Here is a 144,179-nt window from a genome sequence, read left to right as displayed (position 1 = left end):
TGTAGATCATGATAGAGGTGCCACTTCTCATGCCTTATTTCAAGTTGTTCTGTCTAAACTGGACACTCAACACAGAGTCAATGAAGCAATGAAAATAAAGCTAAGGAAATGAGCAATTTCCTTTGATAGATGTCATCAGGGTCACATATAACACTGGAACAAACTAAATTACTCTGACTAGGAATGCAACTTAGTCATGCAGATTGGGCAAAATCCAATCAATGTATTCTTCTTAGGTTACTATTCTTCAAAGACCTAAAAGGTTCATGCTCTATCATTGAATCATAGGTACTTCCTAACACTGGTATTATCATCTGGTAATGAAGGAAAGAAATTAGAAGAAAAATATAAACATAAAACTCTTTCTTGGTATCTTTATATCTTAAAAATGAAAAGTATTTTATATGTATAAATGTCACATAGTGTTATTTTAATAGATTGATCGATTTCTAATATGATACTCGTTTTTATTGAATTCTTTAAGTACAATTTCCTAAAAATCCCTTTAATTTGAATCTTTAAAGCTTAGAAAATGGATTCTAAAAAACTACCATCTAATCAAAACAAATTCTACTCAGAAGAGGCAGATTTTGCTCTTGACTCAAAATATTGTTTTAAAATCAACAGAAACATAAAGAGCCTCTTTGAGACAAAATACTGAACAATTCTTTATATCTACAGCACTTATCTTGCATTTTGATAACAGTAAAATATATCATTCTATAATATTTGTTTATTTATAAATTTATGAAAATATTTTGATTGATTTAAATAACACTTTACTGGAACTGGGGTTGTAGAGGCATCATAAAGTTTCCCAGCACTTTGTCTACATCTGAAACAACTGGGTCAATATGATCTTTTTTTTTTTGTTATATAAAAGAAATATATGCTACTGAGTCATATATATTGGACATATTCATTAACTCAATGATTTCTTTGTTTGTTTTCTCAGAAAGAGGCATAAATCTGTGTCTCAGCCTGTCGGACACTGTAAAAATATAAGCATTGAGGATATGTTTGCCTAGATTAAAGCCAAATCATTTGGAAAACAATTTGTTTTGGGGAAATTAAGCTAATTATAGATTATCCAAGGGAATGTGGAATAGCAAGAATATTAATTGTCAGATAAAAACACTACCTAATAGATTTGGTGAAAATTCTCACTTTCAAGTAAATTTTTGATGAACTCCTCTGAGACATTTTTTTAGCCCTAATATATGTTTTTTATAATAAACAAGTTTTATTTCCCTTATAACACATCTGCAAGCATTCTAATAGTACCACATTGACTTAAGAAAATGCAGTAAAGAAAAACATCTGAAAATAGCATTATTTCTCACAAACACTTATGAAATGTTTACCTGGGGAAAAAAATGACTATTATTGGCCAATTTATACTATGCCCAAAAAGTAATATGGAAAATATTACTTTAAGAATCTAATTGAGTTTTGTGTGATACACATTATATAGCTATAGCACAGTAAATCTCTGTCTTTAATAAATGCTATCCTATTTTGGTTGAGCCCCGTATAAGCCAATTTACAAGCCCACATATTTATAATACGATATGACTTTCATCAGTTTATGTGAACAATCATGAAGTTGGAAGAGGAAACATATATACTGCAACTTTTGCACAGGTTTATCATGTTTATTCCCAGAGGTACTTAAACTGAACTACAAAAGCAAATTACAGTGGAGAGTGGGGTGACCAGTTAAGCAGAAAATTCTTTTTTGTTGTTGTTCTTTGTCTTTTTAGGGCTGAACACAAGGCATATGGAGGTTCCCAGACTAGGGGTCGAATTGATGCTATAGCGTGGGCCTGCCACAGCCACAGCAATACCAGATCTAAGCCATGTCTGCGACCTACACCACAACTCACGGCAACGCCGGATCCTTACCCACTGAGTGAGGCTAGGGATCAAACCTGTGCCCTCATGGATACTAGTCAGATTCATTTCCGCTGAGCCGCTACGGGAACTCCATTAACCGGATAATTCAGTTACCAGGGAAAATTTTCATTTTTTTCCCCTTAGTGTAATGGTAGAAAATTTGGAGGGTTTTCTGTGATGACTAATTTTATATGCAAATTTTGGCTCAGCTTGCCATTTTCCCTAACACTGCTAAACACTGTGGTAAAAACTCTAAATATGTAGGACATAATTAGTGAAGCATGTATGTGTATGTGTGTACATGTTTTCTTGGTATGTGTATATGTGTTTATGTGTATATGTGTGCATATGTGTTTTAATTGCAATGTCAGTCAATATATGAAAAATGCCAGAAAAAGTGATTTTTAATGATAAAAATCTTTATCAAAAAAGCTCCTTTATCAAACTGAGAGTGTGGGATCATGCCACTGGCTCATGTGTAGAATGCAAATAAACAGCCTGAATCTTTCACACTAAAAAGGGGAGGAGCTTTGCTTACTGAGAGAAGATCATCCATTTAAGTATTCATCACCTACAGAGACCAACACTTTTCAACAACTGCATATTAGATTCTTACTCTGGCCAGGTAATATGAAGACACTGGGCATACCATAGTTAATAACACAGACAAGGTCCCTGACTGCAAGGATCTTTTAGTTTTGTCGGGGTGAGACACATTTTAAACAAATAACAACAATCCTGTTGCTGTAAACTTTCTATGCTTCTATCTAGAACCAAATTCTCTATTTGCGTATGAATGTCCTCCATCTCCTCTTGCCTAGTTAAAAACATCCCTAGCAATAATAACACAGACATGGCTCCCGCCTGCAAGATCTTTTAGTTTTGCCTAGTTAGAAAAACATCTCTAGCAACTCTCTCCACTTGAGGATGTCACTGTAGAAACTCTTACCTTTCTTGCACCATCATTTGTGTTCCTCCTTAGCGATGATTCCTATCTGCATACAACTGACTTGTTACTTCACAAATTGTAACTTTTTCCCTTGATTTACTTCCCGTTAATTATTACTCCTTTTCTTTGGTGCCTTGCACAGCAGAACTCCTGTAAAAATGGTCTAATTCATCAGTTTCTAATCCCTTTCCTCTCATTGGCTTTCATTCCAACACAATGTCTCTTAGTAATGGTACTAATGACCTCCATGTACCTAAAATCAAGGTTCAATTCTCAATCCTCATTTCACTCAACCTATCAACATGGAGTTCATCAATTTCTTCTCTTTTGTACACTTTCTTTAATTGGCTTAAAGACATCAAAGTTTGTTTTTTCTATTTTCTCACAGTCTTTTCTTCTTCATCTAATCAAACATTCCTTGTGTCTCCCACATGTCTTAATACTGGCAAGTTGGAGCTTATTCCCTTGATATTTTTTCTTGAGTCTCAACATTTACTCTTTTGGGTGTCTCATGGCTTAAAATATCAGTATGTAAATGACTTCTACATCTACATTTTTTTATTATTACAGTTTATTTACAATGTTCTGCCAGTTTCTGTGGTATAGCAAAGTGACTCAGTCATTATATATATATATATATATATATATATATATATATATATATATAAAGTGAGTCAGTTTATGTGAATAATCTTGAAGTTTGAAGAGGAAACTAATATATATTGCAACCTTTACGCTGGTTTATTATGTTTATTCCCAGCAATACATATTTATATACACACACACAAAATGCAACCTGCATTCAGAGCCTTCAAGGTTTAGCGTTAAATAGCATGAAGGTGCTGATTTCAACATGACAGGCATGGCTGAGAAATGGGAAATGGAAATGGAAAGGAGAAAGTGGAGTAACAAAAGGAAGGGAAGGTTGACAATAGTAAAGGCAAAACTTGCTGCCTTGGCACTAAATAAATGGTAGAGATTCTTTAGGGTAAAGTCATTGACTTGTAAGCCTGGAAATGCCACTTCTTACATTTGTGATTTCTGGCAAGTTATAAATCATTCCTGAATCCTAATTTACTAGAAATGAAATAGGGATAATATTACTCACCTCATAATGCTGTTGTCTTCATAGCATGAAATGAGATTACAATGTGCAAAGCATCTCGCTATTGCTGGCATTTGATAGGCATAATAAGTGGTAATTATTATTATTTTCTTTATTACCAGTTTTCTCAGGAGTAGTTGGAGCTGGTAATGTTGTGACTCAGTACTCTTCAACCATTTCTCTATTAGTCATTGTTATTACATCACAGGAATGTACAGACTCTCCATGACATGCAACTATCTGTACTTATTTATTGCTCACAAGAATGCAGGCTGCATGGGGTATTTCTTTTGCATACTGCCAGGCTTGGGATGGCTGTGATTTATAGTTCAGTTGGCTATGAGAGCTCTGCTCCAGAAAGCCCTCCCTTCAGGCCAGTGGGCCAGTTGGGAATGCTCTTCTCATGGAGAAAACAGAAGAGAGAATATTCCTAACTATGCAAATGATTTTCAAAAATCTATTTGCAGCATGAGTACAGATATCCTTAGCTAAGGCAAGCCATATGGACTGGCTAAACACAGGACAGAGAAGTATGCTTTCTTATAGGAAGAGCCAATAAGTTGTGTGGCAAAGAATATCAATGGTGGGGGGAGATGATGAAATTGGGGCAAATAATTCAACTTTTAACAATATACTAAACTCGAAAGAGACAAATGGTGATAGAAGGTCTATCCTTAGGCCCACACTTGAGAAGCAAAATGGAATCCAATATCTGATTACCTGATGCTAAAATCAAATGAGCAAAATATATATAGATATTTATTTATTTATTTATTTTTATTTATTTATTTAATTTTTTTGCTTTTTAGGGCTGCATCTGTAGTATATGGAGGTTCCCAGGCTAGGGGTCCAATTGGAGCTATAGCTGCCAGCCGACACCACAACCACAGCAATGAAGGATCCAAACCACATCTGCAACCTACACCACAGCTCACGGCAATGCTGGATCCTTAACCCACTGAGCGAGGCCAGGGATTGAACCCACAACCTCCTACATTAATATGTTTAATTAGAATTACTGAAAGTTTTAAAGCAAGATTTAATACAATGAGAAAAGCCCATGGGAATACTTCTAGGATTATTTCCTTGGGATATAAAAGTAAACAGAAAACAGTGAGGTGATATATTCTATTATTTATTGAGTTATTTACCCAATAAAGATTTATTGAACACCTACTATGTGCCAGGCAGATTACTGCATTAATAGTCAATTATGAATTAACAGGAGGCTTAAATGATAAATGAAAAATATAGATTTCAGTAAAGTAGGAGAATTAAGATATGCAAAGTTAAGCATAATGCAAAATGGAAACTGAAAAATACATAGGAAAGGTACTGGGGGAAGGAGCAATTACTTCTAACTAAAAACATGCATATACACATGTTAAAGAAGTAATTTTTTTTAGAAAAAAATCCATTAATGCTGATAGAAAATTAATAAAACATGAAAAAGGTTTAGATTGAAAATCATTTGATTTTTTGTCTCAATCTGGTGTTGCATCATAATGTCTTGATGTCTGTTTCTAAATAATCAGTTAAGATTAGGACTTCAAGCTTTGTAAATAAAAAGCAAAACTGGCCTGTGGGGAAAAAAAAATCAGAACAGGGCATAAACGGTTTCTAATGAGAAAAGATTTGCGTAAGTCATCTGATTCAGTACAGCTATTATCTCTAAGTCACTATTTCCTGCCTGACAGTAATAATTTTGTTTGGTTGGATAATCACAAACAAGCCCATGTTTTAGATGAATATTTTTCATTTTGCCTAATGAGGAACTGAAGAGAAAATTTTTGTCCAATGAAAAGTGCCTAGAAAAAAATAACTTTGTTTTCATAAGATTACTCTTAGTAAAATAGAAAATTGTGTATATGATTTAGTGTTATTTTGCCATCAGAAACTGACCAAACCATGACAGATTAGACTCCGTGTTAAGAGTTTTTTGTTATTTTCTACAAATTTGTTTCATTGTTGTTGCTGTTTTAATTGTGATGTCCTACAGACTCATATGTGGTAAAATTTTAGCTAGGAGGTAAAATAGTGAAGCTGTGAGCACATTATTATCATTATTTTTTTAGTTCTCTCCAAAAAATTTTTGTTTTAAAAACAAATAAAACTTTCTGAGTTCAATTTAATTACATGATAGCTAATGATAATTTCTTTAAACAGAAGAATGGTTCTTAACTTTCTAAGCACAAAAGCATGGTTAAATTATATGAAACACTTGAAAAATAGTATGAAAATAACTGCATTGGAGATTTAAATATAATTTTGATATTCCTGAGTATATTCCTTCAAATTTAAACATTTTACTTTCATTGAATTGTCAAATTTATGCATTTTCAAATAGATTTATATAAATCAAATCATATTTCCCCAGTAACCTATATAATCATTTTAACATTATCTTAGCTTCATTTGAAATTACCTATCATTATCAGCAGGGCTTGCCTCCACCACCAACAAATCTTCTGCAACTCAAACTTTATTCTAAAATTCAAGAAATTATAGATAGAGAGGAGGGAGGGAAGGAAAGATGGAGAGAAAGATGAAGGGGGGGATGGAGGGAGGAAGAGAGGGAGAGACAGAGAGAGAGAGAGAGAAAGGGAGGGAGAGAGAAAAGAAAGTGAGACATTTTCAACTAACAGGTTACTGCTGTAGTAAGTGTTCTTAAAATTCTGGATTTCATTTTTTTCTTTTGTCTTCTTTTATTCAAGTGTTTCTAAATTGTGGATGCAAATGTTTCAATCTTAAATTCATTTATCATCACTGAAAAAACAGCACATGAGTTTATCTGTATATTCCCTCATTTCCATCACCCTAGTTGACTACCCACTGTCCTCCAAGTGAAACTTCCACTAATTTATATTTCCCTATTGTATCCCCAGAGTTTTCACCACATAATTTAATCCCAGTTCAATGGTTAATAATAGAGCCATATGAAGTTATACAAGCATATTTTATTGTTATTATGATTTCTCATACAACTAGTTTATATTGAGGTGTCAATTCATGAGACAGTGAAGCTTGACTGACATTTCATAAGTTTGGGGTTTTTTTTTTTGTCTTTTCGTTTTATTCTTTCATTCCTTCATTGCATAAATATTCACTTAAAATTAAAAAATGCTTTCTTCTTTATTTGGTTTGACAGTTTCTATGAACAGTGAGAGTGAATACATTTAATGACACATTATTGATCTCCTCATATTAAGATAATGCTCAGAACCTTCTCACGTCTCTCAAAATTCCAGATACTGTGCTCATAAGCCATGCCAGAAGTTAATGGGCTGGGATGCTGCAAATCTGAACGGGCACTCAGGATTTAGTTTACCTTGGGCACAGGTCCTTTCTTAAACTCTCTCTAGATGTAGTAGGCTGAGAGTTGTGCTACTAAGGCTCAGCACCCACCTCCAGCTGAAGCCTTCTCTTACCTTGCTTCTAACAACTCTAACAATGAAAAATTAGTGACTCTTTGTGGGTGGTGGCTGTCTAAGATGTGATTCCCAACTCCAGGTATTCATGCCTCTGCTTGTGTTGGCTGGACCTAGTGATTCACTCCTAATGGACAGGATTCAGCAGAAGTGACAAGGTGTTTATAAGACCTCTATTGTGCGTAAGATCCTCAAAACTTATTTAGCTACCAGCTGCAAATATGTACAGTGAGCTAACACTATGATGGCACTCATGTTGCAACATAAATGTATCAGACCCTTAAATTTACACAATGTTCTCTGTCAATCACATCTCAATTAAAAAAAAAAGTAATAACATATTAATTTCGAGATTAGGATACAAAATACTGTGACTTGATTTGTTTAGCCTCTCTAGTACCCACATTTGATCACTTATATGGAATCCATCTGCCATTCTGTGAACTACCCCATGTGGTAAGGAACTTAGGGCAAAGAGTCAGCTAGGAACTGGATATGCCACCAACACATGTGTGTGAACCTAAAAACAGTTCCACATCAGCTGAGCTTGACATCTTAATTGCAGCCTTGTGAGAGACCTAGAGCCAGAGGACCTAGTTAAGCTACACCTGGATTCCCCAACCATAAAAACTGTGAGTGCTAAATATGTCTTTTTGTAAGCTGTCCAATTTAATTGCTTTGCAGAGACATAAAACTGATACATGTAAACTAATAACTGAAACCAACTTTCAAAACCAGAATATACATATATACAATTACATACATTATATATAAATATTATATAAATATATAATACAAATATGTGTGTGTGTGTACATTTAGCTGACTGAATTATTTTGTTTTTGTTTATAGTTGTGAGAAGGAAAGGTAATTCCTTTACTTTTCCAGGTTCTTCTGGCAGGTCTAAGAATTACATTGACATAAGGCAGATTAACAGGAGGGAAAAAAAAAAAAAAAACTAATTGTGAATGTATAGGGGCTCCGTAAGAATATGAGGCCCACAAAGAGTCAGGCCCTTGAGGCTTATTTGCAATTTTGAACTAAGGAGAAGGGAATAGAGGTTTGAGATTTCAAAAGGGAGGACAGAGAATTCACAGGGAGGTGGGAAGAGCAAATATTTGGTCGACACATGCTGTCATACCATGCAGAAAAGTCTTTCTAGTATAAAAAGAAATTATATTTGGTAACTCTCTTCCTGGTACAGGCTCCATATATAAATTCTTTTAGACAGTTAAGAGTTAGGTAAAAATCTCTTCCTAAGTCTGTTACCACTTTGATTGTCTTTAACTCAAAATAATCCACATGCCAAAGTGGCTTTTCAGAAACTCCTTCTGAATACTCTCAATAAGCCCCTCTTTCCTACTTAGATGGAGGGAATGAGATATCTTTGGAATCATAATACAGACTGTCTGGCACATCATAGGTATTTAAAATATATAAGAAAATAAGTTCTTTTTCCTTGATCCTCAAACCTCATTAAAACAATAAGAAATATTCTTAAAGAACTAGCTGTATGCTTTTCTAGAGTGTCATCAGCTTTCTAGACTGTCAAGAGCAGTGCTTAAGACTTTGGATCAAGGCAGACACACCTAGGTCTCCAGGCTCGCTCCACTGTCCTACTAGCCCTAAGTCATGGCAGGTCACTTACTCTTTCTTTGAATCTGGTTCCTCATCAGTGAGGTAGTATCAGAACAACTGCCTCACTGGATGTGGGGAAGGATTAAATGAGAAGGGAAACCACATTATGCCCGGCACAAAAGAAATACTTAGTGTTAACAATGATCATGATAGCTTTCAAAGAAGTTTCATAAATTATGTCTTTAAATCATTAGAATAATCATTTGGCAGACATTGTTTGACCTGATTTCATTACATAATAAGTCAGGGCAGTTCAGTGATTCATTCAACCTCACGTTGCCTGAAGGATACTTTAGAATCAAACTGCTTCAGTTAAGGGAGTTAGGGAATACACAGGGCTTGCTTGGCGCCAGTTGTGGCCTCAATAAGTGTTAGCTGATATTACTGGGGTGTTAAGACAAAATCTAGACTTCTTGACTCTAAGTTTCATAATCTTTCTACAACTTAAGTCCCACTTCCCTCCACTCCTTGTGTTTTCTCATTTTCCAGATGTCAACTCCACAAATGACAGTAAGAAAACTAAGACACAGGAATAGGATCAAGGATCAGTGAGGCAAAGAGCTTTTTTTCCCAGAAGTGTCTGGGAAATTTCTTCAATAAAAGGCACTCTGAAAACATCCATGCCTCAAACTCTTTTTAAATCAAAAGAACTAGATGTTTTAGTGATATGCAATAGTCTCATTTGTTCTTATTACCTAATAGCATTTTTCCATTATTAGAAAAAGTATATTTATTGGGAATAAATGAGATTTGGAAATATTAGAAATGAAGAGGACTTAATAAAAAGAGACTTGAATGAAAGAAAAAAAGGGACTCTGTTACATCCATTGGTGGATTCATTGTATTCAGTTAATGGGAAGAATGCTTTATAATAATTTTAAAATCTTGCACTTAAAATTTTAAAAACAAGGAGTTCCCATTGTGGCGCAGTGGTTAACAAATCTTACTAGGAACCATGAGGTTGTAGGTTCGGTCCCTGGCCTAGCTCAGTGGGTTAAGGATCCGGCATTGTTGTGAGCCGTGGTGTAGGTTGCAGACGCGGCCCAGATCCCACGTTGCTATGGCTCTGGCATAGGCCAGTGGCTACAGTTCAGATTAGACCCCTAGCCTGGGAACCTCCATATTCCACGGGAGCAGCCCAAGAAATGGCAAAAAGACAAAAAAAAAAAAAAAAAAAATTAAAAACAAGTAACGTAGGCAAAATTTTGTAGGGAAACAACTGTTGCACTTTAGCCATCAAAAATCCTTTCTGGATGAAACCAATACAAATCAATCCATAAAATATAGTTGTGCATCAAATATTGTTTTGAAGTCATTAAATAAAAATTTCACTGAAGCACTACTTACATTTAAAACTCATTGTGTTGTTTGCTTACTTACACTATACAAATCCTCTGCTTCTCTCCCTTCTCTTCTACCCAAGAGAAAAGCTGCCTACATCCCATATTAAAGGCTGGATATGTCATCTTTAGGGTTAAAGGTAGGACTGGAATTTAGTTAATAAAAACATCAAACTATCCTTTTATTATGCATATGTTTTTTCATTTATTTTATCTGATATTAATAAAAAGAAAAATACTTCTCAATCACTCGAGATTAGAGATGAAAGATGATATGTCACTCATAATTCTAAACCCTTTAGAGCTATTTATCTTTTAGGAACACCATGAAACAGGCATTATTTCCCTATTTCGCTGAGGAACAAACTGAGGCACAGAGAGCTTAAGCCATTTGCTCAGGTGCCCATGTCTAGCATATGATGAAATCAGAATTTTGAGCCAGGCCATCTGAACCCCAGAGCCATGTTCTTTACCTGTCATGGTCTTGAGTCTGATTCCAATTATTTTCAACACCATGAATTTTATAGTCTAAGACTTTAGAGGCAAGGATTGAAAAGGCCAGCCTGATGAAGGTCTCTGTAGATCTGTCAAGTGGTAGGAAAATTTCTCTACCATCCACATCCCATGGAAATAGGATGGCAATAAATACTATTCCTCTCCCACTTCAAGCCGCTCAGAGCTGGAAAGCACAGGTTGTGAATGCCCCAGTTCTCAAAAGTTTAAGCCACAAGAGTTGCAGAAAGGGATAATTATCAATAAAGCAAGAATTCATGGGAAGAAAGCCACCTATAAAAAATGAACAGCATCTTCTATTATAAGATTTGTTTTTCTCCAGGTGTTTAAAAATCTAACTGTAAAAGAAATTGGGTTTTGTTGGTAAAGAGTAATGGCAGGCATTGTCTAAGCTGCCACTGCAAGGCTAACAAAGAGACATTATCCTCCCCATGGAGAGCAGGAGCCAGGAGCAGTAGCAGAGGATGTGTTCAGGGGACAGGCGTGGGTGACAACACAGTTTCCCAAGTTGTCCTCCAGCTGCTCTTCTGTTCTCAGCCCCCATGAAGCTTTGGCAAAGCACAGAAGAAAAAGATATTTTCTTGAAAGTGTATGATGAATTATGTCAGACTTTGTGAATTAAGGCACCCTGCCGTGAAGCCAAAGCCTGAGCTGCATAGACTTCAGTGTAGATTAGGAAAGAATAAAGGCTTGATTATGTTTCTGTTTCTTTCAACTATCAGTCACACGTTTCTTAACATGAATTTTCATTCTCATATTTTCCCCGGTAGTTGATTTGAATTTAGCATTAATAAACCTGAAAGCCAGCTGTAATAATGTATTGTTTTTAATGTGTTCTTTATATTCAGACTTTTATTTACTTCCTTGGGTGGAAGGTGGGGGAAGTACTAAACTGAGAAAAGACCCTTTTAGGTAACATTTCACATGTCTTAGAAAAGATGAGAGAGATTTTTGCAGTTTCTAGAATAAATATTTCCAATATTTGTTATTCTGAAGTATATTAAAGACAGAAAAAGAAATCCCCATTTAAAAATTAACTTTTTTAGGAGATCCTGTCGTGGTGCAACAGAAACAAATCTGACTTGGAACCATGAGGTTGCAGGTTCAGTCCCTGGCCTCGCTCAGTGGCTTAAGGATCCAGTGTTGCCATGAGTTGTGGTGTATGTTGCAGATGTGGTTCGGATCTGGTGTTGCTGTGGCTGTGATGTAGGCTGGCACCTATAGCTCAGATTAGATCCCTAGTCTGGGAACCTCCATATGCTGTGGGTATAGCTCTAAGAAGCAAAAATAAATAAATAAATAAATAACAAATAAATAAAATAAAAACTAACTTGTTTAGTACCTTTCTTAATTCAGCAAATACTTAACTGGATACTTACTGTGTCCTATGTCCTTTTTTTCTTTCTTGGATTGGTGAACAATTAGAAGCAATCTAGATGCTCTTTAAACTTACATTCTAGTGAGTAGAAATAGGTAGTAAATGAGTATACACTAATCAATAATAATGTAAATTCATCAATAATAATGCAATTTCAGACAGTGGAAATGCTATTAAAAAATATCCTCATGAAAAAAATCATACAAACTTGACTTTGTGTTTCTTTCCAAGAAAATATGCCTTCTAAATATAAATTGCAAATTTAGAAAAAAACAGCTAATTTCTATGTAAAGTCCAAAAAAATGGTAATGTATTTTTACTGGAGAAATTTGGAATAATAACTACTATAACTCTAGTAGGTAATATAGAGTAGTTTCCTCACTCCTAGTGTCATGGTCTGAATACATTCTGGAAGGATTCCATTGGCACAAGGAGTGCTACAAATATCATTCTGTTCCCAAACTGACAAATGTGAAATGTTTGGCAATTGAGAATGAGAATTGTGGCAGACACAAGTGAGGAGTCTAAATCCAGAAATGAGACTGTCAGATATTTGAAAACCAGTAATAACAAATATACCACATCCTTACAGAAACTTGCTCTGATGGTATTAATCCATTTTAAGCAATTTCTGAGCTTCTGAGTGCCTTTGCTATCTCAATGTCATGATTAAAAATTTTAAAATACATGTGTTGGCCTGGCACATGTAGTATTCTATTACTTTTTTCTCTATGCCTATACATGTTCCCTACAAGCACTGAAGCTCCTCGCAACATACATGACTTTGCGAGGTATATATTAGATGACTAGTGGCTTCTACATTTAATATTGTTGGTATACACAACAGTATGAAGTACAGATCAACTGAAAAGGTTCAGATAAGAAAATTTAAACAATTTATATATTGTTGCATAAAATTAATTTGTCAATTTGGTGTGATTTTGGGTGGGAAAATGTGTAGCTCTCTAAACTAAGTGGCAGTATATGTGAGAAGAGACTTGAGTGTGATCATAAGGGACCAAGAAAAGGCAATAAAACTATGTACTAAACAGATAGTAAATCAGAAAAGAACTACAAGTAGAGGACAAAGCAGAATAGGCATGAGTGGGTCCTGAGGACTGAGAACTAGGCTGCCACTGGGGGGTCATCTGCCTAAAAGTCACCAGAGGAAACTTCAATAGGATCCCCACAGCCAAATAGGAGTGGGGCAGTACCTTAGCCGAGAGCATGGCCTGTTAACTGAGATCCTCAGACTGAAATACTAGCTCTGCTATTTACCAGCATTGCAAGGTAAGATACTGGAGCAAGTTACTTAACCTCTGAATAACTCAATAACCTCCCATTTTTAAAAGAATGAGATGTTGATAAGACTACATATTTCCTGGGGTGACTGTATAGATTAAATGATATAGTTTGTTTAAAGCTCTTAAAACTGTACCTGGCACACAGGAATGTAGCATTATCAAGGGAAATCAGCTGAGGTTTAAGAACACAGTTGATTGTTATTAAGAATGCTTGATGGGGGGACTGAAGTTAAATTGCAAGTCCTGCATTTTAGGGTGTTGATATGAAACAAATAGACTGCCAGATATTTCTCCAGCAAATATAGGTTTATTTCAGAACTGTAGAGATTCCCAATTCAGGGTCTGCAACCAATGTGAGCCACATGCAAGTTCTCCACAAGGCATGAGAAGGAAAACAATTTTATAAAGAGGAAAAGGAAGTTGGGAGGCCTACAGAAAACAGAGTCCATAGCTTTTCACTGGCCAATTCCTTACCTGCAAATAATAGGAGTTTTTCATCTTCCTGCTGCTTCTTTCTTCCATGAGAACTGCTCATTCTGGTCTCCCAATTTTATCAGAGAAAATGCTGTACTTTTCCATATACTTGGCCTACATCTACTGAGATGTTTACATGATTCTTGTCTTTTATCCCACTTTTTTTTTTTTTTTTTTTTTTTTTTTTTTGGCTGTACCCATGGCATGTGGAATTTCCCTGGCCAGGGACTGAATGTGTGCTGCAGTTGGGCACAGGCTGGATCCTTACCCTGCTGATGCCATAAGGGAACTTCCAATTTGTCTTTCATTCTTTTAATGTGGCAGATCACATTTATTGATTGGAATGTGTTGAACTATCCTTGTATCCCAGGAATGAATCCCAGTTGATCATGGCATATTCTTTTAATGGGCTTTTGAATTTGGTTTGCTGATGTTTTATTGAGATTTTTTAATGTACGTGCTTCAGGGATATTGATCTATATTTTCCTTTTCTTGTAGCATCCTTTTATGGCTTTCATATCAGGGTAGTGCTGGCTTCATAAAATATTTTGGGAGTGTTCCCTTATCTTCCACTTTTTTGGAAGAATTTGGTAAGGTGTGAATTCAGTTTTTCTTTAAATGTTTGGTGGAGTTCACCTGTAAAGCCATCTGGGTCTGAACTTTTCCTTATTAGGGTGGTTTAAATTACTGATTAAATCTTTTTACTTGTTACTTATCTGCTCAGATTTTCTATTTCTTCCTTCAGACATGATAGGTTGTGTGCTTCTAGGAATGATTCCGTTTCTTCTGCATACAAATTGTTAGCATATAAATGTGCACAGCAGTCTCTTCTAATCCTTTGCATTTTCTGTGGTAACGGTTGTAATTTCTTCTCTTTCATTTCTAAAGATGTCTGGAATCTCCAAATGCAAATAACCACAGTGAGAAGCAGGTTAAATTTACTGGAAATCCACAGTGGCTTCCAGAAGAAGAGAGACAGAAAGGGACAAAAAAAATATATATTTAAAGCAATAATAGCCAAAAACTTCCCTAATATGGGAAAAGACTCACTCACTGAAACCCAGGAAGAACAACGAGTACCATATAAAATAAACCCATGGAGGAGTGCCCCAAAACACATATTAATCAAACTGACCAAAATGAAAGCAGCTAGGGAAAAAAAATGAATAAAATACAAGAGAACCCTGATAAAGTTATCAGCAGATTTTTCAGCAGAAACTGCGCAGGCCAGAAGGGAGTGGCATGATAAAGTGATGAAAGGGAGTGGAATGATGAAGTAATGAAAGGACAAAACTCCAGCCAAAATTACTCTAAACAACAAGGCTCTCATTCAGATTTGAAGGATAAATCAAAAGCTTTACAGACAAGCAAAAGCTAAGAGAATTCAGAACCACTTAAGTGGCATTATGACAAATACTAAAGGAACTTCTCTAGGTGGAAAAGAAAAGACCACAACTGGAAAAAAAAAAAAATATCACAACTGATAAGGCTCACTGGTAGAGGCATGATATAGTAAATGTAGGAAATCACCCACACACAAAAATGCTACCAAAATCAGAAATTGTAAGGAGGGTACAAATGTAGGACACTAGAGATGCACTTGCAATTAAGAGACCAACAACTTAAAACAATCTTCTATGTATATAGACTCCTACATCAAAACTTCAGGGTAACTACAAACAAAGAATCTATAATATGTACACACACAAATCAGTAAAAACAAATGAAATACAACACTAAAGACAGTTACCAAACCACAAGAAGGGAAGAAAAAGACCAAGAAAACCAAATCCAAAACAGCTAATAAAATGGTAATAAGAACATATATATCAATAATTACCTTAAATGTAAATGGACTAAATGCTCTAACTCAAAGACATAAGCTAGCTGAATGGATACAAAAACAAGATCCACATACATGCTGTCTTCAAGAGACCTACTTCACTGCTAGGGACACATACAAATTGAAAGTGACAGGATGGAAGAAAATATTCCATGCAAATGGGAATCCAAAGAAAGCTGGAATAGCAATAATCATATCAGAAAAAATATACATTAAAATAAAGAATATTATAAGAGACAAAGAATGACATTACATAATGATTAAATGATCAATCTAAGAAGAAAATAGAACAATTGTAAATATATATTCAGTCAACATAGGATCACATCAATATTAAGGCAACTGCTAACAACCTTAAAAGGAGAAATTGACAATAACACAATAATAGCAGGGGACTTTAACACCGCACTTACAGCAATCGACAGATTGTCCAGACAGAAATCAACAAGAAACACAGTCCCTAAATGATGCATTAGACCAAATGGACTTAATAGATATTTATAGAACATTCCATCCAAAGGAGCAGAAAACATATTCTTCTCAAGTGTGCATGGAACATTCTCTAGGGTCAATCACATTCTGGACCACAAATCAAGCTTTGGTAACTTCAAGAAATCATATCAAGCATCTTTTCCAACCACAATGCTATTTGACTGGAAATCGAGAACAAGAAAAAAACTGCAAAAAAACATGAACACGTGGAGATTAAACAACATGCTACTAAACAACCTATAGATCACTGAAGAAATCAAAGAGGAAATTAAAACATACCTAGAAACAAGTGACAACAAAGACATAACAATCCAAAACCTCTGAGATACAGCAAAGGCAGTTCAGAGGGAAGTTTATAGCAATACAAGCCTACCACAGGAAACAAGAAAAAGCTCAAATAAAAAGCCTAACTTTGCATTTAAAGCAACTAGAGAGAGAAGAACAGACAAGACCTAAAGTTAGCAGAAGGAAAGAGATCATAAAGATCAGAGCAGAAATCAATGAAATAGGAAGAAAACCATAGAAAAGATCAATGAAACAAAAAGCTGGTTCTTTGAAAAGATCAAAAAAATTGATATATCCTTAACCAGACTTATCAAGAAAAAAAAAAAAAAGAGGACTCAAACTAGCAAAATTAGAAATGAAAAAGGAGAAGTTACAATGGACATCACAGAAATACAAAAGTTCGTAAGAGAATATGTGCAACTCTATGCCAATAAAATGGACAACCTAGAGGAAATGGACAAAGTCTTAGAAAAGTATAATCTTCCAAGCCTGAACCAAGACAAAATAGAAAAGATGAACTGAGAAATCCCATGTACTGAAATTGAAACACTGATTAAAAAACTACCAACAAACAAAAGTCCAGGACTAGATGGCTTCACTGGTGAATTCTATCAAATGTTTAGAGAAAAGTTATCACCTATCCTTCAGAAACTATTCCAAAAAATTGCAGAGGAAGGAACACTCCCAAACCCATTCTATGAGGCCACCATCACCCTGATACCAAAACCAGACAGATACCAAAAAAAAAAAGAAAGAAAATTACAGACCAATTTCACTGATGAACATGGATGCAGAAATCCTCAACAAAATACAAACGAAATCTAACAATACATTAAAATGATTGTGCACCATGATCAAGTGGGGTTTATCCCAGGGATACACAGATTCTTCAATATCCACAAATCAATCAGTGTGATAAAAATTAAAAAATTAAATTTAATGTTTAATTAAAAAATTGAAGAATAAAAACCATATGATCTTCTCAATAGATGCTGAAATAGCTTTTGACAAAATCCAACATCCATTTCTGATAAAAACTCTTAAGAAAGTGTGCATAGAGGGAACCTACCTCAACATGATAAAGGCTATATATGACAAATCCAAAGCTAACATCATTCTGAACAGTGCAAAGTTAAACAAATTCCCACTGGTTTAGATCATCAATAAGACAAGGATGTCTGTCCTTGCCACTACACTTAGTTTTGGAAGTCCTAGCCATGGCAATCAGAGAAGAAAAAGAAATAAAAGGAATCCAAATTGGTATGGAAGAAGTAAAACTATCACTTTTTATAGATGACATGATACTATACCTAGAAAATCCTAAAGATGCTACCATAAAACTGTTAGAGCTCATCCATGAATTTGGCAAAATTTCATGATACAAAATGAATACACAGAAATCAACTGCATTTCTATATCCTAACAACAAAACATCAGAAAGAGAAATTAGAGAAACAATCACATTTACCATTGCATCAAAAATAATAAAATACCTAGGAATATACCTACCTAAGGAGACAAAAGACTTATACGCTGAAAAATATAAGATGCTGATGAAGAAACCAAAGATGACACAAACAGATGGAAAGACATACCATGCTCTTGGATTGAAAGAATCAACATTATCAATATGACTATACTACCCAAGACAATCTACAGATTCAATTCAATCCTTATCAAATTACCAAGGACATTTTTTCATAGAACTAGAACAAAATATTTTAAAGTTTGTTTGGAAGCACAAAAGGCCCAAAATAGCCAAAGCCATCCTGAGAAAGAAAAATGGAGCTGGAAGAATCATGCTCCCTGACTTCAGACCATACTGCAAAGCTACTGTCATCAAACCCATATGGTGGTGGCACAAAGACAGAAATATAGATCAGTGGAATAGGAGAGAAAGCCCAGTATTAAACCCACACACTAGAGTCAACTAATCTATGACAAAGGTGGCAAGAATAGACAATGGAGAAAATACAGTCGCTTCAATAACTGGTGCTGGAAAAACTGGACAGCCACATGTAAAAGACTGAAATTAGAACACTTCCTAACACCATACACAAAAATAAACTCAAAATCGATTAAAGACCTAAATATCAGACTCGATTATATAAAGCTCTTAGAGGAAAACATACGCCAAACACTCTCTGATAGAAACCACAGCAATATCTTCTCAGCTCCACCTCCTAGATCAATGCCAATAAAAACAAACAAACAAAAAAAGAAAACAAATGGGAAGTCCACAGTGGCTATGCTGGCCTTTGGTTCCTTCAGCGGTAAAGCTTGTTGGTTTATTGTAGAGTACATCACAAGGAACTTTGGCCACTGCTGTGACATAGCTGATATGGTAATCCCTGATCTTCATCCTATTCCTACCTGTCTCTATATGACTCAATTTTACCAGTCTCTTGATAGGGTGAAACAAGAGCCTGGTCCATCAGTTTCCTACTGGTTGAATTCTAGACTTTAACTCTATATCCTTACTCCCTGTTAAGCAAACTATGTCTTAATTCTCATCATTTATTCTCTCAGTTGTACATCATATGTTTTTATCTAGTGTCTATGAGATTACCATAGGATCTTGCATAGTGCTAAGGACACACAAGTCCCAATTAATGATTACAAAAGAAATACATGAATTTATAAAAAGGAGCCAGGTACATTTTAGTGCTTCTAGGGAAACAATGAACTGTGTGATGAGCACATGGTTTGACATGTGACTCAGACTAGTGGGATTTGCTAGACAAAGTGGGATTTTCTGTGGATGATTTCTAATCTCTGAAATGCACATTCTTATCACTTCTTATTTTCAGTCTTTGTTGCTGTTTTGAAGTTTCTCAGAGCTGAAATTGAATGACGTATTATAGGAGAAGAAAGCCAGAAGGGCTCTTTTATTTTTTTTATTTTTAAATTTTGTGTCTTGTTTGAAGGTCTATGAAATGACCCCACGATGCCAGCCCAGGTCTTCTCAATTGATTCATCAGAGCTTCAGCTTCTCTGCTTTTCTGGCCTACAGCTCTTTCAGTCAAAAGATACCATCATATCCATCCCTTTCTAATTTTCCAGGTCATTAGACAGTAGCCTTCAGAGAATTACCAGGTATCCACAGGGACATCAGGAGATTTGCACATCACCCATTCCTGATGGAAGATCATCACTTTCCTCTTAGGTTCAAAATTCACAATATAAAATGAAGGGTTAAAAGCAAAATACCTGCCTATTTCAGTCCAATAATTGGCTTTTATTCCCATACTACTTTACTGAAGCCTGTACTTTGAGATTATTCAAGAATTTATAAGAAACTTATTTTTTAACAACATAAAGAAATATGTGACAACTACCCATGGTTTAACTTTATTCCAGGCAATTTAATTCCAAACCTATCTATTAGATAGCTTTGTACTTGGAACTGTGTTTTATCTCCTTATTTTGAGGTTAAAACTCAATAAATGTGAGTTCTACATGATGATTTTCAGGTTAAGAATGAGATATATGTGATTTGTCCAATGCAAAAGCCTAGTAGACTGTGGAAAATGATGTTTTGATTTTTAAAGTAAAAACCTTAATTCTTCTTTCATTACCAAAATACATGAGACAAAAAGGTGCGATTCAAGTGATTTGGGGAAAGATGGATGATTTTATCTAAATAAAGCCACGTTTCATGCATGAGCACTACTGGTCTAGTATTATCTGTCATAAATTCATGAAGTAGAAAGAGTGTCAAAGGTCTGATTTAAAAACTCAGATTCTAGACTTTTGCTTCTGAGTGTTATGTAAGGTAAACAATAAGGGTTTGAGACAGTATGAAGTTAAAATCCTAGTTTCTCCACTTATTCAGTATGAGGTTGTGGGTGGACTATTTAGACCCTTAGCTTTAGTCTCTCACTTGTAAAATGGCAAGCATCATATTTCTCTTCTGGGGTTATGGTGATGTGTATCAATAATAATTGTAAAGGACATATTATTTAGCGCTTGCTAGTTTGGAAATAATTATTCTTTTTAAAAATATATAAAAATACTTATTATTTTTGAGAGAATGTCAAACCTTCCTGGCTACTTGTTAACCCTCTCACATATAATATTTTCTTTTACATGTTTTCTTGACCTCCTATTGCCCTTAAAGTAGAAGAAATGGGATATACTCTGGATAGACATAGTTCAATTAAAAATTCCTAGCATGTGTATACATTGTTGTCTCTATATGACTTAAGGTAAACAAGGGAAATATGAGGGATTCTATAGTGTGCTATAAGACATACTTGTCTAGGAATTAGACAGATTTGGGTTTAAATCTTACCTTCACTTTTTTTTTTCACCATCTCTCCAAAGTCAATTCTGATGTGTCCAGAGTTTGAAAACTACAGCTCAGTCCTATTGATACTTCCATCTAAACAGAAGACACTGCCATATGTATGTATATATTTCAACACCAAGGAAGTGAGGTATTCATCCCATATCAGAAATTATGGAAGCAGAATATTCCTACTTTTCCCTTTGCTTGTGGCACTACTTGAGCTCTTTATAGTTCTGAAATTGGTTTCCCTGCTTTCCTGAAGTGAAATTTAATGCTTATTTTTGTTCTTTTCCTCAGTTTGTTGCTTTTCAACAGGATAAGTCAGATATTAGACGTATCACTAGAGAAAAGTGATTCTCAACTTGGGGAGATTTTGCCTACAAATGGATATTTGAAAATTCCTGGACTATTTTTTTTATTTATTGTCAAGACACATGTGTGTGTGTGGGGGGGTGGATGGGTAGGTGTGTCCATGCATGTGTGTGCTATTGGTATCTAATATGTAGAGGTCAGGAGTGTTACAGTGGGGATGGAGATGTTCTAAAATTAGGTTGTGACGATGGTTGTACAACTATAAATGTAATAAAATTCATTGAATTATTTTAAGAAGTAGTGTTACAATGCACAGTACAAGCCCTCATACCATAATACCAAATGCCAACAGTTAGGCTACTGAGAAATTCCACCATAGAATAATAGCTATATACTTGGGTATCCTATTTTCAAATATGACCCTGATTGGTTGAAATAATGCTTTTGATAACACACCTCAAAGATATTCGGTTCTCTTCCTTTTTTCAACCACCATCCATATCCAAGGCACTGCCATATGTCACTGAACTATTACTAGTGCATTTCCCATAAATTACTCAGTGTAGGCTCCTCCATAGTTAAAAACAAAATTGCCTGCTTGTCGCTTCCCTTAGAATAAAATCTAAACTTTAACCATGATCTATAACACCTTTTGTGATTTAACTAATATCTACATCAGCAACTTAAAACAAGATCACTTTCTTTATTTTCACTATCCTCTATATCCTTTGGAAATTAATAAAACATGACAAAACTTTTTCTGATTTAAAAAGCAACTCTTCCACTAGGAAAAACTGCCACCCTATCTATTGCATGCAAATTTATAGCCAACGATTCAGAATCAGTTTAATAACACCCAAAGGGGTTTTCTTGAATACTCTATTTAAAGTGATTACCTTTAATTATTAGTTATCTGCAGATAGGCTTTGCATTCAATTATATATTGACTTACATCATTTCTGCCATTCTTACCTCAGCGTAAGCTACATGAGGAAAGATACCAAAAATATCCTCCTTACCACTGTTCTCCCACATCTAACCCATGGCTTGGCATATATAGTAGCATAATTTGCTATATGTATCCAGAACAAGATGGAAATGTTATAGCAAATTATGCTGCTAAGACAAAAAAAAAAAAAAAAAAGAAAAAGAAAACACAGACCATTCATTAGGAATAAGACCAAAGTGAATCATTTGCAGAGAAGCAAAGTTAACCCCTCTTTAAAGTGATTTCACTTTGGAAATCCAGATCAGTGTTAAACAGTGCAAAAAGCTCAAAATTACAACTCAAAACAAATCAAATCTTTGGAAGTAGCCCCATTTTTAATTAAACATCATTTCTATACCTGGATCTGCTATATAGCCTGTTTAGTTTGTTAATTATGTTGTGTGACGAGTAGAGCAACACACTCATATCAAATGATTTATTGACTCAAACAATGTGAATTCTGTGTTTTTGAAGACACTTTAGGCATGCTTGAGACAAAAGAGATAATTGTTCAGCTCAAAGCATTTTAGTATCATTTGTTCTTTACTTTCACATATATAGGAACACAAAAGAATTCATTTTGTTTTATTTCTATTGATAGATCTACAGCGTAAGCTAAATCATGTTCTTTGTTCCTTGCAAAGAAACAACTTTCAGACCACTGAAAGAAGTTTATCTTGTGCAACTGATGTGAAATAAAACATCAACCGAACACAGAAAAAAAAATTATGCCACTGCACCTAATAGTAAGATACTCTAAATTATCAATGGAGGCCCAAGAAGAGAGATCAAGTAAAACACTAACTTAAAAATACTAATACTTGGATTGTAATGAATTGAAAATGATTTTATGTATCCTCTTTTGCACAGAAAAAGAAAAATTTTGTACATAAAAGTATGTACTCATTTTGAGAGGGATGAGACTACTTTGTGTTTAGGTTTCTTCTTGTTTAATCTAAATGCCTTTATCAGAACCTAGAGAAACAAAGCTTTACCCATTTGCAGGGGTGTGAATGCAGAGACTCCTGAGACACTTCTTCAAAGCTGAGGAGACAGGAGATGATAGAATGGAGTTACTGGTTCACAAATTATCATTCCTTCTCTTTTGGTAAGCAGTGATTATGGCTATTTCTCACTCTTTCTTCTTCTCTTCTTTTTCTCTGTCTTTTTCGCTCTAGCTAGTAATTTTTTTTTTTTTTTTTTTTTTTGCCTTTTAGGGGCCACACTTGTGGCATATGGAAGTTCCCAGGCAAGGGATGAAATTAGAGCTCCAGCTGCAGGCCAATGCCAAAGCCACAGCAATGCGGGATTTAAGCCATGTCTGCAACCTACATACACTACTGCTCAGGGAAACCCTGGATCCCCAACCCACTGAGCGAGGCCAGAGATCAAACCCACATCCTCATGGATACTAGTAGGGTTCGTTTCTGCTTTGCTACGAAGGGAACTCCTGCTTGGAAATTTTTTATTAAGACAATTTTCAGGGATTCCTACAGTGAGGATTAAAAACATAGGATTCTGTTATAAGCCTTACCAATTTATTCAATTGTGGACAAAATCATAAGTGAATCTTTTTATAAAGGATAAGGCTGAATCTCTTATCAATATTTTGGTGTGACAGATTTTTTTTCACATTTATATGCAAGAAAAAAGAAAATCACTTAAACAAATTATAATTTTTTGTACCATTAACTGGAAATATTCCGCAATCCATCTGAATTGGGGGTAGATGTGGATAGTATAGACATGAGTGAATGAATGCTATTTGTCCCCTCGAAAGTCAATAATTTTATTTTCATTGAATATTCCATTGTGACACGTATTACTAAAATTACAATATAGTGGCTATGTTACATTCAGAGAGAAATATTTTTTGGTAGTTTATATTAAATAGATCTCCACATTAAAAATTATTTTAAGGAGATTTATTTTTCCCCCACTTTATTTACTTAAGTATTTGATTTTTTTTCTGGTTCTGCCTGTGGTATGTGGAAGTTCCTGGACCAACCCATGCCACAGCAATGATAGCACCAGATCCTTAACCATTAGGCCACCAGAAACTCTGAGTACTTGTTTTTAAACTTAAGCTGACTGAAGGAAATACACAATTGTCTACATTATTTTCACAATATGCAACAAAGATTTCCTACAAATAAAAATGAAAAAAATAAGAATATTTCTTCAATCAATACCCATAATTCTACAAGTGACCTTACCAAGCATCAGTGAACATAGGTGAAAATTTCATGCTCTTTTCTGCAAGAGAAATCTCTTTCACCATTGTTCTTGACAAAGTTCAGTAATGTTCTGAAATATTTTTTTACACAGTTGTATTAATAAAAAAAACCTTACAAGGAGGGAAATACTTCAAAGTAAAAACAGCATTTATATTTCATAGTAAGTGAATGGAATATACAGAGATTTTCAGGCGATGGGATAATATCATATAAGTTTGCTTAATATTACATAAAAGTGCCATTTAATGCATAAAATACATTCCCATTGGTATTATTCACACTTAGTTCTATTTCACAACTCAAATTTAATTTTCTGTGCAATTCTTCTTAATATATACATATATACTTTTCTTTGCTCAATATAGCCCAACAGTTATATTCCTGTGTAACTGCTATTCACTAGAACTAACTTTTTTTTTTTTTTTTTTTTTTTTTGCTTTTTAGGGCCACACCCATGGCATATTAAGGTTCACAGGCTAGGATTCTAATAAGAGCTACAGCTGCGGGCCTATGCCACAGCCATAGCAACACAGGATCTGAACCGCATCTGCAACCTACATCACAGCTCACAGCAATGCCAGAGCCCAACGCACTGAGCAAGGCCAGGGATCAAACCCACATCCTCATACATACTAGTTGGATTCCTTTCTGCGTCACCATAATGAGAATGCCAGAATCTACATTCTCAGTCCTTCAAAAACAAAATGGGAATTATTCCTGAAATTCTGTGAACCTAATCTACTACTGTGCTATCAAGAATGGGTTGTATTTGTTTGTTTTGCACTGTCTCTCAGTCTTGGTTTACAAATCCATGTGTAAAACCATGTTTTGCATAATATCTTATAAACTTTTTAGTAAACATCCTATGATTTTTTTTTTTTTTTTTTTTTTTTACTTTTTAGGGCTGTATCCGCAGTATATGGAGGTTTCTGGGCTAGGGGTTGAATTGGAACTGTAGCTGCAGGTCTATACCACAGCCACAGCAACACCAGATCAGAGCTGTGTCTGCAACCTACAGCACAGTTCACAGCAATGCCAGGTCCTTAACGCACTGAGCAAGGCCAGGGATTGAACTCAAATCCTCATGGATACTAGTTGGTTTCGTTAACCTCTGAGCCACAAAGGGAACTCCATAAACATTTTTCAAATGATGAAATGTTCTTCTGCAACATTGTAAAATCCTTTAAATAAAGTCATAGGATCGCCAACAAAAGAGAATCTTAAAACTCTTATTTGTTGAGCATTTATGAACTTTTTTCGTTGTTTTAAATAATGTTATTATAGAGTCATTTCAAATTTCCCATTTCATCAGTAAAGTATGGTGCTACATTACATACATCTTTTGAGAACATTAAGTATATTTATCATAAATTGAAGAAAATGTGCAGTGTGTTTTAGAAGATGCACTGTCTCTTATGTTCCTCATATTAACTCCAAAATGTAGACATGGTTCACAGCTGATACAGGGGACCAAGAAATTATAGAGAATGAGTACCCTGCTCTGTGACACAAAGTTAATGATGAGTGGAGTGTTATATTACCCAGATATTTCTGCTCCATTTTTTTAATGTAGCACTGATAGTTTTACCATTAATTTTTGAGCTATTTATATAGTTAGCAGTTTAATTCATTGTCTATACTAATATACTATACTATATATAGTATATACTACACTACTGTATACATACATAGAGTATCTTTTTAAGTGATACCTTTTATTTTGAGATATTGTACTAATATACTATACTATACATATACTATGCTATATACTATAGTATACTGTTTTATACAGAGTAGCTTTATATACTATACACTATACCATACTATTGTCTATACAGAGTATATTTTTAAGTGATACCTTTTATTTTGAGATAATTGTAGATTCACATGAAGTTGTAAGAAATAACTTAGATCTCATATATTCTTTACATAGTCTCCTCCAGGTGGTAACATATTGCAAAGCTATAGTAAAATATGACAACTAGCATACTAACATAGACACAGTCAAGATACAGAACATTTCTATCACCATAAGAATCCCTCATGTTTCCTTTTAATAACCACACACTTAGTGGGAGAAATAGGGAAAAGTACATACATCTATTTAATCTTCCTGGAAACAAAAGTCCTTTCGTGCACCTTTTTTAAAAGCCTTTAATATTGAGTCAGATGCTCCAAGAATAACTTCTTTTAAGGTAAAGAGGTTATCAAATGATCTCTATATAAAGTATAAGATTTGCCACATTTTAAATTGATCTTGAAGGCACCTACTAGGAGTCCTGGTCAGAAGTCTTTTTCTTCATCTACACATTAGCACGCAGTTCAATGTGCTATTTGCTAATGGGATGTGGTGCAAAAGGGCAGTTAAATATTTTGTAAATGTTGCTATAGGAAAAATGAATCATTTGAGTGGAAATCAATACCCTATATTCATAGTACTAAATTTAGAAACTGAACAGAGTCATTTATTTGTTATCATCTACCACCTAGAAGACTTGGGTCAAGTTGTCAAGTTACTTTACATCTCTGAGGCTCAGTTTCCTCCTATGTAAAAGTGGACTAAGAATTAACTCTCAAATTTATGAATATTGAGTTACAATATCAGTAGCAATATATTGATATCTCTGTATATACATATAAACTCAGGTGGCAGATATTATCCTACTCAGCAGATTAACAGATAAAGAAATTGAGGCCATTAAGTGACTTTGTCTAACATCAAACAGATCCTATGTGATGGGAATGGAGAATAAACATAGAGCTGCTTTCCTCCAGAGGTTTACTCCTTTAACAAATGAGAGACCATTTTGCTAAATGGATCCAGTGAATAAATAATAGGACTAACTCAAGTAAAAACAATGCATGAGGAGTTAGAAGAGCCTGTTTCCAGAGAAAGGTCAACAGGTATATTTATATATTATAGACATTTATCAACAAGAATAGAGGGTCATAATAGAATCCATTCACTTAGTGTATAAATCCACTGATTATCTAGTAGATGCCAGCAACTCTTATAAGTCTGTGCCCATAGGTAATACTTCCAGGCTTAAGAAACAAAAAGTGCAAATGGCCTTTTGTCTTAGTTATTCAGTAATTATTTGCCTTGGAACATTTATGACTCAATCAACACGTGTTGCTGTGGCTCACCAGAATTTTTAAAAAACAGGAAAAAAAAAAAGGCTTGAATCTCTGGCTCCATTAGATTTACAATGCAAATACTCATAACATCAGATATATGACTAAAATATGAGGTATTCTCCAAAATAATAGTGCAGAGTTATATAAAAGCAAAGAGGAATTAGTACCTGTATAATAATGATGCTTGATTTTTCTAGAAGAGCTTATGTACTAAAACAGAAGTCTAATGAAATTGGTGGTCTGTGACGACTTAATGACTCTTTATTCTCCACCTCCTTATCAGCTATTAAGGCCATGGGTGATACAATCTTTACCAGAAACCAAAGAAAATGGGCCTGGAAAAAATGTCCTGGTCCAGATAAAGAGAAGGTATTTGAAGCAAAAACCACTAATCAAGCACTAGCTCTATTTCACTCTCAACAATAATTGTTTTAATAAAAAATAAAAATAAAAGTTTGAAATACTGTGACCCCAGAATGGCAATGTGAGAAATAAATTACATCTTCTAAGATAATAAAATATTTTAAAAATTTATAAAAAATTTGCTTATATTAGCTCAAAAGGCAATATAATTTAAAGTTTGTTTACTTACTATGAAGTTGTAATTTTTACCAAAGCTAAATAAATCATCAGAAAGTCTTTTTTCAGTTCACACATTTTTTTTAAAAATCACTTTTATAAATATGTGATTCAGATTGAGAAAGAAAGTTAAAGATAAACTTACACAATAATCCTCCCAATGTTGGAATCATATTTCTTTTTTTCTTAAAAAATGCCCATTATTGGCAACAATCAACTGTACTTAATGGAAGAGGCTCTGGAGACATTTTTTTTTTTTTAAATCCTGGCTGCATCACTTACTAGTTGCATGACTTTGAACAAATGTCATAATCACTTTGTGCCTTGGATATCTCATCTACGAAATAGGGTAATGACAGCGTTTACCTCAAAAGTGTGGATTAAATAAGATAACATACATATAAAGACAAGATTGGGCACGTTCAAAGTGGTATGGCTGTAGTATATATATAAAGAATTTAACAATAGTGCTTAACACAGGGTGAGTGCTCATTAAAGGTTAGTTATAATTTATTGTTATACATAGTAAGTCATCCCATGTAAGGAGACTGATTTACCCCTTCTATTCTGTGCTGAATAGAATAAAAGCTTAACTGATATACAACTTCTTAAATTATTTTTGCACTATCTCTTTTGTCCCCTTCTCTACACACAGTCATTGGTTGTCATTCCCAACTCCAATCAGACAAGGTTATTTCCCTGTTCAAAACACTGAAAACTAATCTGACAACACACTTACAGTAAAATCCAAATGAATTACCATGTGCTACCACTATGTACGTGGCATGACCTCTGACAAACTCTCCAGCCTTGCCACCTACTATTGCTTATGGCAATCCACACGCTGGTATTTCCTTTTCTCTTCTCTGGATAGGTGTCAAGTAAGTAGCATCTATTACCTAGTATCAGGAGTTGAAGTATAAACATTTCTGCCTGCTTCTCTTAATATCAAAGTTTCCAAGGAAAACACTGTCAAGCATTGGATGAAACAGTACTTTACTAACATAGAAATGAGACAAAGCAAGATCAGCTTCCGTACTTGGCATGGGTCCCCTATGGCCATCAGATAAACTCTTGGCAGTTGATACAGGACCACTGGCCTACACACATCTCTCTTGTGCCATAAAACAAAGGACCATGCCCCCACCCCCACCCATGGGGGGTGGGCAGACATAGCACTGCGGTTGTCCAAGTGGCATACCACACATATGATTAAGCAGAACACAGGATATACACTGAAACCAAAAAAGGGAAAGATATTCCTGCATGAGGTGATGAGCCTAGTACAGGCTCTGAGGATGCTTTCTCTTGTTAGTCATATATCTGATGTTATGAATATTTGCATTGTAAACCTAATGGAGCCAGAGACTCAAGCCTTTTTTCTTTTTTCTTTTTTTAAAAAATTCTGGCTAGACACAGCAACACAGTGTTGATTGAGTAATAAATGTTCAAAAGCAAATAATTGCTGAATAACTAAGAAAATAAGTGACAAGACAGAATTAAGAAAACTGAGTGCTGGCATGAGTAAGGGAGTGTCAGAGAAAGGGCTTTGAGTCTTAAGGCCAGGACAGGGAATTCTCTGTAATCAATTTAGGCAGGAAGATTAGGGGAAACAATATGGGATAAGGGCGAGACAAATAACACCAGACATCCCACCGCATACTTCAAAGGGATGTATATGGATTTTATAAAGTCAGGAAGAGAGAGGTAAGCCAAAAAGAACCTTGGCATATAAGAAGCTATTAATCAGTTTGGCTAAAGCTATAATATAGAATTCCTACTATACTAAAGGAAATCCATTCAATAAATATTCACAAATTAACATGTGTCTATAACTTTACTAATGGTCTGAAATTACACATATAATATTTGTTACTGACTTGAAGAATCTCCTAATTATCTAGGAAAGATAGAAATATCATCTATAAACATATGGGCAAATGTAAATTCAGAGACTGAAGAGATGTGAACCATAGGAATTTACCATAGTAAATGAGATTGTCTGATAGTACACTAACAAAACCAATAGCCAATTTACTAAGGTAGAAAAAAAATGCCATAATTACTGTGTTTGAGATCACATTATATTATGAGAATTAATATATAAGATATTAGAAACTGAATGTTACATCAAAATGTTAAGTTCCATAAATCTTTTCTAAATAGAAGATGTGACTGAACAAGTGTTTATACACCAATTATTTCCTACAATTTAGAGCAAAAGAATTTAATTTTACTTTACAGAATATCAACATTTTAATTCTTTAATTTTAATTTTTTAATTTTTTAAATTTTTTTGTTACTTCCCCAATATAATTTTTTTCTACTGTAAAAATGAAGATATAAAAACCAATGTACTTAGGTTGAGGGAGGAGGAACTGGGATGAATGGGGAATTTGTGGTTGGTAGATGCAAACTGTTATATTTAGAATGGATAAGCAATGAGGTCTTACTGTATGGCACAGGGAATCCAATCTCTTAGGATAGAACACGATGAAAGACAGTATGAGAAAAAGAATGTATATACATATATGCATGACTGGGTTACTATGCTGTATAGCAAAAACTGACACAACCCTGTAAATCAACTATATTTTAATAAAAACCAAAAAAACCCAAAAAAACTTCACTTTAAACTTTTGACTAATTTTTTTCTTTACCATATTACAGCTACCATGGATAAAATATATACATTTTTCTATTGTCATACCCTATATAGTACATATGCTATAAATGCTTAAGCTAAATTTTTCCTTCTTATAAGCTATTATTCTCTCTTGTGCAACAATTTAAAATATAAAAATGACATGAGTAGAATAAAGAACAGTATATTATGTAGATTATGGTGCTAATTTTAGGAATTCAATATAAATTAGATTTTTATCAATGATAATATACTATTTATATTTCCAGTTAAGGTATGAGGAGAAGTAAAGTAACTGACCTTATATAGAATATATCTATGTGGAAAGGAAGCCTTGGCCTTGAGTTTGTTTGCTTTTGTACTACTATATCCTCACTTTCAAAATCTGCCTGATTTTATATCAGATATATTCCCAGGACTTGATATGTAGCAGATATTCAAACTCTTTTCTCAGTAATCTGTTGAAAATTAACTTTTTTTTGGCTACATCCACAGCATATAGATTTCCTAGGCCTGGGAATAAATCATGCCGCAGCAGTGACAATGCCAGATCCTAACCCTCTGCACCATTTAAAACTCTTAAAATTAAATTTTTGTTAATTAATATCATATATATATGAAAGAGCAATGGCTCATAATGAATGAGATGTCTCATGTAATTATCGAAAAATGAAAACACATGCATTCATCATTCAGATTAAGACAGAGAACATTCCTAGTGCCCAAAAGTCCCTCTTCTGCCCACTTCCAGTTACTATACTCGGCCTCTTCCACAAAGCTAAAGGTAGCAATGCATAGAACTTGTTTAAGAAATACAATTAAGTGATCAAGTCTAGGTTTTTATAAATGACAAGATAATTATCCCTAAACCATTTGCCTTACCAATTTAAAATGCTTCATTTATCAGTTATTATCCTCTCAGCAGCTGTCACTTAAGTATATTTGTTTCTAATATCAACACTGCATTTATTAACCAAATTAAACATATTTTAATATGTTTTGAAAAATTTCAACTCATAATTTGCTTTTTTCTGAATACATATTTCTGACTATTCTCACACAGGTATTAATTTAGCTGAAATTTGTCAAATAAAAAATGCATGACATTTTTATCATCATCTAGTAACTGTACAAATATTGATTAGATTAATTAAAAGGAACATTGGTCTTTTTTTCCGAAATAGAATCTTCCCAATCATAACTTTTGTCCTCTTACATCTTTAAAACTTTTTTTTTTTTAAAGAAATGGATTAGAAGTCGTCCGGCCCACGTGAAGTTTAGTCATTGCTCTGAGAACTTCAGCATGAGAAATCTGACTTGGTTGTGTAAGTGTTTTAAGTTGAATGCCCTAACACTGAGACAGTGAGATGGAGAGTAATATGAACAAAGTTTATTAGGAAGTGTTCTTGGGATCAACACTGGTAATGAAGAAAGGAAGCAGGAACAGCAACAACAGAAGTTGACTGCAAAGTAGTTACAACAAAGACCTCAGCCGATCCCATGGAGAGCCCCGAGGTTAGGCCACCCACTCAGTTCTCTAAATTTCTCTAAAATTTAGGTATATGATTCAGAAAATCCTGCAAAATAAGAAAATATGTTCTAGGTCACTCAGGTGATACAGGAAGATGTTAGGAACACTTGGAGATGACTTGGGCATCAGATGGGGAAATATACCAGCTAACCTCTGAGGTCCCAACCAACTCTTAAAATCTGTGATTGCAATGAACATTTTAGGATCAAACAATTATTCTACCATTAAAAAAGCCTGTTTAACATATAGTCAGTCAAATACATATTCTATAACATTCCTTTAAAATGTCTCTATGAAATAAATGTAAAAACAGTGTTATAAAATGATAATCATTTAAACAATAGATTCTATTGCATTAAGAACAAGCATTATAAATATATGAATTTATTCTCAAAGTTTTCCATAGATTCAAATGAAATGAGATTTATAAAAAGTATAAACTCTCACAGCAAAGGATACATGATGGGAAACCAGAATCTTTCGCCCCTAATAACTTTAAAGAACTGCCAATTTAGAATGAGAAAGTTTCTTAAAATCTAATTTAGATATTCCAAACCAGATTCTTTATAAAAATAATACAATACTCCTCCTTCAGTAAAGAACTTTGAGGACACACACAAAAAAAACCACTTTTTTCCCAACTGAAAAGCATTGGAGAACAGAATTTAATTCACGGGTTAATGATGGGCATGTGCAATCCCTATAGCACCTATTCAGCAGAGATGAATCAGAAGACATTTTTTTTTTTTTTTTGTCTTTTTTTAAAGCCGCACCTAAGGCATATGGAAGGGGCCAGGCTAGGGGTTGAATTGGAGCTACATCTGCCAGCTTACGCCACAGCAAGGCCAGATCTGAGCTGCGTCTGCAACCTACACCATAGCTCATGGCAACATCTTATCCTTAATCCACTGAGTGAGGCCAGGGATCCAACCTGCATCCCCATGGATCCTAGTTAGATTCACTTCTGCTGAGCCATGATGGGAACTTCGAGAAGACAATTAATTTTTGATTAGAGTCAAATTTTCCTAGATAAACAGAAAGTCCATTTCCCTCAGGTGAATCTGGTGGTAGTGAGTAGTATGTTGGAGATATTTTATCATTTATTTAAAAATTTTTAAGATATTTATTTATAATATAATGTGAAAATACAGCCATTTTGGAAAATTTAAGAACATGAATAACTAGAAGAGAATAAAAATCACCTATGAACAGATGACCACTATTAATATTAATGGCACATTTCAAATCTCTTATAAATTCGATTTTTGAGGTGAGATTTCTCAACATGTACTTTTCCTCTTCTTTTTCTTCTCTTTCTCCTTCTTCTTCCTTTTTTCTATATATATAATGATTTTTATTTTTTTCCATTATACCTGGTTTACAGTGTTCTGTCAATTTTCTACTATACAGCATGGTGACCCAGTTACACATACATGTATACATACTTTTTTCTCACATTATCATGCTCCATCATAAGTGACTACACATAGTTCCCAGAACTACACAGCAGGATCTCATTGCTAATCCATTCCAAAAGCAATAGTCTGCATCTATTAACCCCAAGTTCCCAATCAATCCCACTCCCTTCCCTTCCCCTGGCAACCATAAGTCTATTCTCCAAGTCCATGTTTTTTTTTTTTCCTATGGAAAGGTTCCTTTGTGCCATATATTATATTCCAGATATAAGTGCTATAATATGGCATTTGTCTTTCTCTTTCTGACTTATTTCACTCAGTATGAGAGTCTCTAGTTCCATCCATGTTGCTGCAAATGGCATTATGTCATCCTTTTTTATGGCTGAGTAGTATTCCATTGTGTATATATACCACCTCTTCCTAATCCAATCATTTATCGATGGTTATTTGGGTTGTTTCCATGTCTTGGCTATTGTGAATAGTGCTGCAATGAACACGTGGGTGCATGTGTCTTTTTCAAGGAAAGTTTTGTCTGGATATATGCCCAAGAGTGGGATTGCTAGGTCATATGGTAGTTCTATGTATAGTTTTCTAAGGTAACTCCATAATGTTCCTCATAGTGGTTGTACCAGCTTACATTCCCACCACCAGTGCAGGAGGGTTCCCTTTTCTCCACAGCCCCTCCAGTATTTTTTATTTGTGGACTTATTTCATTTGTCTTTTATCTTTTTAGGGATGCAGCTGCAGCATATGGGGGTTCCCAGGCTAGGAGTCAAATCAAAGCTACAGCTGTCAGCCTATGCCACAGTCACAGCAATGTGGGTTCCGAACCACATCTGTGACCTACACCACAGCTCATGGCAATGCCAAAGGCTTAACCCATTGAGCAGGACCAGGGATTGAACCTGCAACCTCATGGTTACTAGTTGGGTTTGTTAACCACTAAGCCACAACAGTAACTCCTATTTGTGGACCTATTAACGATGTCCATTCTGACTGGTGTGAGGTGGTATCTTGTGGTAGTTTTGATTTGCATTTCTCTTATAATCAGTGATGTTGAGCATTTTTTCATGTGCTTGTTGGCCATCTGTATATCTTCCTTGGAAAAATGTCTATTCAGGTCTTCTGCCCATTTTTCCATTGGGTTGTTGGCTTTTTTTGCTGTTGAGTTGTGTAAGTTGCTTGTATAATTCTAGAGATTAAGCCCCTGTCCATTGCATCTTTTGAAACTATTTTCCCCCATTCTGTAAGTTGTCTTTTTGTTTTCTTTTTGGTTTCCTTTGCTGTGCAAAACTTGTCAGTTTGATTAGGTCCCATTGGTTTATTTTTGCTTTGATTTCTGTTGCTTTGGGAGATCCTTCTTCTTTTTTAATGTCTGCACCCACTTCATGTGGAAGTTCCCAAGCTAGAGATTAAATCCTAAACCATGGTTTTGATCCATGCTGCTGCTTCAGCAATGCCCTATCCAGGGACTGAACCCATGCCTCAGCAGTGATCTGAGCCACTGCAGTCAGATTCTATTTTTTTTTTTTTTTTGGTCTTTTTAGGGCCATACAAGTGATATATGGATATTCCCAGGCTAGGGGTCAAATAGGAGCTGCAACCACAGTAACATGGGATCTGAGCCATGTCTGCAACCTACACTGCAACTCATGGTAATGCCAAATCCTGAACCCATTGAGTAAAGACAGGTATTGAACCCACATCTTTACGGATACAGGTCAGATTCATTTCTGCTGAGCAACAATGGAAACTCTTGCAGTCCGATTCTTAACCCACTACACCACAATGGGAACTCAATTTCTTCATTTTAATTTTTTAACCAAAAAAAAATGTTATTTCAAAAACACTCTCCAATGTCATTAAATAGTCCTATAATTTTAGTGGTATTATATAATTTAATTCATTCACCTTTAGTTCTTAGTTTAGAGAGAATCACACATCTTTTTGACCATTTTGTTACAGTAGGCAGATAGGTATGAGCAGAGAAGGGGACATGGGGCCAGATCGCAGGAAATGATGCCTCACACAAACAGCAGGGTCTATGGGCAGATGAAGGAAAGCAGGAACCTCCAGACAGATAGGAAACCACAAATTTTGGAGTGATAAGTACCCTGGAGGCAGACAAAGAAAGGTGGAAAAGGACACAGATCTCCAGTGTCCAATTGTAAACTATTGCTCATAATGCCTTCAAAGTAATAAAATTAGCTTTGCAGGTAAGTACCCATCATGCACTGATGCTGTGCCACTCCCAGTAAAAGCTAAATAAAGACAAAAATTCCTCCTCCCTTCGGGAAGATGGACCTGGGATGAAAATTAACAAGTATGACCCCCAAACTCCACCTTCCCAGTAATATCCTGCCCATGCAATTGGAGGCCCTTTATAACCAGGGTGTCAGAGAAGTACAGGGCAGCTGCTTACCTCTCTGCCAGCCTCTCTTTAAGAGGTGCATTTCTCACTTATATAAATCCTCACTTTTCCTTCTCAATTTTTGTCTTTTCTGAATTCCTCCTGTGAGTAGAAAAGAACCTAACCTTCAGGAACAATTTAGTGACAAGACAGGATCCTTACCTCACCAAATGCAAAGGCACATAAAAAGCAAGTATTTCCAGGATACATGGATCTCCCTAATGACTGTGGATCTCAGGTTAAGAAGCCCTGGTTCAAAAGACATTATTCTTGTTAATGTTATAATTTATTGTTAGCACAACATGGATCACATGTGTTACTAAACTCTACTGAGGTAGATAGAATAAATTCATGAAATCTATTCAATTTCCCTTGCACGTATTATACATTAAATGTATTATACTATATTTTTGTTCTCTGTATTTTAAACATTTCTGTTTGCCTAATTTTTTTGGGGGGGAAGGTCTCACCTGTGGCACATGGAAATCCCAGGCTAGGGGTCAAATTGGAGCTACAGCTACTGGCCTACGTCACAACCATAGCAATGCCAAGATCCAAGCTGTTTCTGAGACCTACACAACAGCTCACAGCAACGCCAGATCCTTAACCCACTGAGCAAGGCCAGGGATCGAACCTGAATCCTTATAGATCCTAGTTGGGTTTGTTAACTGCTGAGCCACGAAGGGAACACCCAGCCTAGTATTTTTAAAACATACTCAAATTTTGTGTGTATGTGAATATTTTCAGGAAGTAGGTCCAAAGCTTCCCATTAAAAATGTGAAGGATCCCATGTTCCAAAATAAGAAGTTTTTCTTTATAGGGAAACAAACAAACAAACAAACAAACAAAAAACAACTAAAGTTTTTATAAAATTCAAGCTCGGCCATCACAATTATCTTCATTTTACTAAAAAAATGTTTGTACATAAAATGATACCATTGTTACTAAGAGAAGTACAATTAATGTACTTGATAAACTGAGAAACTTTAAAATTGTTAAGTGATATTGATTATAAATATAAACCCTTTATATTCTAAGAGTAAACAAGAATAAAGACAGACAATGTTGCATTGGGTGAAATGTAAATCATAGATTTATCTTCTAATACTTTTTCACTTTATTTCAAGTACTTGCACTAAAATGGATTTAGGAGGCTCTAGAGAATAAGCACTAAGAATACCTGCCTTCATTTTGAGAAAGACCTAGGATCAAACTTCAATTCCTCTCCCTGCAGAGCTCATCGGGGCCTTTTTGATTCATCTGTAAAATGGGCATGGTGCTGTTCCCCACAGCATTGCTCTACAATTAAATAGTGGGAGTGGATGCATTACACTGAGTACTGTGTCTGACACAGAAAACATCCAATAAGTGAAACTAATTATTATTGCAGAGAGAAAGGCACTGACACTCAGAAAAGTTATTTTATTGCCTTCAGTAATGAGTGCAGGTGAAAAGTGTGTGAATAACTAAAGTGTAAATCTGTGGATTCCAATGATTATGCCTTACCTGTGCATAATCCCTAAAATACAGTGAGTATTTGCCACAGACCTCTCATCATCACTTCCTCTTCTTTTTTCTTTAATTTTACCCCAAAATAAGGGACTGAGGAGCCCTATGCATATTTCACCTGATTGCCCTCTAGATTTTCTCCAGCTATTTCAGTAGCTTGTTTTTAGTTCCTAGGAGGAATGAGCTGGGTGAGCAAGCTGTTAAAAACAGAAATATCATGTTAGGGAGGTAGATGGGCTTCTCTGGAATATCTGTTAATATACATATGTGATCCTCAAGAAAGATGCTCTAATTTTAGATCAGAGAAACATTTGTGATTAATGCCATATTACTTGTAAATCCCACATCCTCTTGACATGAATGAAATATCATTCAACATCACAACCATGAAAACTGATGTCTAATAGGAACAGACAACAAAGAACATGGCTCCCAACCTCTAAACTGAGCTTGTTAATGAGAATGAACATTCCTTCTGTGGTGCTGCATCCTTTAAGACCTCTGATATATCTAGTACCTCTTTACTCATCAGGCTGTCATCTAGGGGGTCTATGTTGGACTGTCAGTCATCAGCTAGCTACTGATACATCAGACCGACATCTGGCAGGTACTGGACACTCAAACATTGTTGGTGAGAATGACATATAGGTAAGGCTAAGTGTTTGGTACAAAGGTAGAGTAGTGAACAAGACAGACATTTATAGCCCTCAAAAAATGTCTAATCTAGTAGGGGGTGAGGGAATACACGTTTAAGCAATTATATTCCTACAAAAAAAACCTGAATTATTTGCAACTATGCTAACTATGTTGATGGAGGTTTATTGTAGGGTGCTGTGGAAGGTATAATAGGGAGAGATCTATTCCAAGAGTACAAAGAAAAATATTTTTGAGAAAGTAAAACTTTAGCTAGAGATTGTGACTTTATAACCCTACATGAACAAACAACTGATATAACTGAGTGAGGTGCTATGGGGTTCCAAGCACAAAAGAATATATTTATATGGGTCCTCAAGTCTTAGAACCCATTTTAAATGTTATTCATCAACTAATGGTTCCAGCTGCCATGTACAAACATGCACTCAAATGTTGCCAGGGTGCTCATTTTAAATGAGATGACTGAAACAATTATTTCTGTATAATCTTGTCTGTAATACAGAAAAAATCTCTGTTGTTCAACACAGAAGTCTGTGACCTATATATAAACAAAGGCTTGAAGGTTAAGTTAGGGGCAGAAGTCAGAAGAGGAAAGGAAAAATCCAAGAAAGTGAATAGCATGAGCAAAGAATATAGAGTAGAAATGGAGATCTATATACTTGAGCATAAAATGTGGCAAGTGGGTAGAGATAAGACTGGCCATCTTGACTGGTCCAGGTAATACTGCCTAGTTGTTGATATTGGAAATCTGGATTTTATATTTAAGGATAGTGAAAGTACTTCAGAGTTTTAGGTTGAGTGTTAGTGCTGGTAATTGCTAGATGCAAGTGTATCGAATCATGTGGACAGATCTTTTCACCAGGCGTGGACCTGTTCAAGTCTCTCTCCTACTCAGGGTCAGAATTTTAAGACAACACTTTCATGGTCCACATCACATTCATCAATAATTGTAATTATGAGGTTCTGAATTACTCCAAAAGAATCTAAAATGTCATAGCCAAAGTAATTTTGGAGATCACCTCCCTCAGTCCTACTGTGTTAAGAGGTAAAGAACAAGAGTTCCCGTCATGGCTCAGTAGAAACAAATTTGACTAGCATCCATGAGAACGCAGGTTCAATTCCTGACCTTGCTCAGTGGGTTAAGGTTCCAGCATTGCTGTGAGCTGTGGTGTAGATCACAGACGTGGCCCAGATCTGGCCTTGCTGTGGCTGTTGTGTAGGCCAGAGGCTACAGCTCTAATTCTACCCCTAGCCTGGGAACCTCCATATGCCACAGGTGTGGCCCTAAAACGACAAAAAAAAAAAAAAAAAAAAAAAAAAAAAAAGGTAAAGAACAGCTCTAAACATATTAACCTCTCTATTAAATATATCACACACTTAGAGACAGATAGATCTAGAACCCCAGCATATACTAGCCCCCTGCTCTTTTCATAAATCCATGCCACTAGCTATATATATTCATTATCCTAAAAAAAGTCTACATTGTAATATAGTTGTATTACTTATGTATCAAAATTTGGTTTATCAAACAATCTAAAAGAATATAATAATCAGAAAAGTAAATGTGTTGCTGCAGAAATAATATGAAGCTACATATAGTAAATGCTTTGACAGTATTAACATACCTATGATTTGTTATGTTCAAATATATGCATGCAGATTTATCAATTTATTTACAGTTATAGAACATTAGAAGAAAGCAGTAAAAGTTTTGACATTCACTCTATGCATACTATCATTAGTCACTGTAAGATAGCTAATATAAAACTTTTCAGTGAGAAGCACATTGGTTTGGGCAGGAAATGATCTTTATCACCATCTTCAATACTATCTGGGAAAACTGTTTACCTTGTGCCCTATTTTTATCATTATAATAATATTGGTTAACATTTTCTTGGCACACATTATGAGCCAAGAATTATTTATGTTTTAATAGTAATATTTAGAACCATTAAATGTTTGAAAATATTGAGTCCTTAATCATTTCTGTAATCAAAAGATGCAGTATTACCATTTTCATTTTACACACAGGGAAGCTGAGGATGAGAAAGTTACACAGCTAGGAAGTCTCAGAATGAGGATCTGAACTCAGGCAGTGAAGCTCCAAAGCCTGTAATTGGAACTGCTACACTATTTTACTGCCTACTCCTAGATTCCTGTATTACTTCAGAAAAAGGGGAACAATGTAAATGAACTCTAGAGAAAATACAGCTATTGTTGCCTTTAAGAAAATGAGGTATTATACTTGTTTTCAGATCACATCACAGTTGTGATACAAGGTAATTTGGAGAAGACACAGAAGTATAAGAAAGAACTTGAAAATTGAATGAACATAATTTTCAATATAAAGGTTATAAAAACATGCTGTGTTAGTCTCATGGCAGGCTGTAGGAAGTGGTGGAAAAATATAAAACCAATAGTTGGGTGTGGCTACGAACTTCCTTCAAAAATGTACTTGGGATTTGAGCTCTAGAGGCTCAGAGTCCAGCTTGGGAACCACATTTTTTCTATTACTTAACTCTTGTGACTTGCAAGACCTTGAACTATTAAATAGGAATGTTATTTCCCATTTCATAGCACAGTAGTGAGCACTACATAAGATACCACATATGAAAACCATTATGGAAACTCTAAAACAAAATATACATGCCTTGTATGATTATTTTTACTATTAGAAATTAATTATTGAAGGACTACAGGAACATAGCATCAATTTAAGCAAAAAAGGGACAACTGCCCAAGGAAAAGGTATTAATTACTCATATAAAGAATGAATAGTTTAAATATATTTTAAAATAAAAATACAGATATAAATAACATGTACAGTTGGCCCTTATCCACAGGTTCTGCATCAGCAGATTCAACCAATTGTGGATGGAAAATATATATATATACATATTTTTTAATTCTAAAAAGTCTCAAAAAGCAAAACTTGAATTTGCCACACACTGGCAATGATTTACGTATCAGGTATTGTGACATTGTATCAGGTATTGTAAAGAATCTAGAGACGATTTAAAGTATATGGGAAGATTGCATAAGGTATATGCAAATACCATGCCATTTTATATAAGAGTCTAGAGCATCTGGGGATTTTAGTATTTGCAAGGGTTCTGGCAACAATTCCCTCCACAGATACCAAGACACAACTGTACCTTTAAGTATAACAAAATGAGTGACTGTACTCACAACAAATCGTGAAAAAATAGTTCTCTCTTTGTAATGTCACTGGAGGGATAGTAGAGTGGTAGGTTGTTATAGGCTTTAAGTCCCTCTTCAAGGAGATTAAACCCAAAGCCTCTGGCCACGTCTCATGTAACACCCCTTCCCCCACCTTGAGCAACCTGGCATGCTCCTTCCTACTCCCTACCGGGGAAGGAATGTGGCCTATTTCTCACCTGCCTCTATATAACCTGTTTCCTATGCAGATAAGTTATCCTGCAAGGGAGACCAGAAGATCAAATATGTTCCATGCAAAGACCAATCAACATTCAGCCCTTGTGCAGGCACGGTGGCCTGGGGTGGAGAAGAATCATTGGGCCAGGGTAGGAAGGATCAGGTCCCCACACCAGCATGAGTATATTAAAAACAATTGTAAAATGAAGACAACCCCCTTTTTTTCACTCGTGGTATGGCCCACACTCTCTCTCTCTCTGAAAATGAACTTTTGCTTTAATAAATTTGTAACACCCTCACCATTTCAATGCTTTGCTGCAGTGGGCGGGGACCGAGGAAACAATGCAATTCTATCATTCCAAAACAAATTCTATCAAGGTGATACACTTTTACATAAAAGTAAATACAAGTATAGTTATGTATACACACATACATGCACAAAGATGCCATATGCATACATACACACATATGAATTGTGTGTAGACACAGACAGACAACATCACGGGTGATTTTAATTGTTTTGTCTTTGGGGAGTTCCCATTGTGGCTCAGTGAGTTAAGAACGTGACGAGTACCCATGAGGACACAGGTTCGATACCAGGCCTCACACAAGGACCTGGCCTTGCTTTGTACTGTAGGGTAGGTCGCTGACGTGGCTCGGATCTGGCATTATTTTAGCTGTGGCTTAGGCCAGCAAATGTAGCTCTGTTGGACCCCTAGCCTGGGAACTTCCATATGCCTCAGGTTTGGCCCAAAAAGACAAAAAAAAAATTGTTTTATCTTTTGTTTTTTTCAAAAACTATATAAAAAAAGAAAGAATAGTAAAGCATTATAGAAAAGATCTACTTAAAAAGAGTAGAAATACACACACAAGAAATTATCAGGCCTTTAAAAACCTACATAGAAAAGTTAAGATGAGGAAAAAGAGAACATTGATATAATATGAAAGTATGTTGCATTTGCTTAGAGAAATAAAACTGTGAGATACTGGAGAAAGTTCTAGATTTACTTGTAAAAAATAAGGGGCAACATTTATTGAACACTCCTCAGGCATAGTCTCAAACACCATCATATAAAATCCTGTAACTAATCCTATAAGCAAGACACTATTATTATTCCTATTTCACAGGTGAACAACTAAGGCTAAGAGCAGTTAATTAACTCCTGGAGGTGATCCAATCATTCAGTGGCATACCTAGGTTTCATACCTAGGTCTGCTAGGCGGTAAAGACCTCAGTTTACCACTTCCTTATTGTATAGTGCCCCTGACTGTTGGAAACAACAAATGTGTGAAAGCACACCTTTTGGGGGAAAAAAAAAAAAAGGAAAAAATAATAAGGTTTTCAAGGAAAGAAATAAACACTAAAGAAAATGTGCTCATCACCATATATCATGCAGAGTTTGGAGTGTTTAAGCAGGCTTAGGGCAGGTCATTGTGAAGACAAGGGAAACAGTAAAGTCTTTGAAACAAAGCTGATCAACTATATGAGGACTTGGGAAACACTGGATATTGGAAAGCATTCCTGCTGTTGAATTCAAACTATAAAGCCTTTGCAGGGGCTGGCTTTATGAGAGTCACTAAAAGAATGGCTACATGTAGCAAATAGAGAAATGGTTTAAAAAAAAAAAAAAAAAGCACACTTTTTGTTGTTGTTGTTATACTTGGAGGAAATATGCCACGTATAAAGGAGGTAGACAGAAAAACTATGAGGATTACAAAGGTAAGTAAAGAAAGCACTTGCGGACTGTGAGCAATAAGTAAGCTGGGGAATTACACACCAGAAATAGCTGCAAAAGTATTTCAGCAACCAGATTACTCCCTAGAAGAAGGCAAGGTAAAATAGGAAATTGAGACTTTTAAAGAAAACCAGGTAGTAACCATTTCTGGAGCAAGCAGACAAAAAGTAAAGAAGGTAGAGGCAAGAAAAGTAAATTATGATTATGAATGCTTCTGATTCAAAGGTCAAAAATATAAAGAAATATATTTAGTATGCCTCCAAGATATTTGTCTTATGTATACTAATTTTAAAAATATATTTCACTCTCATGAAAAAACTCTCAGAAATAAAAAACGTGGGAAGGAGTAAAGGATTTTGTGAAACACTCAACTTTCATTACAATATAGGAGGTAGAATCTGTCACAACCTGAAAAACAATTGGTCTGAATAGCAGACATGTCCTTTAGCAATAGGAAGTAAAATTGGATCCTATTTTCTATTGAAAGAACTCTATGTTCTCCCATGGGAAACAATTTCTGCCTTTCATAAAACCAAATATCTGTCACCTATTGGTTCTCTCAAATTATCTCTTTGGGCCAGGAGGCTCAGTTATTAAGAGCGTCATTAATAGTGAGGTAGTCTCAAAAGATAAGGAGGACAAAGAAGCAATTTCCCTAGGCCTATTCTGCAAAGATAATCTACAAGTGAAATTTATATTACTGAAATAAATGTTCATGTCTAAAGTATAAGTTGAAACAAAGCATAACACATGAAATGACTGGACATCAATGGAGGCAAAAAGGTAAATGAGATAAACTAGCAATTGTACTAGGCTACATAGGTCCCATATAAGTCAAAGAGATGAATCAGAGAGATGAGACAGAAAGTGGGGGCTGGGGGGACAATTGTTTAAAAGATGGGGAAATATAAAAATCATCAACCTAGTCATGAGAGAGAGGGAAAATATAGAAAAGTTAAAGAATTTAGCACAAGGACCAAAGAAGTTGAAAAATAAAGCTCAACCACTTGAACATAATGAAGGCACTCATTTCTATGCAGTTTCTTTCCCCAGCCCATATTTGGGATTGTACAATAAGTATTGGATTACTAAAGTACATGAAAATGTTTCTAAACCAAAAGAAAAACTGTCTCAGACTACCAGGAAAAATGGAAACAGTCTTTTTTTTTTTTTTTTTAATTTAAGTATACTTGATTTACAATGTTGTGTTAGTTTCAGGTGTACAGCAAAGTGATTCAGTTATAGATAGAATGAGAGATAGATGATAGATAGATAAATAGACATAATTTTTAAGGTTCATTTTCATTATAGGTTATTACAAGATTTTGAATCTAGTTCCCTGTGCTATACAGTAGGTCCTTATTGTTTATCTATTCTAAATGTAGGAGTGTGTATATGTTAATCCCCAAATCCTAATTTAAACCTTCCTCCTCCCTTTCTCCTTTGGTAAGCAAAAGTTTACTTTCTTTTTTTCTTTTTAATTTAATTTAATTTTTATTAAAGTATAGTTGATTTACAATGCTATGAAATTTCTCCTGTACAGCAAAGTGACTTAGGTATACACATACATATACATTATTTTTTATATTCTTTTTTCTGTCAGGGTCTATCCCAGGTGATTGGATACAGTTCTCTGTGCTACACAGTAGGACCTGGTTGTTGATCATTTCTAATTGTAACAGTTTGCATCTACTCTCCTCAAATTCCCAGTCTATCCTTCTCCTGCTACTCTCCCCCTTGGTGGCCAAAAATCTATTTTCTCTATCTTTAAGTCTATTTCTGGTTTATAAATAAGTTTGTTTTAGAACTTTCCACTTAATAGGCTGAGATTGGTGTTAGGAACTTCAAGATACATATTCAAAAGATGCATGTGATTGTGGCTGATATAGTCCATCATATTCTCCTCTGCATTTATTCAAAAAGAATGTTTGGTTTTCCTTTGGGGTATAATTTCACATGTCTCAATCTGTTAAGTGTTGGGTTCTATGATATAAGTCTTGGTGTCTTTGGAGGCAGCCAAAGTGGAATAAGAGGAAAGAAAAAACATCCAATTGCTGTCACTTTTATTCTAGAGCAGATAATGGTAGAGGTTGAAAAAGTAAATTGTGAATCACACCACATAATTCTTCTATGGCCTGCTCTAGCTCAATACCTCTCCCAATTGAGGGCCCCACGTGTTTCACTGGTCTGACCAAAGGCTCTCTACACTCCCCAAAAAACTCAATGGACCCTACGGCACTAGATAAAAATAAGACAATGATGGAGGAGAGTAGAGAGGAAAGGAATTATTGCAAGAGAAAGGGAATGGTATGTTGAATTGTGTTTCTCCCGAAGATATGTTCAAGGATTAGCCCCTAGTACCTGTGAATTTGACCTTATTTGAAAATAGGGTCTTTACAGATGGAAAGCCGTTAAAAATAGATTATACTTTATTAGGATGGGTCCTAAATCTAATGAGGTATATACAGAGGCATACAGAGAAGAAGGCCATGTGACAATGGAGGCAGAGACTGGAGCAATGCAGTAACAAGCCAAGAAACGCTAAGAGTTAGCAGAGGCCAGGAAGAGACAAGGGAGTATAATTCCTTAGAGACTCCAGAGGATTTATGGCCCTTCTGACACATTAATTTCAGACTTCTGGCCTCCATAATTATCAGAGGATACATTCATGTTGTTTTAAGCTTCCCAATCTGTGATACTTTGTTATAAAAGCCTTAGGAAAGTAATGCAGAGGTTGAGGAAAGGAGGGATGGATGGAGGACAGACTCACTCTGTAGTCCTATGAACACAAGTGCATAATACCTAAAAGGACCATTAGTCTGCTTCTCCTGAAAATCAAAAATTGTCTTGGTGTAACCATGACAACAATATCAGTACTTCCCATGTCAATAGGTTTTGAAACGTTTTTGTTTTTTCAAACTGATCAGCATAAAAATGTTTGAATAGCTATCTGCCATTTATACATATTCATCTATGTATAAATAGACAAATGTACTAATATAGTAACCTTTATTAAACAATTAAATTAAAACTGTAATTACTAGTTTATAAAATAAAGAACAAAGAATATTTTAGATACCATTATATTTATTATAGATACCTAAGTCACTTTTCTCACTAAGCTGATATTATATGACACATTGGTAGTAACACTTCTAGTGACAGGAATTGGATTGCATGCGATTTTAATTTTTTTTTTTTAATCTCACTTTAACACTTCGTCATAAAGCTTTGAGAAGCTCTGGTTCAGATACACTGTGTTCTAGTACTTGGTGGTAATGATTCTCATAACCTCAGGAAGATGCATGGGTCCACCACTGGAGGATGCTCTGCTGACTGTTCTCACTAAATCAGGGATGCTATTTTCCAACCTCAACCAATGTAAGGTTTGGATTAAAAATAGGCTGAATTACATCTCTGTCCTCTATCCATTGCAATTTCAAAATAGACATCTTTTTTCTAGTTGGATCAAAGTGATCAAAATTCATTAAAACTCTTCATGTAAAGTTACTGAAACAGCTTAGAAAGTCTCAAAATCTCTTTTCTGAGCATAAGTATCCAGATGTGAGAAGTTTTGTAGGTGATATACTTAATATTTAAAAAATAAATAAACTCACGAAATGATGGAAATGTTCCCACACATCTGTTTTTAAAAGCTTTCTCCATTCCATGATTTTCTTTATGAAGCCAGTAATTTGTCTTGCTCACTATTAAAACATCATTTTTACTGTGAAGATAGAAATTAAGTGTGACAACAACACAATAGAGACAGCTTCCTTTGTGGGAGAAGTGAGTAAAGCTCTACAAGGTGTGCTTCTGAGGATACTGGAAACGGGACTGAACTCTTCTGGCAATAATATCAAAAAAAGTCCCATCTACATAACGACCAGTCAACATCTTTATCAGGGGCAATGACAAATCTTTTTACTTGAACATAAGCAAGATACACACACATACACACACACACACACACTAGTATATATACATGCATATATATATATATATATATATATATATATACACACCACATACAGTGCATATACTACATTCATACATATGCATGTATATATGCACATATATGCAAATATGTAGTTATTTGTATATATACATACATACTATATATTATAGGCATATATATATATATATACATATTCTGAAAAAAGGAAGATTCTGGCTGAGAATAAACCCCCAGCAACCCAATGCCTTGCACTTTGTATATAATCTAGCACTTTAAATATAATATTTCATGCAGTCCTCATAACAGTTTATGAAAAATAGGTACTATTATTATCCCCATTTATAAAGGAGGAAAATGGTGAGGAAGTTAAGTAAGTTAAATAATGTGGAATAAATAAATTAGTATGGATTATACTAACAGCAATTGTCAGGGCTTGGTGTTGTAATCGGAAGTATCTGATTCCAAAGTTAAGGTTCTGATATCAGCTCCAGTCTATGTTCAGGTTTTGATGGGTTTGGAGGTAAGATGATAAAGAACTGAGATATGCTTAAAGCTCTATGAATGCTTGGTAAGTGTTTCAAATGGGGTAAAATTAGGGGATACAGAGGAATTAGGAGTGGTTGATAATAGCCTATTTCAAAATTTTGCTTAGAGTTCATTCAGATATGTGATCACTTTATATAAATACCTAAAATGAATGTAATTACATAAGAAATTTAAGTGCAAAAGGACAGAACATGATTATGCTATTGTATGAGACAATGCTATGAGACTTTTTCAATGCTCAGAGAGGGTACATAAAATGTATGTCAAAGCTTCATGAACTAGAGCAAAATAATAATGCAGGAAAGAAGGTTAAGTGCAGTCAAATTACTTTACATTTTCCCTTTTAGTAATTTCACGTCCTGATTCAGTAACTCCTGGCATGCTCTTTGGACATCCATTATGTATGCACAAGCAAAATGTTGCTGGCACCTAGCCACAAAAATGCTTTCTTCTGTCTGTTTGCTTCTTTATAGCATTTGGCATATTATGAACATGAACAGTATGTTTAGAAAACAAAAAGGAAATTTTGTCAAAGAAAAGGGACAGTGCTTCTCATGTAGTGCTCTCTGTACTGACTGCCAAAATTAGGTGAGCAAATAAAAAGTGGCTGGAAAAGGCATTGGAGATTTGAGTCCAATTAAAAATGAGAAAATAAGGAAAAAAGGAAAAAAACACCATAGGTTGCAAGGACATTATAGTTCAGGGCACTACATAGGTGCAGAAAAAAAAGGAAACCTACAGCATAGAAAGGTCCTAAAGAGTAGTAAGAAGAGTGAGAGGGCACATCAAGAGTGTGAAGAGAAGAGGGCCATACCCAGGTATGGAACACTGAGAGTGATGACAGAGAAACTAAGGACAAAAATCAGGAACTCATGTGAAGAGGACACATGGAACACCTTCTAATAATCCTGACATTTTGACAGACGGTTTTTGTTTGGTTTAAGCCAATGGTATGGAGAGTACATGAGTTTGCTTTTGACTCTGGCCTCTGACTAAAAGGGATTTTAAAAAAGCAGAAAACACTCAAACTTTACTTTCTACTCCTTTCCAGTTTTAAAAGTAACATTTTTTTTGACTAGACATGGAAAACAGATTTGAAAAATGGGCCATGTTCATTTCTATAAAATAAAAGTAACAACTTTATTATGGATCTATCATGTGTCAGGCACTGTGTCTAACTTTAAGAGAATTATTTATTCTAATTCTCAAACAACCCTAATGGTGAGGATATAGAGAAACAAAAAAGGCAATGAATTGATCATTGTTTAAATTGGGTCATGGGCGGATGACCATATGTGAGACCTTTCTCTTGAGCTTTGTATGTATTTTTAAATTTCCAAAATTAAAAAATTACAAAAAAATAAGCAACATTAGTTATAAATTCTTAACTCCATTGTACTGATAAAAAATTGAATTTGGTAGACTTTAAATGTCTTAGTCATAGTCTGAAACAAGTAACAAGTGGCAGAGGTAGCATTTAGATCTAAGACTTAGTGGTTTCAGAAGCATGCATCCTAACACCTCAGCACTAATAGAAGTATTAAATTCTCAACATATAAACTATAATACAATCCACATAATTCTCAAAAACTCTCACTTTCAGGTCAGAATATTGTATCAGAGCAAGAATAGAACAAAGATATTCATTTTCTCCCTAGATACTGTGCAAACACTATATAGATATCCAAATAATATTTGTCCTATGATATGTTTTATCAGATATTGAGTGAGCAAATGAGTTTTGGTCAATAATGACATTGACATGAGTCACTCTTTCTAAATTTGAGTTATTGTTTTACAACATCTCAAAATATGGAGGTAAGAGCACAAACTCCAGAGTCTGGTAGAGCTGAGTCTGAGTCCTTTGTTTATCATTACAGCTCTGAAAACTTAGTAAAATAACTACTCTAAACCTCATTTTCATTTGAAAAATGAGGACAATAAGGAGAGCTAAGCATAAAGGTCATGATGAATCAATGAGAGGATGTGACTAAGATAGATATGTAGTCCATGATAACAACTTAAAAAGTTATTGATTATTATTATTATTGATATAAACTCTTTAATATCAAGGCTCAAGGAAGTCTTCCAGAGGGGCTGATATTTTGATGGAGTCTAAAATACTGTGAGGAATTCAATTAGTGAAGAAAAAGAATTGTCACACCATGTCAACCAAACATCCCCAAGGTTGCAAAGAGTTCGTCTATGATGCCAAATAATATTCTATGTCTGCAGCCTTACAAATTAAGTGGAAAAGAAATCAGGTTTAATTTGTAGGAGGTAGGTATAACAACATGGATTAAAAAGAATCTAATGAAAAAATTAAAAATACTATAACTCCCAAAGGAGAGAAGCAATTTGATGTTAAAACACTGAAAGTTATCACCTTTAGTTCATCTTGAAAGAAATGCATGAAAACATCAAAAAATGTGTACAAAGATGTTTTTGTGCTCAGTTGAATAAAATGTTATTTCTAGGAGACAGTAATTTTGTTCAATTTTATTATATAAGAAACTACCTTTAAAAACAGAATTTCTTGAACAAATTATAGTACTAAAATATAGCCAAGATGAAGACAAAATATATTTGTAGTCCAGAGGTATCTCACATGTGGATAGTCAGCATTACCAGATAAGAACATGCATAAAGAAATATAGTCAAGAATTTCTTGAAGTTGATCAGAAAAAATGAACTTCAGCATCACTCACAAAAGAATATACAACAATCAGAAAGCATTGTTGGGGATAAAAAGCAAAGTTGCTTAATAGTCTTAGAATAGAAAAAAAGAAAAAGAAAAAGAAAAAAAGTTACTCTTAAAAAATAAAGCATCTTTGTACCTGACAGTCTATTACATATCTAACATTATCAAGTGTGGTAAATTAACTTTGCAACTCCTCTATTATTAATCTTTCTAGAGAATGATCCATCATTTTAAAATGCAATGGGAGAGAAAAAGCATTTGAGATATTAGTCTACATGTAACAATTTTGATGTCTTCAAATAGAGGGTGATACCAAAAATATAACTTTCCCTGTTTAAAAATCTTAACCTAGGAGAAAGAATATGTCAGCTCTTTCATTTAAAAAAAAAAAAAGAAGGAGATTTCTTTCACTTTGCAAAAGAAATCTTTTTCCTTCCTTGAAGAAAAAAAATAATCATTTGAAACCTAGGAAAACAGAAAAAAGTGATTCAATGAAAAGCATGCAAACAGGAATAATATTTAGTAACTGTAAAAATCACTTAAAGGTGAAAGAGAGTAAACATAATGAAGGATGTAGTTGAATTCCAGAATTATCTACTTAAATTCAAATTAAAAGTGGAAAATATTAAATAAAAAAGATTTGGAGTTGAGAAAAATGTTAAGAGAACATCCTATATAATGTTGCATAAAAATCCATAAAGTCAATTCTGCATTTGATGTGCAACTACGAATAAACACACAAAAATAAGCAAATCAATGGAAGGTCTGGTCAATTAAGTTAAACCCTATTTAGCATTTAGCCAATGAAAGGAAAACTATTTAAAGTGCATTTGTGAGGTTTCTTAAAATGAAACTGTGGACTGAGTCTATGAATTTCCGAACAGGTCTAAACTGGTAAAAAAATTACTACCTGAGACATATAAAAGAAAATGATTCAGAATCCTGTAAGCTAGAACATTAGTAATAGATCATTAGAATCAGTTAAATATTTTCCCTGTAATACATAAATGTATGGGGGTAAGAAAATGTACATTATGAGAAAATGTCAAAACAAGAACCAATTCTGACAACAGGAAGAGTGTTGCAGAACAATATAGTAAAGGATAAAAGGGCCAAAAATGTTTCCTTGGTAATAGGCACATTTTAATATCATGACAATAAATGTATTCAACATATATTTATGTCAATGAATCCCACAACATTATAACAAATATATGTCAGGTACAATTGTTTTTTTTTTTTTTTTAATATAGTGTATATAGCGTAAAATAGAACTCTATTTCTTGTGCTCTATGTCTTTTGGAAAGCATGATTTAATTTCTCCACTTCCTCCCTGGTGTGCTCTGACTCTGGATGCTTAGTGCCCAGGCCAGTAGGTATATAATAATCAGACATTGCAAAGCAATGAAACTAGAACACACCCTCACACCATGCACAAAAATAAACTCCAAATGGCTGAAAGACTTAAATATACGACAGGACACCATCAAACTCCTAGAAGAAAACATAGGCAAAACACTCTCGGACATCAACATCAGGAATATTTTCTCAGGTCAGTCTCCCAAAGCAATAGAAATTAGAGCAAAAATAAACCCATGGGACCTCATCAAACTGAAAAGCTTTTGCACAGCAAAGGAAACCCAAAAGAAAACAAAAAGACAACTTACAGAATGGGAGAAAATAGTCTCAAATGATGCAACTGACAAGGGCTTAATCTCTAGAATATATAAACAACTTATACAACTCAACAGCAAAAAAACCAATCAATCAATGGAAAAAATGGGCAAAAGACCTGAATAGACATTTCTCCAAAGAAGATATACAGATGGCCAACAAACACATGAAAAAATGCTCAACATCGCTGATTATAAGAGAAATGCAAATCAAAACTACCATGAGATACCACCTCACACCAGTCAGAATGGCCCTCATTAATAAATCGACAAATAACAAGTGCTGGAGGGGCTGTGGAGAAAAGGGAACCCTCCTGCACTGCTGGTGGGAATGTAAACTGCCGAGGTCCAGCCCCAGCAGCCAGGGAGTGCCGAAGGAGAGGATGGGCTACAAACGGCGCGGAAAGAATTGGAGCCAACTCCTCAGCTGCATGCTGCAGATGACCCAATTTATTAAATGAAAATCATCAGTTTTTATACCATTTCACAATCAGATTTCGTGTAAGATTTAACATTAACATTTGATTTAAAGCCCTTTTGTTCCCTCCACCCGAGATACAAAAAAGAAGGTTAGTTAAAACATGTTCCTTTCAACTTCAGATTTTCCTACAAGATTACAAACTTAAAGTTTCACACTGTATTTTTCTTAAAAGGTCAACAACAGTAGCTAATCTATTCTATATTAAGAACAAAGCTTTAATAAGTAATAAACTATGATACCTAACATTCTTTAACTAAAGGTGTATGTGGTTAACAAAACGCATGAAAGCCTTGGGTTCATGGCATTCTTAAAACCACGATTTATTTGGCGCCAGCAAGCTAAGCATTCAACCTATTGTACTGATTTACGTAAGTTCCAAACCACCAATTTCAATAGAAAGGAGTATTATACCCAAAAATTAACAAATGCCCCCACAAGGGATGAAAGTTACAAGTGACACTGTTAAAAATATATCTATTATAGAAAATAGCAATTTATAGGCCAAACAACATTTTCCCAGCCCCAAACTTCTTTTTTAAGTAAAGGGACTGAAATCATAAGTTTCCCCTGAATACTCTCACAAAATAGGTGCCATAAATTGTTACTCCAAAACAAAGGCTTTTTCCATTACATTGTTTAAACAACTTCATTCTGTTTTGGTTCAAGTGTTTTACGTACCCAGGGCAAATCTTTAGCAGTAAGAAAGCTGTGAATAGAGATAGAAAAGGAAAGATAAACACAGAAAAATAGATTAACATATTTTTAGGGGATATCATTTTTATTTTCCTGGAACCGATGTCTTTCAAGGGATTGCTCTGCAATCCTTCTTCTTTCTTCAGCTTGTCTGTAGCTCTGCTAACCAGACAAGCCTCATGCAGGTGCCGACTGTGGCTTTGCTTTCTTTACTGGAGCAGCCCTATGGCTCCCGACAGTAAACTGGTACAGCCACTATGGAGAACAGTTTGGAGATACCTTAGAAATCTATACATAGAACTTCCATATGACCCTGCAATCCCACTCTAGGGCATCTATCCGGACAAAACTCTACTTAAAAAAAGAGACACGTGCACCCGCATGTTCATTGCAGCAGTATTCACAATAGCCAGGACATGGAAACAATCCAAATGTCCATCGACAGATGATTGGATTCGGAAGAGGTGGTATATATACACAATGGAATACTACTCAGCCATAAAAAAGGATGACATAATGCCATTTGCAGCAACATGGATGGAACTAGAGAATCTCATACTGAGTGAAATGAGCCAGAAAGACAAAGGCAAATGCCATATGATATCACTTATAACTGGAATCTAATATCCAGCACAAATGAACATCTCCTCAGAAAAGAAAATCATGGACTTGGAGAAGAGACTTGTGGTTGCCTGATGGGAGGGGGAGGGAGTGGGAGGGATCGGGAGCTTGGGCTTATCAGACACAACCTAGAATAGATGTACAAGGAGATCCTGCTGAATAGCATTGAGAACTATGTCTAGATACTCATGTTGCAACAGAAGAAAGGGTGGGGAAAAAACTGTAATTGCAATGTATACATCTAAGGATGACCTGACCCCCTTGCTGTACAGTGGGAAAATAAAAAAAAAAAAAAATAATCAGACAGCTACACTATAAATTTGTGTATGGAAATTGAGTAATAGCTCATTTTATCAATGATTTCAAACACTACAGTCCATTGATGCAGACCATATTATATAAACATTTTAGGCAATAATATAATTATGACTTTACAATCATTTACTATTTTAAGTTTTTAAGCCATTTACATTTAATGTCTGCTGGTGTATAAAAATAACTCAATACATACCAAAAATACTAACCATTAAACAGAAAATTTTCAAGTGAAAACTGTTTAACACGGAGAAACAAAGAACTCAAAGTGCACATACAAATGTGAAATAACTATTAAGTTATAAAGACATAAGATATATATATACACACACACTGTGATGGGGTCTATCTTTTGATGACATCATATTTGGCATTGTAGAAATAAAGTGAAATGAAAAAGTGATAAAGAACTTTCTGGAATATATACTCTATTCTTACTCTGCTGAATTGAAACAAACTCAAGGTGAAAGTAAAAGAAATTATTAGTAGAATAATATTTGAATCAATTGTAATTTTTTTTTTTTAAATAGGGGCAATGGGTTGTCTTGAGTCAAGATCACAAATAAAGAGATTTAGTGGCCATGGAACTACCTAGCCCTCTGTACCAGTGCACTGGCAGCTCCACTTATTCCTGAATATAGTCTTCAGACCACCCAGCCAGGGGACCTGACCAGAGTGTATGGGAAGTGCTTAGCCAACCCATCAACAGCCCTACTGACAATGGCAATGGAACAGAAAGCACAGCCTATGGATTTCTTTGTCTGTAACACAACCCTGGTGGCCTCAGCTGACCAGGAATTTAGTTAATACTCTTGCATTATTTGGATCCTCAAGCAATAAGCTATGCTGGCCCTAGGTCCTGCCCTTGGTCCTTCCAGTGCAGGAAACCTAATTGAAAGCCCCATCTAATAATGAGTAGAGTACCCGGTTCCTAACCAAAGAATCCAGACAACTGCACATCCTCTTCTACAGCCTCACTTTGGAAGGGAACTATGTCAGCAGTCCTATTTTATCCAGTAGCACACTTCCCAACCCACAACCTCAGCTCAAACAGTTAACCCAACCCAAAATATATCCTAATATCAAGCCCCACCTATCTATGGATTTACTTGTACACAGGTCCTGAAACCCAAACTGAGCTGACTGTGAACAACCGTCTTTGCCAAAGGAAATGTGCACAGTATGGGAAAAGAGACAACTCACACAAATGCAAAGATATCAACATAAGGAATCAAAGATCATGAAGGAAAGGCAAAGGAAACCAACAGAGCTTTAATAGTTGATCATAAAGGAAAAGAGATCTATGAAGTATCAGACAAGGAATTCAAAAAATTCTCTTAAAGAAGTTTAGTGAAATACAAGAACACACAGACAGTCAACTAAACAAATTAGGAAAACAATGCATGAACAAAGTGAGAGTTCAATGAAGAAACAGAAACCATAAAACACCCCACATAAATCAGTAACTGAAAAATTCAACAGAGAGCTTCAAAGCAGACTTGATCATGCTGAAGAAAGAAACAGTGATATAGAAGATAGAAAATTTTCATATCAGAGGTGCAAAAAGAAAAAAACAAAACTGAAAATGAATAAAGAAAGCCTGTGAGAGTTATGAGACACAATGAAAAAACAACCAAACAAAAACCCCCACAATATTCCAAAAGAAGAAGCAAAAGGGACAGAGAGTATATTTAAAACAATAATGGCTGAAAACTCCCCAGATCTTGGGAGAGAAACAGACATCCAAGAGGCACAAAAAGCACCAAATAGATTGGACCTGAATAGCACTAAATGGAGACACAAAATTAAATTTTAAAAAGTCAAAGACCAAAAAAAAAAAAATTTAAAACAGCAAGAGAAAAGAGAGAAGTTACACACAAGGAAACTCCTTTAAGACTATGGGTGAATTCTCAATAAAATCTTTTTAGGCCAGAAGAGAATGAGTTGACATAGTCAAAATAGTAAAATAAAATTAAAAAGAAAAACAAACAAACAAAAAACACAGTCAACCAAGAATACTACACCCAGAGAAGTTGTTCTTCAGAAATGAAGGGGGATAAAAACTATCCTGAACAAATAAAAGCTGAGAGAATTCACTACCACCAGAACTGACTTATAGGAAATGCTAAAATGAACTCTGTGAATGGAAAATAAAAGGACATTTCTTAAAAACATAAGAAGAGTTTTACTAGTATAAAACTTACCATTAATAGTAAATATATATTCAAAATTGGATTCTGTTATATGTTAATGGTTGCTTACAGTTCATTTAAAACTCTACTTTAAATGTGAAAAAAACAAATCTAGTAAAATTGACAATAGTAACAATAATCTGTTATTAACTACACAGTATAAAAAACTACATACATTGTAGTATCAATAAACAAAAACGTGAAGACCAGGAGAAGTTAAAGTGTAAAGCTTAGACATTCTATTGAAGATGTTATTATTACTTTAAAATAAGTTGTTATAATTTAAAGTTGTTTTAAGTAAGTCTCATGTGGTAACCCAAAGGAAAAAACTATACAAAGAACATGATAAAGAATTCAAAGCATATTGCTATCAAGAGACATCGAAACATATCAAGAAAGAAAGTAGGATAAGGAACAAGGAAAAATTCATTGCTGTGGCTCTGATGTAGGCCAGCGGCTACAGCTCCAATTTGACCCCTAGCCTGAGAACCTCCATATGCCACAGGAGTGGCCCAAGAAATGGCAAAAAGACAAAAAAAAAAAAAAAATAGATCTATGAAACAACGGGAATACAATTACCAAAACTGCAATACTAGGTTCTTATTTATCAATGATTACTTTAAATGTAAATGGATTTAATTCTAATCAAAAGAAATATAATTACTTTATGAAGAAACAAACAAAATACAATAATATGCTGCCTAAAAGAGACTCACTTTAGCCTTAAAGTCAGACATATACTAAAATGTTCAAGAAAATGGTAATCCACCCTGACATATACACACAAAAAGCATAGGTAGCTATACTTATATCACACAAAATAGACTTTAAATGAAAAACAGTAAAAAGAGACAAAAAAGGTTATTATATAACAATAAAGTGGTCAATACATCAAGAAATACTACAGTTATAAAAATTTTTTTGTCTTTTTGTCTTTTCTAGGGCCTCACCTGCAGCACATGGAGGTTCCCAGGCTAGGGATCTAATCAGAGCCATAGCCACTGGTCTACACCAGAGCCATAGCAATGCAGAATCAGAGCCACATCTGCAACCTACACCACAGCTCACAGCAACACTGGATCTTTAACCCACTGAGCGAGGCCAGGGATCAAACCCGTGACCTCATGGTTCCTAGTCAGATTCATTAACCATTGAACCACGATAGGAACTCCTGGTTATAAATCTTTATGCACCCAAATTTGGAGCATCTAAATATACAAAGCAAAAACAAATAGAGCTAAAACCGGATTTAAACAGCAACAGAATAATGGTTAGGGGCTTTAATAACTTGCTGTCAACATTATATAGATTATCAGACATACACCTAACAGACATATATAGACATTTTATTCTATAGCAGCAGAAAACATATTCTTCTCAAGTGCACATGCAACATTTTCTAAGATAGATCAAAAGTTAGGCTACAAAACAAGTCTTGGCAAATTTAAGAAGACTGAGATCATACTAAGTATCTTTGACCACAACAGCATGAAAGAAGAAATCAATAACAAGAAGAACACTGGAAAATTCATGAATATATGGAAATTAATACTTTCTTTTAAAAAAATACAGTGGATGAAAAAAAGAAATTCAAGTGTGAATAAAAAAGTATCTTGAGAAAAATGTAAATGGAAACACAATACACCAAAACGTTGAGAATTCTATAAAAGAAATTCTTTTTATAACAATAAACTGTCTACATTAAGAAGCAAGAATTATTCCCAAATAATAAGCTTAACTCCATGCCTTATGAAACTAGAAAAAAATAAACTTACCCCAATGTTAGCAGAAGAAAGGAAACAGTAAAGATTAGAGAAGAAATTATTGAAATATAGAACAGGAAAAAAGTTAGCAAAACTAAGAGTATTTTTTTTAAGATAAACAACAATGACAATTCTTTATCTAGTCCAACAAAGAATAAACGGGAATGGACCCAAATCAACAAAATTATAAATGAAGAAGTAAACATTATAATTAATACCATAGACACACCAAAAAATCATAATAAAAGGCTATTATAAACTATAAACTATGAACTGAAAAATAGGACAACCTAGAAGAAATGAAAAAATTCTTAGAAACATACAAACTACCAAGACTGAATCAGGAAGAAATAGAAAGTCTAAATTAACCAGTTATTATTGAGCAGATTGAACTAGGAATCAAACATCTTTCAGTGAACAAAAGTACAAACTGTAAGATTGCACTGGTAAATTTTACCAAACATGTAAAGAAGAATTAACACCAGTCCTTCTCAAACAATTCTGAAAAACTGAGAAGGAAGAAACACTCTCAAACTTATTTTATAAGGCCAGCATTACCCTGATTCTAAAACCAAAACCAAACCAAACCAAACCAAACCAAACCAAACCAAACCAAACCAAACCAAACCAAACCAAACCAAACCAAACACCCAACATTACCAGAAAACTATAGATCAGTATCCCTGATGAATATGATGGAATGAGTCTCAATAAAATAGTAACAAAACTAAGCAACACATTAGAAGAATCATTCCCCATGATCAAGTGGGATTTATACCTGAGATGTAAAGATGATCAATATACACAAACAATAAACATGATATATCATAATAGAAAGAAAAAAATCATATGAATGTCTCAATAGACACAGAAAAAGTATTTGATTGAATTCAACATTTTTTTCATGATAAAAACTCTTTAACAACTTAGGAATAGAAGTAACACATCTCAATACATAAAGACCATATATGATAAACCCAGAGCTAATATCATACCCAATGGTGAAGGGTTGAAACTTTTCTTCTAAGACCAGTGATAAGATAGGATTCCTTACTCTCCCCACTACTATTAATTGTATTAGAAGTCCTTGCCAGAGCAATCAGGAAAGAAAAAAGAAAATAAAAAGCATCAGACTTGGGAGGGAAAAATTTAAATTTTCTCTATTTTCAGAGGACATGATATTCTATAGGGAAAATCTGATAGACCCCACTAAAAACTTTTTGATATAATCAATAATCTCAGTAAAGTTTCAGGATATAAAATTAATATGCATAAATCAGTAGTTGCAGGATATAGAATTAATATGCATAAACTAACAATATTATCTGAAGAAGGGATAAATAAAATGATCCCATCATTTTCAAAAAACAATAAAATACTTTGGAATAAATTTAGCCAAGAAGTGAAAGATATCTACTCTGAAAACTATAACATATTAATGAAGGAAATCAAAGAAGGTAGAAATAAGTGGAAAGGTATCCTGTGTTTATGGACTGGAAGAGCTAATATTGTTAAAATGTCTATACTAACAAAAGTCATTTATATGTTTGATGCAATTCATATCAAGATTTCAATTACATTTCTCATAGAAATAGAAAACAGCAATGCTAAAATATATACAAAACCAAAAAGATCTCAAATAGCCAAAACAAACTTGATAAAGAGACAAGTGGGCAGCATCATATTTCCTGCTTTCAAACAATAATATAAAGATAGAGCAATCAAAAGATTAGGATACTGGCATAAAATAGATACAAAAATCAATGAAACAGAATTGAGAGCCCAGTAATAAACCTAAGCATGAATAGTTAACTAATATTTGACAAGGGAGCCAAAATATTCAATGTTAAAAATACAGCCCCTTCAATAAATGGTGCTGAGAAAACTGGATATTCCCATGTAAAGAATGAAACTAGACTCCTATTACATTGCTCATAAAACATAATTCAAAATGGATTAAATAATTAAATGTAGGAGTTCCCACTGTGGCTCAGTGGTAATGAACCCAGCTAGTATCCATGAGGATGTGGGTTTGATCCCTGGCCCTGCTCAATGAGTTAAGGATCCAGTGTTGCTGTGAACTGTGGTGTAGGTCACAGGTGCGGCTCAGATCTGGCATTGCTGTGGCTGTGGTGTAGGCCAGCAGTTGCAGCACCAATTCAACTTCTAGCCTGGGAATTTCCATATGCCACAGATGCAGCCCTAAAAAGCCAAAACAAACAAACAAACAAACAAACAAAAAACATGAAACTATGAAACTTTTTGAAGAAACAGGAAAATAATCACCTTGACATGGATCTAGCCAATAATTTTCTGGATATGACATCTAAAAGCACAGAAAAAAATAAATAAGTGAGGTTATAACAAACTTAAAAGCTTCTGCACAGCAAAAGAAATAATCAACAAAGTAAAAAGATAACCTACAGAATGGAAAAATATATTTGCAAACAATATATTTGATAAAGGACTAATATCCAAAATATATAATGAACTCATAGAACACAATAGCAAAAAAACAAAAGTAAACAAAAAACCAAAAGATCCAATTTAAAAATGGACAAAAGATCTGAATATACACTTTTCAGGTTCAACAGTACATGAAAAGATGTTCAATATCACTAGTCATTAGGGAAATGAAAATCAAAACTGTAATAAGATATGTCAGAACTGTTAGAAATGGTTATTTTCAAAAAACCCAGAAATAACAAATGTTGGCAAGAATGTGGAGAAAAGAAAACCATCATAAGATTATTAGCTGGACTATATACTGGTATGGTCTCTATGGAAACCAGTATGGAGGGTCTTCAAAAAATTAAAGTAGAACTACCCTATGATTCAGTAACTATGCTTCTGTTAATATATATATATATATGAATATATATATATATGAAATTAAAACACTATTTTGAAAATATATATCTACACCCCATGAACATAGCAGCAATATTCACAATAGCCAAGATGTGGAAACATCTTAAGTGTTCATGGACAGATGAATGGAAAAAGAACCTATGGCTATATACATGCAATGGAATACTAATCTGTCATAAAAAAGGAGATCTTCCAACTTGTGACGACATGGATAGAACTTGAAGGCATAAAGCATAGTGAAATAAGTCAAGCAGAGGAAGATAAATACTTCCTCTTATGTTGAAAATAAACCTCACTTATGTTGAAAACAAACTTATAGAAAATTGAATAATATTTGGGGTTACCAGAGGCAGTGTATGGGGCGGGGATTGGAGGATGATGGTCAAAAGGTACAAACTTCCAGGTATAATAAGATAAAAAATTACTAGGGATGTAACACATAGGATTATGACTATAGTTAACTTTGTCATATGATGTAAATAAAAAGATGTTAGGAAAGTAAATCCTAATATTTCTTATCACAAGAAAAATCATTTCTGCTATCTCTTTTTAAGGTACTTTATGAAATGATGGATACTAACTAAATTCCTAGTGATAATCATTTCACAATATAAGTCTAATTATTATGCTGTATATTTTAAAATTATACAACAATATGTGCCAATTATATCCCAGTAATACTAGAGAAAAATTAAAAATAAAACTACAAAATGCAGGTTATAATCAACATCTATGAAGAAACAATAATAATGCATTTATAAAACTACTGATGTGTCTATTAGCAACACTTTCAAATAGGCATTGTATTATCCTTTCAGCAAGGTCCTAAACTTTTCTAGTTTTCTTATCATGCTAATACAATATTTATTAATATCTACCACTCATCCCTTAGTGTTATTGGACCATAAACTTAACATTCTTTGAAATCAGTGAACTAAACAAAGACAGTTTATATAGCAACCATTTGTACCAAATTTTCTAGGACAGATACAATTCCCTGAATATAGAACTAAATTAGATTTAATTTTTATAATATCCGAATCTCTGTCAAATAAAATACATGACAAATTAGGGAAAATTGTGCAAATGTGCATTTTAAACTATACATCTTAATTTTGGGTTTAAAATGTATAATCACTGCTTAATCTCTCATGTTAGTGAGACTTCTAATTTCAATTAAAGTTCTTTTGGGCGTTCCTGTCATGGCACAGTGGTTAACAAATCCGACTGGGAACCATGAGGCTGCAGGTTCGATCCCTGCCCTTGCTCAGTGGGTTAATGATCCGGCATTGCCCTGAGCTGTGGTGTAGGTTGCAGATGTGGCTGGGATCCCGCGTTGCTGTGGCTCTGGCATAGGCTGGCAGCTACAGCTCCGACTGGACCCCTAGCCTGGGAACCTCCATATGCCATGGGAGCGGCTGAAGAAATGGCAAAAAACAGACAAATAAATAAATAAATAAATAATGTTCTTTTGTTCCACAGCATATTTCTGTCCCTTTTTATATAATAAATTTTATTGTATTTTATATTACAGAAAATTCATCGGAATGAGAAAATTTAGAAAATAAAAATAAGCTCCTGATAAAACGAAAGTAATAATCAAGTGTAATTTCAGCATGTATAGCATGCTTCAGGCTTGGTTCAGTTTCTTTAACATCTTAAGAACTTGATTTTGAGCTGCTCCTCCCTTCCTCTGTACCTAGGTTTCACATTGCCTCCATTCAGCTTTTACCTAACAGTGTGATTTTTGTCATTCAGCTTTTTTTTTTTTTTTTAATTACTCCTGCTCTTACCTTCTTGAACTGTTCTTTAAAAGGCTATATAAGCTTTTCTGTCTTCCAGAGGCTGGAGGTCTTTCACTTTTTTCAGTCTCTTTCCCACAAAAAGCAGAGGAACCTTTCGTCAAAGCAAATTCCAGTAAATTTTCCTGGAAACCATTCTGCTTACACTCCACCTGGGTAGAAACGATCTTCAGGAACCTTGAGGAGAGACTCTCATTTCACTCTCAATGCGTATCTTGGCTTTTATTGGAGACCTGGACTCCACTTGAGAGCAGACTTCTCACTGTCACAATCATTAAGTGATTGTCACTCCTCTCTGAGATTTAAGCTCAGCATTATCTTGGCAAGTGGGAGTGCTATTCTTGGGTCTGAATAGCACTTTTCTTTAAGGGGCTCTTGCTTGTTCTCTGCATGAAGTTTCTGGCTCAGAGCATGAAGTTACTGATTGGTTTGTACCATCCAAAGGTTTAAATGGTGCATGGTTTTTAACTCACATTGGAATAGAATAACATAAAATCAGACAGAAAACTTATATACTGTTCAAAAGCATGAAGAAACACAACCTCACTGATTTATTCCAGAAGCTGATGAAAACTATTAATCTGTTTGTGTCATGTGTGTGTGTTTGTGAGCCACTTACTGGCCTATCTCAGAGATATTGTAGGTCCCATTACAGACCACCATAATAAAGCAAATACTATAATGGCGGGGGGGGGGGGTCCACAGATTTTTTTGTTTCCCAGTGCATACTTACTAAAGTCTACTAAGTATGCAACAGCATTATGTCTAATAAAAATATGTACTACTTTAGTTAAAAAATACTTTACTGCTAAAAAATATTAACCATCATCTGAGCCCTCATCAAGTCCTAACAGTAACATCAAAAGATCACTGATCACAACAAAAATAGAATGAAAATGTTTTAAATATTGTGAGAATCACCAAAATGTGACACAGAGACATGTAATGAGCAAATGCTGTTGAAACAATGATGCCAATAGGCTTACTTGACACAGAGTTGCCACAAAACCTTCAATTTGTAAAAAATGAAATTTCTATGAAACAAAATACAGTACAATAAAAGAAGGTATCCCTGTATTTTAAAACGTAAAATATACATTAATTCATTTTTGTCCCATTGGAAAGTTCATAGTAGAAATACCAAAAAGAGGCAGCATGGCTTTTTCTTTTTTTTCCTTTTTTTTTTTTTTTTTCTTTTGGCCACATCTGCAACTTGTGGAAGTTCTTGGGCCAGGGATCAAACCAGCACCACAACAGCAACCCAAGATGCTGCAGTGATAATGCAGTGTTCCTAACCTGCTGCATCACAAGAGAACTCCCTGAATAGGTAGTATACTTTAAACTGACTTTTAAAGGGTTGAAATAAGTGTGCTACTTAGATCTTGGAAACATTGTATAAGGTATTTTCTTTCTTTTGTAATGTTGCAAGTGTATGTTGATCTTTGAGGAAGTCAGTTTGAGAAACCCTGAGTACAAAACAGAACAATTAGAGCCTCCCACTTGGAAGTTACTAGGGCATTGTCAATGTTCTCACTTCAGAAAGAATTAAATAGGCAAAAGGATTAAGGAGTCTTGTGGGAGAGATTCATGCCCTACTCCTGGTATTAATTAGCTCAAAACTGGTTAGGTTTCAACATGACTGTGCCTTCATTTCTCCAAATATAAAAGAGGGAGATTGACAAAGTAAGCTCTAAACTCCCTTCCATCGTTAGAATCCTGAGTCTGTGATTCTGTTCCTAGCATCCAAGAAAAAAAATATAAATCCATCAATTACAATGAACTTTATTTTGAAGATTGAAGGAAAGAGGTTTTATGGGATATGATACTATTGTGTAGCCCTGGGTAAGTTAATTCGAGATAATTTCTTCAAATGTCAATGTCTTCATGAGAATAATTTCATAGATCCTATCAAGCTCAGAATGTTCTTACGGCATTCTAGAGAGCAAAAACAAGTATAAAGATACTACTAATTTTAAATTTAAATGCAAATACACACACACACACACACACGAACAGGTATATATCTATCAAGAACGTGTACAGTGGTCCTTACTATTTTTGCCTTAGCTGCCAATATTCTTGATGTTCAGGTGATTAATTACTAAATTTTACTACAGGTACTTAGTGGATGACATGAAATAAAGCCAGAAGGTAAAATGGAAAGTCAGTGCCTGTGTGAATAAAATAAAAAATTTCCATTAAAAAGCATGAATCAAACTCTGGGTTGGTTCCTTAGATGAAAAATAGAGAAAGCTTGAGTATTATCAAGAGTTGGTAAACTGAAGTTCCTGTTGTGGCCCAGCAAGTTAAGAAGTTGACATAGTGCTTACGAGGATGTGGGTTCAATCCCTGGCCTTGCTCAGTGGGTTAAAGATCTGACATTGCCTCAAACTGCAGCATAAGTCACAGATGTGGCTTGGATCCTATGTTGCATGGCTGTCGTATAGGCCTGAAACTTCAGCTTTGATTTGACCCCTAGCCCAGGAACTTCCATATGCCACAGGTGTGACTATTAAGAGAAGAAAAAAAACAAAAACAAAAAAAAGAGCTGTCCAACTATGGCTTACACACTACAGGTAGGTCTGCCTATTTCTGTAAATAAAGTTTAACTGGAACATAGTGAAGTCCATTTGTTTTGTTTATTATTTATGGCTGTTTTCAGGGTACAACAAGTGAAATAGTTGTGACAGAGACTATATAACCCGTTAAGAACTAAAATATTTTGTTACCTAGCATTTCACTGAAAAAGTTTGCCCATTTTGGTTCAAATGGTCACTGTTCTTTCTTGTGACACTGGTACCGTACAACAAAAGCTGCCTCACCAACATGTAAATGGGTCAGTTAGGGTGGTTGAAATCATATGTCAAATAATATCTTCTCTTAAGATAACAGCCCACCAATTAGAAACAAGTCCTCCACACAGCTAATCCTCCATTTGGCCACCCTCTGTCCAATGGCACACGTCATTCCATGTGAGTAAAGTGATACGTGAAATTTTTGAGTTGAGTTCTTAAAATGTTTCTGCATGCCCCCATCCACTCTCTCCTTCCTCCTCCTGTTCTCTGCAAAACGGTTACAAATGGATCAGCCCGTAGACTCACAGAGATAACAAGAATACAGGGCCTACTTTCCATCCTTCAAACTCTTAACTCTGGATCATTATGTGAGAGAAATAAATGCCTATGTAACTTAAGTTTCTGTATTTTGGGCTATCTTTATTAAACCAGCTTAGCAGCACACCAATAAGAGCCTGTTGTCCCAGATTAACTATTCATATCACCCTCTTTCACACTCAAAATTGTCTTGGGTTGATGACAAATGACACAATCACCGTATATCTATACACATGAGATAATTTTTATATTGTGAGCTCATTCCCCCACCTTGAGAAACATTTTGTTCCAATAAGCATCATCATTCAACTACATAGCTTATTATAAAAGGTATTCTCACCTTTGAACAACTTCAAGGACAGAGACTTGCTTTTTTTTTATGTTTTGAAAGTGAAACAGGACAAACTCTACAAAGCCTTTGAAGATAAACTCACAGGACAAAAAAGTAGCTCAGCACAGTCTTTATTCTTAAAAAAAAAAAAATTAAACAAAGGCTTTTAGAACTGTATTGTCATCGAAAAGTTGCAGCAGCTTTCAACTTGAAGATTACCTGCCTATCAAAACAAAGAAAGACAACAATTCCATGAGGGTAGCAAAGTCATGGTCAAGAGTTAACCAAAAAGAGGAAAGGAGGAGACCATCCCTGGGCTTGGACTTTTGAGTATTAGATTCCTCCTGAGGATTAAAGTAAACAATTCTTCACAATGTAAAATTTATCGAAGGTCTTGACCAGAAGGAAAAAATTTTATGATGCAAAGCTGCAAACCAGAACTAGAAACTAAATTTTAGACAAGACAAAGGTACATAGTCCTGTCTGTGTTTTGGGATTTCTGGGTAATATCACCATCCCCCTTCCTCTCTAGCAAGCAGTTTCTCACCACTAACTATCATGTCTTGTGCATGTGGGCTCATTTCATCATGCCTTTTAATCTTGTTTTGATAAATCACTAGGAATCTCACATAATCCCACAGTTTCATTTCCAATTTCTCTCCATGCATCCCCTTTTCTGTGTCCTTCTCCTGCCAGTCTCCAACCTTAAAACCTTTACTCACTGCATGTGAGAACTGAGGTCAGATATCAGAAAAACCTCCTACTTCTCAACCTCTTTTATGACCATTAACTTAATCTTCTTTCTCTGTGACCTGAGTCTCCTAAAAGGATGCTGCTTCTCTATAGTTCTTGATTGGTGGATTTTTTTTTCCTTCCATGTTCCTGTTTCTACCTGCAGGTGTATAAGGGTCATCCTTAGTCCTTACTGTTACTTTCAGACATCTCCCTCCCTTTTACCCAAAAACATTCAAACATAGAAGCTTCATCCATTAGATTATACCACACATTACCTATCCTTTTCTTGCTCACTCTACAATATTATTTCTTGGAGATTTTGTCATCTGGCTTACTGACATTCTCTAAAATTATCTCTCTCAATTCTTTGTAAATTAAGAATGTTTGGGAATGATTCCTCTAATCCCCTGGCCTTTCAGCTCCTTGACCTCCTTTACTACAGAGAGCCTGCCCTTCCCAAACATAGATTCTCACTCTTACTGATGTTTCTGCAGCCCTGTTTTTAATAGTAACTGCATTCCTTTGATAATACCAATTGAACCCTTTATCAACTGACACCTGTCTTTTTATTTCTTTCCAGTTTTAAGATGTAATTGACATACAATAGTATGCAAGTTTAAAGTATGAGGTGTTGATATGATACCCTTATATTTTGCAAAATGATTACTACCATAACAGCATGAGCTAACACCTCCATCATGTTATATAATTATCATTTCTCTTTTGTTGTGGCAAAGACATTTCCTTTCTCTTTAAATTTGATCTAATATGCCTGCTTTAATATTTCTGCACCTACAATCAGTTCTTTGAGCCTGACATCTTTTTACTCTTTCTCATCCTGTTCCTGTGCTCCTCTCCTCTTTAATGACCTAGTTAGGTTCTATTACTAATTACTGTCATAGTTACCTTGTATACAAACCCAATTCCTTTCCACATCTCTCCATAGGTTATTCTTACTTTGCAAAACTTCAACTTTAGTTAAGTCAGATTTTTCCACATACTCAGCAAAGAAAAATCGGTTGAAGAAAAATGTGCAATGCATGAAATGGCATTACTTTTCTTGACCACTAATCTCAGATGGTCCCTTAAGTGCTTTTTTTAGTAAACATATTGTGGCTTCAACAGCCAAATCCAGCCTAGTATCTAATTTTACAAATAATGTTGTACTGGAATACAGTCACACACATTTTTATTTATTTATTATTTATTTATTTATTGTCTTTTGCCTTTTTCTAGGGCTGCTCCCACAGCATATGGAGGTTCTCAGGCTAGGGGTCTAATTGCAGCTGTAGCTTCCTGCCTATGCCAGAACCACAGCAATGCAGGATCTGAGCTGCGTCTGCAACCTACACCACATCTCATGGCAAAGCTGGATCCTTAACCCACCGAGTAAGGCCAGGGGTCAAACCTGCAACCTCATGGTTCTTAGTCGGATTCATTAAACACTGAGCCACGACAGAAACTCCGCATTTGTATTTATACATTGTCTATAGCTGCTTTCATTGTCAGGTATAACTGAGAAATTGTGACAGTGTCCAGAGGGCCCAGAGCCTAAAATATTTACTAACCAGTCCTTCATAGAATAATAAGCCAACCTTTTTTCACATCCATTCACTCTCCTATTCTTCTAGAAGATAATTTTAAATTTTCTCCTTCTTCTCAAGTTTTCAATGATAACTCCTTGATTCTCATTTTTAGTTGAAGCCCTTGTTTCTGATTTCATTTAGAAAAAAAGAATCAGTAAGCATGGATGATCCAAATACTACCACTATTGCTTTTTCTACTAGTGTCTATTCCAATATATTGACAATTTTAATTCTAATAGATGATTTTTCTCTCATTACTTAAGATAAATATATATGCTCACATTTGCTCTAAATCTTCCTTTTTCTTATCCACACAAGAGTGTCACTCTAGCAATTATCATGTTCTTTATGAAATTAGCCACCCATTTTCTCCTCTCTACTGCATCATTCTCATTAGTATACACACATGAGGACATGCTATAAATCCTCCCATCTTCAGAATTTCTTCCTTTGATGCTAACATTGCCTTTCAGCTATCAATTCACTTTTTATTTCTCCTTTACAGAAAAGTTTCTCAGAAGAGTTGTCAACACCTCTACATTCTCTCCTGAAACCACTCCAAATGGACTTGTATTTCCATCATTCAACTGAAACTTCTCTTGTCAGGGTCACTAAGAACCTCCATTCAGCTAAATTCAATGGTTAATTTTTACCTTTAAAATATATTAGCAATATTTAGAGTGAATCCCTTAGTCTCCAAATTCTTTCTTCAGCCAGCTTCTAGGACACTATACCTTTTGTTAATGTACTGTAGTGGGTGCTCTTCTTCCCTGATGCTTAAGTGTTCCTGTGCCTCAGGCTTATTTCACACAGCTCTACAATCTCTCTCTGCCATCTCTCCCAGACCCAAGGCTTTCAGTACCATCTCTATCCCATGATTCCCAGACTCTCCTGAGTCCCAGCCTCAAACAACCAATAGTTCACAGTCTGCTAATAAAATTATATGTCTAAAATCCAACTCCTGATACCTATCTTCCACCAAAATGTGATCCTTCCAGCAGTATTTCCCATCCCAGGCAATGGCAACTCCTCCTATCTGGTTGCTTTTGTAAAAATGTCTGATTCAGCTTGATCCTCTTTCTTTCATACCTTCTTATCTTAAAAGCTGAGTCTTTATGTTGGCCTATAATTCTCTTTATGAACTGGTTTCTGATACCTCTGTGACTCACCTCTAACTCTGCTTCTCCTTGTTCAATCTGTTTCAGCTTTACTGGTCTTGGTGTGAACATCTGGGACTCTTTCAACCTCAGAGCCACTGCATTTATACCTCATCCTTATCCCCTGCTGACAGTTTATAACCCACATCTTTGCTTTATTTTTCTTCCTAGATGTTAATAATCTGTGATATACTTTATTATTTTTATCATATATTTGTTTCCTTTCACCCCCTAGAATGTAAACTCCATAAAAAGGATTTCTTACATACATATTTTTTGTTCTTCAGTGCACTATCTCCAGTATCATAGAAGGTTTTCAATACATATTTCTTGAATTTAAAAGTACATCAGCATTCTCTAAAGATTGCCAAATGAAGCAAATGTATAAAAATTGTTGGAGGAGAAAGATGAGTCAAGAGGTTTTCTCATAGAGACCATTCTTTCTTATCTGACTCTCAAATACTAGTAAATACAATTGGTCACAAGATTGTATGTGTGTATTTATTAATTTATATTCTATTTAATAAAGTATGAGCTGTCAGTTCTGAAAGCTTTTGTTATGGGACCTGAAGTGGAAAATTAGCTGCCTTGCATATTTCCTTCTTGTGAATGGAGTTTGAGAAAAATCCCAGTAATCACACTAAACATGCTCTATTGGATTGACTTAGCTTACAGGCCAGTCCACAGGCTTTTATCTTTCCACTTACTCTCTCAAATCCAACAGCTTTATAAGCTCTGGAATGTTTCACTTTTTTCTCCCAAGTAAAATGGATCACAACTCACATGTCTCCATGGGATGGTCAGTGTCTCCTTCAAAAAGTCAAACCAGTAAAGCCCGCAATACCACAAGAAGGGGAGTGAAATGAAACAAAAAAACTTCTACTATTACTCTGTGGTATTAAGGTGTCCACTTCAATAACCTAATTGTTTCTAAGTCCAGATTTAGGATTTGGATAAGAGACAGCCCATGAGGCTATTAGATTACCATTTTAGCTCAATTAATTCATTCACTCCTTGAATTCATTTTGAAGTAATTATTCAATAAATACTGTGGACCATGCTAAGTCATTGCACTGAGAATGTGGTAACAAATGAAACTGTACATGGTCAATCTTTTGTGATGCATAAATTTCATTAGACAATAAATCTAATATACATACAAAACATAAATATCAGTGATTATAATTATGAAGTCTATAATGTATGGCAATGTGACAGAACTTGGAGATTTAGCATAGGGTGGTCAGTGAGGGCTCATGAAGGTGACTACTAATCACAAGTTGAGACCTAAATTGTTTGAGGATGTTGGAAAGGATCATTGGTGTCAAAGGGAGCAGTTAGTTCTAGTAAAGAGACCTTAAGGTAAAAATAAATAAATACAGTGTGGCCTGAGAGTTGTGTACATTTTATGGCTAAGTCACAAAGTAGTCAGTTCAGAGCTGCCTTTTTCATAAAAATAAAGTTTGTTGAATAATAGGGCTAATAGGCAATTATTACAGAAATGAGGATAATACCACATAACAGAAGTTAAAAAATGTCTGTATTATTCCCACCACTGAAAGATAAATTATTTTATATGCGTATAATATATTATTTTTATTTTTTTAATATGACTCTAAGCATGTTTCATTTTATATATATACACTTTATATATTAAGACTATTATTTATATATATATTTAATAATTTTATCATATATAAGAATATGATAAAACATATATTTATCATATAAAAAATTCTGTATATAAGAAATCCTGTTTTATGCAGTTTACATTCTAGGTGGTGAAAGGAAACAAATATACAATAAAAATAATAAAGTATATCACAGAGTGTTAAATTCTAGGAAGAAAACTTAAGCAGAGATGGGGTTTTAAATATATATACATATATATTAATTATAATATACATATTCTAAAGAGATTAAACTCTTGTAAACCAGACTTCAAGTCTGATCTCCATAATTTTTTTAACTGCTCAATGAATTTTATTACACTTATAGTTATACAATGATCAACACAACCAAATTTTATAGCATTTCCATCCCAAACCACCAATGCATACCCCTACCCCCTCAAGCTGTCTCATTTGGAAAACATAAGTTTTTCAAAGTCTGTAAGTCAGTATTTGCTCTGCAAAGAACTTCATTCTGTCTTTTTTTTCGGATTCCACATGTCAGTGATGGCATATGATGTTGGTGTCTCAACGTCTGATTGCCTTCACTTGGCATGATAATTTCTAGGTCCATCCATGTTGCTAAAAATGCTGTTATTTCCTTCCTTTTAATGGCTGAGTAATATTCCATCATGTATATATACCACCTCTTCTTCATCCACTCCTCTGTTGATGGACATTTAGGTTGTTTCCATGTCTTAGCTATTGTATATAGTGCTGCAATGAACACTGGAGTAAATGAATCCTTTTGAGTCATGGTATTTTCTGGATAGATACCCAGGAGTGGGATTGCTGGATCAAATGGTAGTTCTATTTTTAGTTTTCTGAGGAATCTCCATACTGTTTTCCACAGTGGTTGTAGAAATTTATGTTCCCTCAACAGTATAACAGGGTTCCCTTTTCTCCACAGCCTGTTCAGCATTTACGTTTGTACCACATTTTGATGATGGCCATTCTGGCGGGTGTAACATGGTACCTCATAGTGATTTTGATTCACATTTCTCTAATAATGAGTGATGCTAAAAATCTTTTCATGTGTTTTTTGGCCATCTGTACGTCTTTGGAGAATTGTCTGTTTAAATCTTCTGCTGATTTTTTGATGTGGTTGTTTGTTTTTTGGTATGGAGCTGCAGAAGGTATTTATAAATTTTGGAGATTAATCCCTTGACAGTTGCTTCCTTTGCAAGATTTTCTCCCATTCTGTGAGTTGTTGTTTCATTTTGTTTAGGGTTTCCTTTGCTTTGCAGAATCTTTTAAGTTTAATTAAGTCCCATATTTTTATTTGTTTTTATTGTCATTAATCTAGAGGTGGATCTGAGAAGACATTGTTGTGGTTTATGTTGGAGAGTGTTTGGTCTATGTTTTCCTCTAAGAGTTTTATACTATCTTGTCTTGTATTTAGGTTTTTAATCCATTTTTATTTTATTTTTGTGTATGGTGTTAGGAAGTGTTCTAATTTCTTTTACATGTGGCTGTTGAGTTTTATCAGCACCACTTATTGAAGGAGCTATCTTTTTCCATTGTCTATTCTTGACTATTTGTCAGAAATTAGTTGACTGTAGGAGCATGGGTTTAATTGTGGACTTTCTATCCTGTTCCACTGATCTATATATCTGTCTTTGTGCCAGCACTATATGGTTTTGAGGGCTATAGCTTTGTAGTATGTTCTAAAGTCAGGGAGCCTGATTCCTCCAGCTCCATTTGTCTTTCTCAGGTTGGCTTTGGCTATTCTGGGTCTGTTGTGCTTCCAAACAAATTTTAAAATACATTGCTCTAGTTCTGTGAAAAAGGTTCTTGTTAATTTGGTAGGGATTGCACTGAATCTGTAGGTTGCCTTGGGTGGGTGGTATAGTCATTTTCATAATATTGATGTTTCCAATCCAAGATCATGGTATGTCTTTCCATCTGTTTGTGTCATCTTTGATTTCTTTCATCAGTGTCTTACAGTTTTCAGAGCACAGGTCTTTTGTTTCTTTAGGTAGGTTTACTCCCAAGTATTTTATTCTTTTTGAGGCAATGGTAAATGGGATTGTTTCCCTAATTTCTCTTTATGATTTTCGTTGTTAGTATATAAAAATGCAGTTGATTTCTGTGTATAAATTTTGTATCCTGCGACTTTGCCAAATTCATGGATAAGTTGTAACAGTTTTCTGGTAGAGTCTTTAGGATTCTCTAGGTCCATATCATCTGCAAATAGTGATAGTTTTACTTCATCCTTTCCAATCTGGATTTGTTTTATTTCCTTTTCTTCTCTGATTGTTGTGGCTAGGACTTGCAAAATTATGCTGAATAGTAGTGGCGAGAGCAGACATCCTTGTCTTGTTCCTATCTCAGCGGGAATTCACTCAGGTTTTCACCACTGTGAATGGTGTTAGCTCTGGGTCTGTCATATATGGACTTTATTATGATGAGGTAGGTTCCCTCTATGCCCACTTTCTGAAGGGTTTTTATCAGAAATGGGTGTTGGATTTTGTCAAAGACTTTTTCTGTTTCTATTGAGAGGATCACATGGTTTTTGTTCTTCAGTTTATTAATGTGGTGTATCACAATGATTGATTTGCAGATATTGAAGAATACTCACATCCCTGAGAGAAATCCCACTTGATCATGATGTACAACCCTTTTAATGTATTGTTGGATTCAGGTTTGCTAGTATTTTGTTGAGGATTTTTGCATATATGTTCATCAGCGAAATTGGTCTGTGATTTTCTCTTTTTTGGTATCTTTGTATGGTTTTCTATCAGGGTGATGGTGGCCTCATAGAATGAGTTTGGGGGTGTTCCTTCCTCCGTAATTTTTTGGAATAGTTTTATAAGGATAGGCATTAGCTCTTCTCTAAATGTTTGACAGAATTCACCTGTGAAGCCATCTGGTCCTGGACTTTTGTTTGTTGGAAGGTTTAAAATTATACTTTCAATTTCAGTACTTGTGATTGGTCCATCCATCTTTTCTATTTCGTCTTGGTTTAGTCTTGGAAGATTGTACTTTCATAAGAATTTGTCCATTTATTATAGGCTTTCTGTTTTATTGGTATAGAGTTGCATGTAGTAGTCTCTTATGATCCTTTGTATTTCTGTGATGTCCATTGTAATGTCTCCTTTTTCATTTCTAATTGATTTATCTGAGTCCTCTCTCTTTTTTTGTGATAATTCTGACTAAGGGTTTATCAATTTTGCTGATCTTTTCAAAGAACCAGCACTTCGTTTCATTGATCTTTTCTATGGTGTTCTTCATTTCTATGTCACTGATTTCTGCTCTGATCTTTATATCTTTCCTTCTGCTAACTTTATGTCTCATCTATTCTTCTCTCTCTAGTTGCTTTTTGTTTGAGCCTTTTCTTCTTTACTGAGGTAGGCTTGCATTGCTATAAACTTCACCCTTAGTACTGATTTTTCTGCATTACATAGGTTTTGGAGTGTTGTATCTTTGTTGTCATTTGCTTCTAGGTATTTTTTAATTTCTTCTTTGATTTCTTCAGTGATTCATTGGTTGTTTAGCAGCATGTTGTTTAGTCCCCAAGTGTTCATGTTTTTTGCAGTTTTTTTTTCCTGGTTGTTGATTTCCAATCATACAGCATTGTGGTCAGAAAAGATGCTTGATACGATTTCAATTTTCTTAAATTTACCATGGCTTGATTTGTGGCCCAGAATGTAATCAATCTTAGAGAATTTTCCATGTGCCCTTGAGAAGAAGGTGTATTCTGCTGCTTTGGATAGAATGTCGTAAAAATATCTATCGAGTCTATCTGGTCCAATGCTTCATTCAGGGCCTCTGTTTCCTCATTGGTTTTCTGTCTGGATGATCCATCCATTGCTGTAAGTGCGGTGTTAAAGTCTCCAGCTATTATTGTGTTATTGTCAATTTCTCCTTTTAAGGTTGCTTGCAATTACCTCATATATTGACATGAGCCTATGTTGGGTGCATATATATTTACAGTTGTTATATCTTCTTTTTGGATTGATCTTTTGATCATTATGTAATGTCCTTCTTTGTCTCTCATAATATTCTTTATTTTAGGGTCTATTTTGTCTGATATGAGTCCTGCTACTCCAGCTTTCTTTTGATTCCCGTTTGCATGGAATATTTTCTTCCATCCTGTCATTTTTAATTTGTATGTGTCCCTAAAAGTGAAATGGTCTCTTGAAGACAGCATATATATGGATCTTGTTTTTGTATCCATTCAGCCAGCCTATGCCTTTGGGTTGGGGTGTTTAGTCCATTTGCATTTAAGGTAATTATTGATATATATGTTCTTATTGCCATTTTATTAACTGTTTTGGATTTTTGTTGCTCCTTTTTTCTTCCCTTCTTCTCTTGTTCTCTCCTCTTGTGGTTTGATGACTGTCTTTAGTGTTGTATTTGAGTTGATTTCTCTTATTTGTGTGTGTATCAATTGTGGATTTTTGGTTTGCAATTACCCTGAAGTGTATATATATATATATATATATATATATATATATATATATATATATATAATTGTTTTAACTTATTGGTCTCTTAATTGCATGTTTATCTCCAGTGTCCTGCATTTGTACCCTCCTCTTCTCATGATTTCTGATTTTGGTAGCATATTTGTGTGTGCATGATTTTTTTACATTTACTGTATATATGCCTTTACTGGTGAGGCTTGTCATTTGCGGTATTTTTGTTTCTAGTTGTGGCCTTTTCTTTTCAGCCTAGAGAAGTTCCTTCAGTATTTGTTGTAAAGCTGGTTTAGGGTTGCTGAATTCTCTTAGCTTTTGCTTATCTGTGATGCTTTTGATTTCTCCTTCAAATCTGAATGAGAACCTTGCTGGGTAAAGTAATCTTGGTTGGAGATTTTTTTCCATTCATCACGTTAAGTATATAGGAACACTGTCTTCTGGCCTGCAGAGTTTCTACTGAAAAATCTGCTGATAACCTTATTGGAGTTCCCTTGTATGTTGCTTCTTTTCCCTAGCTGCTTTCAAGATTTCCTCTTTGTCTTTAATTTTGGTCAGTTTGATTAATATGTGTCTCAGGGTGTTCCTCCTTGGGCTTATTTTATATGGTACTCATGCTTCCTGGATTTGAGTGGTGCCTCCTTTCCCATGTTAGGGGAGTTTTAGGCTATTATCTCTTCAAATATTTTTTCTGTCCCTTTCTCTCTATTCTTCTTCTGGCACCCATATAATACAGATGTTGGTGCGTTGAATATTGTCCCAGAGTTCTCTGAGACAGTCTTCATTTTTTTTCAATCTTTATTCCTCTTTTCTGTTCTGCCTCAGCGATTTCCAGTAGTCTGTCCCCCACCTCTCTTATTCGTTCATTTGCCTCCTGTATTCTGTCTGTTGGTTGCTTCTAATGAATTTTTTATTTCAGTTATTTTATTTTGCATCTCTGTTTGCTTAAGTTTTAAATCTTGTATTTCTTTGCTCGGTGTTTCCTTTAAATTATCCATCTTTGCCTCCAGTTTATTTCCTATGTCTTGCATCATCTTCAGCATTATCAGTCTAAAGTCTCTTCCCTGGAGGCTGGTAATCTCCAGATTGCCACCTTAATGTTGTCTTTTATCTCCATGATTATGGCAGATTTATCAAGCAACTCTGGAATTTTGGCAGGAGGTCTATTAAATCTCATCCTATATTATTTCATTTTTGTACATATAAAACAAACACTTAGCAAGAATTAGAGGGTTTTTTTTTTTAATAATTAGGCAGAATTACACATTACAAACAGATATGGTATCTTTGGTATACATCCATCAAACTAGAAAATCTTAATTCCTATTATTAGGTCTAAGGCTGCAAAGTTATAGAGATTGTAAATGAAGATAGTATTAAAGAATTACTACAAGATTCAAATGCTATTCCAAGGTTGATGACAAACATTGAACTGCATAAGGATCGCACTACCTACAAATAAACTTTGTGAAATTAAAAGAATTCTCTGGACAAAAGAGTTCTATCTCTAATTATCTTCCCAAATGGATTAACATGTTATCTTGATTACACTTTTATTCAGCTGACTATGGGAAGGAGTACTGGCTAAGGTCTGAAAGCTCTAGGGTTAGTACCAGCTTTACCAAGCTGGATGACCTTGGGCAAGTCATTAAATTTCTGTGTCAGAAATCTATCATTTTTAACAAAGGATTAATAATCCCTGTCTCTCAGCACCCAGGGGTGTAATAAGGGTTAAATGCAGTGTTTATCTAAATCTATCACATATAGTAGATAAAATACTAGTGTATATTGAGAACTGGTATTTTATATATGATCATATTTTAAAAAGTAAAACATTTTGTACAAGTTTAAGATACAACATCTATGTTTCATATCTGTAGTGCATAAAGCAATAAAATGGACATGAATTCAAAAAATTTTCATAATTTTCATAATTGTCCATTCATTTGAAACTTTCATTTTTAACCAAAATTAAAGTTATTCTTGGATAATGTTTTAGGTCATCTGGAGCCTCACAAGAATTAGGGGTGGAAGTTCATTTGTGGTTTCCCTTTATGACTCCACAATTTCAAGTAGAAGAAAGCAAAAAAAAAAAAAAACTTGCCTTAACTGTTTTGTTGTTGTTTGTTTAATGAAAACTCTTTAGCAAAAGATTTAATCAGTTATTTGTACTGATTGGATAATTAGAATGCTTTTAACCAAATGCAAAACATCTGGTCAATTTGATTGAGTCCATTATTTAAGCTGCCAATTTTATTTTAAGGAACACCAATAACAACACTTGGATCATTACAGCTAGCCCCCAATTTTTAATGATTTGAATTACTCCCTTTCCCCTTCCAGTAAGAATGTTTGGTAAACCTAGAACCAGCAAATTATCTAGGTAGTACCCCAAATCTCTGTACTTCAAACTAAACAAAGCCATCAGGACAAGCAGATAAACAAGAAGAGCTGACTATCTCCCAACTTCATTATTCCTCAACATGGTTCTTCACGGGGATCTTATTGCTCCTGCTAGCTATTTAAATCACTGAAATACCTCACTGTAATAATGCAGTTCGAGTTTTTAGAAACATTATTTAGTTTTATATAAATGAAAATGGCCATTTCTTAGCATGATGCACAGTAATTTCTGTATATTGGTATAACAATGAACTGGTAAAATTAAATACATATGCTAGTTTTCTAATTACAGAATTACCATTCCTAGGCAATTAACAAGGCCTGTCAATGTACAAATTCCTTGGGGTCCTTGAAAACACGTTAGTAAAACATGGCAAATGAGCCCTCCACATGATCAATATCAATATGAATAGACGACTAGAATAATGGCATTTTTTTGCCTCAACATATGTTTTGTTTTTTTTTTCTCTTTTTTTTTAATAATTTTTTTTATTTTCCTGCTGTACAGCAAGGGGGTCAGGTTATCCTTACATGTATACATTACAGTTACATTTTTCCCCCACCCTTTCTTCTGTTGCAACATGAGTATCTAGACGTTTTTGAATTGCAGTTTTATGCCTGCTTTCATTGAAGAGAAGACAAAGAGATCTACTGTTTATCACGCAGTATGTCTGTTTATATTAACTCACCCCATCCTCAATCCATCCTAATAAATGAGGTTTAAATTCAGATTCATACCACTGGTCAGTGGCTGAATTCAGATTAAAACCCAGTTTTCTCAGATTCAGAAAACTGTTCTCTATAGCAATGTTTTTCATTCTATGTTTTGGAAGATGAGAGAGATCTGGGGATGCTGCAGTTATTTTAAGGGAGAATTTTAGTATGCTGTTAAGAATAAACGACTTCATTATTTTAATAAACTCACAATACCTTCTTATTATACAGTTTCTCAACCAACAGATCGTAAAAATGCAAATGAAATTTTGTCACCTAAAGGGCTCATATAGCTCTACTATAGATCTCTAGGAAATAGAGGACAACAGAACCAGAGGGGTAAAGTCTTAATAGAAACTGTATTGAGGATTTTCAGTAGGTCTAGAGGAAAAGTGAAGCCCCATATAGTGAGTACCTGGCTTTCTGAATTTTTATTGAATGAATGAATGAGTCTGTGTGCAGATACATATAAAGTAATAGGGACTGTTAGTTTACAGTCTGGGAAAACAATCTAAGAACTCTTAAGGGTACTTTATTAGCAAAAGAACTAAAATTCCCGTTTCCTATACATAGGAGAACATCTAGAATAGCCTTTTCCATAAACGTTATTTCCAGAATGGTGAGAATTAGTATTTCCTTATGAAAAGGTTTGTGTAGTCAAGCAATTTGGCAAATACTATACTCTACAACCACCTCTGAGAGATACATCAGCCACACAGGCAAATTACAGGCTCTGAGAAATCTTATGGTACAAAAACACAGATCTCTAATCTATTTGATCACAGAAGCCCTTTGTCCCCTAACAGCCATTAGCCTCTGACAGAACTAGTTATCCAAGGCATATAATTTGGGAAATAATCTTTGACATGATTCTTATCCATCAAGGTGTTAGCCAGTTTCCTTTAGATACTTTATGTGATTCACTTTTTAAATAGTCTATTATTCAAAATATAAGCAGGATAGTTAAGGTCTTCCATAAAGGAAAAACAATTTCTGAAATGAGTCTTTAAACCTCAGAAGCCACAAAAGACCCTTGCCTTCAGTAATGTCAACTAATGGGCATCCAGGCAGCAGTGCTTTATCTCCCTAACTTCCCTTTCCCTGCATGTTCAGTTACATGCCAGAAAGTGATCCCTGAGGAGGAGATAGCTCTGGGGATTGTAACAGGTCATACAACTAAGTCAACTGTAAGACTGCTGGGAGGCAAGTAATGCCTTTGTGGGCTGGAGAAAAAACTAAACCAAATAACTGCTCCTGGAAACTCTCTGGTTCAGTTCAGTCTCTAGCCAGCAGGCAGCAATCTTCCCACTATGAGATCTATCTCTATGGCTGCCAGATTCTGAAAGCCCCAGAGCTGATACCACTGAGCAGTGACAGGAAGCCTTTGAGAGCCTGCCAGCACATACTAGAATGGTGAAAACAAGGGTATTTGCTTCTGGAGGGTGATCAGTGTAATACATTCCAAATCCCTTTCAAGAATATGTGCTGGGAGTTCCCATCATGGCTCAGCAGTTAATGAACCCAACCAGCATCCATGAGGATGTGGGTTCTATCCCAGGCCTTGCTCAGTGGGTTAAGGATCTGGCATTGCTATGAGCTGTGGTGTAGGTTGCAGATATGGCTCAGATCTTACGTTACTGTGGATGTGGTGTAGGCCAGAGGCTATAGCTCCAATTTGATCCCCAGCCTGGGAACTTCCATATGCCACAGGTATGTCCCTAAAAAACAAACAAACAAACAAAAAAAGAAGATATGCTGTCTATTGGGGCATAAAGCCTGATCCTGGAATTCCCTTGGAATATACAATGCTAAAGGAAAGCCACAGGTTGATAATTTCTGATCTTATCCACAACTGTCATGCTTTTGCTCATCAGACACTACATTCTGGGAACTAAATCAGGTCTTTTAGGAGGTACAAAATCAGGAATATTTCATCTTCGCCCCTCAATGAGGTTACAAACTAATTTGATGAGAGAAGATGGATGCATTATACAAAGAGAAGTTACCATGCAAAGTAATCAGTTACTAGTCTCAGGTGAATGGAATGGGTTACATTTGCTAAAGGACAGTTCAAGCAAGGGGAAGCTCAGAGAAGGAGGGTGAAGAGTATGGCAGAAGAAAAGTTTGAGAGAAAGGTTTAAAATGGGAGTAAATGCTGGAAGCCAGGCTAAATAATACGATTTAGGTAGTTCCCATTGTGGCTCAGTGGTTAACAAATACGACTAGGAACAATTAGATTGTGGGTTCGATCCCTGGCCTTGCTCAATGGATTAAGGATCCAGCGTTGCCGTGAGCTGTGGTGTAGGTCGCAGCCATGACTTGGATCCAGTATTGCTGTGGCTGTGGTGTAGGCCGGCAGCTACAGCTCTGATTAGACCCCTAGCCTGGGAACCTCCATATGCTGTGGTGCAGCCCTAGAAAAGACAAAAAAAAAAAAAAATAATGCAATTTAGGTATTTGTGATTTTTGAGAAGGGAAGTATGCTGGCCTCACATATCTCTAATGCTGAATCCTCTTCCGGTAAAACATAATGCTACTGCTTTAGTCATACCCAACCTATCTGCTATCACCCAAAGGCACCATGTTCTCACCCGCTTTTGTCTGTTGATGCTGTTCTCACTCTTTGGAATGTCTTTTCCACCTTTGCAGCCTGCTGACCTTATCCTACGGTTTATATAATTCAAATATTTCAGTGGTGCTGTCATGCAATACAAGACAAGTTATTTTTTAAACCTTTACCACTGACATTGAATAAAGTAATCAAAAGGAAGGAAAGTCTTTCTAAATCCACTCCTTTCTCCCTTGAGAAACAGTGAGATTCAAGTAAGAACAGTTGCTATGGCTGTCTCCGGTTCATTTGAAAATCAGAATGTCTCTTCAACTCACAGAGAACAAGAAGGAAGAGAAGGAAGGCTGTAAGTCTACAAAACTAATGGAAAAGCCTGAGTGGGAGAAACTGCCCAAAGTGGAACCCCTAGGAGATCCAAAGGCAGAAAGAATATGCAGTGGCCTAAATAGTATCATTAGGCCTATGAGGAGTTGCAAGGGAGCCTGGCTTCGAGGGGGAATCACATTGTCTTAGACACCTCTTTTCTACTCAGGTGAGATCATTTCATATAAAAACATATCCATTTGTTCAAATACCTCTGCTGATGATTGATTAATCATGAAATACCTTGATAGCCCTGGAAATTTAAATAAAATTTACTCCTAATTCTGGCTCTGCTAATGTCAATGTATCTTACATTAGAACAATCATACTGCAGATAACAATTATAAACTCTGGACAAAATATAAAATATAACTCTTTGAAGTAATTGAAGAAGGAATAAAAGATTTCATAAATTGGATGGTTTTTAACCCTTGAAAGAAGTGAAGAGCACTAGAAGAGATCTACTGTTACAGGGTTCTTCCCCTCTCTAAGAACTCCCAGTGCTCCTTGTGAAAAACAGCTAAATCTTAAGGAAAAGCATAGTCCTGACTTGCGTGGGATATCAGAGGATAGAGTTTGTGCTCCCAAAGTGACTGAACATTGATAAAGAAAAAGCCTGAAAGAAAGGTAAACAGTTGAGGGGGCCCCAAATCCAAGTTTAATCTGCCCTCATATTGCGGGCTGAGAGTTGAACTGTTCACGTGTGAGAGATATTCTAAAATGCTCAATGGGAAACAGCTAATAGGAGGCTGAGTAGCCAGAAGAGAGATTTCACCTGCTACCAACACTGTGCAAAGTATAGAGTCTGAATTGTGCCAGATTGTATTGTTTTGGTAAACACATCTTGAATTTTTTTTCCTAACAAGTAATAAAACTAATCAAAGTTCAGAGTTCTCTTGTGGTGCAGTGGGTTAAAAATCCAGTAATGTCACTATAGCAGCTCAGATTGCCGCTATGACCTGGGTGAGATCCCTAACCTCAGAATTTCCACATGCTATGGGCATAGCCAAATAAATGAATAAATAAATAACAAAACTATGGATAGTTCAAGGTATTATTAAGTAAATTAAACACCTGAAAGGAAAATTTCAAAAAAACAAAGTACTTTTCTGGAGAACATAATCCAGGGATTTCACAATGTACTAAATATCTAATAAATAATGAAAAATTACCAAACATGTAAAGAAGTAGTCAGCAAAAAAGGACCCTAAGATGACCCAAATTATTTATTTTCTTATTTTATTTATTTATTTTTGTCGGTTTTTTAGGGCCGTACCTGTCGCATATGGAGGTTCCCAGGCTAGGGGTCCAATCTGAGCTACAGCTGTCAGCATACGCCACAGCCACAGCAAGGCAAGATCTGAGCCACGTCTGCGACCTGCACCACAGCTAATGGCAACCCCGGATCCTTAACCCACTGAGCAAGGCTAGGGATGGAACCCGCAACCTCACAGTTCCTAGTTGGATTCATTACCACTATGCCACAATGGGAACTCACAAATTTTAAAATTAGCAGAAAATAACTTCAAAATAGTTATAAGAAATATTCTCAGGATTTCCAAAGAATCATGGACAGATAGGGAACCAATTTTAGCAAAGAAATGAAAATTACAAAAAGAATGAAATGAAAAGCCTAGAAAAGTATATTATTCAAAATAAAAAACAGATAAATATATTAGTATATTGGTTATTAAGAAAAAAGAACAATGACTGTTAAGAATGAGAAATAAAGATTAAGTAATAAATGACAGAGTGAAAATAATGAAAAAATGAACAATGAATCAGTGACCTTTAAGAGAATATTAAATTGTCTAATATATACGTACTGGATTCATTATGAGTCAAATGAAAGTGTTAGAGAAAAAAATACTGAATAAATAACAGCAAAAAATCCACAAATTTAGTGAAAAATGTCAACTTTAAAATTCAAGAAGCTTAGCAAATGGCAAGAAAAATAAATACAAAGAAAGGTGCACCTTAGAAAGTCACAAACTGTTGGAAACCAAAGTCAAAAAACTCTTGAACGTTTCTAAAGAAAGAAGATTCACTACACATAGAACAACATTTTGAATGTAAGCAGCCTTCTCGATGGCAAGAGTGAAATGTAGAAGATAATGAAACATTATTTTAAGTATAAAATAATCAACTCAGTATTCTCTGTGCAGAAGAAAAATAAGTCAAACATGAGAGTAAAATAACAATTTTTAGAGAAACTAATCTTGCCAGAATCCACCACCTTCAGTGCAGGAAACCCTAAAGAAAATTGTTCAGGATGAAGGAAAGTGATAAAAAATGAAACACATATTCAGAGGAAAATAATACCAGAAAGAAAAGCATCAGAAATGATAAATAGACAGTAAATGTAAATAGTATGTTTTTCATCTCTTAATTTCTTTAGAGATCAAGTTACTATTGAAATAAAAAATACAGCATTTTATTATGAGGGACAGAATGTAAATGTAAATATATGAAACTGCACACATTGAGGGAAACAAGGAATTTAAATATTATAAGGCTCTAATGTTTTAGACCTAGTATATTAGACCTAGTATTTTAGACCTAGTATATTACAAAACCTAAGTGGAATGTCATATATTACAGATTCACATTGGAATCACTAGAGAAACCACTGAAATATACAAATGGAGGTAAATCTAATATAAGAAGTAAATAAAATAATTTTAAAAAGAAACGAGAAACAGATGAACTAATAACAGATGGACACAAAGAAAATAAATTTTAAAAGGTTAGACAAATGTCAGTCATATCAATAAATATATTAAATATAAATGAAACACATATACCCCCAAATAAAATGAAGATTCAATAAAAATTAAGTCATCTATGTGCTAAAATACTGAAATTTAAATATAAAGAACTAGAGAGCTGAAAGTCAAAGGATAGAAAAACATCAAACCATTTGAACAGCAAATGTAAGAACGATGGGATGGCTCTATTAATTTCAAACAAAATAGATGTCAATAAACTGATTTTAAAAAGAAATGTGTATTCTCCTGAAGTTTACTGAAGTAGTCTATAAATGTTAATGGGGTCCAAACAGTAGTGTTGTTCAAGTGTTCAATATTCGTGCTGAGTTTTTGTTGACTTGTTCTATCAATTTCTAAAAGAACAGTCTTTTCTCCAACTATAATTATGGATTTGTCTACTTTTTCTTTTAGATCTTATTAGTTCTGCTTCAGGTATTTTGACGCTCTGCTTTTATGTGTGTGTTCATTTGGGTTTGCTATGTCTTTTTAAGAAGCTGATGTTTTTTCATTATTTTTCTGGCCAGAAATAATCTGGCAATATTTCTAATTCTAAAGTCTACTTGGTGTGATGGTCTAATATCTATATAGTTACTTCAGTTTTCTTTTGATGAGTGTATACATGTGTGTACTTCCCATCTTTTTACTTTTAATCTATCAGCATTTTTCAGAGGCAGAATATAGACGGATCTTTTTTTAATCCACTCTGATAATTTCTGCCTTTTAATTAAAAAAAATTCAGACTACCCTCACGTAATTCATTTGTTGGTATGGTTAGATTTTAAATCTACCATATTTCTCTGTTTCTTGTTTCTCCTAATGTTCAATTTTTTTTCTTTGTTTTCTTTTCAACTATTACTTTTATGATTCTATGTCACCTCCATGGCTGGCTTACTAATTATATTTCATTGTTTTTTTTTTGTTGTTGTTGTTCTTTAGTGTGCACGGTACACATCAACTTACCAAACTCTATATTCATTTATTATTACATATCTTGATGTTTATTGTAAAAGTCTTACAATAGTGTACTTCCATTATCCCTCCCATTCTTATGCAATTATTGTCATATATTTCAATTCATGTAATTTATTTTAATATTATAAACACCATAAGTTATTTTAAAATATTTAAGTATATGATTATTATCTAAATAACTTAAAGGTGAGAGAAAATGTATTTTGTATTTACCCATTTATTTATCATTCTGGGGGACTTTTCAAAGTTTTCATCTTGTCTATTTTCCTGATCCTTAGATAATTTTGTGTTTATGTGTGTGTGTGTGTGTGTGTGTATTCCTTATATTGCAGATCTTAGTACAATGAATTCACCTAGTATTTAATTGCCTTAAAAATCTTCATTTGGGGATAGAAAATTTTAAATTCACATTTTTCTATTCAGCACTTTAAAGATGGCATTCAATCTAGACATTAGAGATTTAGATTAGAAGTCTATAATCAGTCTTATATTTTTTTCTCTGTACATAATTGTGTCCTTTTTCTTTGATGTCTTTTTATGATACTCTCTTTATCACTGGTTTTCACCCTAATGAATGTTTTGTTTTGTTGTTGTTTTGTTTTTACTTGAGGCTCATTGAGCATCTTTAACATCATTGAGTTTTTAGGTTACATTTAATTTTGAAAAACCTTAGCTCTCATTTCTTCCAATATATTTTTCCTGCCAGTCCTCAATTCTTATTGCTAGGATACTAATATCACATATGTTAGATAACTTAATATCAGCCTACATTTCAATGCTGCCATTATTTTCTTATACTTTTAAAATATTTTATACTTCAGTTGGATAGTTACTATTGATATACCTACAATTGCAATACATATTTTATCTGTGTTGTCTAATCTACTGTTAATTTCATCCAGTGAATTTTTTATTGCAGATACTTATTTTTCATACCTGAAATACTCATTTGCACTCTTTTTTCTCATTATGCTCACATTTTCCTTTATATCTTTGGGCATATTTATAGTAAACAATCTAAGAGCTTTGTATACTATTTATGTGGTATCACTTAGGAATATGTTTCTAATGGAGTTCCTGGTGTGGCTCAGCAAGTTAAGAACCTTTATATATATAGTGTCCCTGGGGATACAGGTTTGATCCCTGACCTCACTCAGTGGGCTAGGGATCCAGCATTCCCACAAGCTGCTGCATGGGTCACAGATGTGGCTCAGATCTGGTGTTGCCATGGCTGTGGCATAGGCTGGCAGCTGCAGCTCCAAATTCAACCCCTGGCCTGGGGAATTTCCATATACAGGTTTGGCTATATATTAAAAAAAAAAAAAAGAGTATGTTTCTATTGAATGCTTTTATTTTTCTAGCTATAAGTAGTATCTTCCTGTTTATTCACATAGCATGTAACATTTTATTAGATACCACATGTTGTAAATTTTATATATTTGGCTGTTGATATACTATTTCTTTAAAAAGTACTGGGTTTTGTCTAGGACTCAAGTAAGTAATTTGAAAGTCACTTTCTCATTCAAGATTTGCTTTTATACTTTCTTTGGTCATCCTAAAGGGTCCTTTATTCTTGGCCTAATTTGCCTTATTCCTTAGGAATGATGATTTTTAGGAAGCCATCAGTTATGGATTGAACTGTGTGACCCCAAAAGAATATACTAAGGTCCAACTTCCCAGTGTTTCTGAATGTGACCTCATTTGGAAATAGTCATCACAGATATACTTAGTTAAGTAAAGATAAGGTCACACTGGAGTGGAGTCAGCCCTTAATCCAGTATGTCTGGTGCACTTATTAGAAGAGGAGGAGAGATGCCCAGGGAGACTGTCAGATGACAACAGAGGTGGAGAATAGAGTGATGCATCCATATACCAAGGAATGCCAAGAATTCTAGAAGCTGGAAGAGGTACATAGATTCTTTCCTAGAGGTTTCATAGAGTGAAGCGCCCCTGTCACACCTTGATTTTTTAAGCCTATCCTTCAGAACTCTGGGGCAATACATTTCTGATCCTTTAAATAACCTCATTTGTGGTACTTTGTTATCAGCCCTAGGAAATGAAGACACTAATCAATGCCCCATGTCTAAGTCTCTTCATCATTCCTGTTGGGAATGTAAACTTCCCGGTGCTGGTGTGTGTCAGGAATTGTTAGACCTACTACTTTCTTGAGGCAGTTTCCTCTTATGTAAGAGTCTTCAACAGATCTCCAGAACTTCCTCTCCATGAATATTCTAACCTTCCAGTTCTAGTCCCCACATGCTGGGGAGGCACATGCTCAGCTCAAGTTTTCCTCCTCTCAGGGATCACAGTGTTGCATCTCCTAGTGTCCATTTTCTGAAAAGTATTGCTTCAAATAACTTTTCTAGTGCTGTAGCTCTTTGCAGTAGATGGTCAATTCTCCCAGCCACTACTTCTCCGTGGATGGAATGAAAGTTTAATAAATATTATTCTCAAGGGAATAGGGGGAATTTATCAGATAGACCATGCCAACTCATATAATAAGTGTAAATTAATTCAAAAGACAGAAACCTTACATAATACTTTTTTTTCTGGATACAATGTACTAAATTAGAAATTAGTAAAATAAGAATTTTTAAAAGTCCCCAAATATTTGGAATTTAAATAATACACTTCAAAGTAGCCAAATGGAAAATCAAAAGAAAAAGGCAAGCTGAAAAATCTTTTGGATAAATGATAATAAAAATACGACATGCCCAAACTTTGAGAATATACATAAAACAGTGCTTAGCTATCAAGCACATACTCAAGGTCAACATCATAAATAACCAGAGAAATGCAAATCAAAATGTCAATAAGAGATCACCTTACACCTGTCAGAATGGCTATTACCAAAAACATCTACAAAAAACAAATGTTGGTGAGGATGTGGAGGAAAGAGAACACTTATATACTGTTGGTGGGAATATAAATTGGTATAGCCACTATGAAAAACAGTATGAAATTTCCTTAAAAAAACTAAAAATAGATCTACGAGATGATCCTGAGGATCTATTCCTGGGTATACATCCAGAAAAAGTGAAAAAAAAAATAATTTGAAAAGATGCATGCACTCCAATCTTCATAGCAGCATTATTTACAATAGCCAACATATGAAAGCCACAAGTGTCCATCAACAGATGAATGGATAAAAATATGGAATATTACTTGGCCATGAAAAAGAATGGAATTCTGTCATTTGCAACATGGATAGGCCTAGAGAGTATTGCGCTTAATGAAGTAAATCAGACAGAGAAAGACAAATACCATATGACATCGCTCATCTGAGGAATAAAAAATTAAAGATTAAGAATATATAACAAAACAGAAACAGACTTAACGGTATAGAAAAACAAACTAGAGGTTACCAGTGGGGAGAGAGAAGAAGGGGAGGGTACAAAAAGCATATGGGATTTAGAGATACAAACTATTATTTATAAAATCGATAATAAGAATTTATAGCACAACATAGGGAAATATAGCCATTATTTTTTAATAACTTTAGATGGAGTAAAATCTCTAAAAATACTGAAATATGATGCTGTACACTTAAAACTAATATAATATTGTAAATCAACTGTGCTTTAATTTTTAAATGTTGCAGGCTAATGACCATTTTTAGTTTTAACCATTTCTGTTTATTCATTTAAGTCCACCTGTTATAGTTCATATTTTAAAAGTTTTGTATTAAATTATAATACATTACATTAGAGAAAAGTCACACCTACAATCTCTTGATGATTAGCCCTGCTTCCACTTTGAGCTCTGAGTCAGGGTGCTGTGAGAAAATGTTCTTAAGTCTATCAGAAGTGCTATTTTCAGAGTGTGTCTACAAAGTACACCTTTGAGATTCTTAAAAGCACTTTTGTCCAGCTAGGAGAAGCTTTAAAACTTTCTGAGCTTTCAACAAAGAGAAATAACTGTAATAGTGATGTAATCTTTACCCTAAGGATACACTTTTTGTTGGCAACAGTTTGTATTTTATTTTTGCATTGAATCCATTTCAATTTAATTGTCTTTTGTTGGACACAAATAAGGATAAGAAAATTTTGCTTTGTTTTTGTTTTTAAACACAAAGTCTTCTTCTTCCAGTTCGTTCCTACTTCCTCTAAGTCATGCCTAAAATTTAGCTAATTTCTGCACTGTTATTTGTTATTCATACATTATTATAGGCAGCTAATAGAAAGTTTAACACTTTCAGCTGATTCTGACTAACTATTCTTCCAGTTTATCACTGAGATCCTCTTATAATTTCTATACCATAACCACACTGCCTATCCATTTCCACTAACAGTCTCCTGGGGGCCTTTTAAGTCCTCTACGTGCTACCCTGTCATAAGCCAATACCACATGTTTTAGGCTGTTGTTACTACAGGACTTTTGTAGTAGGTTTCAACTTCTATTTCAGGTATATGTTGTTGTATAACCAACTATCCCCAAAACACACGGACTTAATTTTATTTACTCATGATTTTTTTGGTCAGAAATTCCACCAAGATCATGCCAATGATTAGTGAAGTGACTAGATTAATGGAATTGATTCTAGTGGAGCTAGAACTGGACTCAAATTTCTGCATTAACAAAGATAAATGTCCCCCTTTTTTGTGCACATAGCAGGTGTTGTTAAAAATTTTTGATACTCTTTCCTATTGACATTCAGAACTCATCTCAACACAGCCCTACATCTAGTTCTTACTAGTCACTGAAGCCGCTCAGAAGGTGAAACAGTTACTAAAGTATTCTTGTTGAATGGAATGTTAATGAGATTGAGATAGAAACTGATGCTTATTTTTGATACTACTATGCTTGTTTCAGAAGTGAGTTCACAGGATCCCCAACCTAGCTGGTTGGGTTTTTAAAAAATATACAATAATACAGAATATAAATCACTCCAGAAATAAGTGTCCAAGATCGTGTACCAGCTCTCACAGTAATCCTCAAGTTACAAAAGTATGACTGATATGCCTCTTCCTGTATAGCTGTTTTGAGCAAAAAATTATATTTGATTTATCCATATCTAATACAATAATATCCATCCTTCAAGGGCCACCTCATAGGCTATTTCTTTCATCAAAAATTTCTTCATTCCTGTAGAATTAATCCTTTCAGGAGGAGTTCCTGTTGTGGCTCAGGTGCTTAAGAACATGACATAGTGTCTGTGAGGATGTGGGTTTGATCCCTGGTTCCAGTGGGTTAAAGACCCAGCTTTGTGCATAGTTCACAAATGTGGCTAGGATCTGGTGTTGCCATGGCTGTGGCATAGGCTTGCAGCTCCAGCTCCAATTCGACCATCAGCCCAGGAATTTCCATATACTGCAGGTATGGCTGTAAAAGAGAAAAAATAAAAATCCTTCCAGGATTTCCCACTGTGACATAACAGGAGTTCTATGGCATCTCTGCAATGCCAGGACACAGGTTCAATCCCTGGCTCAGCAAGGTGGGTCACAACTGTGGCTTAGATCTGATCGCTGGCCCTGGACCTCCAGACACTATGGAGCAGACACAAAAGAAAAAAAGAATTAATCCTTCCTCTAATGTCTTAGAACATATAGAGTATTAATTTTTTTATCATTTCTTTGGGTACATTAATCTCAGTGTATTTTAAGTTTCATAAGTGTTAAGGATTCAATTGAATACAAGAATAAATGTGTGAATGAATAAAATGCAGTGATTTTTCTGTTAGATGAACTAAGCCTGGTTGATTCTGGTTATTATAAGAAAATAAACTCTTCAGGATTTTAGTGCCAAAATAATATAATACTACCCACAGTAATTGGGCATATATTCCATGCTAGACTTTGTGCATAGTATTGACATGCATCTTTTAAATGAATCCGTCAAGAAAAATCCATGAGGTAGTGTTAACATTTATATAAATAATAATAATAATGAGAATTTCAGGTTAAATTTTATGCCCAAATTAAATTGTATGCCATTTAATTCCAAAACATTTAGGGGTATAAGCAGGATATAATCGAAAAGTTTCTGATCACAAAATTCTTCTTATAGCACTTAACTCTATAAACTACCAGTGGCATATTACTATTTTCTTTATCATAGACAAAGTACAAAAGCAAATAAACAGATGCCAATCATGTTTTCTGGGCATGTGTGGAAAAAGCCAGAACAGACTGTCATGTGCAGGGACTGTAAAAAAAGGATGCATAGCTAAAAATCCACATAATAAAAGCATGCATTCCCTTCATATATTATTGAGACAATACAAAAACTCTGATTGGGAGGGTTGGTAAGTGCAGAGAGATTTGAAAAGATTGGATATTTAGGGAGAGGGATAAATTGCAATTTCCTCTTTCCAGGGTGATCGCTAATCACTATCTATGTCAGATCATTTCATGTCACACACATAGCTGAATTGTGTAAATAATTACACAATTCTTATTCTAAAATAATGATCCTGCAAATAATTATACTGAAAATAATTAGACTGTGCTATAAATAATGTTACATAAACAGAACAATTGTTACATTCTAATTAAATCAACAATTAGATTCTATTCAGGCAGTGGAAACTGCACCATTAGTCAAAAATCAATTGATAGCTATTACTTATGGCTAATACTACAATCATGCCACTTTGTTTTAGGATGAATTTCCTCTTTGATATATCCTTTATAATCACTAAACTTTAACACTGCCTTTGCAGACACATAGATTAAAGAGACACATCCAGGAATTCAAAGCCTTTTCCCTTATATAAATTTTACATTAGAATTTAGAAATTTCTTACCTTCAGTCTCTTCAGAAATCTCTCTTTTGGACCATCTGTGAGTGAGTGTGTTATTTCTTAGAACCACTCCTGTTATCTCTTTCTATATTAGTCAAGGTCTAATCAAGGCACAGAAATCACACAAGTTATTTTAATAGAGACCACTTAAGAAGAAGAATTATAACCAAGGTTGCTATTATTTAGTAGGTAACTGAGAAGATAAACAGAGAACACCAAAGTATCATGGAGATAACACCTATAGAAAAAGAAAATTCTCATACCTAGAACTGGAGAAACAGAGGTTGCAAGCAATAAAACATGGACTCTGGGAGCAGAGGTCTCTAGAACTGAAACTCAGACCTTGGAGGAGAAGGCACAACTCAGCTTGCTCTGGTTTCTCTGCAGTCCAAATGGTCTGGGACACACCTCCTTGGGAATGGAACATGGGTTAACGCCATGGGAAATGCACAGTGAGGCCAAATCTGCACATGCCAAAAAACAAGTGTGAGCTGGATTCAAGTGCTGTGGTAGGAGCAGAAAGACCACTGCTGGAGTGAAGACATAAGGCCAGGGTGATGCTGACAGGAGCAGGTTTTAGGAGCAGGGAGCAGACTTAAAACCTGCTGGAAACCAACAGGAAGAAAACAGAGAATAAGTCCCTTCTTGTCCTCTAGCATACTCAATAGTCTGAGGCTAAGAAGGAATGAGGCAGAAAGGCAAAAATTGGTTTGCAAACTTTCAGCCCCAGCATCACAAGCTGAGTGCAGAAACATGAATTTGGAGTGGAAAGACTATAGTTTAATAACATGGACACCTTCTTCCTCTTTCACACTTTCATTTCCACTAGACCAAGAATGTATAGGCAGTGACATTTCTAAGTTATCCCTACTTCCTAAGTATCTAGCCTGGTCCCAAATTTAAACTAGCATTCATTTTATTCTTCTACTCAAAACAAAACAAACAAAAAAACTGTGTGTGTGTGTGTGTGTGTGTGTGTGTGTGTGTGTGTGTGTGTGTGTGTGTAGAGTGTGTAGAAAGAGATAATAACTGAAAGACGTATGGAGATAGAAAAGGATCTTCTACCGCATGCTGGCCACATCCTTTCAGTGATTAAATGGGGAGCAAAACAAAAAAACTCTGCTTTCTTTCATGGAGCTTATATGCTAAGTTTTGAATAAATACTCAATATTGCCAAGTTTTTGTTTTGTTTTGTTTTCTCTGTAATGGTTTCCTTACAGGCCAGCTTCTCCTCTTTCTGCCTCTCAATAATGTCTCTCAGTTCCCTTGCTGGTTTCTATTTCTACCTCCTCTCCAAGACATAAATATTCCTCAAGTATTATGTCACTGATATTTCCTTGCTCTGCTCTCAACCACTGAGACCATGATTAGACTGTGACCCAAACTGTCCCAAATCAAATCCTTCATCAATAGCCTGCCAGAAATTTGTTTGAGTATTCTACTATAACTTCAAACTCCATATATATAATAAAAGGTCTTCTTGTATTATGGAGTTCCCTTCCATTGAGACCTCTTCATACACAGTACAGGTAAATTTGGGGGTAAAACCATTTCAGTTTATGTGTATAAGTGTGTTTATATAAAGATATGTATATGTTTATATATAGACAAATATATGTAAATATTTATATATGGCACATTAATATATATACATGTGCAATGGGTCATGGTAGAAAATACATTTTCTACTATGAGCTGTGGTCAATGATACTATAAAGCCAATGGAACATATGGATACAAAAATAGCAGCTTAATAGAGAAATAAAAATCAGGCCAGGTCACTTAAAACCTATACAATTTTGTCACTAGAACATTAACCAAAACAATATTTTTTTTACTTTTGTTGATAACTTAGCCTAGACAAGGTACTTTGGAGAACTTTAAAGACTCCCATAGAATAATAGTCTTGGAACACTGGCTTACAGGTGTTGAACAGGAACAAACAGAATTGGGCATTTGCATCAGAAGGGCTGCTGTTAAGGTGAACTTGGAAGTGGATCCTTGCCTTTAGCAGAGAGCCATGCAAGGCTATGGGTTGCACTTCTGTGGGGAGGGGTCAGGGTAAAAGGCATCTTTTTTTAAGCATCCCCATCTTCCCTAAAGCCCTTGAGCCTGAAAGCACTCGGTCCTAAAATAGAGCTGAAACATTTCTATGCAGCAGTCGAGCTTAGAGCATTTTAACTTCCTGGCGAAGTAGTATACCCTGCTGCAGTTTTTCTGTCTCTCCTTGACTAGGGAAAAAATCACATGTGAACAAACACTATTTCCACATTAAAGCATCATTACTACTATCCCAGGCATACGCCCCAGTTTGCTCTGGCTTAAGCTTGCTGCCTTGGCATAATTATTAGCAACACCCTTTTAACTCTCAACAGTACCTGGGGCTGCCCAGTAAATTACATGGTCACTCTATTTTGTTATTTACCATCTATTGTAGCAGAACAAACTGAAAACTATGTACAATAAGTTATAATAAATTGTAAGCATGCTTTGAAAGAAGGAACAGAGAAGACATACTTAAAAAGATGCTTTAGTGCTAGCCTCTATGAAGAAGTGACATTTAATCTGAAGTGTAAGCAGAGAATGTGTGGCCAGCAGACAAGGAAGCTGAGGAACTAGCTTATTGAAAGGTCTTATGGTGAGAAATAGCTTGGCAGGTTTGAGGAAATAAAGGGCAGCCTCTGTGGCTGGAGTTTAAGGGAAGGGGAGATAGGTATGATGGCTTAAACTTGGGTGGTCTCAGTACAGTGAAGGGAAGCCACAGGGAAGGTGGAAATCCATGTATCAGGACTTACTGATGGATTAAATAGTCATGGGGAAGAGAAAACAGACAAGGAGGAATCAGTTTCTTAAAGAAACTGGAGAGAGAAAGATTGAATTTCTTAATTTTTCTCTAAACTTTTAGATATCATTAGTGAGATCACTTCTACCTGTGTCTGAATTACCTTATGTATTGAAAAAGGAAAGACCTGATGCTGTATAAGCACCCTACACCCTGTCACCTTTGTCAGTCTATAAGTCTAAACTTCATTTACATTGCTTCATATGCACATTGGGGTATATATCCTTTCACACACATCTGTCCTTTCATAGATTAAATGTACCTATCAACAAGTAAACTTATCCTTCTGCACATTTTCTCAGAGTAATTCCTCTAAGTTTCTCTCTCTCGTAACGCATTTCTTCCCTTTCCCCTTTAGTTCTGTTTCTGTTCCTTTTTCCCTTTCAAACTTGGCAGGGATCTTTACAGTTGGGAATGAAGACTGGCATAGATATTCCAAAATCAATTGTTTTCTTACCACTCCTTCTAAAGACACATACACACACACACACACACACACACAAAAGCAAGAATTTGTAAGCAAACAGGAACCCTGACATATGGTGACCTCCCATTGCATTCTAGCTAGTGAATCTACCTGAAGTAATCTGATTAAACACATTCAATTTATTTCGCAGAGACAAGCTCTACTTCTACACTCACTGAGTCCAAGGAAGCTTCCAACATTTAAAGAAATGTGTCCATTTATTTAACAGAGCTTTATTTTCTCCAAAATATCTTGTTCCTATTACTCTAGTATATTCTTTCAAGGTACCTAGGGAATTTGCAAAATAAAACTGAAATGAACATACATGCACATAAACAAATATACAGATATGACTGCTACTTTCAAGGTCAGATACCAAGGTACATTTATACATTGTGCACATAGTGGTGCTGTTGTTCTGACCAGTAAATGCAAAAAAAAACTGGAAAGATAAGGATTTAATTTCTTAATTTTTCTCTAAACTTTTAGATAAGGTTTCAGTCTTCCAGATTTTTCCACTATAGAGGTGAAGTAAGTGAATTGATAACAGACTCCTTCACAGTGTGATATGAAGATGACCTGCATAGTAAAAAAAATGCAGATCCTGCATCCTATTCCAGAATCATCAAATCAAAATAGTGTGTGTGTTTGTGTGTGTGTGTGTGTGTATACACATGTCTCCAACAGAGCTTCTCAAGATTTTAGGTAGATAGGACTCATCTGACAATGCCGTTAAAAATGCAGATTCTGACCCAGGATGTCTGGAATGAGCCATGAGAAGATGCCCTTCTCAAAGCTCCCAAGTAATGGCCATGCTGCTGGTCCATAACCCATACTTGGAGTAACAGGGCTTTAAAGTTTGTGCACCACTACAAAATCTAATATCGATGAGCTGTCACTAGAAGGTTTCTCCTGCCAGTTCCATTTCAAAAGTAATTGGCTCATTGTGAAAGCTTGAGAAACAATACACAGTGGAGAATGATTCTACTAATAAGGCTCATTAGATAAAGTTCAGAAAGCAATACGATCATTTTTACAATTTCAAAATGCCTATTTAATTTACCTTCCTGATATATCAAGCACCAAGAGGCTCAGAAAGGCATCATTTACCCCTGGGCTGCTGGATGACCAATTTATTTCCTGAGCAATCTTCACTGGGCAACATTGTATCACCTCTCTTCCTATCACAGCAAAGTGGGATCAGCTGTCACTAAGTCTTTCTAGACACTCATCCAGAAAAAATACAGCTTCTCAACACTGATTCTGATTCTCTTTGCTGATCCTACCCTCCAAAAAGTTAGTTAACTCTTTAAACACATAGCCTCCCATGTTAACACTGATGGTAATGTCAAGAGATACCTGTAATCTTCACATTTATTCTTTTCTTAAAATTTATTTATTTATTTTTCTGCTGTATAGCATGGGGACCAAGATACATTTACGTGTATACATTTTTTTTCCACCCTTCATTCTGTTACACTATAAGTATCTAGACATAGTTCTCAATGCTACTCAGCAGGATCTCATTGTAAATCGATTCCAAGTTGTATCTGATAACCCCAAGCTCCCGATCCCCCCCACTCCCTCCCTCGCCCATCAGGCGGCTACAAGTCTATTCTCCAGCTACATGATTTTCTTTTCTATGGAAAGTTTCATTTGTGCTGTATATTAGATTCCAGATATAAGTGATATCATACAGTATTTGTCTTTCTCCTTCTGACTTACTTCACTCAGTAAGAGAGTCTCTAGTTTATGGCTGAGTAGTATTCCATTGTGTATATATACCACCTCCTGCTAATCCAATCATCTGTTGATGGAGATTTGGGTTGTTTCCATGCCTTGGCTATTGTGAATAGTGCTGCAATGAACATGCGGGTGCATGTGTCTCTTTTAAGTAGAGTTTTGTCCAGATATATGTCCAAGAGTGTGATTGCAGGGTCATATGGTAGTTCTATGTATAGATTTCTAAGGCATCTCCATACTGATCTCCATAGTGGTTGTACCAGCTTACGTTCCCACCAACAGTGCAGGAGGGTTCCCTTTTCTCCACACCCCTCCAGAATTTGTTATTTGTGGACTTATTAATGAGGGCCATTCTGACTAGTGTGAGGTGGTATCTTGTGGTAGTTTTGATTTGCATTTCTCTAATAATCACGGATGTTGAGCACATGCTTTTTCATGTGTTTGTTGGCCATCTGTATATCTTCCTCGGACAACAGTCTATTCAGGCCTTTTGCCCATTTTCCATTGGGTGATTGGCTTTTTTGCTGTTGAGTTGTGTAAGTTGCTTGTATATTCTAGAGATTAAGCTCTTGTCAGTTGCATCATTTGAAACTATTTTCCTCCATTCTGTAAGTTGTCTTTTTGTTTTCTTTTTGGTTTCCTTTGCTGTGCAAAATCTTGTCCGTTTGATTAGGGCCCATTGGTTTATTTTTGCTCTTATTTCTGTTGCTTTGGGAGACTGGCCTGAGAAAACATTTGTAAGGTTGATGTCAGAGAATGTTTTGCCTATGTTCTCTTCCAGGAGATTGATGGTGTCTTGTCTTATATTTAAGTCTTTCAGCCATTTGGAGTTTATTTTGGTGCATGGTGCGAGGGTGTGTTCTAATTTCATTGCTTTGCATGCAGCTGTCCAGGTTTCCCAGCAATGCTTGCTGAAAATACTTTCTTTTCCCCATTTTATGTTCTTGCCTCCCTTGTCAAAGATTAATTGACCATAGGTGTCAGGGTTTATTTCTGGGTTCTCTATTCTGATCCATTGGTCTGTATGTCTGTTTTGATACCAGTACCTCACTGTTTTGATGACTGTGGCTTTGTAATATTGCCTGAAGTCTGGGAGAGTTATGCCTCTTGCTTGGTTTTTCTTTCTCAGGATTGCTTTGGTGATTCTGGGTCTTTTGTGGTTCCATATAAATTTTTGGATTGTTTATTCTAGTTCTGTGAAAAATGTCATGGGTCATTTGATAGGGATTGCATCGAATCTGTACATTGCTTTGGGTAGTATGGCCATTTTTACAATACTGATTTTTCCAATTCATGAACATGGAATAACTTTCCATTTCTTTACATCTTCTTTAATTTCTTTGATTAAAGTTTTATAGTTATTGGCATATAGGTCCCTCACCTCCTTGGTGAGGTGTATTCCGAGAGGCATTTGATTTTTTGAGGTGCAATTTTAAAAGGCATTTTACTTTTGTATTCCTTTCCTAGTATTTCATTGTTGGTATACAGAAATGAGACTGATTTCTGAATGTTAATCTTATATGCCGCTACTTTGCTCAATTTGTTGATCAGTTCAAGTAGTTTTTGGATTGAGTGCTTAGGGTTTTCTACGTATGTATCATGTCATCTGCATACAGTGACAGTTTTATCTCTTCTCTTCCTATTTGTATGCCTTTTATATCTTTTGTGTGTCTAATTGCTGTGGCTAGGACTTCCAAAACTAAGTTGAATAGCAGTGGTGAGATTGGGCATCCCTGTCTTGTTCCAGATTTGAGTGAGAAGGCTTTCAGTTTTTCTCCATTGAGTATATTTGCTGTGGGTCTGTCATAAATGGCTTTATGTTCAGGAATGTTCCCTCTATACCCACTTTGGTGAGAGTCTTGATCATGAATGGATGTGGGACTTTGTCAAATGCTTTTTCTGCATCTATTGAGATGATCATATGGTTTTTGACTTTTCTTTTGTTAGTGTGGTGTATGACATTAATTGATTTGCATATATATTGAACCATCCTTGTGAACCTGGGATGAACCCTACCTGTTCATGGTATATGATCTTTTTGATATGTTGTTGGATTCAGTTAGCTAAAATTTTGTTGAGAATTTTTGTGTCTATATTCATCAAAGATATTGGCCAATAGTTTTCTTTTTTGGTGGTATCTTTGTCTGGTTTTGGAATGAGGGTGATGGTGGCATCATCACAGAATGTCTTTGGGAGTGTTCCTTCTTCTTCAACCTTTTGAAAAAATTTAAGGAGGATGGTCACCATATCCTCTTTATATGTTTGGTAGAATTCACCTGTGAAGCCATGGTTCTGGAATTATTATTTTGTAGGGAGTGTTTTTATACCATATTCCATTTCATTTCTAGTGATTGGTCTGTTCAGTTGGTCTGTTTCTTTTTGATTCAGTTTTGGCAGGCTGTAAGATTCTAGAAAATTTTCCATTTCTTCCAGATTGTCAAACTTGTTGCCATATAGTTGTTCATAGTATTATCTTATGGTTTTTTGTATTTCTGCAGTATCCATTGTGATTTCTCCTTTTTCATTTCTAATTTTCTTTATTTGGGTTCTTTCCTCTTCTTAGTGAGTCTAGCCATGTGTTTGTCAATTTTTTTTTTTTTACTTTTTCAAAGAAGCAGCTCTTGGTTTTATTAATTTTCTCTATTGTTTTTTGAATCTCTATTTTATTGATTTCCTCTTTGATCTTTATAATTTCCTTCCATCTGCTGACTTTAGGTATTGTTTGTTCTTCTTTTTCTAATTCGTTTAGGTGTAGGGTTAAGTTGTCAATTTGGGATCTTTCTTCTTTTTTGAGAAAGGCCTGCATCGCTATGAATTTCCCTCTGAGCAGTTTTTTCAGTGTCCCATAGATTTTGAGAGGTTGTGTCTTCATTATCATTTATCTCCAGGTATTTTTTAATTTCCTTCTTGATTTCCTCATTGACCCACTGGTTTTTTTGGTAAGATGTTGTTTAGTCTCCATGTAATAGGTTTTTTTCTCATTTTTTTTCCTGTGGTTTATTTCTAGTTTCATGGCAATGTGGTCAGAGAAGATACTTGAAATAACTTCTATCCTTCTAAATTTGTTTAGATTAGCTTTGTGTCCCAATATGTGGTCGATTCTTGAGAATGTTCCATGTGTACTTGAGAAGAATGTGTATTCTGATTTTTTTGGATGTGGTGTCCTGAAGATGTCAATTAAGTCTAACTTTTCAGTTGTTTCCTTTAGGATCTCTGTTGCTTTATTGGTTTTCTGTCTAGAGTATCTGTGCATTGATGTGAGGGGGGTATTAAAGTCTCCTACTATGATTGTATTCCCATCAATTTCTCCCTTTATGTCTGTTAATATTTGTTGTATGTATCTGGGTGCTCCTATATTTGGGGCATATATGTTGATGATAGTAACATCCTCTCCTTGGGTGGATCCCTTAATCATTAAGTAGTGTCTTTCTTTATGTCTTTTGTTTTAAAGTCTATTTTGTCTGATATGAGTGTTGTGACTCCTGCTTTTCTGTCATGTCTATTGGCATGAAATATTTTTTCCCACCCCTTACTTTCAATCTATATGTGTCCTTTGTCCTAAGGTGGGTTTCTTGTAGGCAGCAGATTGAAGGTTTTTGCTTTTTTTCCACTCAGCCACTCTGCGTCTTTTGATTGGAGCATTCTGTACATTGACATTTAAGGTGATACTTGATAGATGATTATTTATTGCCATTTTAAACTTCGTGTTCCAGTTGATTCTATGATTCTACATTCTTCCTTTCTTTTTTTGGTTGGATGGCCTCCAATTATTTTCTGCTTGAGTGTTTTTCCTTTCATTTTTTGCAAATGCAATGTTTGGTTTTGATTTGTGTTTGCCCTGTTTTTAAAGAATGCTAACCCCTTCCTATAATTATATGTTTTAGCCTGATGGTCATGTAGGTTCAAACACTTCATTACTATACTAAAATTAAGAAGAGAAACAGACAAAAAAAAAAAGAATGAAATGAAAAAAAATTTTAAAAAGGAGAATATATATCCTCACCTCCCTTGCCCACATTTTTATGATTTTGATGACTCTTTTTTTTAAATTTTATTTTGTTTTAAACATGTTCATGATTAAATCTATATGCTGGCTTATGTGAGTGACTGCTCCCTGACTGTGGCTTCCTCAATACTTTCTTTTTGGTTTAGAGAATCCCTTTCAATATTTCTTTTAGCCTGGGTTTTGTATTGCTGTATTCTTTTAGCTTTTGTTTGTTGGAAAAAAATTTTATTTCCCCTTCCATTTTTTAAATGATATTCTTGCTGGATAGAGTATTCTAGGTTGCATATTTTTTCACTTTAAATATTTCTTTCCATTCCCTCCCAGCCTGTAGAGCTTCTGAAGAGAAATCAGCTGACAACCATATGGGGGTTCCCTTATAGGTAACATTTTGCTTTTCTCTTGCTGCCTTTAGGATCCTCTCTTTATCGCTAACTTTTGCCATTTTTATTATAATGTGTCTTGGTGTGGGTCTATTTGGGTTCAACTTGTTTGGGACCCTCTGTGCTTCCTGTATCTTGAACTCAGTATCCTTCAGATTTGGGAAGTTTCCAGTGATAATTTCTTCATATATATTTTCCATCCCCTTATTTTTTATACTCCTTCTGGAATTCCTATTATGTGTAGATTGGTCCATTTTATATTATCCCTTAGGTCTCTTATATTGCTTTCATGTTTTTTCAGTTGGTTTTCTGTCTGCTGTCCTGATTGGGTGATTTCCATTATTCTATCTTCCACATCACTAATTCATTCTTCTGCATTATTCATTCTGGTTTTTACTGCCCTTAGCTCAGTTTGTATCTATGCAAATGAATGTTCTAGTTTTTCTTGGCTCCTCCTTATATTTTCTAGTTACTTTCTGAAGGGATCTGCATTACTGTTCATATCTTCTCTTAATTCCTTCATTATTTTCACTATTTCTCTTTTGAACTCCAAGTCTGTCAGACTGCAGAGATCTGTTTCATTGTTGACTGCTTTAGGTGAGATCTCCTGTTGGTTTAACTGGGGGTGGTTTCTCAGCTTCTTCATCTTGCTTGTTGTTTTCTTTTTCTTGGTGGAGTTGTACTCCCCATGGCCAGGCAGGGTTTGCCTTGGCACTGCTGTGGAATGTTTCCCGGGGGCTGGTGTTGTTGGTCATCTTCTTTGAGGCAGTGTGGGTTTTCTTGGGGGTGGGAGGGGCTGACAGGGTCTCTCTGAAGCAAAGGTGGACTTCCTGAGGGCAGTCAGGACTGGGAGGTCTGCACTGCGATGGAAGCGGATTTCACTTGGTCAGGCAGAACTTGCTCTAGTGTTACTGGGCTGTGGGGCTCTTTTAGGGGGCTGGTGGTACTGGTCAGCTGTTTCACAGGAATGCAGCACCCCCCACGGGCAGGAGCAGACAGCTGGGCCACTGAGAACCCAAGGGAGTCTTCCCCAGGGCAGCAGGAATTGGCAGGATAACACTGCAATGGAGGCAGATTTGAACAGCCAGGACTTTTCTGGGCTGCGGGCCTTTTCTGGGTTGCAGGACTTTTCTGGGCTGCGAGCCTTTTCCTGGGGACTGGCAGTGCTGGGTGCTGCTCTGCAGGGGTGTAGCCCCACCAGAGGCACATTTACTCTTAATCTAACTCAAATAGCACTGTTGATGAACTATTTAACATGTGACATTGCTTACTCTCACCCTTGTACTGCTTTTAAGGGAAGTCATGTCCTCTGAAAGGGTCACCAGACCTTTCATGCATTAGTATTTAAGGTAAAGACTAATATTCATGGGTTGCTAATTACATGCATTTGGATCCTTATCTGGTATAATTGTCAGAGTTTTCGCAGTTAATACTCCAGGTGTTCAATTATCTCCATTTTCAAATAAAAAGAAACTAAGCTGAGAGACTTAATGGAACCAATAACAAAACTAGTCATGGAAATACAATTCAACCCAAGTCTTGGTACTTTTTTCCCAAGCCCAAGCTACTCCTTTTAATAACTTTGCCTTCTTAGGTGCTAGAATTAAGTAAGGAGAGGTAATACTGATCAATATTACCTGAGATTTATAGGAAATATTTAGGTAGGAGGAATTTGAACAATCTGGGCTAAAAAGATTCTTCTGAACTTTAGTGTTTTATTATGTTGCAAATACATGAATAAAATAGAAAATAAAATATGATTCTGTATTCCATTGACTCATACACAAACTTAACAGACAAAACTTAGTCAGATAAGTGGTTTAAGTTAGAAATAGAACAAAACAGATTTCCTTCTCTAAATTCAAAAATAGTAATGAGTGTGGAAACAAACTCAGCAATCTGGGGATAAGAGCCTGCTCACACCAAAGAAAGAGACAGTAAATATTAAAACTCTCATGCCAAAAACAAACAGTAATCCCCGGCAAAATACAAAGGGGTGCTCTTCCATAAAAGTAGCCCTTCAGGACTACCGTTTGGCTTCCCTAAACTCACAGAAAAAGAAAAACATGAGGAAGATGAAGAAGCTCAGCAACCATTCCCAGTTGAAAGAATAGGAGAATTCACCTGAAGCAGCAAACAATGAAACAACCTCTGCAGTCTGATAGACACTGAGTTCAAGTGAGATAGTGAAAATACCGAAGGAATTAAGGCTAAATATAAAGGAATTAAGAGCAGATATAAACAGTAATTCAGATTCCTTTAGAAAGGAACCAGAGGAGTTCCCATTGTAGCTCAGTGGTTAACAAATCTGACTAGTAACCATAAGGTTGCAGGTTCAATCCCTGGCCTTGCTCAGTGGGTTAAGGATATGGCATTGCTGTGAGCTGTGGAGTAGGTCACAGATGCGGCCGGGATCCCACATTGCTGTGGCTCTGGCATAGGCTGGAGGCTACAGCTCTGATTAGACCCCTAGCCTGGGAACCTCGATATGCCACAGGTGTGGCCCTAGAAAAGGCAAAAAGACAAAAAAAAAAAAAAAAGGGACCTAGAAAATACAAGGAGGAACATAGAAAATTCAAACTTCACTTGCAGAGACACAAACTGAGCTAAAGGCACAAAAAGGGCAGAATCAATAATACAGAGTAACAAATTAGTGACGTGAAAGATAGTATAATGGAAATCACCCAATCAAGGCAGCAGACAGAAAATCAAATGAAAAAACATGAAAGCAATATAAGAGACCTATGGGATAATATAAAGCAGGCCAATCTACACATAATAGGAATTCCAAAAGGAGAAGTAAAAGAAAAGGAGATTGAAAATCTATTTGAAGAAATTATGGCTGAAAACTTTCCAAATCTAAAGGAAACAGATATCAAGATACAGGAAGCACAGAGGGCCCCAAACAAGTTGAACCCAAATAGGGCCACACCAAAACATATTACAATAAAAATGGCAAAAGTTAAAGAGAAGATTTTAAAGGCAGCAAGAGAAAAATAAAGCATTAATTATAAGGGAACCCCCCATAAGGCTATCAGTTTATTTATCTAGAGAAAAACTATAGGCCAGAAGAAAGTGGCAAGATATACTCAAAGTTGTAAAAGGAAAAAAAAAAAAAAAAAAAAAAAAGCAGCCTAGAATAAACTACCCAGCAAGAACATCATTTAAAATAGAAGGGGAAATAAAGAATTTATCCAACAAACAAAAGCTAAAAGAGTACACCAATATTAACCCATTCTAAAAGAAATACTGAAAGGCCTTCTCTAAATTGAAAAAAAAAAAGAAGTAGGAAGAAATAGGATGGAGGAAATCACTATTGGAAAGAAATCACTTAAATAAACCATCTAGCATACAGAACTAAAAGAAAAAAAAAAGAAAGAAAAAACACTGTAAAAGTGATGATAAACACAAGGAACAGCAAAAGACAAACATGAAGATGTTACAAAAGGATTTCAGAAACATAGAATGTGGGGAAGGAAAGTAAGAAAATATAGGCTCTTTTTTTAAAATAATGTGTTTAAGCCTATATGACTATCAGGCTAAAGCAAGCAGAAAAAGGAAGGGGTTAACATACTTAAAAAACAGGGCAACTACAAACCAAATCAAATATTACAGTCACAAAAATCAAAAAGAAAAGTAAAAAAGTGGAAATCATCCAACCAAAAAAAAAAAAAAAGGGAACAAAGGATAAACAGAGACTCAACTGGAAAACAAGGTTTAAAATGGAAATATATACATATTTATCAATAATTGCCTTAAATGTCAATGGACTGAATCTCCAATCAAAACACAGAGTGGCAGACTGGATAAAAAAGCAAAAACCTTCAATATGCTGCCTACAAGAAACTCACCTTAGAGCAAAAGACACACATAGATTGAAAGTGAGCAGATGGGAAAAGATATTTCATGCCAGTGGACAAGACAGGAAAGCAGGAGTTGCAATACTCATATCAGACAACATAGACTTTAAAATGAAGTCTATAAAGAAAGACAAAGAAGGACACTATTTAATGGCAAAGGATGCATACAAGAAGAGGGTATTATATGCCCCTAATGTAGGAGCACTCAGATACCTATGGCAAATACTAATAGACATAAAAGGAGAAATGGATGAGAAAACAATCATAGTAGGAGACTTTAACACCCCACTCACATCGATGGACAGATCCTCTAGACAGAAAATCAATAAGGGAACAGAGATCCTAAATGACACAATACAAAAATTAGACTTAATTGACATTTTCAGGACATTACATGCAAAAAAATTGGAACATACATTCTTCTTAAGTGCACGTAGAATATTCTCAAAGATTGATTACATACTGGGGCACAAAGCTAACCTCAAAAAATTAAGAGTATAGAAAATATTTCAAGTATCTTCTCTGAACACAATGGCCAAAAACTAGAAATCAATCACAGGAAAAGAAATGAGAAAAAACAGACTACATGCAGACTAAACAACATGACAATGGGTCAATGCTGAAATCAAGAAGGAAATTAAAAAATACCTCAAGACAAATGATAATGAAGACACATCCACTCAAAATCTATGGGATGCGTCAAAAGCAGTTCTCAGAGGGAAATTCATAGCGATAGAGGCCTGTCTTAAAAAGGGAGAAAAATCTCAAATCAACAACTTAACTCACCACCAAAATGAATTAGAGAAAGAAGAAGAAACAATACCTAAAGTCAGCAGAAGGAAGGAAATCATAAAGATCAAAGAGGAAATCAATAAAACAGAGATTAAAGAAAAAAACACTGAAGAAATCAATAAAACCAAGAACTGGTCCTTTGAAGAGGTAAACAAAATTGACAAACCTCTGGCTAGACTCAGCATGAAGAGGAGAGAAAAACACCAAATAAACATAATAAGAAATAAAAAACGAGAAATCACAACAGATTCTGCAGAAATACCAAAAAAAAAAAAAAAACCATAAGAGTATATTATGAACAATTGTATGCCAACAAATTTGATAACCTGGAAGAAATGGACTACTTTCTAGAGACTTACAGCTTGCCAAAACTGAATCAAGAAGAAATAGATCAACTGAACATACCAATCACTAGAAATGAAATGGAATATGGTATAAAAACACTCCCCACAAAATAAAATTCCAGAACCAATGGCTTCACAGGTGAATTCTACCAAACATACAAAGAAGAACTTATACCCATCCTCCTTAAACTTTGTCAAAAAGGTTGAAGAAGAATGAACACTCCCAAAGACATTCTATGATGCCACCATCACCTTAATTCAAAAACCAAAGATACCACCAAAAAAGAAAACTATCGGCCAATATCTTTGATGAAATAGATGCAAAAATTCTCAACAAAATTTTAGCTAACCGAATCCAGCAACATATCAAAAAGATCATACACCATGACCAGGTAGGGTTCATCCCAGGTTCACAAGGATGGTTCAATATATATGCAAATCAATTAATGTCATACACCACAGTAAACAAAGAAAAGTCAAAAACCATATGATCATCTCAATAGAGGCAGAAAAAGCATTTGACAAAGTCCCACATCCATTCATGAACAAAACTCTCACCAAAGTGGGTATAGAGGGAACATACCTTAACATAATGAAAGCCATTTACAACAAACCTGCAGCAAATATAATACTAAACAGAGAAAAGCAAAAAGCCTTCCCACTAAAATCTGGAACAAGACAAGGATGTCCACTCTCACGATTTTCACTCAGCATAGTACTGGAAGTCCTAGCCACAACAATCAGACAAACAGAAGAAATAAAAGGTATCCAAATTGGAAGAGAGGAGGGAAATTTGTCACTGTATGCAGATGACATGACACTATTCATAGAAAACCCTAAGGACTCAACCCAAACACTCCATGAACCAATGAACAAATTTAGCAAAGTAGCAGGATAAAAGATTAACATTCAGAAATCAGTCTCATTTCTGTATACCAACAATGAAATACTAGGAAAGGAATACAAAAGTAAAATGCCTTTTAAAATTGCACCTCAAAAAATCAAATGCCTCTCGGAATACACCTCACCAAGGAGGTGAGGGACCTATATGCCAATAACTATAAAACTTTAATCAAAGAAATTAAAGAAGATGTAAAGAAATGGAAAGTTATTCCATGTTCATGAATTGGAAAAATCAGTATTGTAAAAATGGCCATACTACCCAAAGCAATGTACAGATTCGATGCAATCCCTATCAAATGACCCATGACATTTTTCACAGAACTAGAATAAACAATCCAAAAATTTATATGGAACCACAAAAGACCCAGAATCACCAAAGCAATCCTGAGAAAGAAAAACCAAGCAAGAGGCATAACTCTCCAGACTTCAGGCAATATTACAAAGCCACAGTCATCAAAACAGTGAGGTACTGGTATCAAAACAGACATACAGACCAATGGATCAGAATAGAGAACCCAGAAATAAACCCTGACACCTATGGTCAATTAATCTTTGACAAGGGAGGCAAGAACATAAAATGGGGAAAAGAAAGTATTTTCAGCAAGCATTGCTGGGAAACCTGGACAGCTGCATGCAAAGCAATGAAATTAGAACACACCCTCGCACCATGCACCAAAATAAACTCCAAATGGCTGAAAGACTTAAATATAAGACAAGACACCATCAATCTCCTGGAAGAGAACATAGGCAAAACATTCTCTGACATCAACCTTACAAATGTTTTCTCAGGCCAGTCTCCCAAAGCAACAGAAATAAGAGCAAAAATAAACCAATGGGCCCTAATCAAACGGACAAGATTTTGCACAGCAAAGGAAACCAAAAAGAAAACAAAAAGACAACTTACAGAATGGAGGAAAATAGTTTCAAATGATGCAACTGACAAGAGCTTAATCTCTAGAATATACAAGCAACTTACACAACTCAACAGCAAAAAAGCCAATCACCCAATGGAAAATGGGCAAAAGGCCTGAATAGACTGTTGTCCGAGGAAGATATACAGATGGCCAACAAACACATGAAAAAGCATGTGCTCAACATCCGTGATTATTAGAGAAATGCAAATCAAAACTACCACAAGATACCACCTCACACTAGTCAGAATGGCCCTCATTAATAAGTCCACAAATAACAAATTCTGGAGGGGTGTGGAGAAAAGGGAACCCTCCTGCACTGTTGGTGGGAACGTAAGCTGGTACAACCACTATGGAGATCAGTATGGAGATGCCTTAGAAATCTATACATAGAACTACCATATGACCCTGCAATCACACTCTTGGACATATATCTGGACAAAACTCTACTTAAAAGAGACACATGCACCCGCATGTTCATTGCAGCACTATTCACAATAGCCAAGGCATGGAAACAACCCAAATCTCCATCAACAGATGATTGGATTAGCAGGAGGTGGTATATATACACAATGGAATACTACTCAGCTAGAAAAAAGAAAAAAAATAATGCCATTTGCATAAACATGTATGGAACTAGACTCTCATACTGAGTGAAGTAAGTCAGAAGGAGAAAGACAAATACTGTATGATATCACTTATATCTGGAATCTAATATAAGGCACAAATGAACCTTTCCATAGAAAAGAAAATCATGGATTTGGAGAATAGACCTGTTGTTGCCAATGGGGAGGGGGAGGGAGTGGGGTGGTTGGGGAACCTGGGGTTAATAGATGCAAACTACTGCCTGTGGAATGGATTAGCAATGAGATTCTGCTGTGTAGCACTGGGAACTATGTCTAGGCACTTATGATGGAGCATAACAATGGGAGAAAAAGGAGTGTATACATGTATGTATAACTGGGCCACCCTGCTGTACAGTAGGAAAAAATTTGTATTGGGGAAAGAACTATTAGAAATAATAATAATAAAAAGCTTTTGCACAAAGGAAACCAAGTACAAAATGAAAAACCACCTAGTGAATGGGAGAAAATATTTGCAAATGATATGACACATAAGGGGTTAATATCCAGTGAGTATAAACAGCTCATACAACTCAATAATAAAAACACAAACAACTCAATTAAAATATGGGAAGAAGAAATGAACAGACATTTTTCCAAAGAGGAAACATAGGTGGCCAACAGGCATATGATAAAATGCTCGACATTCCTAACCATCAAGGAAATGTACATCAAAACCACAATGAGATACCACCCAATACCTGTAAGAATGGAAATCACTGAAAAGAAAACAAATAACAAATGTTGGCGAGGATGCGGAGAAAGGGGAACCATCAAACACTGTTGGTGGGAATGTAAATTGGTACAGCCACTGCAGAATATAGGATGGAGGTTTCTCAAAACACTATAAACAAAATTATCATATGACACAGCAAAATTGCACTCCCAAGTATTTATCTGAAAAATCCAGCAACACCAATTTGAAAGGATATATGCATCACAATGTTCACAGTGGTGTCATTTACAATTGCCACAATATGGAAGCTGCTGAAGTGTGTATTAACAGTTGGATAGATAAAGAAGATGTGGTATCTATCTACCTATCTGTCTGTCTATCTATCTATCTACACAACACATATATATATATGCAATGGAATATTACTCAGCCATAAAAAATAAATGTTGCTATCTCCATCAACATGGATGATCTTGGAGGACATTTTGCTAAGTGAAATAAATCAGAGAAAGACAAGTACTATATCATGTCACTTATATGAGGAAGCTAAATAATACAACAAACTTGAATATAACAAATAAAGAAGCAGTCTCATAGATATCTCATAGTTAGTAAACAGAACAAGTGACTGGTTACTACTGGGGAGAGAGAAGGAGGCAGGGCAATACAGGGGTATGGTATTAAGAAGTACAAACTATTGGGTATAAAATAAGCTATAAGGATATATCGTACACCATGGGGATTTTAGCAAATATTTCATAATAGGTATAAATGGAGTATAACATTTAAAAATCGTGAATCACTATACTGTAACTTATATGTTATTATACATTAACTATACTTCAATAAAAAATAAAAAGATAATAAAACTGTTTTATGCATCAGTCTTTCATTGGCTCTTGTGGAGCAAAACTGAATACCTAGGCAAGAAGGAAACCTTTCAACTTCAGCACAGTATTTATCAGGAGGGATATGAAAAGGACCTTAAACTATTTTTCTCTATATACAAAGTAGTATTTACTGAACAAATTATGAAAAAAATGTTTTATTAATACTTTCAAAGCAGGAATGGGTTCATGGGTGTTTTTCTGTGTTGCCCCTGATATTTTCTATGTTTGAAATAGTTCATATATAAACGAAAAGGGAAAGAAACTGAGAGATAAAAAAGAGAATATAATTGTATAGAAGAAAGCAAGTGGTCAAAAGAAGAATTACAACTAGAAAATAAGGAATAAAAAGGAGGGGAAAAAACAGAAAGGGGGAAAATTAACATCAAAAAAGGTCAGGAGGGAACAAAGACTCACATCCTATACTCTGGCATATCCCATTTATTTTCCTCTTTCTTACATCTTTTTGTTGTTTGTTTCACTTGCCCCAGATCCCCTTTAACAGGACTTAGACATAAGCAATATATATAAAATTAAGCTATTTATAACCTATATTTTATGCACAAACATGTTCACCTGCCATTATCTGAAACAAAATCCCCTGAGGAAATGCAGCACAAACTTGTTTTTGACAAGATGAAGACAGGAATGAGCATATTTAGAAAATTGTATATATAGCAATTGGACAAATTTATGTTCCTTGAATACAACAAGAAAGGGTAGGCTTTTATTTTGTGTATCCAATTTTAATTTCATTGTTATGTTATTTTATGTTCATTATAGTTTACAAAAGTATCAGTCTGCCACAGATTGGAAATTTAAAAATAATAATAAGAAAGAGCTTTTCAAATGAGTTAAAAAAACTGTGCAAGGGTTTAGAAAAACAGAAGGAATTTTTCCTTTGTTCCTTTTGTGGGGTGGTGGAGTATGTGTGTGTGTGTATGCATGTGTTGGCATACACTGAGTTTTAGGAGGAGATATTGCTTCTTAGTGTACCTTTCCTCATTCTTAGATCTAGGTTAGTCAAGGAAAAACATCTAAATGACCCAATAACAACAAACAAAACCTCTATTATCTCAATAGAAACTACCTTGACTTTTAATTTGAAAACTACCTTTACTAAAGATTAAGAGAGAATAAAGCTATCCTCATAGAGAAATAACCAAAGGACATAGAAAGTCACCCTGACATCTGCTTATAATACAAAGTCTATCCTATTTGGAAGGCTGATGTAGTCCAGGTGTGGGATTTTTCTCCTACTGCGTCCTCTTCCTGAGACTGGGCCAAGAAAGCTCTTATTTCAGTTCTTGAGAAGACGCCCTTTTGGTTCTGCCTTTGGTACCTCCTTCTAGGGAGGCTGATCACACAGGGCAAGATGGCAGAGTTATAGATTCCACAAGCTTCTATACCATACAGGACTGGTTTCATCACCACCTTTGGCTATTTTAAGCATTATTTTGTAAGAGTATAATCATTTTCTGCTTCAGTTTCTTAACCAAAAAAATGGAAAATGAAGATAATGAACACATAAATCATTAAGATTGTAGTGTAGAAAGAAGTTCATATATGAAACGTTTTCCTCCTAGGGACTAAAATTAAGAAAGTTGTCAATTATTATTCTTTGTATTACAATTAATAATAGGATATGGAGCCATATCCATATCCATCCCTCAGGGTCATTCTCAGGAAGAGAATAATTTAACTATACATTTTCATGAAACTAAATAAAATGTTAATTTTTCACAACTGCAGGTTTTGTGACACATGCAAGAAAAGCAACAGTTAAGCCAAAACAGACGATTGAGTCTTCTAGAATTTCACCAGCTATCTTACTAAGAGTGAACAGACATTCTAAGTAGCTCCAGAACTCTGAAAAAAAAAATCAATGGATAAACTTTATACAGTGGCAGATTTTGAATACAAAAAAAAAATGCATTTTTAAATACTAAAATTCCAAAACAAGTGGATTACTATGCAAGAAAGCATATATATGTCCTCCACTGTATGTATACCTATATATACACATATAACACACACACACATATATATACATAAAGAAAAAGAAAGCACACTATTATGCCAGGCTATATAGAATGCTTTTTATGTAATGTATTATTTCATTTGGTTTATCAAAATCATGTGTTGGGACATATAACACTCTGATACATAAAAAAGACACATCTCAGACATTATAAGTAACTTAACTAAAGATTCTTAACTTAAACGAAGGCCAATTCAGACCTTGAATCCAAGTCAATCCCAAGTTATTACTGTGTCATTTGCTTTGGCAGTGGGCTTTCTCTCAACATTTTTTAGATGTCTTTATCTTTATGAGGATGATTTTGCTTTCCCCCCAGGGTAATGTAGCAAGCCTACAGACATCTCACTTGTCATAATTTAAGAAGTGGTTTTTCTAGCATATATATAGTAGGCAGGGACAAGGAAAGCATGATATAATACAAAGGGCAGTCCTCAGCAATAGGGAGTTACAAGATGCAAAATGTCAGTAGTGCTGAGCTTTGAAAACCCTGCTAATTCACAAAACTTTTTGGAATCTTTAAGACTCGCTCTTCTTTAAGACTATGTCTACTGTGTTTATATCTATACTCTCTCTAGCTTACTTTTTCTCCTAGTTCTCCATTTAGCTCTTCTTTTTTAAAGTCTCTTTTAAACATTGCTTCCTTACAACAGCTTGTCAGGATTTACATGCAACCTGTTAAAACACTGGTCAGCTTTTCTGTCATTAAAATGCAGTAGTTATCAATGCTGAGGGATTTATTTTACAACTTCATATTCTCTACTCAGAAGATAAACTGGGAATCCAATTTCCGCTGGGGATTATATGCTCACATTTGCATAGCTGCTCTAAGAAAAGCAGTTCCCCATGTAAATGCATGTTACACAAGTCACTGGAAACCTCCAGGCATCCTGACTACTGCAGCACCACATCTTGGAAACTGCCCATTTCCATGGTTTTGTAATGTGGGGAGCAGGGGAAGGCATCCCTTAATTTCCACTCCTTTAGGCTTCATCAGAGCAAACTTTTCACCACTGATTTCCACCTCCTTGATTGAGACTAAAACTCCAAGCATCACAGGGCTGTTAGAACAAAATGAGAATGGCTTGAAGGCATCACCAGAGCTTCCCAGTAGGTAGAAACAAGCCTTTAAGGCAAAACTGCAGCTTGGCTGATAGACACAATCTGATTTTGGCACCTGTATTACGGATGTATTATCATCACAGAAGCATTACAATATAGGGAGATGGCATATTACCTTCAACTGATACTTCTATCAACTACTAAAAGTAAGATTTTCCTCATTTTTGAGGAAAAATGAACTATTTCAAAATCTTGAGCTTTGCATAACCCAATAGAAATGCAAAGGTGGAGATTTATGTAAAAATAAACATCATAGAATAAAGCAAGGAATCCCGAAAAAACAAAAGTGAAAACCACTTTTAAAGGACTTAGTCTTTGATATGTGTAGAGTTTCCTCTGTCTTTTTTTTTTTTTTTTTTTTTTTTTTTTTTTTTTTTTTTGCCGTTTCTTGGGCTGCTTGCGTGGCATATGGAAGTTCCCAGGCTAGGGGTTTAATCGGAGCTGTAGCCACCAGCCTACGCCAGAGCCACAGCAACGCCGGATTCGAGCCACGTCTGCGAGCTACACCACAGCTCATGGCAATGCTGGATCGTTAACCCACTAAGCAAGGGCAGGGACCAAACCTGCAACCTCATGGTTCCTACTTGGATTCACTAACCACTGAGCCACGATGGGAACTCCTGATATGTGTAGAGTTTCTGAATACAATAAATGTTAAATATTTATTAAATAAATATACCCATCAATGAACTGCAAAATTCTACCAAATTATAACCAGTCATTATTCTACCTATCCATGCCATCACAAAGATCCATCTTATTGAAATGTTAAAAGCTAAAATGAGAAGTTGATAATAATCTTAAGTAGTCTATACTTTACAAGTTTATATTGTGCCAGGCACAGTGTTAAATGTTTAATATGAAGAATCACATTTAATTTATACAAAAATCCTATAAGATGGGCTACAATATTAACATACTCATTTTACAGGTGAGAAAACATTTACTCCAAGATGTCAAAGACATTGTGAGCTACATCTGGAATGTGAACCCAGGTCTATCTGCATCTAAAGCTCATCCTCTAAACCACTATGTGATTGTCTAAATGTGTAGGCTGTACTATTTCAGTTTGAATTTGTACTTACTGTGTTAACTGGTATAGAGATACCTGTCAGTATTTATCCTCCAGCAATTAATTAAGTACAGACTTTTTAAGATTAAACTGGCTCTAGGAGTGTGTGTACTTGTCCCTAGGACCACGCATAGCAGCAAAGATTCCATCTGAGGCACTCAACCTCCACCTGCTTAGGTGTCTTCTTGCTGGTCGGCTCCATCCATATAGTCAATAGGCCCATAACTATTTCCTGGGAATTCTGAACCATTTTTGTATTTGACCTAAGACTGGGCTGGATTATCCCTGTTCCTCTTGGGATACAGTTGCTAATAGGCTTTATACTCCCCCTTGGACACTCAGCTCTGTAAAGACTAAACTCAATCCTACCTACCATGTCAAAGTAGAGGTACCAGCTTAGACCTCATATTCATGAAGGGTTTCAAATCTACAATGCTTACATTATCTCCAAAATTGTAGATATACTTGGAGGATTGATGCATTTGCAGGAATAAAGAACAGTGTGATCATTATACATCTTTCAGCATGTGTTGTGTTACCTGATTGGTGTTAGTGACTGCTCCACTATACAAGCAATACTTTTTAAGAATTATACTATCAATTGAACTGCATAATCATATATATTTGATGTTAAAATTATTTATGTGTTAAATGTAAGCATTTAAATTATATCAGCTTTGAAAGTAATGTTTTGACATTTATCATTTTTAAATATTATCTCAGTCTCAATAAAAGGAAGTGACATGAGCTTTTCATTGAATTGGGAAGGGACTTGTGAGTTCTACATCCACTAGCATATAATGTCAGGGGCAAGTCCCAAGAGGAGGGTAAAAATACACTGATGTAGATAAAGAAAGGAGAAAGGAAAACTAGTTGCAGCTCACTTTTTTCTCTCTCTTACTAATTCAGAAGTTCTTTAAGAGTAGGCACTTTCAGAGATTCCATCATGGCTCAGTGGAAATGAATGTGGCTAACATCCATGAGGTCTTGCTTAGTGGATTGCGGCTCCTGTGTTGCCATGAGCTGTGGTGTAGGTCGCAGATGTGGCTTGGATTTGGTGTTGCTGTGGCTGTGGTGTAGGCCGGCGGCTACAGTTCTGATTGGACCCCTAGCCTGGGAACCTCCACGTGCCGTGAGTGTGGCCCTAAAAAAGACCCCAAAAAAAAGAAGAAAAGAAAAAAAAAGACTAGACACTTTAATTTTTAAATAGCCATAATATTAAACACCAGTTTCTTTTTTTTGGTCTTTTGTAGGGCCCTTCCCAAGGCATATGGAAGTTTCCAGGCTGGGGATGGAATTGGAGCTGCAGCTGCTGGCCTACACCATAGCCACAGCAATGCCAGGACACAACCTGCACCATAGCTAATGGCAACTCCGGATGCTTAACCCACTGAGCAAGGCCAGGGATGGAACCTACCTTCTCATGGATACTAGTCAGGTTCGTTATCGTTAACTCACTTTGGGAACTCCCTAACACAAGTTTCTTAAAAATAGAGTTATAGTATGAGATAGCAATATCTCTTCTGGGTATATATCTGGAAAAGATAAAAACTCTAATTAGAAAAGATAAATGCACCGTAGTATTCATAGTTTCACTATTTATAATATCCCAGACATGGAAACAAATTAAATGTCCATCAACAGATGAATGGTTAAAGAAGATGTGGTATATCTATACAATGGAGTATTAATTAGCCAGCTACAAAAAACGAATGATATAATACTCTCTGCAGCAGCATGGATGGACCTAGAGATTAGCATGCTAAGTGATTAAGTCAAACAAAGACAGATGTATGATATCACTTATATGTGGAATCTAAAAAAACATGACACAAATGAACATATTTGCTGAACAGAAACAAAATCACAGATGTAGAAAAAAAAATTTATGATTACCAAAGGGAAAAGGTTGGGAGAGGATAAATTAGGAATCTGGGATTGAAATAATAGAAAAGAATCTGAAAAAGAATATACATATCAATCCATTTGCTATATACCTGAAATGTAAATCAACTATACCTCAGTTAAAAAATCATTTAAAAAAGAATGTTTTACTTTCTTTTTTTTTTTTCCCAATGGCTCCAAAAGATGACTGCAAGATCTTTTTTTAAATATCATGAACTTTATAGAATAAATTCTATTGTGTTTCAGTTTTAATTATTCCACGCTCACCTACACTTAGCCCCCCACTCCCTGCAGCAAAGTAGAAGCAACATATTGGAGTGCCAGGGCAAAGATAAGAAGGTGTTATTGAAAGTGGGGAGGATAAAACTATTAAAATCAGTTCTAGGTCAAACATTTCAGCACTTTTGGAATAATAGATGGATAGATGATTATTCTATTTATAGTTTAGTGGCTATTGGAATACTAAGTTAGCATCTGGTTCAATAACTGATGTATGTGAGAATGATGAGATTTTATGCAGCATCTTCTGTTGAAGAAAACAGGAAAGTGTTGCATTTCTTTAGGAAAGTTTTTGATGTCAATGTTTAAAGTGAAAGAAAGCTGTGGTGCCTAAAGCCTTGAGTAGCTGGAAAACAAACTTATGTAAAAATTTACTTTTAGGGGATAAATAAAATAGTTGATAATAAGACTCTGACTTCCATAGCATCTGTCATTAAATTGCTGAACTGGAATATCTTTTGACGGGATATAGCCATGATAGGAAGGAGTAAATAATCAATAATGTTTGAAATAATAATAATAATGTCTGAATGTGTCATAATTCCCATGTTTTTACCTAAAGGCTATGCATTTTATCAAGATATTTTTAAGTGCCTCTACTTAACTGCAATGCACTAAGGAATCAGAAAGCAAGATGTCAGAACACTCATATTAGAAGAGGGGGAAGCCATCCTGAATAAATATATGAAGTACACAAACTTTGTTTTTCAGAACTTCAAGTGTTCAGTTAAAAATCTGGTGATAAAAACCCAGGGGCTAAAGTGAACTTTGAACCCAAACAAGTAGGTATTTTTTTTTAAGTATTCACAAGTCTTGCAAATGGTCCTGATACCACAAAACAGTAAATTCCTATACAATATAAAAGAAAACACCTGTGGATTCCTTAGAAGTGGTTCAACTGAGCCAGAATATTGGTGGAGAGATGAGGAATAGATTATATCAGTCATTTTTATGAAAATGTCATAAGACATTTTTATAAGTTTGTTGAATATATTTATGATCAAATTGATTTATAGTAAAGTTAGGTTGGGTTCTCTTTCCATGGTAAAACTTTATAATACGTATTTCATGATATTCCAGATCCAGGGTCAACAAACCTTTTCTGTAAAATGTCAGGTAGTCATCTTCAATAAATGGTTCTGAGCAACTGGACATACAAAGACAAAAAAAGAAGCAGAAGAAAAAAAAAGCACTTTAAAGGTAAAGCATAAAGATATAAAACTTTCAGAAAGGAGTTCCCGTCGTGGCGCAGTGGTTAACGAATCCGACTAGGAACCATGAGGTTGCGGGTTCGGTCCCTGCCCTTGCTCAGTGGGTTAAAGATCCGGCGTTGCCGTGAGCTGTGGTGTAGGTTGCAGACGCGGCTCGGATCCTGCGTTGCTGTGGCTCTGGCGTAGGCCGGTGGCTACAGCTCCGATTCGACCCCTAGCCTGGGAACCTCCATATGCCGCGGAAGCAGCCCAAAGAAATAGCAAAAAAGACAAAAAAAAAAAAAAAACAAAAAACTTTCAGAAAAAATTGTAAGAAAAAATTGGGGGGGATCTAGATCTGGCTGAAGAGTTCTTAGACTTGACAACAAAATCATGATCCACAGAGGCAACATTGATAAAATTAACTTCATGAAAATTACAAACTTTTGTTGTTAAACACGCTGTTAAGAGGATGAAATGACAAACTATGGAGTGGGAGAAAATGTTTTCAGACAACATGTCTGACAATGCATTTGTATCTGGAACATAAAAAGAATATAAAAAACTTAATAAAAGAAAATCTAACTAGAAAATATGCAAAAAAATGAATAACTATTTCATAGAAGAGAATGTACTTATAACAACAACAAAAAAAAGCACACGAAAGGGAATTAATCATCTAACCACTACATAAACGAAAATTAAAACTACAATGAGATGTTACCACTACCTATCAGAAGGGCTAAAATGAAAAATAGTGACAACATCAAATGTGGTCATAGATGCATAGAAACTAGATCATTCAAACATTGCTTATGGGATTATAAAACAGTATAGCAACTCTGGAAAACAGTTTGGCAATTTCTAAAAGAAATTAAATATTTGACTGCCAAAATACCCAACAATTGCACTCCTGGGCATTTTACTTAGAAAAATGAAAACATGTTATTAAAAAATATATATACATATATATATATACGCAAATGTTCAAAGCAGCTTTACTTGTAATAGTCAAGTGCTGTAAACATTTCAGATATACTTCAATGCATAAATGGTTTAACAAACTGCCATATATACATATAATGGAACACTATTAAGCAATAAAAAGAATGAAATTTTTATACTTTAAAAATAAAAATATTTTACTTACAAATAAAATAAATATTTTATTTTATTTCTAAAAATAAAAATTAGAGGAATCGCTAGAGAATTACAATAGGCCAAAAAGCCCATTCCAAAACGTAACACACCATGTGATACCTATGTATATAACATTTTTAAAATGACAAAATTAGAGAAAATGAAGCTGGGAGAAAAACAGATGTGGCTCTAAATGGGCAACATGAAGGATCCTTTCAATGATGAAACTGTTCTTTACAGTGACTTTACCAATGCCTATATCTTCATTGTGATATTGTATTGTAGCATTGAAAGACACTACTATGAGACAATGAGGTTCAGATTACCTTGGATGTCTCTGTATTATTCCTTACAACTACATATGAATTTAATATTATCTCAAGTTACAGAGCTTAATTTAAAAAAAAGACATAAATATTTTTGGATTTGTAGGCCACAAGGTCTCTGCTGTTACTATTCGCCTCTGTACATGTATTGTGAAAGCAGCCACGGATAAGCAAATAAATGGATGAACATGTTTGTGTTTTAATAAAACTTTATTCATCTGAACAGAATGCACAATGTATCTGTCTCATGGTCTATAGTTTGCAGGCCCTGGTCCTCAATTAAATAATGACCAGAAAAATGATTATATATAACTCTTAAGAAGCATCACATGAACAGGAAGGACACAAAGAGCATGCCCTTGAGCTCTGCCTGCTCTGTGAGCAACAGCAGAAGGAACCAGGTGACTTGGGTGCAGTTCTCCCCCATGGGGCACATGTCACTGCAGAGACACCAAGCAAGACATCCAGGGACAGTGCCTGAAGCTCTTTTAATGCCCCCAGAGTGGGCAGTGGGGAGGGGACACTGGCATGAATTGAACACTCTCTATGAGCCATGTGTTAACTCATTTCCTAGACAGCAATGGAAACTTCATACTTTCTCATTCAAATGTTATGCCCATTTATATTTAATGAGATTATCAATTTGCCCAAGAGAGCTGGTACCTAAAGAAAGTAGGATTAGAACTCAGTCCAATTAATAATCATGTCCCTAATATACAGGTATAATCATTTTCTGTCCCCAATCCTGTTCCTTGGGGAGCTGGCATCATTAGTGAGTGTTGGAGCCCTGGTGTGTTGCCCAGAAAGGGAATACATGAAAATATTAATCTGTAATTTATTTGGGGGCAAAAGTTCCAACAGTGCCAGTCCCCAAGGCCAGGGACAGAAGAAATCAGGTCTAATGTCACCAGAAAATAAAGTGACTGATTGGAGCAGTGATTTCTCCTAGGGCAGTGGGTTGAATTGCATCTCTCAAAAAGATTTGTAGAAGCCTAACCCCTGCTACCTGTGAATGTGACCTTGGAAGTAGGGTATTTGCAGATGCAATAAAGCTGAATCATATTTAATTAGGGTGAGCCCTCAATCCAATTTGACTGGTATCCTCATAAAAAGAGAAAATGGAGGGAGTTCCTGTCGTGGCTCAGTGGGTTAAGAAACAGACATGGTGTCCATGGGGATTTGGGTTCCATCCTGGGCCTCTATCAGTGGGTTAAGAGTCTGGTGTGGCTGTAACCTGTGGTGTAGGTCACAGATGTGGCTTGGATCTGGTGTTGCTGTGGCTGTGGTGTGGGCTGGCAGCTGCAGCTCCAGGTCAGCCCCTAGCTGGGAACCTCCATGGGTCGCAGGTGCAGCCCTAAACAGACCAAAAAAAAAAAGAATGCCTGGGGCTTCCAGAAGCTGGAAGACACAAGGAAAAGATCCTCCCCCATAAGCCTTCTGAGGGAGCATGGCTCTGCCAACACCTTGATTTTGGACTTCTAGCCTCCAGAACTATAAGGGAATATATTTTTCTTGTTTTAAACTATGCAGTTTGTAGTACTTTGTTACAGCTGCACTGGGAGACTGATACACCCAGCTGGGGACACTCCAGGCCATTGAAGGGGGGGCTTCCTGAGCTGTTGTCTGAAGCTTTCTGAGTTCTCTCTATTGACAGAGCTAATAATTCAAGGAGAGAAAATGAAAAAAAAGTAATTAAAAAAAATTCTGTTTTACGGACTTGTGGTTGCCAAGGCAGAGGGGGAGGAGTGGGATAGACTGGGAGTTGGGGGTTAGTAGATTCAAACTATTGCATTTGGAGTGGAAAAGCAATGGGATCCTGCTGTACAGCACAGGGGACTTATCTAGTCACTTATGATGGAACATGATGGAATATAATGTTAGAAAAAGAATGTGTATACATACTGTCACCTTGCAGCAGAAATTGACAGAACATTGTAAAACAACTGTAATAGAAAAAAAAAATCTGACAAAAAAAAAAGAAGCATCACAAAACTGGTCTTATCCTAGAGCCATGTTGCAATTAATGAGACAGTTCAGAAACCTGAAAATCATACTTGATTTTTTTTTTGCTATACCTGTGGCATATGGAAGTTCCCAGGCCATGGGTCGATGCAAATCACAGCTGCGACCTATGCCACAGCTATGGCAACATCAGATTCTTAACCTGCTATGCCACAGCGGGGAACTGCATTAACTTGAATTTTTAATATTATAAAGGGAAGATTTATATCACAGCAGAGTTATGACAACTCTCTCTTTGGTGTATTTACAGTGAAGTTGCTTTATCACTGCTCTGTTTTCAAAATCTGAAAAATTACTTTTCTCTCCCCTGTCCTCCTATGTTTAACTCCTCTTTATCTCTTCCACTTCCAACAGTCTTCCTTTCTCCCCATTCTTAATAGATTGGTAACTCATTTTGTTAGGTTCTACCCTCTGTCTATTACCCACCTAGTCCTGTTTTCCACTCATAATCCTTAACTTTCCATTAACCCAAAGAACAAATGTGTCCACCTGTGAAGAATGGGTGAAGGGAAGAAAATGTACTAGCAAAGCAAGAAGTCTAGTAATGGTTGAAAGGTGAACTGGGCAAACATTCATCCACTCATCATTTTTCCCACACTCCATAACATGCCAAGGGCAGAGCCCTCTATTTAAGGTGCCTCTGATAGGGGTAAGCAATTAAGAGGTTGCCCTTTTAAAAGTTCTTTGCTGCAAAATGCCATACACTAAATACATCTGAACAAATTCTTCTGGACTGAGACAATTACACATTTGGATGAGAGTAATGGAGGTTTAATTTTTGGGGTTTTTTTTTTGTTTTTTTTCCCCTTTATTTTTGTATAAAAGCTTTCCCTCTGTGAAGCCAAGAAATCCAGCCACAAAGGGCATTTTGTGATTATTTTGAATGATGACCTCTGAAATTCTTTCCTACATATTACAAGTCTGATCTCACCCTGGACCCTTTGGCAGTGCACATTTTCATCCATCCTGAAACAGAATGCCCTAAACTGGTGAAAGAGAAATGAGGCAATCAAATAATTCCCATCAGAAGGCGAAATAGGCACAGCCTATTTCTCCTCATTACTGCATATTATGAGAGCTAATGGCAGAGATTAATATCTCTAGTCAGAGCCACTTAAAGAGGAATTTACATTTAAAAGTAATTGCTATAGATCATAATTGGTTGATTAGGTGTTCTCAACTCCTCAGGCCCTTTTCAGAATCTAACTACAGGACGCCACATGCCAGGCTTTCAGAGAGCCCATTTGCGTAAGAAATATATTTCCCTTATAAAATATCAAGTTAGAAAATGTTAACAACTACTTCACATCCTCCCAGACCAGTTATTGTATTCTGTGGTGGACGTCACCATCTGTTATGGAGAAAGTAATTGACCTAAACATATAAATTACAGAGTTGACCCCCAATCCATCTAATGTGTATGAACCATTCCACAAACTGAAAAAGGCATTGATATTATTTTACTAATTTTAGTAATCACCATTCTTTATATCACATCAATGGTGAGTTCATTTTATCCCTCTTGGAGTTTCTTTCTTAAATTACATAATCTCCATTAGGCTTTGATATGGAGGTGAGGAGTCAATTAAGCTTCTCTACTGCATGGGGCAGGGGGGAAAACTGCCTCTTCAGTCCTCTATTGCTTTATTTTTTGCTGCCACAAAGTCCCTCTGTTATTTATGGGATTGGTCCAGCTCCAGATAGGAGAAGAGTTCACTATTGAGATAACACTTAGGGGAGACAATCACTGACTCTCCAAGGGCAGACAATATCAGTTCCTTAATGCCAAACTTAGACTCAGGTGCCTGCAAAAGAACTCTTGGAATTCCAGCTCAAAGTGCTCAGTTGTCCCAATTCACATTCACATCCGCAGGCCAGGGAAGCCTATAGGACAGCAAAAGGACTGGTGTTTGTTTTCTGTACCTTATGGAGCCAGAATCCCACACTCCTTTCCCTCCCCCAAAGATTCAGCCATAGAAGCCAACCAGGTTTATTTTTCTGGTACTCCTTTGCTTAGAAAGAGACGGGGGTAAAAATCTACAAATACAGTTTCTATGAGGGCAATGCAATGCAATGCTATACTACAATGTTCATGGTATTATTTCAAGGAAAGAAAGTTCTGCTTCCCCCAAAATATGTCCTATAAATCTCTAGTGCCTTAGTTGGTGCATGAATTCAATTATATTTATATATTTGTTTATATTTCACTCTTTCATTACTATTTTTATTACTTGTCTTTTTTTTTTTTTTTTTTTTTTTTTATGGTTGCACTCATGGCATATGGAAGTTCAATCAGAGCTACAGCTGCTGGCCTACGTCATAGCCACAGCAACACAGGATCCAAGCTGTATCTGTGACCTATAACACAGTTCATGGCAACATTGGATACTTAATCCACTGAGTAAGGCCAGGGATCGAACCTGCAAGCTCAAGGATGCTAGTCAGAATTGAGGCTGCAGCTGCCAGGCTTATGCCACAGCAACGATGGATCCTTAACCCACCAAGTGAGGTCAAGGATTAAACCTGTGTCCTCAAGGATACTAGTCAGGTTCATTACTGCTGAACCACAATGGGAACTCATCTTCCATCACTATTTTTATGTAACAGTCAACAAAGGGCTCCTCCAACAAAACAATTATTTGTATTATGATTGTCAATGTGCCTGCCTTCCTCATGAGACATCCAAGTAGGTGTTGCATCATTTCATTATTTTATTCATAATGTTTGATATATTGCCTGGCACATTTAGGATTTTGAGTCATTGTTAGCAAAGTCACTTATTTATAGATGAGTGGGAAGAAAAAATGGAGAGAGGGAATGATGGAGGGAAGATAGCCAGAAGGGAAAAAAGAAGGAAGGAAGGATAAAAGAAAGGAGGAAGGGGTGGAGGAGGGAGAAAGGAAAGAAACCATATTTAATTACGCCTTTGGGTGAAGTCATTATACTCTCTAGGCATTTTCTGATCAAAATTAAAATAAATTCTGAGAAATAAGACTGATATACCATTAGTCGCAAAGACTTTGCTGGAAAATTCCTGATCTGATTTCTTAGTAGTGACAACCTGAGTAGGATGAATACTAATAAGTATATCATTTTTTGAGGCTTAGAAAAGGCGGAGGGAAAGGATGGTGAGAGGGTTACAATTCAAGGACTTTTGTACAACTAAGGCCAAAATAAGATTCTAGGAGAGAAGATGAATGTGAAAGAGTGAGAAGAGGAGTGAAAAGATCCCCCCAAAGACAAATCACTGATAACTCTTTGTATTACAGTTCTCTAGAGAAATAAAACCAATAGAAGAAAACAGACTAGAAAGATAGATAGATGGAGAGATTTATTATAGGGATTGGCTTGCATGGTTACAGAGGCCAAAAAGTCTCACAATCTTCCATCTGCAAGCAGGAGAACCAGGGAAGTCTGTAGCATAATTCAGTCTGAGGTCAGAAGTTGGAGAACCAAGTGGCTGACAACTTAAGTCCCAGAGTCCAAAGGCTCTAGAACCAGGAGCTCTGATGTCCAAGGAACTTTCTAGTTCAACAGGAAAGAGATGGATTTTGCCCTTCCTTTGCCTTTTTTTTTTTTTTTTTCCCCTTTTGGGCCCCCATGGGATTAGAAGAAGCTTGCCCACATGATAAGAGTGTATCTCTTTACTATGCCTTCTGAATCAAATGCTAATCTCTACCAGCAACACCCTTCAGACACACCCAGAAATAAAGTTTTACTAGCTATTTTGACAGCCCTCAGCCAAGTCAAGTGGATAAATAAAATCAATCACTTCACTCTTTCTCAGATCAGCCAGTTTATCACCTTTAGGCTTGGAAGTACAGCACCTATCACATAATGCTCCTTGTTAGTGTCCAATAGACAGAAAGAAGCAATGGAAGAGAGAAACGATTTAGGAGGAATCAGAAGACTTGGTTTGGGGATTGCCTCCTCTACTTCATAGCTGCAGATAAACTTAACTGAATGCACAAAATGTGTACAATCATAACAGACCTTTTGAAGTTGTTTTGAGGATTGAATGAGACAATTACCTAAAACCTCTTAATGAGTGAGGGAAGCACTAGGCACACCCAAGGAGGTGGTTCTATTGAACAACTATAAAAATGCTTTCAAGACACAATTGCAAGTTTTCACACCTTGATCTCATATGTATAATTTGGAAAATTATAGTGTGTGGTTAGTTCTGAAACAGAGGAACTAACTACTCGTCTTTGACTTTCAAGGATATTGGATCAAATTTGAAACCAAAGGGGCACAAAGAATTAGCTTGGGAAAAAAATGCAGAAACAATAGATCTTTACTGATAAGAGCAAATACATTTTGACTCTGAAATCCCCCACTGTGAGAAATACCATACAATTCTCTTTGCAAAGGTAACGCATTGATTATGAGCCAGAAAACATTGTATATCCCAGAATCTGAAGAAGAAATACTCTTTGGAGGTACCACTATTTTCCATTTCCCTACAAGAACAGGTGATCGATTTTTAAAGTTCTCTTTAATTCTCACCTTAAACCTATTAAAGCCTGAACAACAACAACAAAAATGTATCAGTGGAGACAATTTTATATAGGCTTTCCCCGAAGGAAACTTCTTGTATAGCTAGATACTTCTTTGTTCTTAAGCAATCACATGCTTGTTAAATATGTCCACTGTAGCTTGTTAACAGGTGCTGGGTAACTGATAACATCAACATTCACTATCACTTAGTAGTTTAAGACCACAGAATTCACCACTTCAAGTCTGACCTTAAAGTTAAGCTTTGATATTTTCTACAGGATTGTGAAGAAGTCCTTTTAGCCTGTAAGCCTGTTTTCTCATCTATAAAATTATCACATAATAATCTACTTTATTGTGCTATGAAGGCAAAATGAGATGAGGCAGGGAGAGCAATTGCCACATTCCCTGGCACAGAGTGGATGCTCTGTAAACCTCAGCTATGGAGATAAACCAAGCCCTTGCATCTGGGTGCACAGACCCATGTCAGCCTACTGGACTACTGCAGTTCAGGTAAATGTTATATTTAACCCCTTAACATACCTCTACTTGTTTGATCATAAAGATAAATTTCTTCCAAATCATCAAGAAGAATTGACATTTCAAAAAGAAAGATGTGATCATCCCATGTCCCAAGCAGATGTGCTCCATCCAAAAAATAAGGCATGAGAATTGGCATAGAAATAGACATTTTGACCAAAAATTGGTTTTGTTATGATAATAAGATACCATCTCTCAAATGAACTCATTTAGTATCTTGAATCTCAAAACTAAATGGTCAGACTGCAGTCAACCAGGTCTTTGTCCTAATGTAGTCTACTTCAACCAGGAACAAATTAGCACAGAAAACCTAGGGTTATGCCTGGAGATAAATATGAAATTATAAAGTGTAATGGCCCAAGAGGAAAAAAGCAGAAACATGATAATCTAAAATTTCTTATCTCCCAAATGAATCATCATCAGCCCTCACCTTCAACCTGTTCAGCTTCCTATTCCCATAATAAACCATAGGAGCATGGATTGGGAAGGACCTTAAAGGCACATATTTAATGAGGCACCCCATTCCATGTAAATCCTGATAGATTAAACTTTATGATTTCTACTTGAGTCTCACACTGGCTTTGTGGGAGATAGGACCTTTTTGAAGCACTGTCATTATTCCATGTTGGGCTGTAGAGTCTACTGGTATACCAGTTTTCCTAACTGAAATTAAACAAAATGAGCATCACCCAGAGCAGAAATGATGGGCAAACCATTGCTGTAGTCATGATGTTAAAATATCCTATAGAGCTTCATTACCGTTATTTCCCCCTTCCCTCTCTATCTTGTGACTTTTCATTCTACCACATTGTATCACTGCTTCAAGTTCACATAGCTTCCTTTCTTAGGATAATTTATCCAAAATCAATACCATGCTTAGAAAAGGAAATGTTCCCTATTATTTGAAAGAATTTGTCAATCAGAAGTGGAGTAAAAAAGACTATATCATTTATCAGATATGAGACTTTGAGCAAGTTCATTTCAGAAGACTATGTGGCATATGTCAGCAGTGTTCTTTTGATAAAGCTATTGAAGTTGAAGTTTAGAAGAGTTAATAATGTGGCCATAATCCCTCAAAAAACAAGTGAAACAGAATGCAGACTTAGGTCTCTCTGCCTCTAACTCCCACTCTAGGGATTTATGAATTCTTATGCAACTACTAAATTCAAACTGTATTCCAAGAAGTATTCCTCAAAGTAGAGCCCTCAAAATTACCTGCATCATCACCACCTGTGTTACTTATTAAAAATTCAGCTTCAGGGCCCAGATCTAGGCCTTCAAGCAAAATCAGTGGAGTTTTTTGTTTTTTGGGTTTTTTTTTTTTTTTTTTTTTGTCTTTTGCCTTTTCTAGGGCTGCTCCCATGGCATATGGAGGTTCCCAGGCTAGGCGTCTAATCGGAGCTGTAGCCACCGGCCTATGCCAGAGACACAGCAATGCAGGATCCAAGCCACATCTGTGACCTCATGGCAATGCCAGATCCTTAACCCGCTGAGCAAGGCCAGGGATCGAACCCACAACCTCATGGTTCCTAGTTGGATTCATTAACCACTGCACCACAACGGGGACTCCAATCAGTGGAGTTTGGAGGCCTAAAATTTTGTATCTTTTTTTTTCTTTTTTGGTTGCATCCCTCCCCCCCCCCACCCCCACCACACACCACGTGCAGAAGTTCCCAGGCCAGGGACTGCATCTAAAGCTGCAGCTGTGACCTATGCCACATCTGCAGCAATGTCAGATCCTTAATGCACTGCACTGGGCCAGAGATCCAACTAGAGCTTCCACAGAGACAATGCTATATCTTTAACCTGCTGTGCCACAGCAGGAATTCCCAAAATTTTGTACTTTTAATAAACTGTCCAAATGATTCTTCTGTGAAGTGTCAAAACCTTTGTTATTATAGGCTATTACAAATGACTATTCGTAATCTCATGGAGTCTAGTATAGGATTAGTCAGTTGATATCTAGTTAACTGACAAATGTTCACAGGATTTAATTGTTTAGAAAATAAATGAATTAAAAAGAATTTTTGGCAAGCCTAAAGCTCTGTAGGTGCAATAAGCAGAATAACAGATCAGACTTTCTGCCTGTCCTTATTTCCACATTCTTGCCCTTGGAGCACTGGGCTGAATATAGGACCTTAGTCCCCATACAAGAAACACAGTCCACTGAAAATACTGGGGCATAATTATATTTACCTTTACATTGCTTTAGGAAACCATTTTTCAAATACAAGGGAAAACTTTCTTGTTAAGAAAAGGATGGCAGAGGTATATTTTCTTTATTTCTTTTTTCCCCCAAAAGCTTTTCTCGAAGTAAAAATATATTGCCAGTAAGTAGTTTATATTTAGTAATGTTAAAGCTTTCAAATGTGGAACAAATATGTCACACAGACTCTAAAATATTGCTACAAACCAGCAAAAGGGAATTCAAGGTTTCAGGTGCTGGAAATATAGTGAGACATATATTTTAGAGTCTGTTCTACCAAAAGGACATCTTGAGGAAACAAATAGATCAATTTATCCTGAAGCCTGCCTGGCCCAGCCAGCAAGATGTGATTTGCTGAATGACAAGGCTTATTTCTATGAATTAACAAAAGCCAGGAGGGGGGTCATTATGGAGTTGGAGGCTGCATTCCATTTTAGACCTCCAACTATATACAAAAAGCACTGAAAGGGAAAGATGCAAAGATCAAGAATCATTGACTGGTACCTTGGTTAAGTCATCCTTAGAACTCAGGAAAAAACAGAAAATTCTTCCTATGCCAGAGGCTGCCCAATCCAGTGAGATGAGAGGCAAATTGGAGAACCAGCATCTCCAGAGGACTCATTCAGTTCACTGAATGATCTGGGCCTAAAGACCTATGGCCTAAAGAACTGGACCTCAGCTTACAAATGGAGATAACCAAGATCACTATCCTTCCGTCTCCTGGATTTGGAGGTGAATAGTAGTTACTGCTAAAGCCAGGCAAAATAAGACACAAACAGATGATGAAAATATGTTCAGATATGAAATGGACTGCAGTGGGCATTGGCAGAATATGACCTTCAGTTTCTGGAGCGAGTAACAATTGCACTAGGCCAATGAATATAAGTCATCTTCTTTGGAAATAGTAACTTGTTCAGGTACTTAAATAATCAGGAGATGGAATTTGCCTGGCCAGAATGCCAGGGAATTTTTTTTTTTAATCTATCCATCCATCTATCTTCTATCTACCTACCTCATACCCATATCATCTATCTATATATACATCCATATCATCTATTTTTTAAACATTGTATTATCAAAATTATCAAACATAAAAGTCATTCAAAGAATTTTATAGTAAACTTGTATGCTTACCATCTGCATTCTAACATGAATATTACTTTACCACCTATTCATTTTCCGATCTATTCATCAATATATCTCATTTGTGATACATTTCAAAGTAAATTTCAGTGGTCAAGGATTTTACCACAAACTATACACATTTATATAATTGAACTAAAGTATCTGATTGTAGTTTTCTTCTTTTGACATAACATTTATATAACTAAAATCCACATATTGCACTTTGATAAATGCATATATCTCTGAAGACAAAACCCTATCAAGATACTGAACAAGACCAGCATCCAAGAAAAACATTTCTCACATCTCTTTCTAATAAAATTCTACCAAGCTTCTCCAGGGGCAACCAATATTCTAATCATTTTCCAGCATAGACTAGATTTCCTGTTCTTGATCTTTTGGTAAATGGAATCATAGAGAAGGTATTCCTGTGTGAGTTTTGTTCAGTTGATGCTATTTTTCAGGCTTATCCAAATTGTTGGATGTGATATTAATTTGTTCTTTTTATTTTTGAATATCATTAATTCTGTGAACAAATTATAATTTATTTATCCAGTTGCCTGTTTGATACCTAGGATGTTCCAGTTTTTTTGTATAAAGCCATCTATATTATTTAACAAAAAGGAGGTAAAGGTGCAGTAAAAAGTCTGCTCTAAAAGGGAGGGCTCTTTTAAGACTGACATTGTTTAGAACTGCCAGAATATTATGATAAAAAGCAGAATAATTTTATTTCATTTTATTCTTGTTTTCAAAAATTCTCTGCATGCAATGAATTAACTTCCTGGCTGCATCTGAGTAAGCTGTTCCCACCACCTATCAGGCCTCCCTGTCAAAGTGTAACTGACTAAGATCAGGTCCAACTTGGTTCATCTTTAGTCCATTTCTGATGTAGTGTCTGACACACCCATAACTCCATGAATATTTATTAATTTGCTAAACGAATGATCTGCTATTGACAATGATAGGTAAAAACAAGACAATTCAAGAGAGCTTTCTTGTTTCTAAAGCCTTCCTTTTAGCCCGCTATATTCTACGTTAAAATAAATATGCCAAAATATGAGTAAACATTTTTATTCTCATGAAAACACTTATTAAAACTCCTCCTGTAAGTTTTGATTTTATGCTGTTAGGCAAATAGCCTATGTCATGATAGTTGACATTAATTTGAAGTAAATGACATATTGCCACTGTTTATTGGAATTTAAAACGTATTCACATTAAATGAATCCTTTCTAACCATTTAAATTCAGCTCTAAGAAAGAGCCAACATTTATTTTTATAGAGTTTTCAAAGGAGTTTGCACCTGTGTCAATAAATGGCTTAAACTTGATCAATTTATTGTGGAATACTGTTTGCTATTTTCAGGGCTGTTTTTATAAGTGAGAAAGCAAATTTAAAATGTCACCACATCTATGAACAAACCAAAAATTGTATTCTTGAAATTATACTGAATCTTAAATGTGTGTAGACAAACAACTAGAAATTTATTTGAATTACTACTCTGCTATATTTGGAATACAAATTTATCGCATTTCCCTGACCTCCCACTTGAGGTTTTTCAACAAATAAATGTTATGGTCATGTTTTATTGAGGGAAAGGTCTAGCAAATATTTGTGAAACACAGAACTGCTATTACCCTAGAATGAAAATGAAAACTACTTCTGAAGATTTGAAGATAAAATTGAATATTTAAATTTTTCTAATATGAAAGGCGTAATTACAGACTCTAGACTCAAACCCCTGTCCTTCAGCCTTGTCTTACCATTTCCTATTTTGTGTGAACTTGGAAAATTTACTAAACATCTCTGTACTTCAGTCTCCATTTAAAAGGGAGGCAATTATTTCCTCAATACAATTTTTTTTTCTACTGTACAGCATGGTGGCCCAGTTATACATACATGTATACACTCGCTTTTCTCCCATTATCATGCTCCATCATAAGTGACTAGACATAGTTCCCAGTGCTACACAGCAGAATCTCATTGCTAATCCATTCCAAAGGCAATAGTTTGCATCTACTAACCCCAAGCTCTCCAACCAACCCACTCCATCCCTCTCCATGGCAACCACAAGTCTATTCTCCAAGTCCATGATTTTCTTTTCTGAGGAAAGGTTTACTTGTGCCATATATTAGATTCCAGATATCAGTGATATCAAATGGTATTTGTCTTTCTCTGACTTACTTCACTCAGCATGAGAGTCTCTAGTTCCATCCATGTTGCTACAAGTGGCATTATTTCATTCTTTTTTATGGTTGAGTACTATTTCATTGTGTATGTATACCACAACTTCCTAATCCAATCATCTGTCAATGGACATTTGGGTTGTTTCCATGTCTTGGCTATTGTGAATAGTACTGCAATGAACATGCAGGTGCATGTGTCTTTTTTAAGGAAAGTTTTGTCTGGATATATGCCCAAGAGATGGGTTGCTGGGTCATATGGTAGTTCTATGTATAGATTTCTAAGGTACCACCATAATGTTCTCCATAGCGGTTGTACCAGCTTACACTTCCACCAACAACAGTTGTACCAGCTTACACTTCCACCAACAACAGTTGTACCAGCTTACATTCCCACCAATAGGGTTCCCTTTTCTCCACATCCCCTCCAGCATTTGCTATTTGTAGACTTACTAAGGATGGCCATTCTGACTAGTGTAAGGTGGTATCTCATGGTAGTTTTGATTTGCATTTCTCTAATAATCAGGGATGTTGAGCATTTTTTCATGTGCTTGTTGGCCATCTGTACATCTTCTTTGGAGAAATGTCTGTTCAGTTCTTTTGTCCATTTTTCCATTGGGTTGTTGGCTTTTTTGCTGTTGAGTTGTATAAGTTGCTTGTATATTCTAGAGATTAAGCCCTTGTCAGTTGCATCATTTAAAACTATTTTCTCCCATTGTGTTAAGTTGTCTTTTTGTTTTCTTTTTGGTTTCCTTTGCTATGCAAAAGCTTGTCAGTTTGATTAGGTCCCATTGGTTTATTTTTGCTTTTATTCCTGTCACTTTGGGAGACTGACCTGAGAAGACATTTGTAAGGTTGATGTCAGAGAATATTTTGCCTATGTTCTCTTCCAGGAGCTTGGTGGTGTCTTGTCTTATATTGAAATCTTTAAGCCATTTTGAGTTTATTTTCATGCATGGTGTGAGGGTGTGTTCTAGTTTCATTGATTTGCATGCAGCTGTCCAGGTTCCAAGCAATACTTGCTTGAAAATATTCTTTTTCCCATTTTATGTTCTTGCCTCCCTTGTCAAAGATTAATTGACCATAGGTGTCAGTGTTCATTTCTGGGTTCTCTACTCTGTTCCATTTGTCTGTATGTCTGTTTTGGTACCAGTACCACACTGTCTTGATGACTATGTCTTTGTAATATTGCCTGGAGTCTGGGAGAGTTATGCCTGCTACTTGGTTTTTGTTCCTCAGGATTGCTTTGGCAATTCTGGGTCTTTTGTGGTTCCATACAAATTTTTGGATTGTTTGTTCTAGTTCTGTGAAAAATGTCATGGGTAATTTGATGGGGATTGCATTGAATCTGTAGATTGTTTTGGGTAGTATGGCCATTTTTACAATATTAATTTTTCCAACCCAGGAGCATGGAATATCTTTCCATTTCTTTGCATCTTCTTTAATTTCCTTGATTAATGTTTTATAGTTCTGAGCATATAAGTCTTTACCTCCTTGGGCAGGTGTATTCCCAGGTCAAATTTTAAAAGTTATTGTATTTATTTTATTCCTTTTCTAATATTTAATTGTTAGTATACAGAAATGAGACTGATTTAAAAAAAAAGAAAACAAGGGAGGCAGTACACACTGCACCAAACTCACAGGATGGTTGTTAGTGTCAAATGTGTTTCTATACACATCTCACTTAGTTCAAAGGAGGCTCTATCTCTTTAATGCTCAGTGTCCAAAAATCTTACTTCAACATTTACAACCAGGGTCTAAATTATGAAGAGCATTTGACAGACAAGGCCACTGAGTCTCTGAAAGATTGATGCAGTATGACTCTTTGGGTCTCAAACACTGTCTCTAACTTCCTATTCCCTTTTATTACACTTTAGGTAAAAAATGTGTTTGGCAATAACAGGGTCATGATCCTTTGACTATTCAACTACTGCCAAGTGCAACAAAGAATTTTACTGCATTTAATAAATATTTCATATAAAAATCTGATAAAAATTCTTCTACCTCAAGTCTCACTTAAAAATTTAAGAAGCAAAGTTATTTAGAGTACTTTATCATTTTCAGTAAGCTAAGAAAACTGACTTCCCCTGAAATGAAATATGTGAAAACTGCTTGAGTATTTGAAATTTAAGACTAGGCCATTATCCACCTAGGCACCTGAATTTCATCAGCGTTGTTTTCAAAGGCAGGACAAACTCTCCAAAATGCACCGATATATTTCCAAACAAACAGAAAATTCCCAACTTTATTGTGCTGGTTTTGTTATGCCATTTAATGTTTGTATTTCCACCTCGCCCTTAAAGACCATACCTCAATGGAGCAATACACAACTATAACAAAAAAAATCACTGTCACACATGCTTCCCTAAGTCAAATTCAATAGTCAAAGGTGGAAGGAGAAAATACACATGTAATCCTCAGATGGGAAAGTGAATCAGTGAGGCCAAGTATTTCTAAATCATAAATCTTTGCCCTGCTAGACAGGCAGAGAATATGTCAGCTAATGATGTGTGAAAGGTACAAATCGATTTCTGGATTACTATCTATCTTCAGAATCATGGGTAAGAAATGCCCAAAGTAAGCTAGAACAATATGTCTAGACATTCATGACTCTCAACATTTTTCCTACCTACCCTTCCTCATTCAATGGGTAGACCTTCCTAAGGGTCAAATATAATTCATACGTAGGATAGGAGGAGCTTTGCAAGTCAGGATTTACGGAACGTGGTTATAATTTTGTAGGAACTAGGAATTTAATAAAGAGAGAGAAAATAAAATGTTTCACACATCATCTGAATTTGAGTTTGTTATAATTCAGAAACCATCTGATATTTTTCTGTGATGATTTTGTAAGTTTCCCACTTAGGTAATATCTATTTACATGCCATGTATTTTCCAAGGAGCTCTTTCTATATATTTATTCTTCAAGATAAGACAGATTTTCACCAAAGTAATGGCTGCTTGAATATGAAACTATCTTCAGTGGTGGATACATGTGTCCACATTGTTCAAAATCTGACATGAGACCTAAACCTGGGGTCGGGTTGTTTAGTTTCTTTCTCTCACTATCTATCCACTCTTTTTTATTTTTATTTTATTTTATTTTATTTTTTTATGGCCGCACTTGTGGCATATTGAAGTTCTCGGACCAGGGGTCAAATTGGAACTGCAAGCTGTGGGCTATGCCACAGCCATGGCAACACCAGATCTGAACCACATCCCAACCTATGCTGCAGCTTGAGGCAATTCTGGATCCTTAACTCACTGAGCAAGGTCAGGGATTGGACCTGCATCCTCACAGAGACAATACCAGGTTCTACACCCAGTGAGCCACAATGGGAACTCCTATCCACTCTTGAGTTAGAGTTGTTACAGAACACAAGAGTAAGATCTAGACAGAAATGGGAGTTCCCCTCATGGCTCAGTGGTTAATGAATCCGACTAGGAATCATAAGGTTGTGGGTTCGATCCCTGGCCTTGCTCAGTGGGTTAAGGATCTGACATTGTTGTGAACCGTGGTGTAGGTCGCAGACACGGCTTGGATCTGGCATTGCTATAGCTCTGGCATAGGCCGGCAGCTACAGCTCTGATTAGACGCCTAGCCTGGGAACCTCTATATGCCGTGGAAGCAGCCCTAGAAAAGACAAAAAGACAAAAAAAAAAAAAAAAAAGATGTAGACAGAAATGACTTCATGATGTTCCCATTGGGCAGCCACACTCAGAAAGGCTTCTCCCTTGATTTAATGCTTAGTTGACACATCTTTAAATTATTACTGATTTTATCTTTGCACTTGTGTTTTGTGAATGAGGTCTGATGGGACAATGAGAAGATGCACATGAGCAGAGGTGATACACACAGCAAGCACATCTGTTTCTCTTTCTTGTCATCCTGTCTGTGTATAGTGGTGCCAAAATTCTGATAGATCCATGATAAGTGATAGCTTGGGGAGACGCTAAGGTAGTACAAGGTAAGCATGTTTCTTCTATGACTAAATGGGGTGCTGACAGCTCTGAGAGACTACACTTCCTCTTAAAACCAGAACATGCTTTGAAGATAAAAAGACAGCATCATTATAAGAAAGACAAACAGTTTAGGATTCCTATCATATATCTTCCTTCTATACTTCCTGTACCAGCAAACTACTTATGCAAAAATGATGACACAAAAGGAAATAGAAACATAGGGCAACTCATGTTTTATTTTCTTTTTACCTCCCCTATTACGTACTCTAAGTTAAATATAATGTTGGTATAATGTGCACAGATCAAGAAAATAAGCAAAAACAGTTGAGTTAGTTTTGTGCAAATAAGAATGAAATACATATGCACTTATGAGCTAGAAAGTAGTAGTTGTATAATTTTGATGGTTCCATCAATGAAGTAAACACTCCTTTTTTTTTTTTAATGATCTTTTTGTCTTTTTAGGGCTGCACCCATGGCATATGGAGGTTCCCAGGCTAGGGGTCTAATCAGAGCTATTGCTGCTGGCCACAGCCACAGCCACAGCAACGCAAGATCCGAGCTGAGCCATGTCTGTGACATACACCACAGCTCATGGCAACGCCAGATCCTTAACCCACTCAGTGAAGCCAGGGATTGAACCCACAACCTCATGGTGCCAAGTCGGATTCGTTTCCACTGCACCACAATAGGAAATCCTTATTTTTTTTTTTATTTTTTATTTTTTTGTTTTTTTGGGGCCACATCTGCAGCATATGGACATTTCCAAGCTACGGGTCCAAATGGAGCTACAAGTGCTAGCCTATGCCACAGCCAGAGAAAAGTCATATCCTAGCTGCATCTGCAACCTACATCACAGTTCATAGCAATGCCAGATCCTTAACCCACTGAGTGAGGCAAGGGATCAAACCCATGTCCTCATGGATACTAGTCGGGTTTGTTACTGCTGAGCCACAACGAAACAGCCTATATTTTCATTTAAAATTATCTTTGCCTAATAGAAAGATGAAAGGTAAAAGTTATGCTAATGACTTAAAATATTAATTTTTTTTAAAATTATGGCCACACCTACAATATAGGGAAGTTTCTGGGGCAGGAACTGAATCCAAGCTGCAGCTGTGACCTAACCTGCAACTGCAGCAACACCTGGTCCTTTAACCCACTGTGCCAGTTCAGGGATTGAACTCAAGCCTCCTCAGTGACTGAGCTGCTACAGTCAGATTCTTAATCCACTGCACCACAATGGGAATGCCCTAATTTTTCTTTACTTAGACACTCAAACATCAAATAACCATGACAAGATGAAAGAGATAAGAAAAGAAAGGTAAATAAATCTTTATATTTTAGTGCCTTTAATGGCACTTGTACTTGCTTTTTAAAACGAGACCTACATTTTCATTTTTGCACTGGGCTATAAATTACTTAATTAACCCTGAATTCATGAAAATGTTTTTAATTACCAGGACAAAATACTGTTCCTCAAATAATTGGAAGTATCTTTTGGATTCAAGAGAACTACACTGACTAGAAAGTAGATGAAAATGGTATTTTAAAAAAGTTATGTAATCATCCCTCTCCTTCAAAACTGGGTTCTGCACATGTAAGTCAGTTGACCTTATTCTGCCCCATCATATTCCATGCTCACTATATAGATACAAAAATTTAATCCTCACTTAGAGTATCAGTTCATCAAAATCAAGAACAATGAAGCATCACACTTTTGTTTTCAGAGGGCGGGAGTAAAAGATTTTTGAATGGTGTCTGAATTCAGATCCTGATACCTCTTTTGTTTCTCTGCTTTGCCAGGGAACACAGTATTCAAGAAAAGTTTGTGTGAATCACTTTGGTAGGCTACCTTGTGGCCACCAATCTATCAGACAGTTGGGAATGTGAATTTTAACATATTCACATCAATATAAGTATTATATTCAGACTGTTCTTTATAAATTGCAGTTTTGGGGATGGTCATTAGAGACTCTGTGGCATATTTGCCTCAAGTTAAAAAGATATAAGAAACAGAAGCAATTGTAAAATATAAATGAGCAATAGAAAAGGATGAAAAGTTGGCAGGGAGGCAAATCTCATGGGTCCTTTTACTAGATATTTAATGATCTGTGGTATCTGTTGAAATATTTGCTGAGTAGCTGCTTTTGAGATAGTATGGTGGAAATTCCAAAGGTGGCAATGATGGAAATGGTTCAATGAGAATAAATCATTGGAGAATGGCCACATTCCTCTACATAACTCAACTTTATTTTTTATTCCAATTGATAACCCATTTTCTTTCTTTATCTTCAATGAAGTCATAATCAAAGTAGAGTTAAAATAATTATATAAAATAAGCAAAGAACACTTTTGTGGAGCAATATAGACCTGAACAAATACCAAAGAAGTAATTTTTTTTTTTTTTTTCGCTTTTTAGGCCACATTCACAGCATATTGAGGTTCCCAGGTAGGGGTCGAATCAGAGCTACAGCTGCTGGCCTATACCACAGCCACAGCAGTGCGGGATCCAAGCTGCGTCTGCAACCTACACCACAGCTTACGGCAACACCATATCCATATCCTTAACCCACTGAGCAAGTCCAGGGATCGAACCCACAACCTCATGGTTCCTAGTTGGATTCGTTTCCACTATACCACAATGGGAACTCCCCCAAGGAAGTAAGTCTTTAAGGAAAAAAATAAGCAGAAGTTAGAGGTTGAATACTTTAATTGCCTCTCAATGTATATCAGTCCTGATTGTTTCATAAACTGAAATAAATGGACAATATTACAAGAGACACACCCACTCATGAAACAAAGACACTTAAGAAAACTTCCCCCAACACCCACTCCAACCTTCTAAGAACATTTGTTTGAGAGAAGAGGTGCCACTCTGATAGGTGTGAGGCGACATCTGACTGTAGTACTGATTTGCATTTCTCCAGTGATTAGTAATGTGGAAAATTTTTTCATGTATCTGTTGGCTATCTGTACGTCTTCTACAGAAAAATTTTTATACAGATCCTCTACTCATGCTTTTATTGGATAGTTTTTTTTTTGATGCTGAGTTATATGAGTTCCTTACGTATTTTGTATACCAAATCCTTATCAGATATATCACTTGTAAGTTTATTTTCCCATTATTTAGGCTTTTTGTTGTTGTTTTGCTGTTAGTTTCCTTTGATATGCAAAAGCTTTGCAGTTTGATATGGTCTTGTTTTATTATTTTTTGGTTTTGTTTTCCTAGTGAGGAGATACATTTTTTAAAAAATTTTCTAAGACTGATGTTAAAGAGTGAACTAAAAGAGTTCCCACTGTGGTGCAGTGGAAATGAATCTGACTAGGAACCATGAGGTGGCAGGTTGGATTCCTGGCTTCTCTCAGTGGGCTAAGGATCTGGCATTGCCATGAGCAGTGGTGCAGGTCACAGATGTGGCTCAGATTCTGCATTGCTGTGGCTGTGGTTTAGGCTGGCAGCTGTAGCTCCAATTTGACCCCTAGCCTGGGAACCTCCAAATGCCATAGGTGTGGCCCTAAAATAACAACAACAACAAAAAAAAAGTGAACTAAGATTTCCTCCAGGAATTTTATGGTTTCTGGTCTCATATCTAAGTCTTAAAGACTTCTAAATTTATTTTATTTATGTACTAAGTATGAAAAAGTAGTCAAATTTTATTCTTTTGCATGTGGCTCTCCAGTTGTCCCAACACCACTTACTGAAGAATACGTCTTTTCCCAGTATATATTCTTGCCTTCTTTCTTATACATTAATTAGCCATATCAGCATGGGTTTATTTCAGGGCTCTCTATTCTATTCCATTGATATGGCCTGTTGTTGTGCCAGTACCATACCATTTTAATAATTGCAGCTTGGAAGTATAGTTTGAACTCACTGAGTATACCTCCTGTTTTGTTCTATTTTTCTCAAGACTTTTTTGGTTATTTTGGATATCTTGTGTTTCCAGACATAGTTTAGGATTATTTGTTCTGTATTTATGAAAAGTGACCTTGGTATTTTAATAGTGCTTGCATTGAATCTGTAGATTGCCATGGAGAGTAGTATAATTTCAATATTAATTCTTACAAACTATGAGCAAAGTATACCTTTCATTTTTCCATTTATTTGTGTCATCTTCAATTTCTTTCAACAGTGTCTTATTGTTTTCCAAGTATAGATCTTTTACCTCCTTGGTTAGATATATTGCTAAGTATTTTATTATTTTGATGCAATTGTAAATGAGACTATTTTCTCAAATTTCTCTTTCTGGTAGTTTATTGTTAGTGTATAGAAATATAATGACTTCTGTACACTAATGTTGTACCCTGTGACTTTACTGAATTCATTTATTAGTTCTAATAGTTGAATTTGTTTAAAAGCTTTTTCTGCATCTATTGAGATAATATGATTTGCATTCTTCAATCAGTTAATATGGTGTATCACATTGATCTGTTTCCAGATATTGAGCCATCCCTACATCCCCTGATCACAGAGTATATAATCTGTTTATCATACTATGGAATGCATATCACTAATATTTTATTGAGGACTTTTGTATTATATTCAGGATTAGAGTCAATAAGTATTTTCTCTAGTTTACCTGAGGCTTAGATTGATTAGATTTTAGAAAAAAAATATATATATATATTTATGTTAAGGTGCAGAAAATAGGCTGGAAAACTGGTAAGGGGGTGGGCATCCACTGCTATAACAAGATGTGGATGGTGCATCGATGATGTTTTTGCTTAATTCAGAAATACTGAATTTCCAAGTAGCCACTTAAAGACTATGCAATGCTTTAATTTAAAGATGGATTTAAATTATTCCACATTCACTCAGTTGGGGGATGAAGACAGCCATTCCTTGTCTTTAAAGAGAACCACACAGTGGGACTTTTGACTGTAGGAAAATCCTGGCAAGTTCTTTTTTGTTTTCCTTAAACACTTTTTTTCTAGATTCTAGCCCTTGGGACCACCTCTCTTGGAACCAAATGTTCATGCTAGGATATGCTCATTATCAGCGAAGAATCATATACAGGTGTTCCAACCAACAGCCAGCCATTCACTGATAGCTATGGCAGTAAGTCATCTTGAATGTTTCATACCGTTTAAGCTTTCAGTTGATGGTTGGCTTAGCAAGCAAATGATTGGTAGCACAAGAAAAACACTAAAAACATACTGTCTCTTTCCAGGGCTTTCCCAATTCCTGATCAAAAATGTATTTTAATCTACTGAGTTTCCAGGTAATTTGTTGTGTAGCCATAAATAAGAGAATACCACACTTTGTAAACTTGAAAAGAGCAGGTACAGAGTTCTGCCTAACAATCCATCCCTAGAGTTTCTACCTCTAATACAAACAGGCAAAAGACCATGGTGGAGTGATCAGGAGACGTTTTCCTGAACAGGTGTAATATTATTCCAAAGATAAGAATATTAGCAAATTTTTAAAAGAAAGACTATGGATATACACAATTAAATACATGTTGGAATCATGTAGGGAATTTTTCTTCAACCAGCATGTTTGAGGTTTCATAATCTGCAAAAGATCCATGTCACTCTTGTCACTCTTTCTTTTTTCTTTTTCTTTTTCTTTTTTTTTTTTTGACTTTTTAGGGCTGCACCCGAGACATATGGAGGTTCCCAGGCCAGGGGTCGATTCAGAGCTATAGTTGCTGGCCTATACCACAGCCACAGCAACGCAGGATCCAAGCCACACCTATGACCTACACCACAACTCAAGACACCAGATCCTTTACCCACTGAGCAAGGCCAGGGATTGAAGCCACAACTTAATGTTTTCTAGTCGGGTTTGTTTCTGACGTGCCATGACATGTCACTCTTTCACAGTAAGTTAATGCATGGTTAGTAGAGAAAATATATATAAATGAACACAGGAAATCTCCCCAAGGGCTGTTTATTAATTACCACCCAACTTTATAACTGTGGTCATAACAGAAGTTTGAATGATTTCCTTCCAAGGGGTTTTGTGCTCTCCTTGCCCTTTTTGTTAACATCAAAGAAGGGCTTGCTTGATTACAATCTACTCTAAGAATTAGTAAAATACTAATCTGAGAAACCACTGCTATTTTTTTTTTTTTTTTTTTTTGTCTTTTTGCCATTTCTTGGGCCGCTACCGAGGCATATGGAGGTTCCCAGGCTAGGGGTCCAATCGGAGCTGTAGCTGCCAGCCTACGCCAGAGCTACAGCAACGCCGGATCCAAGCTGCAACACTGGATGGTTAACCCACTGAGCAAGGGCAAGGATCAAACCCGCAACCTCAGGGTTCCTAGTCGGATTCGTTAACCACTGCGCCATGACAGGAACTCCTTTTTTTTTTTTTTTTTTTTAAGCAAGTCTCTCACAATTTAATTTCTGAGAACAGAATATGGAGTGGAGAAGTTGTGCAAACTGCTTGTTTGAACATGGATGTATTCAATTCCCCAACATGTAGGGTGCTGAAAGACCATAAAGATAAGCATGTAATCTCTTTATCTACTTCTAACAAGCAGAACTTTCTGCCTTATTTGTAGGGATAATGCTTTTGGGCTTCATGGAAAAAGGCAAGATCAAAATTTTGAACAGCAACTGCAGCAAATGCTAATGGAGACTGCAGCTGCAAAGGTTTGTCTTACTCCTCTGTTTCACAAACTCAAAGTCAGAATACCTAAAGGGTTCACATGCCTTGTAGCTGGATTACTTCGTGTTCCTTTTGCTTTTTGGAATCAATCTGTTCTACCAAACTTGGCTGTAGTATAAACATTTGTTGAGGAAACCGACATCCACCACCTATCTTACGCCTTAGAATCCTAGAATGTGAAAATTGAAAAGAACAGAGATTCTATAGATCTGTGGTTTTCAGACTCTGTTCCATAGAACTCTACATTTTTTCATAGGTTCCAAACTTTTGATTGAGCACTTATTTAAAAAAAATAGTTTATATATTTTCAAATTAAAATATAAACACCACACACATTAAAGGTACTTACTTACCATATTAAAAACTTTGAGAGCCTTTGAGAGGTGGGTGCTGTTCCCACCTCTTCTACCTGGGGGTCTCAGAGGCATGTTGGGATCAAACTGATGACTTTAAATATTTACCACCATTCAGATTCTGTAAGGAGACATGATAACCAAATGTGATGAGGAATCTTGAATGGAATCCTGGATGAAAACACAGGAAAGAGAGGCACACCTAGAGAAGGTATGACTCAACCATGGAAGCTGTGCTTATCTTCCCCCAGCCAGCTCTATGAGGGAAGATTTCTTAGAATGCACCACAGTCTTCCTTGTGAGAGCCTGGTGGACAATTAGGTAAAAATGTATGCATTTTGTGAATCACCCCCATGTATACCACTCCTAGGGTTTAAGCAGATTCCCAGATTCCCATACTTGACATCCACCAGTTCATCAACTATTCTCAATTTATCCAGTGTTGAAAGAAGGGAAATGCAAGGGTCATTAGAATTGGCTGAGAGTACAGGTGTTGACACTAGAATTCCTGAAAACTGTGCTGC

The sequence above is a fragment of the Sus scrofa genome, chromosome 13, assembly GCF_000003025.6.
Source record: "Sus scrofa isolate TJ Tabasco breed Duroc chromosome 13, Sscrofa11.1, whole genome shotgun sequence".
NCBI classification, from domain to species: domain Eukaryota; kingdom Metazoa; phylum Chordata; class Mammalia; order Artiodactyla; family Suidae; genus Sus; species Sus scrofa.
Note: the sequence above shows the minus strand (reverse complement) of the source record.